At 44.3% G+C, this 144179-nt stretch overlaps 2 long non-coding RNA genes across 2 annotated transcripts; both read right to left on the reverse strand.

The window, feature by feature from the left end:
- Positions 1-8695: 8695 nt before the first annotated feature.
- Positions 8696-72359, reverse strand: Gm51669. The gene is made up of 8 exons (XR_003948128.1): positions 72284-72359; positions 71531-71739; positions 70409-70468; positions 69770-69850; positions 68531-68711; positions 15707-15843; positions 12614-12749; positions 8696-8735 (listed from the first exon to the last, which is right to left on the reverse strand). It is a non-coding gene; the product is annotated as a predicted gene, 51669 (long non-coding RNA).
- Positions 72360-77862: 5503 nt separating this feature from the next.
- 4930568G15Rik (RIKEN cDNA 4930568G15 gene) lies at positions 77863-103176 on the reverse strand. The gene is made up of 5 exons (NR_040480.1): positions 103132-103176; positions 80632-80730; positions 79704-79954; positions 79276-79338; positions 77863-78402 (listed from the first exon to the last, which is right to left on the reverse strand). It is a non-coding gene; the product is annotated as an RIKEN cDNA 4930568G15 gene (long non-coding RNA).
- Positions 103177-144179: the final 41003 nt, after the last annotated feature.

Genomic DNA, 144179 nt, shown 5'->3' on the forward strand with positions numbered 1-144179 from the left:
GTGTATTAACATGTTTGTATATTAACACATACCTGTGTGTTAAAATGCATGTGTTAATATACATCAACTCTCTATGATCCGAGATCTGTTAGTCTCTAATTAAAAGATGATGTTTCTACTGCTGAGATCAACTTCTTTCGAGAACAGGGGAAGAAAGGCTCTAGAAGGAGGGATACAAAAGGGGACCCAGGGAGTGCTTTGGTAATGATTCTGTGTTGTCTGTGATGTTCTCCAGTGTAGGCTGAAGAACTTGGGATAAGCAGAAGCAGATAGAGTGATAGAGCAAGAGGAAAAATGGGTGTGCAGTCTAAGTGGCATGGTTCTTCCCATAACCAGCCCCATAGAGCCTCATGCCAGCCCTGTGAGGAAGGTCCTTTAAGGGCTGCCTGGAATGATCTTGCAGGATGTGCCAGCTGAGGGAGCCAACAAGAGAGTCAAATCAAACCCACATTCAGTTTGCCAAGCTACAGTCGCACAGGCCAAAAGTATTGAGTTTCCAGCTCATACAAAAGTGTTATGTGAGCTGAAGTCTGCATATCATTGTCTCATTTACTGACAGAAAACTAAGACTGTAGATAGTGAGCCATTGGCCCAGGGTCACTGCAGTGCATTTTTTAGCAACAAATGAAAATCTATCTGCTCCCCATTTTGTTCCTTCTGCAAGATCGTCTTCATGTTTGATGAAATGGGAGAAAAAGACCATCAAGGAAACTCAAATCCAATGCATTGAACATCACCGGAAGTGCCTAGTGAAGTGTCTCTGAAATAAACAGAAAGTTCTGGAACAACACTAATTACAAGAAAGCACAATGACAGGCAGACACATACATTCCCCTTTATAGTCATAGAGTAACATTAATCAGCCATGTAACAGTGAAAGATCTTGTCTTCAGCAAAGACTGGAAAAAGAGCTTGTGACTGACAGCCCTAACAGTCAGGTGAAGAACTGAAAATCAAGCAGCACACAGTGGAGTCAAATGAGTTGTTTATGTTAAAGAGGAACGGGGAAACTCCACAGAGACACCCTGGGACTTGAACTTGGCCTTTAGAGTTTTAAATATATGTATATGTATGTGTGTGTGTATATATATATCTGTAGCATTTCTTTAAGAAGTTGTAAAACCCAGAGAAGTAAAACTTGAGCGTAGGCTCTGAGAGCCATCACTGTGCTGAGCAGTACCCTGAGCCATGAGCTGGGGAGAGATGACTGTGCCTCACCTTGGTCTGTGCTGGGCTTTCCAGCTGAAAAGACCCAGGCCACTACACCCCCTCCCTGGCCTGCTACCACCCCCAGCCAAATCTCTCTGCTGCTGAAGGTGTCATGTACATGACAAACAGAAAGGAAAATAGCTAGTAAAAATGCAGTAAGACTTAACAGATTGGGCTTTCCAGGCACTGGGGCACTCTGTCTTTTGTTGTTTGTGTGTTCTGTTGTTCGTTTGTGATCAGGGTATTTCTGTGTAGCCCTGAGCGTCCTGCAACTCATCCTGTAGACCAGGAAGGCCTCAGAGATCCACCTGCCTCTGCCTTCAGGGTGCTAGGATTAAAGGTGTGCTCACTATGCTGGCTTCAGCAGTACACCAAATTGGTCTGGGAGCAAGTGGGTGGAAAATGCCAGCTCTTCCTCTGAAGTGACTTAGACATAGCAGTGGTGCTGTGGTAAGGAGCTGGGGCCAGTTCTCTGCTGGGTACATTTGAGAAAGTGATTTCTGGTGGAGTTACTGTCTGGGTGATAATAACCAGATGGCACACCCAAAGTCAACAATGGGGCTCACGGGGACTGTAGCAAGCCTTGGGATGACCTCTCTTATCCTGCTCTATGTGAAAGGGAGAATGAGAATCGAGCATGCTACAATGCATACTCATTCTGTCCTTCTGGAACCATGTTCAGGAGGGATTTGCTCACCCTGCTTAAAAGACAGTAAATGGAGGCCCAGGCCACTCCTACTCCACTGAGATCACAAGAACCCTAAGGAACAAAGCCAGAAGTTTAACCCAACTTTTAAAGTTGATGTTCATTCCATTTAATGAGACAGCTTAGTGAGTTGATAAAGAACACAGAGACAGGGATCTGGCTGCTAGGATTTGAGGCCTGGTCTTGTTGGCTAGGAGACTCTGAGAAGCTTTTTAAACAAATCCTTACCTTCAATTCTTTAAATGTCATGTACAATAAAATAGTTAGGATCGTGTGTGTTGCTCAAGAGACCCACATAGTTGTGCCTGACATATAGAAAGTGTTATATAAGAACAATGTTAGAACCTCTGGTGGAATCACCATGCCTGAACTACAGAGCAATTGTGATAAAAACTACATGGTACTGGTATAGCGACAGACAAGTAGACCAATGGAATAGAATTGAAGACCCAGAAATAAACCCACACACCTATGGTCACTGGATCTTTGACAAGGGAGCTAAAACCATCCAGTGGAAAAAAGACAGCATTTTCAACAAATGGTGCTGGCACAACTGGCTGTTATCATGTAGAAGAATGTGAATTGATCCATTCCTATCTCCTTGTACTAAGGTCAAATCTAAGTGGATCAAGGAACTCCAATAAAACCAGAGACAGTGAAACTTATAGAGGAGAAAGTGGGGAAAAGCCTCGAAGATATGGGCACAGGGGAAAAATTCCTGAATAGAACAACAATGGCTTGTGCTGTAAGATCAAGAATCGACAAATGAGACCTCATAAAATTGCAAAGTTTCTATAAGGCAAAAGACACCATCAATAAGCCAAAAAGGCCACCAACAAATTGGGAAAGGATCTTTACCTATCCTAAATCAGATAGGGGACTAATATGCAATATATATAAAGAACTCAAGAAGGTGGACTCCAGAAAATCAAATAACCCCATTAAAAATGGGGCTCAGAGCTAAACAAAGAATTCTCACCTGAGGAATACTGAATGGCAGAGAAGCACCTCCCAAGTGCTGAGATTAAAGGTGTGTGCCACCACGCCTGGCTAAAAGAAGATTTAAAAAAAAAAATCTGAAAACTGAGAAAGAAGGGAATAGGAAGGTTTGGGGCTGGAGAGATGATCAGTCAGTGATGTACTGGCCATGCAAGCATGAGAACCACAGTTGGAGCCTCATCACCCAAAATGTCCTGGATGGTTTTTATTGTCAACTTGATGCAATTTAGAGTCATCTGGAAAGAATAATTTTGTTGAATAATTGTCTCAATCAAACTGACCTGTAGGGGTGTTTATGAGGTGTTTTCTCAATTGCTAATAGTTATAGCACATATATATGCACAGCCCACCATGGGTGGTATCAAACCCTAGGCAGGCGATGCTAGGCTGTATAAGAAAGGTACCTGAGCATAAGACTAAGCAGTGCTTTTCCATGGTTCCTGCTTCAGGTCTATGACCTGGATGTAGAAGCCAAAATAAAAACTTTTCTGTCCTAAATTCCTTTTGGTCAGGTTTTTGTCACAGCAACAGAAAGGAAACTGGAATAGTATTTTTAAAAAATGAACAAACAAACAAACAAAACCAGGATGTGGTAGCATGCACCATTAATCCCAACACTGGGAAGGCAGAGGCAGGAAGATCACCAGGGCTGATTGACTCATCAGGCTAACTGAGTCAGAGATATTGAGGAAAACACTCAACATCACCTCTGGCCTCCACACATTCAAGTACACACATGCGCATACACACTGAACATGTACACACACATACACACTAAGAAAGAAAGAGGTAAAAGGAACCTCACTAGAAAACTCATTCACATCTTTAAGCCATGTCTAGAGTCCTGAACTTTACCTATATGGATGTCACTACAGGAAGCAAGCCAGTTTCCTTGAAATGACTGGAAGCTTCTCTATGGATGATAGGCAAGTAGTCAGACACACAGACGGGCAGACAAGATGGTGAAATCTAGGTAAAAAGACTTCTAAAAAATGTTCTGATCATGAGTAGAGATTCTCCTACCTACAAAAAGGCCACTGAAGTTGGACACTTATGCCTCCATTGTTCTGCTCTTCCCCAGAGTTCAACTAATGAGGCATCATCACCTTGAAGCTCACATTCAATGTCCGCAAAGCTTGAGTACCTATCATAGAATGGGCATCCCAATCACAAGGCTGCCAATTTCATACTCAGCATCCCTGGGCTCCTCCCCCAGGAAGAGGAACCCTCGATAGCCATGGAGAACAGTAGTCATGGTCATAGAGTCACATGCAGCTACTGAGAGACAGTTGACAGTTAACAATGACAGTGATGACAGGAAGTTACTCTTACTGTTGGGGATCCATCCTGGGGCATTGGAAAGAAATAGAAATGAGAGGTCAGAGGTCAGGATTGGGGCTCTGCAGCATCACTATACGCCCATGTGACTTATACAAGTCAATTAGCCACCCTAAGTATCACCTACAAAATGAGGATAAAACTCTTATTTCCCACTGTTGTTTAAAATTTACCTGATCTTAACTCACTGGTTTCTGGGAAAGAGCCTTATAAACTCTTAGACTTGCCTTAAGGTCAAGTTTTCCCAGTAGGCCCCTGAACCACACCCAAGCCCTTGCTGAAAAGATGACTCAAGAAGGGGGTGTTGGCACCAGGGAGGCCAGCCATGTGATTAACTTTGAACTACTGTTATCATTTTGAACTTATGACCTCTAGAATAAAATTCAGCTATGCAGCCAATGAGTCAATGAGCTGTGCTGATCTAGTGAAACCTTAGTAAAAATCTGTACTGGCTGGGTTTGTGTGCCAAGTTGACACAAGCTGGAGTTATCACAGAGGAAGGAGCCTCCCTTGAGGAAATGCCTCCATGAGATCCAGCTGTAAGGCATTTTCTCAATTAGTGATAAAGGGTGGAAGGGTCCATTGTGGGTGGTGCCATCCCTGGGCTGTTAGTCCTGGGTTCTATAAGAAAGCAAGCTGAGCAAGCCAGGGGAAGCAAGCCAGTAACCACATTCCCCCATGGCCTATGCATCAGCTCCTGCCTCCAGGATCCTGCCCTGCATGAGTTCCTGTCCTGTTCCTGTCCTGAATTCCAATGTGGAAGTGTAAGCTGAATAAACCCTTTCCTCCCCAACTTGCTTCTTGGTCATGATGTTTGTGCAGGAATACAAACCTTAAGACATCACTTTCTAGATGCTTTCATCTCTAAGTCCTATAGATGGATTAATTCCCCAGATTGGTAATTCTATTAGTACCCAGGCAGTGTACATGAAATGAAAGGGTTCATAACACCCTGTAGGCAAAATCGGACTGGTGAGCAACTTAGAGTGATCCAATGTATAATCTAATGTGTGCATTGTGTGTGAGCCTTCTAGGTCTTGTTGAAAAGATTGCAATCACTGCTCGGCTCCCTCATTTTAGAGATGCAAAGACCTAGAGTGATGTACCTAATCTCAGGGAAACAGTGTGGGTCAGTGTGAGGGGCAGCACACTACAAAGCTCTAACTCTAACTCAGCCCTTCCCATGGATGCTTTCTCTCACTTCAAGCAACAATTTTGAATTCAAGTGAATAAGGGGTTAAAGGCCTGCCTTTCGGGCTGAACGGAATGTGCCGACTTCTCCTGAAACAACAATACATAGGACAACAGCACAAGATGATAAAGGAGAGGGTGGGGCTGGAGTGCATTGTTCTTGGAGAGAGAACCCGTGGAAAGCCGGCTCACCAGAACTCAGCCCACCATACTGGCCCCACTGCCGCCAGCCAGCAGCAGAGTTGAATGATGTCTGCAAAGAGATCCAATGTCTGCTCAGTGTCAGCTAAAAATAGCAACAGGACTGTCACACACACACACACACACACACAAACACACACACACACACTGAGCCACAGCCCCCTGAAACAGCTAGATTGTGTGACAGGTGAAGTCAAACACTGCATTCCTCTGTGGCCAAGGAGAAGCTGAGCCTGTACAGTTAGCTAAATATCCACATCACCCAAACTTTCTCTCTCTCCCTCCCCCTCCCCCTCTCCCTCTCCTCTCCTCTCCTCTCTCCCTGTTTGTCCCTGGCTGGCTGTTTATCTGCTTCTGTGCCTCTCTCTGTCTCTCTGTCTCTCTCTCTCTGTCTCTCTGTCTGTGTGTGTGTGTGTGTGTGTGTGTGTTTCCCCCCCTCTCTCCCTCCTTCCCTCTTTTCCTCACTCCTCCTTTCCCTTCCCCTCTCTGTCTTCCTCTCCCTCCTCCTCTCCCCCTCCATCTCTGCTGTGCTGAACCTCAAACCCAAGCCAGGCAGCTCTTTGCTATGAACTAAAACCCCAGCCCTTCCTTCCATTACCTCTAGGCTGCACCTCTACTGCACTTTCCCCTACATTTTCTTGGTTTTTCAACAACACCTAAATTCATTAATCCTGTAGCACTGGAAACTCTGGAAGACCCTTTGACTTGAAGAGGACACCTAGGGAGCAAGGAGCCAGGAGTTTACCTTCCTTCCTCCTTCACCAACACAAGAGACTCCTCAGGCAAAAAGGCAAACCCACTCTGGTCGCAGTGAGATATTGACCTGGTAATGGCTGGGTTTTATTATCTATTAGCATCACATGACTCTTAAGGTCCCTAAATAACAGGTCAGTGCGTAATTTCATGAAAATAAGGGAAAGGATCCACTCTTACAACCGTGTTCAGTGCAGCCTCAGGACAGAGTCACTAAGTGGCCCACCCTGATTTGGGAGAAGCAGTTTACTGGCCTGTGGTGAATGCTACAAGCCAGTAGGGCCTGGGAAGCCTTCTTCTAAAGGATTTCAGATTCACAACCTTGCACTCGGTTTAAAGGAGCCTCCCACATTCCCCTCTAAACCACAGCCTGTTTTGTAGCTTATTTTTCTTACATATCTCTAAACCTATATGGACAGACCATCCAATCTACAGGGATGCTTCAGTTAATAACAGGAATAAAAGATATAACATGGGATACTATGTTAGGTAAACTAGCTTGTAAGTAAATAGAAGAAACACAATAAAATTAATAATAAAAATAAACGCATAATCCAAAATCCGGTATCTCATACACAATAATGGCCTGAACTATATCCATCTGGCTGCCAGAGCAGCATCAGTACAGATGTTTGAGTGACGAGTTTCAAGGCACCACTCGGTGACAAAACTCTCATCTATATAGAGCATATAGACACATAGAGCATCATTCTATGTGTCACATGATCGGCCAATTGTTATTGTGTGGCATGTTGCCAGGGTTACAGCCGACCAGTGCAGATTAAGAATGTCCCTTTAAGAGTTCTTTGTCTCCTAGTGAGACTCTCAGGGAGAAAACTACATTTTCATATGTGCATGGTTATCAGTTGGAGGCAGCTTCTGGGTTAGAGATGGGCGCATGTGTCTACTGTTTCTTTCAGTTCTAGAACCTCATCTGGTGTAGACCAGTGCTATAGACCCATGCAGGCTCTGTATGTGCTCCCTCAGCTCTGCAGCCCTGATGTGTCTAGAAGACCTTGTTTCTTTGGTGTCCTGAATCCCCTCTGGCTCTTACACTCTTTCTGTCTCTTCTTCCACAGAGTTCCCTGAGTCCTAAGGGGAGGGATTTGATGGAGACATACCATTTAGGGCTGAGTATTCCAATGCCTCTCACCCTCTGAATATTGTGTGTCTGTGGGTCACTGAAGGTTCCCATATGATATGAGAGGAAGCAAGGCACTGACGTATGAGTATAGCAGGATGTCATTAGGAGTCATTGTATTGCTACATTCCTTTAGTAGAACAGTGATATTTTGTTTTCCCATAAGCCCCCGGGGTATCTAATCTCAGGTTCTTAGTCACCAAAGCAGTGTCAGGTACAGGTTCCATCTCATGGAGTGGGCGTTCAGTCACATCAGTTATTGGTTGGTTACTCCCATGAGGTTTGTGCCACCATTGCATTGGCATACCTTGCAGGCAGGACACCACCGAAGATCTAAGGGTTCACAGATGGGTTGGTGTTTACCTTTCTCCTTTGATGGTATACGAGTACCTTCTGGTACTGACACTAGTAAACAGTAATCATGGTTCATTAGCCAAGACAGGTGAAAGCTCTGCTCCTGAGGGTCCACATGCCCGGCAGTGGATGCCCAACAGAAAATTAACTCAAAGGCTTCTTTGGAGGTTCCTTGTCTCCTAATAATCAGGGCTTCTCTCTCTCTCTCTCTCTCTCTCTCTCTCTCTCTCTCTCCCCCTCCTCTCCCCTCTCCCCCCTCTCCCCTCTCCCCCCCTCCCCTCTCCCCTCCTCTCCCCTCCTCCCCTCCTCTCCCCTCTCTCCCCATCCCCCCTGTCCCCCCTCTCCCCTCTCCCCTCTCCCCTCTCCCCTCTCCCCTCTCTCCTCTCCCCTCTCCCCTCTCCCCTCTCCCCTCTCCCCTCTCCCCTCTCCCTCTCTCTTTCTCAACCCTACGGGTCCTTTGAATATATGCGATGGCTTCTAGTTTTCTGTTTTCGTGGGATTCCTGAAAGTGTAAATGAGTGAGTCTCTGTCTACATCTATTTCTTGTACCTCTCTTGGGCTATTTTCCTTCTGTTTGTTTGTATTTGACCTATTGCAATGTGTTTGCTTTTACTTTATCTTATTTCATTTTATTTTCTTATTATCCCTTAGAAACCTATTTGCTTTCTAATGAGATACAGAAAAGGGGTAGATCAGATGGGAGGAGATGTGGGAAGGAACTTGGGAAGTAGAAGAAGAGGAAATTATTATCAGGATATACTATATTAAAAAAAAAAAAACATACCAAAGAAAACCAAAAGAATGTCTTCTTAGTCCTGCTTGTAGAGAATTTCCCATTGGTTCCTAAAAGATAAACAAGAAGTTGTAATGAGTCTTTTCTCAAGGTTCTCCTATCAGAATTATTTCTATTTATTTTATTTTATCTAATAAAAAGAAGGTAGTCCCTGGGCTTGTACAACATACTACATCCATTTGTGTGCTCAGGAAACATTTATTGTGTCATCTATTGTTTCAGCCACCGGGGATCAAACAGTGAAATCAAGCCCTTCCTGCCCTCAAGCCTGGACCTAGAAGAGAAAATCAGTAAAGAGCTCTAGGGAGCACAAGCAGAGAGACATCCACTGTCAAGCAGCAGTGAGTTCCGTGGAGAAAGCAAATTAACAGAGACAGTGAGGAATGCGTGCTGGTGTTGTCTGGCTTGGGTCCATTGCAGCCTCGCCTAAGGGATGAACTGAGTTATAATCAAATAAAGCAAGAGCACAGCTAGGGCTCTGCCTGTCTACAGCGCCACATCTTCAAATAGACAACAGACATTATGAAAGGAGACACAAGTTTTTCACTGCACTGGGATGAACCTACAAGGCAGCCTATGAGGATCCAATGGATACTTATCTGCAAGGAAATACTGTGTCCAACACCTACTATGTAACTCTTCGTTATTGTCCTTAGTAAATAGCTCTAATCTCTTCAACAGCATGTTCCTCCAGGGAAACAAACACAGCGAAGATAAAAATGCCAAGATGCTCTTTCCATAGTAGCTCTCTGCAAACCTCCACAAAGTTAATTGGAAATATACGGTGCAGACAGCCTACCTAACCGGGGAGGAGAGATCCATGTCAGAAAACATTGGGATTTTATTTTTATATACATCTATCTGGGAGAAACCACTATATCATGCCATCTATTAAAAATCCAAACTATTTACATTGAGACACAGACCCAGGGTCTGGCAAGAGAATATAGCAGGTAAGAGCACTTGCTGCCAAACTGACAACCTGAGTCAGATCCCCAGAATCAACACAGCAGAAAGAAAAAACTCCTCAGAGTCATCTTTTGACCTCAACATGTATGATAAGGCACATTTTACACACACACACACACACACACACATGCACACATGTGCATGCACATGTAAATAAATAAATGAATAAATAAATGTTTAAGTTTAAAGAAATATATAAATAGGTAAAAAAGCAACTTGCTCAAGTTTCTTGCTGTTGTGGGCAGAAACAGTCACTTGGGGTGTGGTGCCTCCATGAACAGCCTACTATTGCTCTAACAGAAAGTCTTTCTCAAAGAAAATGTTGCTTTTTTTATCAAAGTAACCAAAAAGAGTCTGTTCTAGATTTAGTTCTGAGCACATCATAAGCTCAGGGAATTGTAGACAGAAATCCGCTGCTGTGGAAAATGCTTTCTGGCCAGCATAGTCTTTCTCTCCAGTGTCCTGCTCAGAGGCCTGCAAAGCTGCTCACATTTTCCAGAGCAGAAGTCGAATTCCTCTGTGGACAGCCCTACTACTTTCAAATTTGGGGAGCTGAGGCAATTTTCTTAATTGAATGCAAAGTCATGCGCTCTGTGAGTCTGGGTTCTTCTATAATAGGTTTGTAGTAGGAAGAGAAGGATTTATAGCCAGTACATGACCAGTAAAATTATGACGGGAACTGGATCTACTGGAAATGCTTTACAAGTGCTCTTTTTGGACCGTGGTCACTCTGTGCTTCTGAAAACGGCCTTCTTCAGAGATATGAAAAAACTGCAAGTCACACTTCAGCAGTGATGCCTAAGCCAAAGCACAAAACCTGAACTGTTTTGTTTTTTTTTTAAAGAAGACACAGCAGGTATAATACATATAGACTTCTAAAGGCAATTTCCATGCTGGCTTCCTTCCCTTTTCAAGTAAATTATAAAAATGTGAAGATTTGTAAGGACATGGTGAGCAAAGAATCTTGTCACCGGGGGTATGAATCACTTGTCTTACCACACTGTGACAGAACCACTGATAGAGTCACCTTACTGGGAGGAGCCAGGGATTTTCTCACAGCTTCAGCGATTTCAGTCTACATACCTTAACTATGGATTCTGCCTGGGCCCACAGTGAGGCTCGGCATCATGGAGGAAGAGGAGAATTCTGACTTCAGCGCCTGAGGAACAGGAAGTAGAGGACAACGAAGGGATGGGCAAGGACAAGACACAACCCCCCAAGGCCCCAAGGACACTTCCAAGCCGCTTCTCTACCTAAGCCGGGTTCCTAATGTCTCCACCTCCTCCTGAGAACAGCACCTCCTGCTGGGGACCGAGGATTCAACACAGCAGCCTGTGCAGAGCACTGAGTATGCAACCCTAACACCATGCGCGCACGTGGTACAGAGCAGACACAGAAGGAGATAAATGGCTTTTTCCTTCCCTGAGCCGTGGGAATTAGAAAGCCTGTTGAGGAAAGCAGGGAGGTTCACTATTTTTCTGTGGCTGTATAATTTCTCTTGGAAATCAAGGAAGCCAAGCTGATTTAGTGTCTGACTTTTACGGACAGGGCTGTTTTCCAGAATCTAAGCTCCCAAAGGCACTAAATCAAGAGAAGACCCACCTGGTTTTAAAAAGCCTGGATGACAAATGCTCTCTGAAAGACACACTTGAGTTATTTGCTCACACATGTAAAAGAGTATGCGGCTTAGTGTCCTAAGCATCCCTAGGGAAATGTTTGCCTTAATGACTAGAGGTCATTTTTAAGTAGTAATTATTATCATGCTACATGCTTGAAAGTATGGTGTCACCGTTACTCCATCTGCCTTCCCCACTAATATCTGAAATTATACAACAGTTTAAACGTCTATAATTCTTGATCCAAGGAGCTCAATGTATTAGCACTAACATTTTGAATCTCTTCTTCCTGGTCATCAAAGATACACAGAGACAAAATTGTGGTAGGGAAAGGAGTTTGGACAGAGGAGAGGGGAGGGAGAAATGATGGCTTTTAATTTTCTTTTTAATGAAAAACAAAAGTCAGAAATATGCCACCTAATTGACCTCATTTGACGAGTGATCGAATTGGAAAACTTACTCACCCACTAAGTCAGATCAAAGAGCGAGCCTGATTAACATATAAATAACTTAAACTATCCTTCAGGTACTGTCTTAGTCAGGGTTTCTATTCCTGCACAAACATCAGGACCAAGAAGCAAGTTGGGGAGGAAAGGGTTTATCCGGCTTACACTTCCATACTGCTGTTCATCACCAAGGAAGTCAGGACTGGAACTCAAACAGGTCAGGAAGCAGGTGCTGATGCAGAGGCCATGGAGGGACCTCTTTACTGGCTTGCTTCCCCTGGATTGCTCAGCCTGCTCTCTTATAGAACCAAGACTACCAGCCCAGAGATGGTCCCACCCACAAGGGACCTTTCCCCCTTGATCACTAATTGAGGAAATGCCTTACAGTTGGATCTCATGGAGGCATTTCCTCAACTGAAGCTCCTTTCTCTGTGATAACTCCAGCTGTGTCAAGTTGACACAAAACTAGCCAGTACAGGTACTGTAACAAAACAGTCATAATATCATTTTCCCTCCAGGTTTTTTGTTTGTGTGTTTGTGTGTTTGTTTGTTTGTTTTTGTTCCAGAAGGTTCTTGGCCTCGCTTGAACAGTTTAGCACCACAGGAACTTCAACATTCATGACCCCTAAACGAAATTTCCACCATCAGTGGCCAAGGGATTTCTGTGATTCTCTTTTTCAGCACTAAATATAGAAATTAGATTTATGTTACCATTTGGATTATTTTTCAATTTTTCATTTGTTCTAAGCCTTAAAACCACTTTAAATGACTCTTAATATTTTATGAGCAGCCCTGAGTGCCTGAAAGTGCTGTCTTAGGTGTTCAGGCAACTGATCTGACCTATATTTTAGAACTGTTCTAGCATAACTTTCCAAGGGTGTTTTTGCAAATGGCCACCTTGAGTGTTGTTTTAGACTTCTTTGCTTCCTCTGGTTCCATAATGATAGATCAGCTTCAGGATAATTCGTTACCAAGGGAATGGATAAATATTAAAGGGAAGGAAATATCATCCTTGCAAAGTCCTTCGTGTTTCCTAAAAAAAAAAAAAAACAAAAACAAAAACAAATTCTTCATATGGTTGAATCAATTGAGACTTAGAAAAGTGATTTAGGGTGATAATAAAGCATGCGGTTCGAGGACAAGACTAGCATTCTGTATTCGGCTCCTCTTTGATAGTGCGTTTCATTTGCTTTGAATCTGGAAATAGTGTTTGTTGCCCCCCCCCCGCCCCCCGCTTTTATAGAAAAATAATAATACAGATAAAGAAGAAACAACCAACTATGGGAACTGAGGAAAGCATGTGGCATGCATTGGTGTCAGGCTGCATGCATTGGTGTCAAGCAGCATGCATTGGTGCCAAGCTACATGCACTAGTATCAGGCTGCATTCATCAGTGTGCTGTAGTGCAAACAGCAGTCATTCTCTGTCCACAAGTGATAGAAAGGTTGGCATAGCCTTCACTGGGATGCATGGAGGGGCGCTGTGTGTGCTGGTGATAGACAAATAACCCCCAAGACAGGAAACAGGTTATCAAGACCCCTACCACCTTAGGAACCTGAAGCTCAGGTGCTTCTGTAAACTCACAAGTGCTATAGATTAGAAATAGGACCACAGAGAACCCAATCACAAAAGAACTCACACAATGTGTACTCACTAATAAGTGGATATTAGCCCAGAAACTTACAATACCCAAGATATAAGATACAATTTGCGAAACACATGAAACTCAAGAAGAATGAAGACCAAAGTGTGGACACTTTGCCCCTTCTTAGAATTGGGAACAAAACACCCATGGAAGGAGTTACAGAGACAAAGTTTGGAGCTGAAACAAAAAGATGGACCATCTAGAGACTGCCATATCAAGGGATCCATCCCATAATCAGCCTCCAAACACTGACACCATTGCATACACTAGCAAGATTTTGCTGAAAGGACCCTGATATAGCTGTCTCTTGTGAGGCTATGCCAGTGCCTGGCAAACACAGAAGTGGATGCTCACAGCTATTGGATGGATCACAGGGCTTCCAATGGAGGAGCTAGAGAAAGTACCCAAGGAGCTAAAGGGAACTGCAACCCTATAGGTGGAACAACATTATGAACTAACCAGTACCCCGGAGCTCTTGTCTCTAGCTGCATATGTATCAAAAGATGGCCTAATCGGCCATCACTGGAAAGAGAGGCCCATTGGTCATGCAAACTTTATATGCCCCAGTACAGGGGAACGCCAGGGCCAAAGAGTGGGAGTGGGTGGGTAGGGGAGTTGGGGGGAGGGTATGGGGGACTTTTGGGATAGCATTGGAAATGTAAATGAGGAAAATACCTAATAAAAATATTAAAAAAGAAATAGGACCACAGCCTAGAACCCATGAAATGTCCTCAGATTATTAAAGTAAATATATTGCAATGATGTCAGTCATCAAAAAGACACTAAGGTGGCTGGGGAGATACCCTAGTGCTGCTTATCTTATAAGTACAAGGACCTGCATTGAATCTCCATATTTATAAAAGTTGGGTGTGGTGGCAGATTTGAATTCCCAGTGCTTGGAAGGCAGACACAGGTACATCTCTGGGCATCTCTGGCCTAACAGCCCAATCTACTTGGTTGTCTTCAGGCCAGTGAGATGATGTACTAGATATAAAGGTATTACATGAAAGATAAAAAAAAATAAAGAGACAAAGTAAGATTAACATGAGCCCCTGACAGACAAATAACAGGAAAGACTAAAGATTGCTGAACCCAGACTTTTCTCACTAAGTTTGTCATCAGGACAGTCTGCTAGCCCACAAACAACAGCCCATATCCAGCATAGATGACGGTGTTAAAACAAGGGGCATCTCTTCTGGAGACCTGAAGCTCCTTAGTATTAAGAAGATGCCAGCTATAAGAACAAGGGTCACTTGAGACATTCCAGAAAGGCAGCTTGGAATGGCATGCAGGCCTGGGTTGAAGAAATCCAGAAACCCTGCCTTTGATTCCGTGAGCAAGCCAGTGAGGTCTCAGAGCCCAGCATGCTATGTGTGTGAAGAGGTGTAGCAACCTCAGCGAATCTAGGTATCACTTCAACATGATGACTTTTGATAGATTTATTGACTCTCTGCTCTGGAAGCTGTTAAGAATTCTATAATGAGCAAGACAATCAGTAGTAACACCTGTTGCATAACACTTTCCTCCAAGATTAAAACATTCTATCCTTCGGAAAGTTTCTTAAGCAGGAAGATAAACAACTCAAACCTTCAGGAAGTCCCTGAAAACGATGAGACTCATTAAGCTCCTCCCTACCAGAATAAGCAATAAAAACTGAGAGCACCCCACCCGCCCCCCTCCCTAGATGGAAGGAAGACAAGCTGCAAAGAAGACTCTCAGACAAGACCAGATGCCTGGAATAAGCAGAAACCATCTGAGCTGCCTGGAAGAGGTTTAGGTTGACTGAGGCACCTGGAAAGGACGTTCTCCAGCCTGTTGAGCGCCTGTGGTCTGTGCCGTGTGCTCCACGTTCCCAGCTTTAGGAGCTGTCCCTAAACTGGGGTGGAATTTGTAACTGAGTCACTTCTGCTCCTGTAAGGAACCCCTCACCCATATTCCCGTAAACTCAATAGAACACATTGGTTTGGCACATTGGACTTTGCTGCTGTCTATAATTTGGTCTATCATGGGTTCCTATCTGGGGTGAGCAGACATATGTTTTGTGTCTCTGCAGGAAAAGTTCTATCACACAACACTCCTCACCTGACTTTATCTAGAGAGAGAGATACAGATTCCTTCAGTATGACATGGTAAGTATTGTCATAAGGATGAAAAGCAAGAGTGGTAAAACTTATACAGAAAATTTTACTGTAAATGCTGATGGAAAGACAGAAACTATAACTAAGATATAAGGCAATGGAAAAACATAGAAGATGGTTATAGGAACACTTACTTAAGAGGGAAGCCAGGTATAATGGTATTTGCTTGTAATCTTAGCAGTTGCGGTTGGTTATAGGAACACTTACCTAAGAGGGAAGCCAGGTATAGTGGTATTTGCTTGTAATCTTAGCAGTTGCGGTGTGGAGGCAGGAGAATTATGAGTTCAAGATCATACTTGGTATGTAGCAAACTTGAGGCCAGTATGAGCTATGTGAGACACTGCCTAAAGAAATAGAGATAGATAGATAAATAGATAGATAAAATTTGAACATGCACTAGGGCTTGTTACAAGAGTACTTTGTTGAGTTACCCATTATTAGTTATTATATTTTATTAACTATCTAAAAGTGTCGTTTACACCCATTAAAGAGACTAGAAAATAAACACACTAGAGCAATGCATGAAGATCCCAACCAATGAGATTATCTAGTCTTCTGATTGATGCTTATCCAACAATACTTCATTTAACTTGGCCCCAAAGTGATTTCCAGGTTGAACTTAAATCATTTCTGTAAGGCAGAAATGTTCTCAATGTTGTATGGGAGAAGTGTGTGCATTGTCTGTATATGTGTGTGTCTGTTTGTGTGTGTGTCTATGTGCGTGTCTGTGTATGTGTGTGTGGGTTTGTGTCTTTATGTGTCTGTGTGCCTGTGTCTCTGTGTGTGTCTGTGTGTGTCTGGGTGCATGTGTCTGTGTGTGTCTGTGTGCATGTGTGTGTGTTATGCTAAGCAAATGACAGGAAATAGAATAAATTCAGTAAACTTACACAAAAGTGTGCTATATTGCAATCATTCTGAGAGAAATGAGATTTCAGTAAACATACCTGTCACCTGACTTGTCCAGATGTTTTGTAACCCTGATGCTGGCAGAACCGCATGGAGAAGGAAGCCCTGCATCACTCCCCACTCCACTTGCCAACAGAAGAGAATACTTTTATAATCAGAGGCTCATCCTGTATTTATCAGCATTTTGAAGGCCTTCCCTAAACATGTTTGCTATGAAACCTTACAGCTTTTGGATTACTTCTTATGGCAAGCATCGGATTCATTGAGGCAAGGCAGGAAGCAACTATCTGTTACATTATATCTTGAATTACTTCATTTCTGGTTAATAATCAAATTTCCCCCAATTATATTCATTATGATTCAACTTTCTCCATATGTGATTGTTATGCGTTTATTCCATTTATTCCAATCAGTCTTGAGAGTTACAGTAAACCTCTATTAGCTGGATCTTTTGAGAATATGATATTTTAGCTAGGAAAGCCTTTTGATTTCCTAAATGGTATCCTACAGAACATGACCATTCTATGAGAGTCATATTCAAAAAATATTCTACTACAAGAGAAGAAAGGGGAAAAATAAGAAGATGAAGGGAAGAAGGTTGAGTTGAAGGGCATTTTTCTCACTCTAATAAATTTGAAAAGCATTTTGACTTCAGAACTTTACTAATGGGCTTCTTCCACAAGAATACAGATTGTAATTCTTTGAGAAAATAAATGGCCATTTAAAAAACGTATATGGCCAAAGTACTTTCTCCCTGAAGCCACCTAACATTATAAAGGATGATACTCAGTGGACAGTATTAAGAAATTGCATTGTGGGTTATGTTGTAGGCCAGGAGCAGTGTGCTTCTCTGTGTCCTATATTTGAGCAAATTTCTCTACACTGTGAATTTTTGTTTTTAATTATTTTTGCATGTGTTTCTCATAACTCCTTCTCCTGGGTTAATTTGCTTGAGCAGCTCAAAGAACTTGGGGCAATGCTAACGTTCCCCAGTTGCTTATAATGGACATTGCAAGGATCACAGATGGAGCACTACATAGTGCAGGTTGCATGGGAAACGATTCAGAGCCTCAGTGTCCCCATGGGAGCACCGTCTTCCAGGAACCTGTTCAGCTGTCCAGAATCTCCACAACCCTTGACCTTTGGGGTTTTTTTATAGACTTTTTATAGATATAGATGCAATAGAGACCTAGGGGATGTCTATTCAGATTCTTCCTGGTCTCTATGTGACACTGCTCCATCAGGTTTGTGGTAGGACCCACAAAGAATGCAGACCAACTGTCAGACCAGCTTAATTCAAAGAAACCCTGTATGGCCAAGTTGAAGGGAGAAAACTAAGAGGAAATTAAAGGGTTTATAACCAGCTTTAGAGAGGGTATTATGAGCCACTGATAATTTCACAGGATGACAAATGTCCTACTTGGTCCCAATAGTGCTAGCGATCTCATTTGTAAAATATAAATAACAGTTTGAACATTTTGTATCCAGACAAAACATCACCAACGTCTCATGATTTATAAGATTTCCTATTACTGTTTTCAGCAGAATGTCTCCTCTAAATGGCTGAGCATCCGCCCTATTAATCATGTCTCCCTAGTAAAGAAATGGACTGAACACACCAGTGTCCTAATTTCACAAAGGTAAAGAAAAAAGTTGCAAGATCAAAGGGTTTTTTTCTTCAAGGTTACCTAAGATCCTACTGTGTTCATGGTTCAGAAAGAAAGAGATGCCTGGCTTCCACCAGTCAGGAGAGTCTGCTCTTTCTGATTCAAAACTTCATCCAGTATATGAGACAGCAGGCAATTTAATATCTAGGGTTGCCAATGCATCAAGTATGTGATAGAAGGTACAGCCACATTAATATGCAACTATATAAATATAAAAGGATGTTCTTTACTAAGCACAGTGCCTCTCACTTCTCAGAAGAATTGGTGTCTCAGAAGAATTGATGTCTATGTGAATAGAACTGAGAAAGATAGCAAGCTACTCAACTTATTTTCATTAGCATATGAGACAGTACATGCAGCTATGCCACTCCTGGGAATCACTCTCAAGAGTTTGGGGAGAAAGAAGAAATTCGTAGCCCCTGTGGGTGCATTATGCAGGATGCTCTCTCCAAATATTAGCTCTCTAAAAGGATTTAAAACTCTAAGAAAAATCCAAATAAATGCCTGAAAGATTGGCCCTATAATACCTAAGTAATTAACCCTGCATCATGTTCTTGTCCCACTTGCTTACACTAAAAGCGCTGTTAGAACTAAGCACATCGGTCTCTTAGGAAGCTGTGGAGGAGAAACAGATCCTGTGAGGCACCATGCTTACTTGGAACCATGCACAGCTTTAGACCACTCTCCCTGTATCCCCAGTGCTCCCTGGAGACTAGATTGTCCCCATTCTACACAGCAAAAGAAAGCAACATCAAAAAACAATTCTTTGAGCTCTTAGGAATAGACAAAGAGAGTAACAGAAGATCTGGCTTTATTCAACTGTTTGACTTGATTAGTTTTAAATTATGAATAATTGCAAGCATACAGATTAGAGAGAGCAGGGTCCTGTGCCTCCTGTCCAAAAAAAAAAAAAAAGATTGCTAGACACAGACATCTGTTTTTTTAATGGAAGCATTCTAACAAATGGCCTTACTCTATAAAATAGCCAATCCTGATGATCAACTTCATGTTATTTAAAAATCACCATGGAAACACCCCTGTGAGTGTGTCTATCAGCATGCTTCCATAAAGGTTTAAGTGAAGAGGGAAGACCCAACCTGAATGCAGGCAGTACCATCCCATGAGCAGCGGTCATAAACTGAATTAGAAAGAGAAAGCAGGGTGCAATGGGTGCGTGAGACACTCATCTCTCTAGGCTGTTGTGGCAGTGACCATCTGCCTCCTTCTCCTACCACCATGCCTTCCCTGTCACAATGGCTTATAGACCCATGAACACTAAGTCAAAATAAATTTTCCTCCCTTAGCTTGCTTCTTGTTAGAAACTTGATCTAAGAAAAAAAGGTAAAACAAACAAACAAACAAACAAAGCCATATTACATTTACTAAAACTCACTTTTCTCCAACATTTCCTCATCATTTATGATTCAGTGTCCCAAGACAATGAAGAGACCATGATGTTCTCATTTTACACATGTGTTGTGTTTTTTAAATATATATGTTGTGAACAAACAGGCTCAAAGACACACACAAAAATATAAAGAATAGATTCAACGTGCATGCAGGCACACAGGCACGCTTCGGTTCCCTTGTAACTTGCTGGGGTCTCACTCCATTTTTGGTCTGCAGGACGGGAGAAGTAGACATTGTTTTGCCATCTCACATTTCCAGAAGAGCTTGGGAGTGCTTGTTTTTCTTTGCCTTTATATGTTTTTCTTTCTTTCCTTTAGGAAACACGCAAGATGTGTGTGTGTGTGTGTGTGTGTGTGTGTGTGTGTGTGTGTGTGTGTGTGTGTGTGTTTGTATTCATCTGACTCCTTTAGACTTAGTCAAGAGATCTCCATGATGCTTTTGCTGTCAAGATTGGATGGAACATTTTCATGAGTCATTGGCAAGTATTGTCAAAAGATGCCAAGATCTCAGAAGGAGAGACTGTGGACCGTTTCTGGGCATGAGATGAACCCTGAGGAGCACCTGAGTTCAGCCCACAGTGAGTGCTATTCGAGGAAGCAAAGGGAGTGGCTGGATTTGAGAGGAGATTTTAATGCACTTTAAACTAAAGAAGAAATGGTTGTTTTAGAGAATGACGGGTGACTCAAGGTTGTCAGAAAGAGATCCTTGGAAGAAGGCCTTGGGACCTGTCACTCACTGGGCTCCAAGTAGTTCAGGATCCACTTTGTCATTGGTTATCAGCCTGGAGCTCCATGAAACCAAAACATAAAGAACAAACAATAGTCATAGAAAAAGGGCTAACCTAGACCAAAGAGACATCCTACCTAGGTTGGGAAGGAAGACTTACTAGGAGGTGACTTCGTGATGTAATGGGCTGTGTTGTTTAAAGTAAGACAACACCTGAAACTCTATTTTTTGGTTACATAAGGTAAGCAGCCTTGACCCAACCATGCCAAGCATAAACACATATACTATGAGCATACTGAACACTTATCAAATGTCCCAGGCATCTTTCTAAGTGCTCTAACATATTAACTTATTTCATCCCCTCTATAACCCAGTGATGGGGTGCTGTTACCTCTCCCCACATTGGGCATGGAAAATCAGAGGTAAGAAGAGTTGGGTAGTTTAAGGAGTCAGACTGGCTTCAAAGCCTGGCCTCTGGACCCTTGCAGAGCACTGCTCTTCACAGTGAGATGCTGAAGTCAGGTTTAGAGAGAGCTTGGAGTGACTCCTGCTGACCCCAGTTGTCACTGTAGGTCAGGTTGCAGCTTGGAGTAATATTTTTCCTCCCAACCACGAGAAATGTCTGAGGATTTCCTCTTGCTGGGTCTTGAGACAGATACACCTAGTATTCAGCAGGCCCCTACGTCTTCTTTGGAATCCATATGTACTATGTGAGCTATTACTAGCTTGAGTAGGCAGTGCCATAGCCTAATGGCAGGCTAGGGGAGAAAATGTGTTCAAAGACAGGGTCTCTCCCATTTGCTTTCCCAGAGAGCGCATTCCAAATGCTATCATTTTCGGAGGTTTCTCTTTCTTCTTGACAGGAAGGCAAACATGTACAGAATTCTCTTCAATTCTGAGATCTAACCTTACAGCCCACTGCCATTGTAATAGATTAGTCATCGTCAAGGCCAGCTAGATCATCTGTTTCTCTGTAATTACCATCAGTGCCCATTGGCTTTTACCCAAAGCTCAAAACAATGTTGGAAGATGGGATAGTCAAAGTACCACTGTTCTCTGTATCTTCTTACTCATTTACACTCCATCACTTCCCAGCCACCCTGTCTCCTTAGTGGACTGTAGCAAAGTTATACATTGGGAAATTCCTAATATACAAGGCAAAAAATCCGAGTAGGACCCAGAACCAAATCCATAAATAAGGTGACTCCATACATATATTCTACTAAAGCAGGGAATAGGACAACGGGTAACCCATAGTTGTATTTCACTCTGTTTCTTTTATTTATTCACAAAATATGCATCAAGCATCAGCTACTATATGACAGGTCCTATGTGAGATGCTAAGAATTTGGTGTTGAAGACTTAGTCCCTAAGCTAAGTCTAAGTTTATAATACCCTGTCTCCTTTCCCAGCAGTTTACCTTCCCATCTTCCCTGAAAGATACCATCTTTACCATCCAATCTGAAAGACTAATGCAGGTAACAAAGTCTGGTGAGAGTCTTCAAACTGGAACTAATCAGGAAATGATTTGGCCAGGTACGTGGGAACAACTCTAGAACTGGCCTTTGATTCATGACTTAATTCAGAGTATCTGCAGTCTGTAGATCCATCCTTTTTGCAAAGATGGCTACTGGTAGGTAAGTAAATAATATCAGGTCCCTCAATCTCATGTTTCCTTCCAGAAAATGCAGTTCTTTCAACTTCAGCCAAGAGAAAAGATCATATTCTAGGTATTCCTCTCATGGTAGCATCCAGGTAGAGATGCTGTTAGATTTCCTCATCTTTGACTTAATGGGAGAGGAACTAAGTTATTTTAAGAGGCTTTTATTTCGCTAGGCCATGTGGAGAACTGGAATCTGAATCGCTAACCTCTAAGTATGGCTGAGTTAGATGACCTTATTTGAGATGTCTGAGGTGAGGGTAGACCCCTCCTAGCCTGGAAAAGGCACCAGCAGGTATAAGTTTCGTCCAAACAACACCAGCCCTAAGCGAATGCCTGAATCTATTAAAGTTGACTACTGAACAACTACCACCCAATTTTTCCTTTGTAAAATTTCTACAGCTTTTGATAACTCCTGCATTTCCCCAATTTCTTGTAACTAAAGATATTACATATCCATTAGAAATCATATTGACAGAAATATTAAGCAGAGTAAAAAGATACTCGGGGATTCCCCTTGCGCCCCTAATTCACAGAGTGTGGATATTATTTATTGATTCTGGTCACTGTTTCCTGAACTTGCAAAGCCACATTATTTCCTGCACCAAGTCAAGGGTTATGTTATTAATTCTCAGAACTGGTTTGTAAGTAAAGATGCAGACTATTTCCTGTTAGGCTAACTTAACAAGCAATGTCTGTTACTCTGATAAAGAGTGTCATAGATGTTTACCTATACTCAAAATGCAAACCTCTCACTGAAGTTTTGAAAGCATCCATTGGAAAGTGACTTACTAGTTAAGACTGTTGTTATGGGGCAAGATGTTAACTCTGAACCATCGAATCAACTGGAGGGTGTAGGGCATGTGGTTTAATCTCCGTGGGGTTCAGTCTCTGCATCCATAACTATGAGACTTCAAAACTGCTTACCTTTTGGCTTTAAATGAAAGACTCAGCGGAGTAGTATGGAAGAACTGAGTGTAAGTTGTGATAGCAGGTTCCTAACAGGTGTCAGTTATTGTTACAACTGTCCTGCCTCAGTGTTGCCCTTCTGATGGTACTTAATAAGAGACACTGGAGAGAGGTGTGGGGAGGGTTTCATCTCCATCCCAGCTCAGGCAACACCAGGGTTCCCAGTATCCTAAACAAATGTTAGCAACTGAAGACCAGTTCTTATGGTCCTGACTCATTTTTTTTGTCCCAATCTCTCCTGAGGAACAGACAGGAGAGATGTCATCACTTTCCTCTGAGAGAATAGGGAGGTGAGGCAGTGAGGGACCATTGCCTGCTCTGAGCTCTGTTTTGTTGTTGTTGTTTTAAGTATATGGAAAAGCAAGAATTCTGAGGATGAGGCATGGCCCAAAGAGCCAAGGAAACCAGCTGAGTCCTGAAGGCTGTGGCAGCAGTGTAGTCATGGCAGTCTGGAGATGGGGTGGGCTAAGGGGAGCATGAGACATTGGCTTTAGAGTAAGTGGTAGGAGGCCTAAATATGATTCCAGCTCTACTCTGACTCTTCTCAATTGGAAAGCCAAAGCTATCCTTTGACTTTACTTCTTTAGCTTTGCCAAAAAAAGAAAAAAGAAGAAGAAGAAGAAGAAGAAGAAGAAGAAAGAAAGAAAGAAAGAAAGAAAGAAAGAAAGAAAGAAAGAAAGAAAGAAAGAAAGAAAGAAAGAAAGAAAGAGAAATCAAATTTAATTCAAACGAATGGAACTATTTCAAGAACTCTCAAAATGAGGTTGTCTGCAACTGTAAGTGAGCAAGAAACCCAACATGAGCTGTTCCCACAGCCTCCCTGATGCAGATCCAAGAAGAATAAAGTACTCCAGGGCACAGGAGAGGCAGCCCCAAGGTGCTGACCAAGAAACAGAAGGCAGGGCAGGGCAGGGCAGGGCAAGAGGCTTGTGCCATAAATAACAGGATGCTCGCAGGAGGGAGGACAGGTGAGAACTATCACAGGGTCTACAGCAAGTGCACCACTCTGAGGCAGCTGACATGTCCTGGGCTTTCTGCCAGCTGACCGTCCGCTGCTCAGAAACCACAGTGGAAAGCAATTTCCATCCTTCAGATTCCTGTCAACCTGGTCCTCTGCCCACTCAGTTTTGCCTCCCTTTGTACTTTCAAAAAAAATAATATATATATATATATATATATATATATATATATATATATATATACCCAGACTCAATTGGAATAGGGATCATCTCTTCCCAACTAATTAGCCAGACACTTCAGAGATGTCCAGTTGACAATGCCCACCAGAGCCTGGGCATACAGTGTTCACCTTCTACCGAACCCTGTGTCCTGTAGTCTGAAATTTGACCCTCACTGTGGACAGATGGAGAATCATTCACCTTCCTATTGTTTTCAACCCACTTTCCCTCAAAAACCCTGCATCCCTACTCTTGAGATAGGGCTTCTTTGGGTCGCAAAGACAAAGACACAGGTTCGTCAGGACTAGATTATATATTTGTTCTGACAACGAGCACAATTTCTCATTGTCATTCTGGGGAAAGCTAGCTATAGTCTATGTCAGCCCTCCCATTGTGCTGACCTGGGGAAGTGGATATCAAACAGTAAAGCTTCCCTGGAACAGAGGGTAGATGAGCACTGGACTGCACATATCAGTAATTCTTCATTCACCTAAATTGCTGTCAGTGGAACATCTAACAACATGACAGGATACAAGGTCTCCCTACTCAAGACAACCAATCTTCAGCCAAAAAGGACATCATAGTACAGTGTGGCCAGTGCCACAGGGGAAGAGTCAAGAGAGAATGTCTTTGTCCCAAAGATAAGACAAAGGAATAACTCAAGTTATGGGATTGAGGGTCCTTCCTGGAAAGGAGGAAGACCCACACTTGAGATATAGCCAGCCCTTGCCACACAGAAGCATCTTAAGTGAATCTTTGCTTGCTTCAAACACATGAGAGGGGAGGGAAGAGAAAATCCAATCATTATGCAGCACTGTGGTCCCTCATTCTACACAGTGACTTCCTTGTGAGCCAGCAAGGACAGGAAGTTGCTGATAAGTACCCTGTGTCTTACAGACTTCCCGTAAGCAGAGAGCCAACTTGGGCTGGTGGACCAGAGACAGGATTTACAAAAAGAACTGCTTCCTGCGTATATCAAGGTCTCTCCAGTAAGAAGAGAAAAACAATGTCAAAAATAAGATGAATATCTATCAAATTAGTGGAGCACACACACACACACACACAAATTAGACATAATTCCCTAGATCCTAGTGCTAGCTAACATACTCTTACAGTGTCACTCTGTATGAAGGTGTCAACAGGAGTTCATGGACGTCCATAAACAACTGGCCTTGATCTTGATGCTATCTTTGAGTCCAGTGGTCTTCCCTACACTGTCCTCCTCCTCTGGAGCTGTCCTTCTACATGTCCTTAGCTGCCATGTCAGCACCCTATACAGGAGTTTCCCACTCTATCTTCCCTGCTTAAGGATGCCTCAGATTGCAGAAGAGATAGCCATGCATGGTGGTGAGAGACTGTGCCCCCTCCACACACACAAAAGGAAGGAAAGGAGAGAGGAAGGAAGGAAGGAAGGAAGGAAGGAAGGAAGGAAGGAAGGAGAGAGAGAGAGAGAGAGAGAGAGAGAGAGAGAGAGAGAGAGAGAGAAAGGAAGGAAGGAAGGAAGGAAGGAAGGAAGGAAGGAAGGAAGGAAGGAAGGAAGAAAGAAAGAAAGAAAGAAAGAAAGAAAGAAAGAAAGAAAGAAAGAAAGAAAGAGAGAAAGAAAGAGAGAAAGAGAGAAAGAGAGAAAGAGAGAAAAGAGAAAAGCAGAAGAGAGCAACCTAGAGCCAAAGTACCACAGACTGAAGCCTAATTGTGGCTGTAGGAAGGAAGCAGACCAGATCAAGGGGAGATCCTTCCATTGTGGGGTTGCAATATTTCACTTTCCAGCCAGAGAGAAGCTGTGGGCTTCACTGATTGCAGTAGAGATAAGAGGAGAAGCAGCCTTTGTGTCTGGCTCCTTTTTGTGTTTCCATTCCACTCTGTCTGCTATCAATGTTCATGATCTATTTGGCATCGTCTCCTAGGTACAACCTAAGTAGGTCCCAGAAGATACTCCAAGTAAACACAAATCTGATTTCCAACTACTGGGAAAAGAAGAGCACAAGCTGTCAAGAAGGCAGGGCAAACAAAGGAGTGCTCGTGGGGCTGACTTGGCCAACGTCATACCATCGCTCACACAAGAAAACGCTGCAGGACCAGTGATGAAATGCTCCCTAAAAGGGAACTCCACCATCTACATGAGACCCTAAGCATCTCCTTCCAGGGCCACGTTGCCAAGTTCTATTACCTGTCTACACATGATTGCCAAGCCTCCCCTTCATGGGCCACTGTGCCAACCTCTGCCATCTACTCACGATCCCAAAGCTTCCCCCGTGGACTACTTTATTACAGCATCTGAAACTCTCCTGTCATCCTACATCTTTAAATCATAATTCCATGCAATTTTATTTACCCCTTTTATGACATTTCGCAATGTCTGTCTTGACACTTTATCTTGACATGTACTTCAAGGTAATATTTCTGGGGTAAGAAACCCTCAATTGTGACTTTAAATTTCTGTTCCTATAATAGTTACCTAATGTGCATGCCTTTCTTATTTTGAAGACTATGTAGTTCAGACACTTCCAATAGCCAGGAAAAAATCCTGGTACTCGTAGTTTATGTCACTATCCCTGAACTTTTTTTTTTTTTTTTTGATAATTCACTCCAGAAGTAAAAGTTCTAATCATGTGCTCACTTATATATTTTATATTTAAATAGTTATCCATACATAGAGTAAATGTTTTAGAGCTGAATTTATTAAATATTCATAGAACCAGAAGTTCCTTTTTTTTTTTAAACTTCTATACCACAGTAGATTTTCTTCCATAAAGGATGCTTGTGCCTGATTTGGAGGCTATAATTTTAAAAAATAAAGGCGCTTTATTTATCCTTTTTCTTATTAATGTAAATGAATTTCTAACAAGAAGCAACACAGAAAAAAAGAAGATTTATGTTGGCTCATGATTTGAGTCCACCGTGGTAGGGAAGAATGGTAGCTCTACAGCATATAGCAGCTTGACCACAACTCAGTGGCTGAGGAGAGAAAGACTAGGGCTGAGCCAGGTCCTAACCTCCAAATATCACCCCTAGGCAACTTCCTCCAGCCAAGCCCTACTTCCGAGGGATCTTCCCTCTCCCAGGTAGCATAATCTGCAGAGAGCCAAGTGATCAAAACTCATGAGACTGCGAGTGCTATTTTATATCCAAACCAGAGGAGATGCCTCATCACTCCTGCAGTGACAGTAGCAGCATTTCTAGCCCACTCAGTAGAACCTGATGCTAACAGATGCTTGCACAAGGTCCTCTCAGCCCATAGAACAGAACTCTCCTGCTAACTTAATGAGTGCTATACATAAAATAAATAAGCTCAAAAAATGATTCTAGCCACTCATTCCAGCCTCTCCTTTTTTTATTGGATATTTTATTTATTTACATTTCAAATGTTATCCCCTTTTCTGGTTCCCCCCTGCAAACACCCTAGCCCATCCTCCCCTCCCCCTGCTCCTATGAGGGTGCTCCTCTACCTACTCCCACCTTACCGCCCTGGCATTCCCCTACACTGGGGCATCGAGCCTTCACAGAACCAAGGGCCTCTCCTCCCATTGATGCTAGATAAGGCCATCCTCTGCTACATATGAGACTGGAGCCATGGGTCACTCCATGCATTCTTTGGTTGGTGGTTTAGTCCCTGAGAGCTCTGAGCAGTCTGGTTGGTTGATCGTGTTCTTCCTGTGAGGTTGCAAACCCCTTCAGCTCCTTCAGTTCTTCCCCTAACTCCTCCATTTGGGGAGAGGGGAGGGTCCCTGTGCTCAGTCTGATGGTTGGCTGCAAGCATCCACATCTGTATTGGTCAGGCTCTGGGAAAGCCTCTCAGGAGAGAGGCTCTTGTCTGCAAGCACTTCTTGCCATCTGCAATCGTGTTTGGGTTTGGTGTGTGCAGGTGGGATGGATCCCCAGGTGGGGCAGCCTCTGGAAGGGCTTTCCTTCAGTATCTGCTCCACTTTTTGTCCCTGTATTTCCTTTAGACAGGAGCAATTCTGGGATACAATTTTGGAGATGGGTGGGTGGCTCTGTCCCTCAACCGGAGGTGGGGGGCCCAATCTATCCTTTTTCCAGCACATGATTTCGCACTGCCCAACTGACAACCTTCTTTGACCAATCCTTTGTAGGAGCATCAGTGAACAGTGAAAGGGATCCAGGTCATAAAGGAGGAATGCACGTGTTCCCAAACGAGGAGGCTGTTTTTAAATGGCCAGCAGTAGACGGGAGAGTTATCGTTCAGTTAGACAACCTAAGAACCAACTCTGAGGCCCCTGGGCATCATTGCTCATGCAGATTGGTCAATTCATAAGTAGAAAATAATTAGATTAGAAGGCCTGTTTAGGTTAGAGAAGGAAGAGAGTCTATTTCCCTGTAACTCTAATAGAGCCTTTTTCTATAAATTATAAACATGAGAGAGAGAGAGAGAGAATAGTCATTAACATTAAGCAGGTCCCTGCAGGTTCTCAATAAAAAGATATTCTGTAGAGATCCACCCAGCTGTTCTGACTTCACACTTCTCAAGTGCAGTGCTTCAGATGAAACACGTAAACATGGGTGGAACAAAGCAAGGGGCAGGCAGAAGGAACCCGCTACCTGGCAGAGGCTGCATACAGCAATGCAGCTGTCCAATCTGACACTCCCTAATAAAAACCACCTCCAAGGCCAGGCTCAGTCAAGTTCCCCACCCAGTGTTGACCAACCATACCTTCTGGGGTTGGAGACTGGTGAAAGGGCCTTGGTTGTAGACCTGCAGGCATGGGTAGGGCTCAGCACTGCCCCCAAGGTGTTCATAGACTCTAGGGTTTGTGGGGAAAGAGACTTCCTTCTCCCCCATCAACTCTCCCCCTCCCCGCCGTTTTGGTTTTTTTGAGACATGGTTTCTCTGTGTAGCCCTGACTGTCCTGGAACTAACTCGGTAAACCAGGCTGGCCTCAGACTCAGAGATCTGCCTGCTTCTGCCTCTTGGGTGATAAGATTAAAGGTGGGAGCCACTACCTTTAAGAGACTTTTTAAAGGGTCCATTTGCTGTCTGAACTCTGAAGTAGCCTCAGAGGTAGGGTGAGGGGGTAGCAGCCATGTGATCTTACATGGCCACTCTTGGAGTCATTTTGACCTCCCTGTACTTATTAGTACTGGCTTTGAAAGAGATAATGCAAAATCCATTCCATGGAGCCCTCCTCTGAGTGAGGAGGGGAACAATGTCCCCAGGCTTTCAGAAATCAGGCTGCACAGTTACCATGGTAACCCTATTATAGTCCGGCAAGTACTCTCTGATGAAAACCTGGAAGCCAAATGGCAAATATGGCTAAGCATTACTGAAAGCCCTGCCGTTTATCATGTGGACCGTGTCATTTAACAATTGCTGAAATAACTCCAGAAGGCCTGACGTCACGAGAGGCTCAGAGGGGCATCCTTCGCCTTCTTGTTTATAGCAGCTGTGGGACATCATACATGCTGGTTTTCATACAAAGACCCACCCCAATCAAACCTTGCTCTTCCCAGTGAACAGGGTTTAAGCTTTGAACAGGTATTTATCAACCGTATTTGTCATTATACGGTCTTGAGGATACAGAGGTGAGCAAAGCAGAAAGTCCCAGTCTGCATGGAACAAGTATTCATTGGGAGTGGTATTGTGCAGGTATATAAAAATGGAGAGTTATGCCTTCAGGGTGGGTTGATGATCTCTAGAAAGATCCTTATAGGGATTGAGTCTAAGGCTGAGGGGTGACCCAGGGATCCTAGAACTCTGTGCTAACTCATATCAACTGGATCAAAGTAGGACGTGGTGGCTTTAGTATTAGAGTATATACTATTATCAAGCAATTTATACTTAGTATTATTGAATTATACAATACTATAGTATTTAGTATTATCTAGAAGTATAGTATTATATATAATATCGTATATTATAGAAACGGTGTATTTGGGGAAGAGGGAACAAGAGTCTCCGCAGAGGCGCACACACTTGTGGGCCTCTTTCTTCTTATTCTGATGATAACTGCCTCAGAATACAGACATTTCACCCAGGAGACGTGAGGCCTTAGCTCTGTAGGGGGCGGTTCTGATGCTTTGATTGGGAATTCCTGTGTGAATGCTGAAGGTCCTGTTCTTCAATTGGTTCTCGATCGATCAATAGAGATACCAGCAACCAATGGCTGGGCAGAGGAGGCGGAACTTCGAGGTTCCCGCAGGCAGGCTAGGAGATGCAAGATTGGAAAGGGAATTCACCTTGTTTCAGAGGGAGAGAGAGTCATCGGCCACATGAGATGTCCGGTGGAGTAGTCATTGGCTGCTTCCCCAGGCGGGAGATTAGAAACGCAACCAAGCTAAGGGCAGATTTACAGTGTTGAGCAATGAGTGAAGGTAAAAGCACGCTGGCTGCGGGAGCCTTAGAAGAGCCCAGCCGCTAAGCCATAAGGCAGGTTCAAAATGAGCTCTGTGTGTCTTTCATCTGCAGGTCCCTCGGAACCAGGGCAGTGGCTGGTAGCACAGTCTGCCTGGAGCTTAAAGCAGGGTAGTAGAAACTACATGCTACAAGCTCTCACTCCGTTCCTATAAAAAGATAACAAACAGTGGGCAGAATCACCAACATAACTTACGTGGAGACCGTCTTTTCCCACAGCTTTTACTGTTTGGGGAACTTTATTTTTCATTATTTCATCAAGTAAAAAAAAAAAATCCATCCTGAAGCATAACTAGATTTTCATAGTCTAAGGACATGTTCAGTCTTTCTTTGTCCCTTTCTGACCCTAGCTTTGCTTGGACAGTAACTGAGCTGCCATGAGAGAATCTAGCAATCAGTGCTGAAAATTATCTAAACACATGAGGGCCCATCCTCATTGCTAACCTAACTAAATATAGAATCACCTAGGAGACGTCTCTCTGAGTGTGTCTGTGAAGGATCTTCCAAAGAGGTTTAACTGGGAAGGGAAGATATGGGTAGCAGCGACCCATGGGCCACCCAAATGCATGGGGGCAGGGGGACACTGCCTTCCTCTCTCTGCTTCTTGACTGTGAGTACAACATAATGAGCTGCTGCACACTCGCATCACCATCATTTCTCATCATAATGGACCACACACCCTCTTAAATCATGAGCCAAAGCAAATCTTTCTTCTTTTAAGTTGCTTTCTCAGCTGTTCTGTCTTCTGTCATAGCAACAAGAAAAATACCGGATGCATCTCTCCTACCTTTACTACAGACCGATCTCCCAATTCACAGAAAATTAATACCAAGACCCTCCGTTCTCTTATGAGCACCATGTACAAGTACCCTATGTAAAATCACCTAATATTTGCATATGAGCTATTCTCATCCTTTTGTATGTTTTAAATACTAAGTTAATATCTAACCCAATGCAAATGTCATGTAAAAATTGATACATTGCCTGCATAGGAAACAATGACAAGGAAGGGGGTCTTAATGTGTTCTGCCCGGACATGATTCTAAAAATATTTCCCATCTACTTCATTCAAAACCCATGAACATGGAAAGAAAGCTATGGTTACCCTTCCACCTCTTGATCCTCACGGTTGTAACAAAAATGCTTCCCCAAGGAGCCCTACTCACTGTTGGTGGGTCTGTAAACTGGTACAGCCTCTGGAGATATCAGTAATGGAGTTTCTCAAAACCCTAAAGATATAATTACCATATGAACCAGCAAAGCCACCCCTGGACATACCCCTAAAGGACTATATAACCTGCCGCAGAAATATGTGTACAGCCCCATGTAGTACTGCACTGTTAATAACAGCCTAGTAATGGAAACAGCCCCCATGTCCATCAACTGATGAGCAGATAATGAGAATGTAAGACATTTACACATTGGGATTTTACTCAGCCATAAAGAAAAGTAAAGTTGTGAAATTTACAGCTAAGTGGGTGGAACTAGAAAAAGTATTTAGCCTTATGGTTAATGCTGATCCCAGCAATTTGACAGGGTCTACAGAGTCTTTGGAGACCAATCTCTGTGTCAAATCCCTAATAAAACAGTCTAAGAGAAAAGGAAAGGTCTATTATCATCATTGTTACTATTTTTGTTACTGTTGGTGGTAATATGATTGGATGTCAGAAGACAACTTTATAGAGTCGGCTCTCTCCTATTATCTTGAAGTTGTTCCAAAGATTGAACCAAGGTACTAGGCTTGTGGGACAGGTGTCTTTACCCACTGAGCCATTTTGCTGGGCCCTAGGAATGCTTATTTTGGTTCACAGTTGCAGAATGTTGGAGTCCATGATGACAGGGAGGCAGGCATCATGGAACTGCTCCATCCACAGTGACAGAAACGAGAAACAGCCGCGGTTCCCACTGTGGTAGGCAAAGAAAGTGAAGCCAGGCTGTCTATACTCACCAAAAACCATCTTTAGTGCCACATTCTGCCTGTGGGCCCCACCTCCTAAAGTCTCCAGTGCCCCACACCGCAAAAAGCCACCAGCTGTGAACAAATGCCCAAGATAGGAGCCAGTGTGAGCCAGACAGTTAAGATTTAAGCCCTACCACTTTCTTCCATCCATCTTTTACTATCTTCCCCTTCTGTGCCCAACTGTTTCAATGCCCTGGGGGACTGGGGGAGGCAAACTTTCACTTGCAGAGAAACCATACTAAAAATAAACCCCAGAGTCCTTTGCAATGCCGTCCTACCTCACTGACTCACATAGTACTTCCTCTCTCTCCCCCACTTTACTCCCTCGCCTGCTGCTCCGCTTAAAATTTCCCAATGCTCCCCTGAGTTCGTCCCTGTCCGTTTCCACGTTGCTCTCAGCCTGCTTTCCTTAAGGAGCCTTATGGGTTGGCAAACTCCTTAGAAGTCAGCTACTTTAACTATTGTGTTTAAATGTTAATTTATTGCTCTGATTTTTTTTTTCAGGAATTCAGCTTTGGCCCTGCTGTTCTCAAGCCCACAGGTCTAAGGCTGGCATGCAACAAACATTTCCTCAATCCTCAAAACTGCTGAGAAACCTTCTTCCGAGTTTTTATGTGTCTCTTATCCCTTTTTAATTAAAAGCGTTGTTCCTCAAAGACTTCTACTCAAAATAAGCATGATTTAATTTAATTTCTTTCTGTCTTCTTTTGTTTAGTCTCTGGTCTGATACCCTTGTGATCATAAACTATTTCAAACGCACCTTGTTTTAGTTATAGTTTGAGTTATCCTTCAGCTGAGTACCTAATTATTAGTAAAATCACCATTTCTGTGTGGAAATATTCCCAATAAGGTCCAAAAATCCAGCTTGAAAAAATTACATTTTTAATATTAATCTTTCTGCGAATTGGGAACACTATTTAGATGGCTTTTAAAATCTTAAGAATCCCAATTTAATTTTGCTATTCCTTCTATTTTGAGGAACAAAAAATAATATGCCCACACCAAACACAACAAGGAGAGTTAGTCATGGCCAAATTAAGCTGTTACTAATTAATTCTGTGTATAACTGGTTTAGATACATTGCTAACTACTGTACGCCTAGACAGGCATAATCATGGAAGTAAGCTATTCCTGCTCAGGGCCCAGACAGAATGGCAAGATGCCTGGATTTCCACAGTGAGGAACTGTGAGGCCATGTCACACCTCATATGCAGCTTGCCCCATCAGGAGATTGCAGTTTGTCCAGCAGACATAATGCATAGCCAGGTGGAAGTAGATCAGTTATGCTTGCCAGTTAGATGATGGGCTCTCATCTATGTGGCCAGTACTTTTCCTGTTAGTATGAACAGGTGACACCACTCACTAGACAAAGAGAACCTTGCTGGCTTGTTCCCACACCAGCTCTCATTAGCACAGTTCTCTGATTAGCCTGTGGGGTCCGGGACCCGTGATGGCCACTTGGCTTGGAAAGCAGATGTACAGCCTACACTACAGACTCCTCAGTCCACAGCATGACCAGCACCATTCTCCTCCATCACCAGAAAAGGACCAAATTTCAGGATTCTTCTCACTCTGCCAACAGCAAAAGACCTAGGGAAGCCATACTAGAGGTCTTGTGTGGGTGATGCTCTAGCAAACTTCAGAAGTGAAGTGCACCTATGTAACTCTCTTGGCAGCCCTGGACATCAGAAGGGGGTGGGGGCGTGTCCTGAAAGAGAAGTACAAGTTGAATAGTCAATCAAAGAAGGTAAGGGAAATGCATGCACATGAAAAGCATTGAAAGCCAGAGGGAGGAAGTACACTCAAATCATGTAAGGTTACTCAGTGTAGACACAGGCTGGACATGTGGCCAGAGAGCAAACTTTAGAGCAACGATAGCTCTGTGACATCATAAGAAAACAAACAAACAAACAAACAAACAAAACAGTATCAGCATGTGCTTAAGAAAGATCCCTCTGGCTTCTGTGCGCAGAGTGTGGAGGGTAGTGATACAGTAACAGTAGCTAATCCTTTCCGTTTTGAGCCATGTATCTATTTCCCCTCACGACGGCACTGTGAAGTGGACATGAGTGACCTCCCTTTATGGAAAGAGGCTGGGGCTGAGAGAAGCTTGGCAGTTCTCTCAACAGCCATCTGTGGTTGGAAGACTCTAGAACCCAGGCCTTTGCAGTCATCCTGGTAAGGACGATGGCGATTTCAACAGTAGAGGCACGGAGGATGATAGAGTAAGGTTGTAAATAAAACCCTCCAACTTCAAAATTGGGAGATTACCCTGGCCTATCAGGGTGGACCCATGACATCACTGGGGTCCCTAAAAAATGGAAAAAGGAAGCAAAGTAGATGAGTCGGAGAAATGAATGTGACAGTGTAACAGAGGCAGGGAGCGGCCATACGGCTGGCTTTGAAGATGGGAGCCAGGTCACCAGCTAAGGACTGTGAAACAGCCTTTGAACGTTGTAAAAGGCAACAAAAGAAATTCTCTCTCAGAATCTCCAGAAAGAAAGACAAACTAGTGCCTGGTGATACCTTGAGCTGGCCCCAGTAGGATGCATATGAGACTTCTCCATGCAGATCTATGAACTAGCACATCTACTATATTATTTTTAATTTAATTTAATTTAATTTTTTATTTATTCACTTTATATCTCACTCCCTGTCCCTCTTTTGGTCACCCTCTCCCACAATCCTTCCCTCATCCTCCCCCATTTCCTTTCTCCTCTGAGAGGGTGGGCATCCCCCACACACACACCTTGGCACTTCAAGTTTCTGCAAGGCTAGGTACTTCTTCTCCCACTGAGGCCAGACAAGGCAGCCCAGCTAGTAGAACATATCCCATATACTGGCAACAGCTTTGGGTTTAGTGCCTGTTCCAGTTTTTCAGGACCTACATGAAGGCAAAGCTGCCCATCTGGTATATATGAGTGGGGAGGCCTAGGTCCAGCCCATGTATGTTCTTTGGTTGGTGGTTCAGACCCTAAGAACCCCAAGGGTCCAGGTTAGTTGACTCTGTTGGTCTTCTGTGGAGTTCCTGTCCCCTTCAGAGCCTGCAATCCTTCCTCCCATTCTTCAATAAAAGACCCAAAGCTTCATCCACTGTTTGTCTGTGGGTGTCTGTATCTGTCTGAGTCAGCTACTGGGTGAAGCCTCTCAGAGGACAACATGCTCCTGTCTGCAAGCATAACAGAGTATCATTAATAGTGTTAGAGACTGGTGCTTGCCATACACACACACACACACACACACACACACATATATATGTATATATATATATATATATATATATATATATATATATACACACACACACATATGTATATATATATACATACACACACACATATATATGTATATATATACATACACACACACACATATATATGTATATATATATACATACACACACACATATATATGTATATACACACACACACACACACATTCTAGCCAGGACTTCTGAATGAGACCCTTCTCAAAGGCCAAGTATAATTAAATAATTGATTGGTTTTTAAATTTTTAATAAAAACTAATTCAAAAACAACAGAGCTCAGGTGCCTTTTCTTTTTTTCTTCTTTTCTTTCTTTCTTTTTGTTTTTCTTTAGCCCTTATCCTTTCACAAAGTACAAGCTGCCTAACAAGGCTCAGTAAGAGCACTTTACTGACTTGCTACTGTGCTAGGAATTCTTTTAGTGGAGGAGACACAAGCTGTCACTCTGTCCGCAATTATACCATGAAATAAACCTAATGGAACCCAAACAAGAACACTTTCCTGCACAAAGTAAGTCTCCATAAGAATAAGACATGAGGTAGCTTCTCTCTGAAACTGCAGGGCTATGGGCTCTCAGCCTTCTCCATAGTCTGCAGCAACCTGGCACACAAATTCCTCAGAACAGATATATGGAATTCAGAGTCAACATTTTCTTTTCTAAACAGACTATGGAATATAATACATATCCTATGGAATAGGATATGTAACATATATGTGAGTTATAGATATAAAACTTAATGATTGTAATTCAGTAGTTCCCTTAGCCTGGGCCCAGTTAACTGTGCTGCGAGTTACCTCAAGACAGACCATCTCTGCCCAGTTTTGTTTTGTTAGTTTGTTTGTTGCTTTTCTCTGCTCAGTTTTTACTTGACTTATTCTTCCTCACCTGCCTCGTTCATCCCTTTAATGTATTCCCACGGGCCTGTACCAGAGCTAGTTCTTGAAGGTGTGAGGTAGTTAGTGTCTTTCTGATTGATTTTAATTGATGCTACCTGCTCCATAGATACCTGAACCCTTACTGTGTTGCATCTCAGGTTCTGTCCAGAAGTCTTTCTGTACCTGTTAATTACTTTCCAGTCATTCTTCCAAAGCAATTTTACCTAAGAGCATATCCTCACCAAATCTTATTCATCTCCTTAGCCTGCCTTCTGGGTTTAAAGCTTATAGCACCCCCCACCAGCACCCCACCCCTTATGTCTTGGCCACCTGGATGAAGTAAATAGGGTCCCTGATACAGATCCAAACACTAACTGTGCAAAATGGAAGTAGAACTAGAGAGCACCGGCCCAAGCAGAGAAAACACTGGAGGAAAGGGACAGAGTGAACTCTATGTCCACAGGTTTTCACAATTGCCTGCAAAGTGGATGAGTGTGTGACCTTGGGAGTTGGGTCAGAAATCCTGAACACATGTATCCATGGAACCATCAGAACTACCAGCCCAGATGCAAAGAAACTTCACAGGCTTCGTGGGAGGAGTTGTTCACACAGCCGCCCAAGATCATCCACCACCCCTGAATCCAGAGAGTCCCTAGTCTTTCTGATCAGCCCCACTCTAGATTCCTTGACTCAAATGTCAGCTCACGCTCGAGCCCCGGGCTACCTTGCCAGCAGAGTCTTGCCCAATACCCACAAGGGCCCACACGGGACTCCCCACGGGATCCTAAGACCTCTGGTGAGTGGAACACAGCGCCGGCCCCAATCCAATCGCGCGGAACCTGAGACTGCTGTACATAGGGAAGCAGACTGCCCGGGCCTGACCCGGGACAAAAGCCCCTTCCGCTCCACTCCAGCCCAGGGCTTCCTGGCCAGCGGAGTTGCCTGACACTCGCAAGGGCCCCCACAGGATTCCCCACGGGATCCTAAGACCTCTGGTGAGTGGAACACAGCGCCGGCCCCAATCCAATCGCGCGGAACCTGAGACTGCGGTACATAGGGAAGCAGGCTACCCGGGCCTGATCTGGGGCACAAGTCCCTTCCGCTCGACTCGAGCCCTGGGCTACCTTGCCAGCAGAGTCTTGCCCAACACCCGCAAGGGCCCACACAGGATTCCACACGAGATCCTAAGACCTCTAGTGAGTGGAACACAACTTCTGCCAGGAGTCTGGTTCGAACACCAGATATCTGGGTACCTGCCCTGCAAGAAGAGAGCTTGCCTGCAGAGAATACTCTGCCCACTGAAACTAAGGAGAGTGCTACCCTCCAGGTCTGCTTATAGAGGCTAACAGAGTCACCTGAAGAACAAGCTCTTAACAGTGACAACTAAAACAGCTAGCTTCAGAGATTACCGGATGGCGAAAGGCAAACGTAAGAATCCTACTAACAGAAATCAAGACCACTCACCATCATCAGAACGCAGCACTCCCACCCCACCTAGTCCTGGGCACCCCAACACAACCGAAAATCTAGACCCAGATTTAAAAACATTTCTCATGATGATGATAGAGGACATCAAGAAGGACTTTCATAAGTCACTTAAAGAATTACAGGAGAGCTCTGCTAAAGAGTTACAGGCCCTTAAAGAAAAGCAGGAAAACACAGCCAAACAGGTAGAAATCATTAAAGAAAAACAGGAAAACACATCCAAACAGGTGATGGAAATGAACAAAACCATACTAGAACTAAAAGGGGAAGTAGACACAATAAAGAAAACCCAAAGCGAGGCAACGCTGGAGATAGAAACCCTAGGAAAGAGATCTGGAACCATAGATGCGAGCATCAGCAACAGAATACAAGAAATGGAAGAGAGAATCTCAGGTGCAGAAGATTCCATAGAGAACATCGACACAACAGTCAAAGAAAATACAAAATGCAAAAGGATCCTAACTCAAAACATCCAGGTAATCCAGGACACAATGAGAAGACCAAACCTACGCATAAAAGGAATTGATGAGAATGAAGATTTTCAACTTAAAGGACCAGCTAATATCTTCAACAAAATAATAGAAGAAAACTTCCCAAACATAAAAAAAGAGATGCCCATGATCATACAAGAAGCATACAGAACTCCAAATAGACTGGACCAGAAAAGAAATTCCTCCCGACACATAATAATCAGAACAACAAATGCACTAAATAAAGATAGAATATTAAAAGCAGTAAGGGAGAAAGGTCAAGTAACATATAAAGGAAGGCCTATCAGAATTACACCAGACTTTTCACCAGAGACTATGAAAGCCAGAAGAGCCTGGACAGATGTTATACAGACACTAAGAGAACACAAATGCCAGCCCAGGCTACTATACCCGGCCAAACTCTCAATTACCATAGATGGAGAAACCAAAGTATTCCACGACAAAAACAAATTCACACAATATCTTTCCACAAATCCAGCCCTTCAAAGGATAATAACAGAAAAGAAGCAATACAAGGACGGAAATCACGCCCTAGAACAACCAAGAAAGTAATCATGCAACAAACCAAAAAGAAGACAGCCACAAGAACAGAATGCCAACTCTAACAACAAAAATAAAAGGAAGCAACAATTACTTTTCCTTAATATCTCTTAATATCAATGGACTCAATTCCCCAATAAAAAGACATAGACTAACAGACTGGCTACACAAACAGGACCCAACATTCTGCTGCTTACAGGAAACCCATCTCAGGGAAAAAGACAGACACTACCTCAGAGTGAAAGGCTGGAAAACAATTTTCCAAGCAAATGGACTGAAGAAACAAGCTGGAGTAGCCATTTTAATATCGGATAAAATCGACTTCCAACGCAAAGTTATCAAAAAAGACAAGGAGGGACACTTCATACTCATCAAAGGTAAAATCCTCCAAGAGGAACTCTCAATTCTGAATATCTACGCACCAAATGCAAGGGCAGCCACATTCATTAGAGACACTTTAGTAAAGCTCAAAGCATACATTGCACCTCACACAATAATAGTGGGAGACTTCAACACACCACTTTCTTCAAAGGACAGATCGTGGAAACAGAAACTAAACAGGGACACAGTGAAACTAACAGAAGTTATGAAACAAATGGACCTGACAGATATCTACAGAACATTTTATCCTAAAACAAAAGGATATACCTTCTTCTCAGCACCTCACGGGACCTTCTCCAAAATTGACCATATAATTGGTCACAAAACAGGCCTCAATAGATACAAAAATATTGAAATTGTCCCATGTATCCTATCAGACCACCATGGCCTAAGACTGATCTTCAATAACAACATAAATAATGGAAAGCCAACATTCACGTGGAAACTGAATAACACTCTTCTCAATGATACCTTGGTCAAGGAAGGAATAAAGAAAGAAATTAAAGACTTTTTAGAGTTTAATGAAAATGAAGCCACAACGTACCCAAACCTATGGGACACAATGAAAGCATTTCTAAGAGGGAAACTCATAGCTCTGAGTGCCTCCAAGAAGAAACGGGAGACAGCACATACTAGCAGCTTGACAACACATCTAAAAGCCCTAGAAAAAAAGGAAGCAAATTCACCCAAGAGGAGTAGACGGCAGGAAATAATCAAACTCAGGGGTGAAATCAAGTGGAAACAAAAAGAACTATTCAAAGAATTAACCAAACGAGGAGTTGGTTCTTTGAGAAAATCAACAAGATAGATAAACCCTTAGCTAGACTCACTAAAGGGCACAGGGACAAAATCCTAATTAACAAAATCAGAAATGAAAACGGAGACATAACAACAGATCCTGAAGAAATCCAAAACACCATCAGATCCTTCTACAAAAGGCTATACTCAACAAAACTGGAAAACCTGGACGAAATGGACAAATTTCTGGACAGATACCAGGTACCAAAGTTGAATCAGGATCAAGTTGATCATCTAAACAGTCCCATATCACCTAAAGAAATAGAAGCAGTTATTAATAGTCTCCCAACCAAAAAAAAGCCCAGGACCAGATGGGTTTAGTACAGAGTTCTATCAGACCTTCAAAGAAGATCTAATTCCAGTTCTGCACAAACTATTTCACAAAATAGAAGTAGAAGGTACTCTACCCAACTCATTTTATGAAGCCACTATTACTCTGATACCTAAACCACAGAAAGACCCAACAAAGATAGAGAACTTCAGACCAATTTCTCTTATGAATATTGATGCAAAAATCCTCAATAAAATTCTCGCTAACCAAATCCAAGAACACATTAAAGCAATCATCCATCCTGACCAAGTAGGTTTTATTCCAGGGATGCAGGGATGGTTTAATATACGAAAATCCATCAATGTAATCCATTATATAAACAAACTCAAAGACAAAAACCACATGATCATCTCGTTAGATGCAGAAAAAGCATTTGACAAGATCCAACACCCATTCATGATAAAAGTTTTGGAAAGATCAGGAATTCAAGGCCCATACCTAAACATGATAAAAGCAATCTACAGCAAACCAGTAGCCAACATCAAAGTAAATGGAGAGAAGCTGGAAGCAATCCCACTAAAATCAGGGACTAGACAAGGCTGCCCACTTTCTCCCTACCTTTTCAACATAGTACTTGAAGTATTAGCCAGAGCAATTCGACAACAAAAGGAGATAAAGGGGATACAAATTGGAAAAGAGGAAGTCAAAATATCACTTTTTGCAGATGATATGATAGTATATATAAGTGACCCTAAAAATTCTACCAGAGAACTCCTAAACCTGATAAATAGCTTCGGTGAAGTAGCTGGATATAAAATAAACTCAAACAAGTCAATGGCCTTTCTCTATACAAAGAATAAACAGGCTGAGAAAGAAATTAGGGAAACAACACCCTTCTCAATAGTCACAAATAATATAAAATATCTTGGCGTGACTCTAACTAAGGAAGTGAAAGATCTGTATGATAAAAACTTCAAATCTCTGAAGAAAGAAATTAAGGAAGATCTCAGAAGATGGAAAGATCTCCCATGCTCATGGATTGGCAGGATCAACATTGTAAAAATGGCTATCTTGCCAAAAGCAATCTACAGATTCAATGCAATCCCCATCAAAATTCCAACTCAATTCTTCAACGAATTGGAAGGAGCAATTTGCAAATTTGTCTGGAATAACAAAAAACCTAGGATAGCAAAAAGTCTTCTCAAGGATAAAAGTACTTCTGGCGGAATCACCATGCCAGACCTAAAGCTTTACTACAGAGCAATTGTGATAAAAACTGCATGGTACTGGTATAGAGACAGACAAGTAGACCAATGGAATAGAATTGAAGACCCAGAAATGAACCCACACACCTATGGTCACTTGATCTTCGACAAGGGAGCTAAAACCATCCAGTGGAAGAAAGACAGCATTTTCAACAATTGGTGCTGGCACAACTGGTTGTTATCGTGTAGAAGAATGCGAATCGATCCATACTTATCTTCTTGTACTAAGGTCAAATCTAAGTGGATCAAGGAACTTCACATAAAACCAGAGACACTGAAACTTATAGAGGAGAAAGTGGGGAAAAGCCTTGAAGATATGGGCACAGGGGAAAAATTCCTGAGCAGAACAGCAATGGCTTGTGCTGTAAGATCGAGAATTGACAAATGGGACCTAATGAAACTCCAAAGTTTCTGCAAGGCAAAAGACACCGTCAATAAGACAAAAAGACCACCAACAGATTGGGAAAGGATCTTTACCTATCCTAAATCAGATAGGGGACTAATATCCAACATATATAAAGAACTCAAGAAGGTGGACTTCAGAAAATCAAATAACCCCATTAAAAAATGGGGCTCAGAACTGAACAAAGAATTCTTACCTGAGGAATACCGAATGGCAGAGAAGCACCTGAAAAAATGTTCAACATCCTTAATCATCAGGGAAATGCAAATCAAAACAACCCTGAGATTCCACCTCACACCAGTCAGAATGGCTAAGATCAAAAACTCAGGTGACAGCAGATGCTGGCGTGGATGTGGAGAAAGAGGAACACTCCTCCATTGTTGGTGGGAGTGCAGGCTTGTACAACCACTCTGGAAATCAGTCTGGCGGTTCCTCAGAAAATTGGACATAGTACTACCGGAGGATCCAGCAATACCTCTCCTGGGCATATATCCAGAAGATGCCCCAACTGGTAAGAAGGACACATGCTCCACTATGTTCATAGCAGCCTTATTTATAATAGCCAGAAGCTGGAAAGAACCTAGATGCCCCTCAACAGAGGAATGGATACAGAAAATGTGGTACATCTACACAATGGAGTACTACTCAGCTATTAAAAAGAATGAATTTATGAAATTCCTAGCCAAATGGATGGACCTGGAGGGCATCATCCTGAGTGAGGTAACACATTCACAAAGAAACTCACACAATATGTACTCACTGATAAGTGGATATTAGCCCCAAACCTAGGATACCCAAGATATAAGATATAATTTGCTAAACACATGAAACTCAAGAAGAATGAAGACTGAAGTGTGGACACTATGCCCCTCCTTAGATTTGGGAACAAAACACCCATGGAAGGAGTTACAGAGACAAAGTTTGGAGCTGAGATGAAAGGATGGACCATGTAGAGACTGCCATATCCAGGGATCCACCCCATAATCAGCATCCAAACGCTGACACCATTGCATACACTAGCAAGATTTTATTGAAAGGACCCAGATGTAGCTGTCTCTTGTGAGACTATGCCGGGGCCTAGCAAACACAGAAGTGGATGCTCACAGTCAGCTAATGGATGGATCATAGGGCTCCCAATGGAGGAGCTAGAGAAAGTAGCCAAGGAGCTAAAGGGATCTGCAACCCTATAGGTGGAACAACATTATGAACTAATCAGTACCCCGGAGCTCTTGACTCTAGCTGCATATATATCAAAAGATGGCCTAGTCGGCCATCACTGGAAAGAGAGGCCCATTGGACTTGCAAACTTTATATGCCCCAGTACAGGGGAACACCAGGGCCAAAAAGGGGGAGTGGGTGGGCAGGGGAGTGGGGGTGGGTGGATATGGGGGACTTTTGGTATAGCATTGGAAATGTAAATGAGCTAAATACCTAATAAAAAATGGAAAAAAAAATGTCAGCTCACTACGACTAAGAAGGGTCCACCCTCATTTCTCCTTGTACTTCCTGTCTTCTTTCCTAATTACTTTTCTAATAGCTCCCAGGCCAATTAACTGGCTGAGAAACTACAAGCAGACTCCAAGATGGCAAAAATCATGTTTAATGACCTCTGTTTTCCTCAGCAGCCAGAGCTATCCTAGCATGCTGTGGCCTGAGACCCACAGACAAGTCATGGGAAACTGTTACTTCATCACTCGGAGCTCCACTAGTCAGCCTTACCTGGACTTGGGTAGACCCTTAGCCTTCTCAACAAGCCCTTCCCCAGTCCCCATATCTAAAATATGTCAACACATTTCATGTAATAGGGACTGTGGGTAGTTGTAGGAACATGATTCAGCCCCTGGCTATGCACCATCCTTAGTTACTTTCCAGTTGTTGTGGACACCTCTGTCCATTCTCCTTCCTGAACACCAGAACAGTATGTGGTCAAGAGTTCTGACACCGAACAGACATGAGTTCAATTCCCAGCTCCTCTACTTACATCAGAATGAGATTGCAATAACCTGGCCTATTTTACAGTGCTTCTGTAAGATGACACCCATTAATATATGCAGAATGCATGAGAGTGGGGCTCTGTAACACTACCCTTGCGGACAATGGCCACCTTGCAAGTCTCTTTTTCTCTTACTATCTACGCAATAGAGTTGCCAGGGAATTACTGCTGACTCACTCCTCCAAAGTGGTTGAATCCTCATACAAATGTGTGTGTTTTTTTAATGCCTGCCCCAAAACGTTGATGCACAGCCTACTTATAGTTGCTATTTAGGATCACAGTTGAGAGCATCACCCTTTTCCCCTCCTTGGACTGACTATTCTTTTTAAATAATCAAGAACCTCACCCCTTGCTGTTCCAGTTGCTACGGGCAACATGGCCACAGAAATGAGTCAGCAGCTCACCTGCAGCCTGCCTGTGCCCACGATGCTTGGTGTGTCTGAAAATGCCCACGTTTGTGCCCAGGGACCCTTGGCAGCATCCACCTGAGGAGCTACAGCTCATGCTTCACTGTAGCTCTGAGCATGTGCAGCCTGATTCCTGCTGAGTGTGTTTGACTCAGCTGTCTGTTTGCTTTTGGTCATGTCTGATCCCCAAAGCCTTCAGTTCATGGATCGGAGTCTATTCCTGACAAATAAACTCCTCAACAAGAAACCCCAGACACTGTGTGAATACCAGGGCAAAGCAAATGCAGTGTTCTTTTCCTCAGTCTGAAAATTCATGCCTCGCACATGACTGATTGTGTCCAGACAAACAAACCTTAAGACGTGGGGTGGGAGCCAGCAAGATGGCCCAGCAGGTAAAGGTGCTTCCTTGGGATCCTCATGGTAGGAGGAAAGAACTGACTAACACAAGCTGTATTCTCTCTCTACTAGGAAAAATAACAGAAATGCAGTGGAATACACCCCCTGCATTTGCATATTTGAGCTGAAAGGAAAACAGACTCTGACAGTTGTTCTTAGTACACAATGAACTTGATAGGTAACCATGTTGACTTCCATGTCCTCCTCAACATCTGGCCCTACACAGCAGGTACTCTTGACAGCTAATGATCGCTGATAACAGTAATGACCAGATCTTTTAGGTAAAGGTGCAAAGTTATACACACACACACACACACACACACACACACACACACACACACACTCACACACACCACCATCATCAGCACCACCACCATCACCATCGCCACCACCACCACCATCACCACCATCACCACCACTACCACCACCACCATCACCACCATCACCACCACCACCACCATCACCATCACTACCACCACCACCATCACCACCACTACCACCACCACCATCACCACCACTACCACCACCACCATCACCATCACCACCACTACCACCACCACCATCACCACCACCAGTTCCTTCATCACTACCACCCATGAGCCATGATGCCTTTCCACTCTATTAAACTTTTTTCAGTGCTTCCAGGAGCAAAAGACAAGGTCACTCTGTCTCTCCACTAGAACTTAGCTGACTGAACTTGTCCTCAAAGCTAGAAGATGTGAACTTCAGTAGGAGACATTCAGGGCTGGCTCACCAGCTACATAAAGAGCACACACATGAGCGCACACACACACATATTACTGCACAATGTGCATCAGCTTCGGCTCCCATGGTTTCCTCAGTGGGCTGGGTCACTGTGAGCATCAACACTGACCATGGGACTAGAAGTGCAGAATTCCCATGATTCTTCTCCCTGCCTTATATATTTTCTCTTCCAAACAATTCACTCTTAATAATCCCTTGTGTGTGCACACTCTACCCCATACACACACACACACACACACACACACACACACACCAGTAATTAATCACAATCAACTGTGGAGCACTGATAAGTGATCTGCCTGAAGCCAAGTGACCTTACCAGCTCCATCACTTCTACTTCAGTGGACACTTCCCCTCACATGGAATTGTTTGGTGACATTCATGGAGCAAAGGGCATCTTTTAATTTGTCCTGAAAGTGAACCTAATATAAGGTGTTTCCCATATCCAACATCTCTCAAATGAAGCCCCATTCTTCTGGGCAAGAAGGGTCTTCCAGGATCTTACCATCCTTGCATCTCCCATCAGGGGACATATCTCACTCAACATGGCACATCAAATCCCAAGTCTCTCACCTTTCTATATGGCCTATGATAAGTATATCATGTTTTTGTTCTGTGTGTGTGATATGTACATCTATGTGTGTATGTGTGTGTTTTATGTATGTCCAGGTGTGTGTGTGTGTCTGTGTGTCTGTGTGTCTGTGTGTCTGTGTGTGTCTGTGCCTGTGTGTGTCTGTGTGTCTGTGTCTGTGTCTGTGTCTGTGTCTGTGTCTGTGTCTGTGTCTGTGTCTGTGTCTGTGTCTGTGTCTGTGTCTGTGTCTGTGTCTGTGTCTGTGTCTGTGTGTGTTTAAGCCAGACATTGGTGCTAAGTATCCTCCTTGATTACTCTCTACCTTATACACTGAGACAAAGTTTCTCACTTGAACCCAGAACTCAACAATTCAACTAGTTTAGTTAGAATTTTTACTCCAGGAATCCTCTTTCTCTGCCTCCCAAGCATCACTGAGGTAGGTAGGTCTCCACACACACACACCCAGTGTTTACATGGATGCTAAGAATCCAAATTCCTCCCATTCTCATCTTTATTCAGCAAGCGCTTTACCTCTGGGCCAGCTCCCAGTTCCCTGTGGCAGTAAACTTACCATACTGAGAGGCCACGTGGCTCTCCTGCATCACAGTCTAAAGCCTAGAAAGGTACAGAAGGTGTCTTTAGCTGAGGACTAATTACCTTTTAGAAACACAGTCACTGTGAGAAGGTCATAGGAAGGGACCACGCCTATCCAAGCTCATCAGTAGCCCAAGCCCAGGTAGGGCCTCTGAGTGTGTTCAGGCCCTAGGATGCTTACATCTGGCCAACAGTTATGAGCAGAGAATTTTTGTCCTGTTCTTCTTGAGTACCTAAAGCCTGCCAAGTCCTTAGAGTGGTTGTGTCCATCCCCTGCTCAGTCTGAAGGCAAGCTGCAGGCAGCCATCTGTTCCAGGAGAAAGAGTGCCACCTGCTGTCTCTGAACCCTCTCTGCCTGAAGCAGATAGATAGATAGATAGATAGATAGATAGATAGATAGATAGATAGATAGATAGATTCAACGCTTACTAGTTGAAAGTTGTAACCTCTCACTTGTTTGCTTTTTTCTTTCTTTCTACTTTATTTTGAGAAAAGGCCCAGTGAACTGCTGGTTCACCTTCAAACTCACGATCCATTTCATGCTGGCTTGGCTAACAGGCATACCCTATGACACCTCTCCACCCCCACTCCCACCCACCCCCAGATAAGGACTTTATTTCCAATCACGTCTAATAAACAGATGAGATGTAGAGTAAATGGTTTTGCAGCCAGTTCGGGTCCCTGGTGTTTCTGGGTGGTCATTTTTTTGAAACAAAAGAAAGCAGATCCAGTTGTGGTCTCTACTTGTCCTTGCTGTTACCCCACCGCTGATAAAGGACCTCGAGAGCAGAGGTGCAACTGATTAGGTTTGGACAGGAAACACATACACACAATGCCTCGATTTCTACCAGAAGAGGCGTCACAGCCCGCAGAGCCTCATGGGACCACTGTAACTCACACTCAATGTCTGTAAGGTGGGAATAATAAAAAGGATTTACTTATGGAAAATCCTCATGTCATTGAGGATTAAATTTCACATGTCATAAGGAAGCTATCTGCTGAACACAACAGCCACTCTTTCTAGAAGCCTCACCTCTACCACAGATCTGTGCTCCTTCCTCACTTGGCCCTCAGTGTTGTAACAGAGCCTACATTTACTGGGAATGGTGATTTAATTAGTTAGGGAAGTGATTTCATAAAGCAAGCTGTTGATGGCAACAGAAGAGAACAGAAAGGAAAAAAGCCCTCAAGGAAATCGACAGGTGCTCAGCTAAAACGCAGGAGTAATGATTTGGAGAAGGAGCCAGGGACTGAGTGCCAGTGGGGGCAGGTTTCCTTTCAAAGCCTGGGAGGCAAGGGAGAATCTCATTATTTCATTTCGGTAGGAAATGGTCATGAGGCAGAACATGGGCTCTGTGTTCTGCTCACAGGTCTTATCCATGCAGCTTTGTCCATGGACATTGGGCCAATTTCCTCTTTGAAAAAGGAAGGCAGAGTTACTGTCCTAGAAGGGTACCAGCTCCAACCCACCCTCCCAGGCTCTTTGCAAGCTCTGCCTGCCAAAGGATGCTTGTCATGTGTACTTTTCCAACCTGCACAGAGCCAGCAAGTGGCTGAGACTTCCTGTGCGGGTCCTAGGTTGGCAATGTGAAGGTGACAGCTCACCCCAAGCCCCAGGGCAGAAAGAGGCCACGGGAGAAGGCACTTCTGCCACAGAACGTGTACCTCCCTTCAGGGTTCATCTTATCTTCTGATGACGAGCAAGCAAAGGCAACTAGTCTCTCTGTGGGTGTAGTTGTCACGCACACTTGGCAGGGAGGGGGATTTAGGAGAATGTTCACTCTCATGCCCAGGCCACCCTGTACACTGGAGCACCAGAACTTTCTTTGCTAGACATCAAGGACATCTGTTAGCTAGGCAGTGAGCAGGGGGTCTAGCAGGTAAGCCATCTGGACACACTCAGAAGGGGTGAGTCTGTTTTCTCATCAACTACATGGCTTCATTGCCCACTAACACCCTAAATAAGCAAAGATAGTCATTGAGCAGAATGCTGATGCCAACTAGGATAGCAACGTGTATGAAGCAATGAAGCTTGCAGGTGCTTTTAAGGGGGACTCTCAGCTCTCACAGCGTCAGTCTACAATATCGTCCTGTTTTGCCAGAATCAAACAACGGTGAAATGACTTCATGACAAGGCACGGGCAGACATTGACATTCTTCAGCATGAAACAGAGATGAAGATGTGAGACTACCTTGAAAATATACCTGTACTGGCTAGTTTTGTGTCAACTTGACACAGGCTGGAGTTATCACAGAGAAAGGAGCTTCAGTTGGGGAAATGCCTCCATGAGATCCAGCTGTAAGGCATTTTCTCAATTAGTGATCAAGGGGGGAGGTCCCCTTGTGGGCAGTGCCATCTCTGGGCTGGTAATCTTGGTTCTATAAGAGAGCAGGCTGAACAAGCCAGGGGAAGCAAGCCAGTAAAGAATATCACTCCATGGTCTCTGCATCAGCTCCTGCTTCATGACCTGCTTGAGTTTCAGTCCTGACTTCCTTGGTAATGAACAGCAGTATGGAAGTGTAAGCCAAATAAACCCTTTCCTCCCCAACTTGCTTCTTGGTCATGATGTTTGTGCAGGAATAGAAACCCTGACTAAGACAATACCTTATAAGGAACCTCATCTTCATTTCTGCCTTTTGATTGTTTTAATTAAGCTGCAACCCCCTTGGGCTACTGTTTCAATGTGTTAGTGCTGCTTTCCGTGGCTGGCTTCCTTTTCTACATGACAACCTGAGATGAAGGCTTGGCCCATCTGTAGCAGTTGGTGTCCACAGTAACATTCAGATCACACTTAGACTTCTTCATGTAGCATTCACTTCTTGCCTGTTCAGCTTAATCCTGAGCCCAAATGTTCCTGGTTCTCAAAATATGGGTAGCTGCCTCCATTGCATAAGGCTTCGTGAAAATGAGAGAACCTTTAGCCATACTGAGTCTATTTCCGTAGAGAGGAGATTTGACCAGTTCCCAGCCATTCCTGAGCAACTCAAATCTGGTGCCTGCACGTACTCCAGAGTAAACATCTGAGACCAGAGACAAGCTAGGAAAGCACCTATGCCAGTTCTGATTCTTTTTAAATGGGACGGCCAATGGGAAAACCACGCAACCGTCATATATGTGATTTATAGATATGTGATGTGTACAGATATAGATAGATAACAAGCAGAGTACACCTGAAGGACTCATGGGCTTCCTGTACACACCTCATGAAACTCTGCCCCTTCCCCAACTAGTGCAAAGTTACAGCTAGAAGTGGCTCCAGAGCACCTGATTAAAACTCCTTCCCCAACATCTCCATTTTACACGTGGATAGCCTGGGCTAGCCTGGTCACCTATTCAGCTAGAACTCAGAGCTTCCAAGCTGAGTTCAACACTCCCTTACATCATGCTGCCAATAGAGCCTTCAGGTGGGGTAGTCCAGGAAGTGCATTGTATGACAGGTTGGCATTCAGGGAGAGTTTTTGGGGTGCTACCAAGAATAATTAAGGGAGCAACAAAAGCAAGACTGAGGAAAGGGAGTGGTTAAAGCTTACAGGAAGCTCCGGGGTCGGGATGTCCTGTAATGCAGTCCTGGATCCAGACCAATGAGCAGACAAATAATATTCCATACCACTCGGGCATTGGATATAGGGGTGTCCCTTTGGGGTAAATTGGGCTTTCTCAGATGAGAGTAAATCAAGGAGATTCTCAGGTCATTAGGACCCAAATACTCTCAGACAAATACTTTAGCCCTGCATGAGAAATCTGAGTAATATCCAGCAGTGTATCATCGCTGACTTCACACTATAAGTTGCCCTTGACCTGTCATTCTGACTGCTTTGTCCACCTGGGGAAACTTTCAGATTAATGGGAGTGGGACAGACCACCACTACTGCATCGGACATGCAGGTGCCAGCTGACTCTTTCCCAGGTAGTAGGCTCCTCTACTATCCATTTTAGATTCTTTCCACCCTGGCAAAATCCTTCTGGTGGCCTAAGTACCAAGTGAGGCTATACAAACCTTTATCCCTAAAGAGGCTGAGCCCCTAATCGCACCTGCCCCTGACCATGGATGCTATTCTTGGCCACTTGCTTTCAACTGGGCCCTATCAAGAGAGGTCCTAGTGTTAGCCATATGCCTTCCTGTCCCTTTATGTGATAATGACACTATCGCCTCCTCTTATAGGGCCCTTCATACCTGTCAGAATGATGGAGTTTTCCCCCTATTGATCTCTTAGTACAAAGAGCTGGGGGGACGAGCAGTAGCAGCTTAGAATATAATGAGCCCTTATCCACTGATGAAAGCTCTCATCTGAGAACCTGTTCTTCTGGACTCTGGAGTTTACATTGTCAGGGAATGAGGTCACATATTCCATTTGGGAAGAGTAGAGAGCAAGACCACCCTTGTTTGTACTCCTCTCTTGAATCTCTGAATTCTACCTCTCGAGGCCACAACCCCTATACTGGTTGTTTATTTACAACATATAGACATGGATCATCTCTACCACCACAGCAGTGGCTACTGCAACACACATATCCATTGCCAGATACTGAGTGACAGAAAACAGAGATGAGGTGGTGTCATTCTGTTGGATTGCCCAGGGCTTCTTCCAAGGTGGTTTCCTTTGGTGGCATTAACATGCAAACCAAAACTTTTTAAACCCTTAGATTCTGTACTGGCTAGTTTTGTGTCAACTAGATACACACTGTAGTTATCACAAAGAAAGGAGCCTCCCTTGAGGAAATGCCTCCATGATATCCAGCTGTAAGTCATTTTCTCAATTAGTGATCAAGGGGAGGAGGGGTCCTGCCCATTGTGGGTGGTGCCATCCCTGAGCTGGTAGTTCTGGGTTCTATAAGAAAGCAAGCTGAGCAAGTAACATCCCTCCATGGCCTCTGCACCAGCTCCTGCTTCCTGACCTGCTTGAGTTCCAGTCCTGACTTCCTTTGGTGATGAACAGCAATGTGGAAGTGTAAGCTGAATAAACCCTTTCCTCCCCGACTTGCTTCTTGGTCATGATGTTTTGTGCAGGACTAGAAACCCTGACTAAGACAGACGCTCTACCACTGGTTCATCTCCATGCCTCTTCCTACACTCCTTTCTCTTACCAGGCCAATTGCTCAAACTATATGCTCTTTCTCAGGAACTCAACGTATATTCCTATTTCAACTCATCTCTATAATAATGACTATGTCTACTGCCCAGAGCATTGCTTATTTAGAGTATTTTGAAGACCCATTCATAGCAGTTCATTTGCAAGCTTGCACCTTCATACAAAGACAGCTGCTATGGTTTCCTGTGGGTTGGGTGGGGGGGTGTTGAAGGGTGGAGCCTAATATAAGGCAATTAATTCATTAGAAGGATACCCTCAAGGGGAATTAATATAGTTTCCTTGGACTTCAGTTAGTTCTAAGAGAAGGAACAGGGGGGAAAGCAGCTCCTCCCTGATCTCTGGCTTCCTGCCTTGCCATGATTTTTCCTGCTCACAATGCTCCTCCCACACAATGTCATTCACCATTAGTAATATAGCCAGAGAGCCCTTGCAATGCCATTTGACCTTGCAGCCTCTGGAACTATGAGCCAAATAAACCTCTCCTCTATACAAAGTCTCCAGCCTGGTGTATTTTGTTATAGCAATGGAAAATGAACTAACACAACAACCCATTTGCAATTCAAACTGGACTTTTTCTTCTTCTTCTATAAGATGTTTATAAGGCAGTGTCCATCAAAAATTAAAAAAAAAAAAAACCTTAGCATAAATGTCTGCTGATAGAGAGAAAACATGGTGGCATGGGAGAACCCAGCTACTTGCTCGTGTGGCTTCTTTGAGATCTTTGGCCACTGTGATGCATACCCAATGCAGCTCCTGAAAAATGAGTCAGTATACATTAAACTGTGGCAACTGGGGAAATGAGTACCTTGACCTGAAGAGAAAAATAGCATAAAATGTTTGTCATAAACTCAGAGGATTCTAGAGAAGGCTTGACACCTCCATCTTGCAAATAATCCGAAGGAACTTGAGGTTGAACAACCTCTCCAGTTAATGGATTGTCTTAATCCAGCTTTGAACAGTCTCAGAATCTGAACAGCCCATCAGAAATATGGTGTGAGCCACACATGGGATTTTAAATTATCCAGTAACACCATTGCCAACTGTAAGCAGAAATAGGTAGAATTGTTTTAAAGTCATATCTTACTTAACATACCCAAACTTTGGTCAACTCAATGTAATGATTATTTTACATGACATATATTCTTTCTAATCATGCTGTCTTTGAGATCTGGTATATGGGTTCCACATGTACAGCACATCTCAACAAGCTATCTGCAGCTATGCACACCTGGTAGCAAATGTCTCAAACCCAACAGCTCTGGATTCTGCTCAGTTCTCTGCTCTCTTCCCTGATGCACTCCTTCCATGGCAGAGTCTAGCATCTAGGAGAATGATGCTTGGGCAATAACCGTGCGTCTAGTGGGAATCTGAGCCCTTGGCATTTTCAAAGCCTTGGCAGCCCCCACCCTGTGCCCTTTGTGCCCTGCTGCCCCACTCTGTTTCATGGGAGCTGCTGCCACTTTCTGAGATGCCTCTGTTTGAAAAGAAAAGAAAACCAGGCAGGGTAGACAAATGTTTAACTCCATCTCTGTGTGTACCCTGTAATTTAATGCTAAATCCAGCTCAATTCGGTTTCTGTGGCAACCGAAAGAACCAGCTTCTCTATGGCTCAGCTCATCACTCCTTGCCAGACTCCTAAAGACAGGATGCCTACAAAGCATTCAGCTTCCCAAATACCCCAGCTCTGATGTTTTAGAAACCCTGGGCCCTGAGCTCAAGCCACAAATACAAAGGATGAGAGTCCCAATCACAGAGCATGTAGGAAAGGCAAGAACAAGATTAGCAGAGCTATCTTCTATCTTCATAGCAGTCTTTAGAAACGGGACCGACTTCCTCTAGCCTGGGAAGAGTCTCTTCAGATCACGGCTTACCCAAGCGTAGTAGCTCACACTTATAGTCCCAGCATTCCGGAGGGTAAGACAGGAGGCCTGCGAGTTCCCTGTTAGCCCGGCTTCATAATAAGGTGGCAGACTTCTAGGCCTTAGGCTTGATGGAGTCCTTGACAAACCCACAAAGCCATTGGGCTCAGCACCTTCTGTGGAGGGACCTGAGGCAGTCATATGCCCTCCTAGCAGCCCTTCTCCTTTCATTTACTTCTCTTCAGCATATAGTGTGCTTGGGGCTTGAAAAGTGGGCTTAATTTGGCTTTAGCCTTGAACTAGATACTTCTGGGCCTTCTTTAATGTGAGGCCTGGCTTGTAGAAACATCCTGGGAAATCCTTGGCTAAGGGTTCTTCTGAGAGCCCTCTGCTAATTTCCTGTTTCCTCGGAAGTCTCTGGAACAGTGGTTCCAAGGCATCTTCTTTTCTTTCTAACCATAATCCACAAACAAAATACAAATGACATCATAAGCCACCACCGGACCTATCCATCTTTGCAGTAAGTTCCCCCAATACATTCTGCATACTGCCGCTCTATCCGACACACTCTCTTCAGAGCACGATGTAGTCCAGCATAGTAACTCTCTCTTGCAACCCCAGCACTCAGGAAAGCAACACAGGAGGGTTGTGAGTTCCTGGCTAGCTGTGGCTGTGCAATAAGACCCTGTCTAAAAAGAACAATTCATTTAATCTAATTTTTAAAAATAAACAAAAAGAACAGAACGTCACCATAAAGCTCCCCTGGTTCCTCTGGTGTGTTCCCACTATCCTCAGAATAATAGCATTAACCTGATAGAGAATGCAGGACTTAGAACTGGTCTGTCTTTGCAGCCTCACCTGACCCTCAGCCCTAAGTCTCACAGGCCTCTCCTACCTCAGGCTGGCTCTGTCTTGCCTGTCTGCCATCCTCTCCCCTCCTGGCATGCACAGTCCCCTCTCTTCTGTCTCATCTTACATGCCCTTGTTTTCACCCCTGGTTTCATCAGCCAGGAAACCTGTACGTCTTCCTTGACCTACCCTGTCACCATGACGATTTTACATCATTTGGCATACTAACATGAGAGCTGGGCCTCTTTGCTCTCCCACTGAACACTGAGGTTTGAAATGCAGAAATGCTTTCTGATTTTGCTCAGCTATTTATCCTAGTGTCTACCACAGTGCTTGACAACGAGTAAATGCCTAAAGATTATCTGCTGCACAAATGATTAAGGAATTTCAAGTGATAACTCCTGACTAATAAAAGTATTTCAGGCCACTTTGTTGAAAAGACATCTAACCATCTAACTGTATGTAATCCTAGCTACTGGGAAGCTGAGGCAGAAGGACTACAAGTTCAAGGCCAGCTCCAGTCATTTAACAAGATGGTGTCTCAAAACTAACAGTTGGGGCTCAGTGGTACAGTACTTGCCAGGCTAGCTTCTGTAAAGCCCCGAGTGCTTGCTTGTTCTCTCTCTCTCTCTCTCTCTCTCTCTCTCTCTCTCTCTCTCTCTCATTCCCTCCTTCTCCTTCTCCTTCTCCTTCTCCTTCTCCTTCTCCTTCTCCTTCTCCTTCTCCTTCTCCTTCTCCTCCTTCCCCTTCCCCTTCCCCTTCCCTTTCCATCCCTGTCCCTTCTCCCTGTCTCTCCTAGTGATGAGGCCATTTTAGCAGCATATCTCTCAACTCTGGACTCTTCTTGCAGCTAGAGCCCTTATGAACACAGACAACAGTCTGTGCACAGTGTAGGAATGTGTAAAACCATGCATTGAAGAGAAGCCACCTTCGCCTCACCCACAGCACTGCTACATGTCAAATGTCCCCTGCCAATCATGCAGGTCTCCACACAGTTCTCTCACTCTGAGAATGGATTCTCTCTCAAATCCCTGGACAATGAGTGGTAAGATCAACCCAGTCTCAGGCATGATGGTCCAGAGACTAGCCAACAAGGGAGAGATTTGGATCTAAAATTGCCACATGCATTCTTTCTCTTGCCAGTCCCCTCTCCCTCTCCCTCTCCCTCCCCCTCTCCCTCTCCCTCCCCCTCTCCCTCTCCCTCCCCCTCTCCCTCCCCCTCTCCCTCCCCCTCTCCCTCTCCCTCCCCCTCTCCCTCCCCCTCTCTGTCATCTATTTTCAGTGAGACATGGGTGTGTGACCTCAGGACCCAGGAGAGCAGAAGAGCTGGTTGAGTGCTATAGTCTAAATCCAAAATGCCCTCCCCAACAAGTTCATGTTACAAATATTTTGTTTTCTACTAGTTATTTAGGGTGGTTCTGGAAGCTTCTGGGGTGGGACCAGGTTGAAAGACATAAGTTATTGGGGTGAGTCTTTGGCATATATGACCCCTGGCCACTTCCTGTTGCTCCCCTTGTTTCTTGTGAACTCTTATTCTCTGCTCCCTCATGCTCTCTACACCATGGCAGACAAAGCCCTCTGAGCTCACATTAACTCTTCCTTCTGTTAAGCTGTCAAGACACAGCAGCAATGAATATGGTGTGGGCGGGGGGGGGTGGGGGGGGGAGGGGATATGTAGTCTTTGCTCACTGTTGTTCATGGGGAAAGGCTGCCTGGCCATACAAAATCAGCAGACCCTCCCAGGAGCTCCCCAATCCAGGTCAGTTAACTCTCTCCTTCTGCCCTATGATGCTGTGGTTTGTACACACTAATTATCAGTAGGGACTGGGTGGGTGGGTGGGGTCATCCTTACTCTTAAACTTATGCCAGAAAGTTCTTAGGGGACATACTCCATTCTTGGAGTATTCTGTTGCAGGGTCAGACAATTAGCTAACAATAGCGGAATGAGTTTCAAAAAACCAAAACGAGACACCTATAAAAAAATGGAATTTTTCAATCCCAAAGAAGGAAGCCAGGTCATTTATAAGAAGGTAGGTATAACTGGTGATCGCCCTACTAAATGAATTAAGATGGTCTCAGAAAGACAAATATCTTACGCTTTCTCTCGTTTGTGATTCCTGTATCTCCTATGGACATAAAATTGTGTATATATGACATGAGAGTAGAAGTAAAATTATCTAGGCGGTTGAAGGGGAGGACTAGAGGGAGGAGCAAGAAAGGGGAGGCTGGAGAAATGGGTGGAGTTTGTTCAACCTGCAACATACACTTGTATGAAGCTTAAAAATAAATTAAGTTTATTTTAAGCAAAGCCCTTTCCATGTGACCTTGGGATGTCTTATAGAGGATGTGTCCTGTCAACTAAAAATTGTAGCTCACAGCATCTACCATTATCAGATTATAGTAATATTACCATGGTGTGACACCTGGCACAAAATGATAAAGATATTAGGCCCTTATCAAGTCTCCTATTTAATTTGGTATGAGATGTGTCTGTCATTGAGACATGACAGCTTTGATACAGGTATAGAATTCCAATGCCAAGGCCCCTAGGCTTCAGAAATACAGACCCTGTATTTATTTATTTATTTATTTCTGAGCTTTGGGATTTATAATCTTAGCCTCTCCAGTGCTAAGGTCCCTTTTGCATCCAGGTCAGAAGGAAGGCCTGCTAAATAGCTCCGCATCCTCGGTGCACAGCTCCTAGCATGGCACTGGACACAGGGTGAATGTGCCATGAAAGGCAAGTGGCTTTTGGAGGTAGGTTTTCATAGAAGGACAACCTAACAGTCTCTGGCTGCCTCTGGCAACGGCTGCAGGGCACCCTGGCTGAGCAATCTTCTGTCATTCTCCTGGCAGGGGCAATCAGGCAAGCTGCTACTGGTACCTTAGATGAGTCAGCCATTAACTACGAAGTCATACAGATTCTGCAGGAACAAAACAGCTTGAGTCATGGCCCCAGGTGAAAAGGGCAATGCCAAGCATCTTCTATTTAGCCTGCATAGCTGTTTTAGGAGCTGCCCCAATTTTCTAGACAAGGAAATTAAAGCTTACATGGCTCATCCAAGGTCACATATCTAAAAGGCCAATCTCACGGGGGGTGGGGGGGGGGGCCTTCCTGAAGAAGGCAGAGGAAAAGGAGAGGGGAAGGAATTGGTGAGGGGTGAGGGAGGGGGAAGAAGGGAGGAGAAAGAGGAGAAGAAGATGGAGAGAGGGGGGGAGAGAATGTGTACTCTCCAGCTAGCTTTCTTCCGTGTCCTGAGCACAAGGAAGATGCTAAGGCCCCTCCGAGGGGTGGCCATGAAGCCACGCCTGCTCTGGGCAGGGATCTCAGTGAGTCACCCATCCTGCATTCCACCCTTTGTCCTCCCATGCCCCTCTGCACAGCACCATGCTCCTGGCTGGCCTCTCTGCAGTGCCCTTGCTCCCTGTCTGCAGAGCAGCATTTGTCTTTGGCAAATCTGGGCTGCCAGGCTCCTCCTCTGCAGGCAGGCTGCAGTGGTTCCTTAGAAGGTCTGCTGCCTGCGCTGGGACCTGTCAGAATGAAAGATTCCAGTGCGGCTGGCTCTGTCTGGTTTCTCTCTCCCATCTGCCCTCTGTTCTCATTCTCGTGCTTGCTGTCTCTTCAGCGTGTCCTTCCCTCCCCACTTTTCATGTTCCTGATATAGTACACCAGTGTACCACTGCTGCATCCCAAAAGCAACCCTGATCCAGAGCTTTTGTCTTTGCTCCTCATGGGCCTTCCTAGGCTCTCAGTGTTCCAATAGCAGGACATAACCCTGGGTTTACTGGATGAAACATGCCTGGAGATGGGTAGATTGCCCTTAAATTTTAAACTGCAAAGAAGATACCAGAATAAACATTTGTTGGTGTGATTATTTCTTTTAAAAAGCAAATAAACAAACTTCAGACATGGTTGATGAGAGACAGAGGCAGAGATGAGATAAATTGAGTTAAATGCCACATAGGGATCTAAGCCAACCTCTGACCTCTTCCAAATACTGTATTAGCATATTTATGTTATTCTTCTGTCTTTGGTGGTGGTGGTGGTGGTGGTGGTTTGCATTTGTTTTGTTATATAGGGTCTCCCTTTATAATCCAGGTTGGCCTTGAACTCATTATGTAGTCTAAGTTGACGTTGAACTCACAGTGATATGCCTGCCCCAGCCTCCCAAGTGCTGATATTACAGCATGAGCCACCACACTGGGCTTCAGTTTAGCTCCTCCCTTTCTGTTCTCTGTCCTTCCCTGCAGTTGCTCAATTGCCATCTCCTTTAGAACTACCCCATTGCTCCTATTCTCCCTCCAGCTCATGAACTCTCTCATCTTGAATACAAACACCGTCAGTGGCTCTCCTTGCCCACAAAATCAAGCCCAACTCTACAGAAAGACATTCCAACCCCAGCCTGGAGTACGTGCAATTCCCAAAGGTGAAGTTCTGGTTTTGCCTTTGCCTTGTGTATTCCCATCCCTACCTGGAAAGCTCCTAACCATGCTTCCTGATCTACTCTCACAGTCATCTGCTGTGAACATGTGCCGGTTCCAGCCTTTGCCCTTACTTACACACACACACACACACACACACACACACACACACACACACACACACATACTACAAGTGGATATATAACGAATTGTAAACAGTCTTTCCAACAACCATTACAGAATTACAGAAATTCTCTCACCCTATCATAGAATCCAAACCCATACTTGTGGAATTGGCTGTTCTTTGACTTCTTCCTATAGAGCGACTGCTTCTGATAGCTTTCTGAGGCCCAGACTGCTTACACAGCTGGAATCTAGCTGTCTGATAAGGCAGCTGTCACTTCCCATTCTGCAGAACGTTCCCACAAAAACTGTCCCAAATGCTAAATCTTTCATTAGTGGAAGAGCTGACTCATGAGATTTAAATTAGGGATTCTATGCGGCAGAATAGTTCTGTTGCAGCAAATGGAAAGGAAAAAGAAAGAATTGCTCCAGTTGAGTCTTTCTATTGAAGTCAAGCGTGGGCACGGAGAATCGTGGACCTTGGATGACCAGCTGGAAGAAGGAAATGGTGGAGATGAACTGCCCATGTTCACGTCCTTCTTGATGCTGAAAGTCTCTGTACAAATGCACAGCTCTTTCAAGATCATTGAGTTATCTCCTCTCTAGGGCAAGAGGAAGTCCAAAGCAAATCATGCAGGCCTTCTGAAGATAAAGACCTCTTTGTACCCATGCCTAACACCTGTCTTTGACTACCAATTCAGCAAAATATTTTAGTGGCAATGTGGTAGAACTACTTTGGGATAGGATGTTGGAGCCCATCCTTGTCTGTCTTCCTAGGGCTTTGCCTCATCTCTCTTGGGCAGCCCTTTCTGTCAATGAGCATCTTCCAGTTGACTTTTAATAGCAAATTACTTTCATGAAAGAAGTGACCTCCTTCAGCTCTCTTCTTGGTGGTCCCTCCTCCTCTCCTGTACTTTACACGCCAGAATTCCTTGGGGCTCATCTTTGCTCTTTGGCGGCCACAAGTCAACCTCTCTTCCATCTCTGGAAAACACTTACCTTCACTGCCTCCACTACCATCAGCTCCTACATGACACAGCACTCCATATCCAGCCCAGATTCCAACACCCACCCCCCTGCTCCATTCTGTGCCCATTGACAGGATGGCATCCAAGTAACTCTGTTAGCTGTCTCAAAGCATCTCAAATTAACTAGGACCAAAGGCAAGTTGCCTTTACCACATTCCAATCCTCAGACAAAGAAACAAAACAATAACATAAGACTCCATTCTTTTAGGGTTCATACCTTCTTGAATGATGCCAACCTAGTATGGGATCAACTGGGTGGGGGAGCATAAACTGTAAAACCATCTTCAAATGGCATCATCTTCTCCCACTCTTTTGATTTGTTATGGTAGCATCAAATCTTACCAATACGCCACCTAAATATCATATGGACCCCTCAGCTCTCTATAGGTTTCCTTCCCATTACAGACCTTTCCTATGCTACTATTCCACATTCTAGAAAGTTCTTCCTTCTACCTAGCTACTTAGAGCAATGATCATTTACTCAAGGAAGGAAAGGCTGACTTCTTATTGGGGTCAAAAATCTACCATCACTGCCAAACTGCCATAGGTCTGTTTCCAGTTCTCTGTCTGTGGTATGGTGATTTGATGAACTTGCATTTTCTAATACTGAAAGCTTCTTGTAGACCTTCACAGACTCTTGCATTGCAATCCTCTGCAGAAAGTATGAAGCACTTCTGTTTTGTGCCCCTGTATCAGCAGCAGCAGCCATAGCTCCATTCACCCAACCATTTGCCATATAAACATCTGTTTAATGGGTGAATAAACAAATGAAGTGTTTGAACTGATGGTGACTGCCACCAGGGAGGTTCTTCAGCATGCTGTCACCCATAGACATCTTGATCACCTGGGACAGGTTTCATCAGCATCTCTTATGATTAGGAAATAAGTAACACAAAGTTTGAAGTAAATCAGTACCACTTTTTTATTTCTGTGTTAAAAATTAATAATATCCCTAAAAGTTTTTTTTTCTGACATGTTAAGCTATGAGATGTCTGGCCATGAGGAGTTTGATAACAAAGACGAAGTTACAGACACATACACACAGACACACACACACACATACCTGCTCCAAGAAAGGGATGTGGAAGTCTAAATGCCCAGGGCCATGATGGGAAATTTCCTTTAGACATTGATTCCCAGTTTCTAGTCAAATCACCAGAAGCCAATCAATTCCCCAGAGAGTCAATTCCACAGACTGGCTCGGGGAGCAAATTGGTGGACTTCTACACCGAAGTGCCACCCAGAATGTGTCATAAAAAACACTGTCCCAAACCTGAAAACCTGAGTTAAACACCAAGCAGTTCTCGTGTAAGCTGAAATCCCAAAGCAGGGCTGAGGATCTAGAGAGTAGTCAGCCTGATTCACAGCCTTTGCATGTCTTCTGGCAACTCCCTGAGCCTTGACAAGAGCCTGCCAACCGCTGTAGTGACAATATCTTTCCTGGAACACAATGATATCTTGCCTTTTCAATCCTGTGGGAATGAATTCGCTATAGCAAAAGATCATTTGAATCCTAAGGCAGTTAGAGAAAATATTTCTCTCACTGAAGTTGAATTGAGGGTGCTGTTGTTTCTAAGACCTTCTGGCCAGTTCAGAAGTTGGGCCAGCAAGATGGAAACATCACAGGGCTTTGGAAGTACATGTTAGGGAGAGTCTTTAGCCATGAAGACCTGCAGAACTTGCATGTGAATCACAAGGATTAGATGAGCATGAACCGACAGAGAGTTGCTTTGCTTGAAAACCCCTATCTTGCCATAAATCCCTATATCTCCTATGCTTATTTCACTGTAGGAGATGGTATTTTAAGCATAATTGTCTCTGAGAAGTCCTCATCAATAGATGAGGATGACTGTGGAAACTGTGGTGGGTAAGATATTATAGTGGCAGTATGCTCTCTCCACAGTGTGACTACAACACCCAGCTAATAGCTACAATATCTAAAACAGCCATGAAATGTCAGCCAAATTATTAGTACTTTTCATAAGAGAAGGCCAACATTTGGGGTATTTACAGTTGATGAGGTAGCTTAACAGGTTTCTACAATGGTTTTTTGCTGCACAAACCAGATGACCTGAATACTAACCTCAGAACACACAGAAGAGTCAATTCCTGAAAGTTATCTTCTGTTCCACACACATGCATGACATATGTGTGCCCACCACATACATGTACACACATGCACACAGAAGCACACACACATAAACATATACACATACACATATACATCACACACACATACCACATCACACACATACATCATTATATACACACATGCACACACACACATCATTTTACACACATATACACATACACACACATCATTATATACACACATGTACACATACCACATACCAAACACACACTACATGCATACATCATTTTGTACACATGCACACACACATATACACCATTATACACACACACACTAGTGACAGCAATAAATTAAATATAAATAAAACATGGGGCTGTTTAGTGATTTTTCTGCAATGTCATGCTACCACAGAAGTGAAACTGGGGTCTGAACCCAGATCTGTCCCTTCCCCTCAAACCAGGGTAAGTGCTAAGCCAGACATAAGCAAGGAAATGGTGATTGTCTCCCATCCTTCTCCAAAGCACTCCAAACCTAACTTCTCTCCCTACTTCCACGTTCAGTCTCTCCTGATCTTGATTCTCTGTCGAGATTCAGGCTGAATTCTGTTCCTCTGCTTCTCTGGAGCATGAGGAGCTCAGCCTTGGTGAGATTTCTGATCTTTCTGATTCCTAATCTCATTCAGGGGGAGTGTTCTCCTCTTTAGCTTGCATGCTTGGATCAGAGATTTTTCATACTCCATCTACTTCTTTCAGATTATAATCTGAAGTGAACATTAATTTTCACAATCAAGATGCCCATTCATAAGATCCACCTTTTGAAAGAACACTGGATAGTCCTGAATAAGTTCTGTTTTGTTTTCTTTTGTTAATTATATAGTGGGCACCGACCGCATTGTCTTAGGGTTTCCATTGCTGTGAACAAACACCATGACCAAGGCAACTCTTACAAGGACAGCATTTAACTAGGGCTGGCTTAGGTTCAGTCCATTATCATCATGGTGGGAGCACGGCAGCTTCTAGGCAGGCATGGTGCAGGAGGAGCTGAGAGTTCTACATCTTCATCCAAAAGAAGACAGGAGAAGACTGCTCTAGGCAGCTAGCAGGAGCATCTCAAAGCCTACCCCTGAAGTGAAACACTTCCTTTAACAAGACCATCACACCTCCTAATAGTGCCATTCCCTGGGTCAAGCATATTCAAACCACCACGTGTAAGGTACTATTCAGGGTGGTTCTGCCCCAAAGAGTGCACAATGGAATGAGGGTGTGGCTAAGACGTGCACATAAGCAATACAAATGAAATGGGGAGCAGGGAGGCAAGGGGCTTCGCACAAGAGTGCAGCTTGTACACAAGGTGTTAGGGATACGGAATCCTTCCAACCACATTCCTAATAGCCTAGAATGTGTCTGTCGCATGTGCAAGGGTATGCAAGCTTAAACCAGAGTCTGTTGATTCAGCTATTCTAGCTAACTAGCTTGTTCTGAGGATCCCCTGAGGCTGCTCCCCAAATACTGGGATTACAGGCAGGCCACCAGGTCACTGAGCATTTACACAGGTACTGGGGGCTCTAAGCTACAACGCTCACACTTAAACAGCAAACACTGAGTTGTTTTCTCAGTCTATGATATATTAACATATGTGTGTGTGTGTGTGTGTGTGTGTGTGTGTGTGTGTGTGTGTGATATAATATGTAGATGTATGTGTATACATAGAAACATATACTGTTAAAAAAATTGTGCTAAACTATTAGCAATCAGAATATCCAGCCTATAAATCTTCATAGACAGCATTTGCATGAGTGTGGGAAGGGTAAGCAGACTTAATCATAATTTCTTATTGTTAAATATTATCACCTTGTTGTATAATGGGACATCAGAATTATCCCTCTTTTCCAACTGTAATGCTTTACCTACTGATCAGCGCCTCACCTTTCCCCACATCACCCAACCCTAGCATTTTTACTCTGACCTTTTTAGATCCCACATATTAAATGAAGTCATATGGCATTTGTCTCTTTGTGCCAGGCTTATTTTATGTAATAGGCTTATATTTATGTAACATTGTAATGGTAATTTCAAAACAGTTGAAAGGGAGAATTTTAAATGTTCACACATACACACACACACACACACACACACACACACACAAATACAGATATTTGGAGTGGTTCATTTGCTCACAAATATCAATCTATTACTTTGCAACCCATCAGTAGATACAATTAGCTGCCAATTATAAAGGACCTGGAGGGCATCATCCTGAGTGAGGTAACCCAATCACAAAAGAACTCACACAATATGTACTCACTGATAAGTGGATATTAGCCCAGAAACTTAGAATACCCAAGATATAAGATACAATTTGCAAAACATATGAAACTCAAGAAGAATGAAGACCAAAGTGTGGACACTTTGCCCCTTCTTAGAATTGGGAACAAAACAGCCATGGAAGGAGTTACAGAGACAAAGTTTGGAGCTGTGACAAAAGGATGGACCATCTAGAGACTGCCATATCCAGGGATCCATCCCATAATCAGCCTCCAAACACTGACACCATTGCATACACTAGCAAGATTTTATCGAAAGGACCCAGATATAGCTGTCTCTTATGAGACTATGCCGGGGCCTAGCAAACACAGAAGTGGATGCTCACAGTCAGCTATTGGATGGATCACAGGGCCCCCAATGGAGGAGCTAGAGAAAGTACCCAAGGAGCTAAAGGGATCTGCAACCCTATAGGTGGAACAACAATATGAACTAATCAGTACCCCCTGAGCTCGTGTCTCTAGCTGCATATGTATCAGAAGATGGCCTAGTCAGCCATCACTGGAAAGAGAGGCCCATTGGTCATGCAAACTTTAAATGCCTCAGTACAGGGGAACGCCAGGGCCAAGAAGTGGGAGTGGGTGGGTGGGGGAGTGGGTGGGGGAGCATGTGAGGGACTTTTGGGATAGCATTGGAAATGTAAATGAAATAAATACACAATAAAAAAATAATAAATAAATAAATAACACTAGAGTCTACCCCCTCCGCAAACTATAAGCATCCAATATAGTATTGTCAACTTGATCCTTACCTCATTCACTGGATCACCAGCATTCATCTTTCATAGTGAAGGCTTTGTACTTTTTGACTGACATCATCCACTTTTTCCTCCTTCCAGTTCCTGGCAACTCCCTTAATCCCTTAATCCCTCTCTAGTCCGGACTATCCTAGATCCCGCACATAAAGGAGGCGTTCATGCCCAGGTCTACTGTACATCTTTCTCTCCTTCAGAGGGCTAAAACATTCTGTGGGTGTGCACTAAGAAACACTAAAACCACAACTCTCAGTGTTCACTTAGCTCCTGCCACGTGATGTGTCAACGGTCGTGAATAACTGGCCTGTTTATGCTTGCATGCCAGGTAGGCTAAAAGCACACTCTTGGGCTAACAGTGGGGAACTTCAACTCTGCTGACTGGCAAATCTCACAGTGAGGCTAGCTTCCCTAAGTGGTCAACAACAAGGAAACCAGAGCACCTGAATGATGGCTGGCATTGCCCCTTTTAGAATAAACCAGCTTGTTTGTTCAACCATGTAGCTGGAAACCACTGGAAAATGTGCATACAGGCTAAGTGTTGGCGAATAGTGAAGAATTATCATTTACTTTGTTAGATTAGAATGGTAGTGTGAGCTGGGCGTGGCAGCACACAGCTGTGATCCCAGCACTCATGTGGGGCCTCACAACCATTGTAACTCCAGTTCCAGGAGATTCTATGTCTCTTCAGACACCAAGCACACACGTGGTACACAAACACACAAGCATGCAAAGAAACAAAATAAAATAAAGTTTTGTTGTTGTTTTTTTTAAGAGTCATGCTTAGTTGAAGTAAAATAAAATGTCTTCAGTGCTGAGGGTATGGCTGGGCTGGCAAAGTGTTTTCCAGGCAGGTATCAAGGCCTGGATCTAGACTTCAGTACCACATAGGCCAGGCCCGGTGACCCATGCCTGTAAACCCAGCATTGTAGAAGTAGAGATAGGAAGATCAGAAGTTCAAGTTATCCTCAACTACACAGCAATGTTGTGGCCACCCTGGTCTATGTAGGACCCTACTACAACAAACAAATAAACAAACATAGCAATAGCAAAAAATTAATGCCTTTATTTCAAAGTGTTCAGCAAAGTAGGGCATGGTCGCAATAACTAAGGCCTGTAACCCCAGTATTGGGAGTAGGGAAAGTGTAGAGGCAGAGGGCTTACCACACTTTCTAGTCCAACCAAGACTGCATTGTGAGACCCTGTTTTAAAAAATATATATCCTTCAAGCAAAAATAAAAGTAAAAAGAGGCTAAATATGCATTGCAAAATGTAATTATTATATAGAGATTATAATATATAGATGATAGTTAATTTCACCATTCTTTCTACTTTTCAAGCATTCAAATTATTAATGGTAATAGTATCCCTAAGAGCTGTGGCAGCAAGGAGTAGAAAAATAATCCAGTATTTCCCTGCTTGGCCTTTTACAGGCCCCTCTATGACATTATCTGATTTTGTTGTGATGTTATATAATGTGATGAAGTGTAATGCTGTCAAGCATGGTGGCTCACGCCTTTAATCTGAGCACTTGGGAGGCAGAGACAGGGGATCTCTGTGAGTTCAAGGCCAGCCTTGCCTACAAAGTGAGTTCAGGACTACCAGGGCTACACAGAGAAACCCCTGTCTCATAAAACAGTTAAAAAAAAAAGTGATATGTTGATGTTGACTTTTCTAGGATTTAAATCTCCACTTCATAGGATAATAAGTAAAAGTTTAGACCTTGGGTTAAGTGAATTTCAGTTGCTGCCTATAAAGCCATCTCTGCAGCTAAGAACTCTATTTCCTGAGAGTGAGACTGGACCATTCTGTCCACTGTCCCTTCTGAGTCACTGAGATTTTGGGTGTGTTTCTCAAAACACAACGGAAAGATTCAGAGTGATCTCTTGTGGCAATCGAAGTCTTTTATACGTAATAGAAAAGCTCTGGCAAATCCTTTCATACATACTTTGAGGGACTTTCTGATGGAAGTAGACATCTTCTCAGCAACTGGACAGGAACGAGACAAGCAGTCCTGTAATCCTAGCGTTTCAGAGGCAGAGGCGGGAAGACAGTACTACAGGCACCTGGTCAGCCTGGCCTATCTATCACAGGGCAAATTCTGAGCCAGCTAGTGCCACGCCCACAGTGAAATCTGGTCTCAGGGAACAAAGACAAGGAGGATGGAAACGCAGCTTGGTGGTAGAACATGGAGCCCTGGGATTAACCCCAGCACCACTAAATGTTAAATACTCAGGGTTATTTAATCACCAGAATTAGCAGTGCATTCCTATAAACCCATGAGATTGAGGCAGAAGGATCAGCAATTCATGATCATTCTATGCTACATAGTGAGTTCAAGACCAACCAGAATAGGTGAGGGCTTTTGTCAAAGAAACAAAAAGGAGAGTAACAAAGCAGAGTCTTCTTCACTCAACACTGAAAGCTTGAGAATCACACACTCAGGCCTCCATCCCGGGCTCGTATACGCATGCTCCTCACAAGAGTGCATAATGTCACAAGAACTTTGGGGGCTTTTTGATTCATGACTGACACCAGTTCTGTAGGTTGGGAAACAATATGAACACCATCTTCCCCCCATCCAATAACCAACCCAAACAAACACTGGGCAGACTTTACAGTTCAGCACTCATGAGATGATAGACCAGCTTTCCTGAAACTATGCTAGTAGATTAAAAGAACCCAATTTAGGAAGAGTGGGAATGCAGCCAGCACAGGCTGACCTACTGTGAGGATCATGTTGCTATTGTGGCTATGTCCTAGAGATGCTATGATTCCACACCAGTCCAGCCCACTGAGCAGAAACCACAGGAAAGTAGGCATACTTTTTTTTGTTTGCTTCCCAATGCAAATAAAGTTTACATTTATGCTATATGACAGATAATGTAAACAGCCTTATGCAATAGTACCAAGTCTATAAAAGTACATATCTTACTTTAAGAATACTTGATTGTCAAACACTAGGAAGGATTATTTGAAGAAAAAAAACAATAAAAAATTGATGCTTACAAACTCATGTCAAGTTGTCTCTCTACAAACCATCAGTTCATAAAAACATAGTATCTGTGATTCACAGTGGAGCAAATCACAATGAAACAATATGCATCTGTTCCTGCAACATACGGAAGTAAAAATTAGAACTGCAAAATACCTGTCTCGGGAGTTGCATGTTATTGCTATTGAAGTCCCTCTGCTTCTATCAGGACCAATGTTGTACAAAGTCATCTTATGAATGGAGTGACAGCCACAGTTCTGAAAAGAGGCTTCAGAAAATACTCCCTTCGCACCTTGATTGGTCCCTGCATCCCTTTAAAACATGAGGATTTGGACTTCTGACAAAATGAAACAGAAAGCAGAAAGTCATTCTGGAAGTGGCTGTCAGACACTACACCATACTATACTGTACTGTACTGTACCATGCTATACTATACAGAGAGGAAGAGTGAACGCAGCGTCCTCCTTCTTTTATAAGGACACTAATTTCATTCACAAAGACTCCATCAGTTCACCCATGACCCTTTCTGCCCAATGGGATCCGGCCAAGCGCTGCCACATGAGTGGGATGCTCACCAGGGTTTGGCTGCCCCAGGGACCCCTTAGTGTCTTATTTTCCCTCACAGTAGAATAACCTGGTATGGATTGATCAGTGGCCCCTTCCTAGTGAAAAATTCATACAGACCCAATTTCTAAAGCAGGAACAATTGTAAGTAGGATATATAGAACCTTTAGTCAGCACTTGGAATTCCTCTATTTTTGTAATTTAAAAGGGGGGGGGGGCTAGAGAGATGGCTCAACAATTAAGAGCACCGGATACTCTTCCAGAGTTCCTGAGTTCAAGTTCCAGCAACCACATGGTGGCTTAAAACCATTTGTAATGTTCTAGCACACAGGTATACATGCAGATAGAGTACTTGTGTTACATAAAATAAATAAATCCTTGGGGGCGGCAGAGATGGCTCAGCAGTTAAGAGCACTGACTGCTCTTCCAGAGGTCCTGGGTTCCATTTCCAGCAACTACATGGCGGCTCACAACCATATGTAATGGGATCTGATGCCATCTTCTGGTATGTCTGAAGACAGCTACAATGTATTCATATATGTTAAATAAATAATAAATAGTTTAAAATCATTTTTTAAAAGGCAAAGAATAAATTCCAACTGTCACATGATCTCAGGGGCATACATGCTACCATAAAAACAATGGGGAGCCTCCAGTCGGGGCTCCCAGCTCCTACCATGATTCTCAAGGACATTATATTACACTTGACTTAAAAGATTGCCTCTCCTGGTTTCCTTTACATCCTGATGGCAAGGCATGTCAGCATTCTCCATTACTACATTCATCATCATCATCATCATCATCAATGACCTTGTATCAATAGAGTTTTACCACAAGGGATGAGAAGTAGCCCCATGTTGGGTACCAGCTTCAGGGGTCTCTGCATCCTTCACAGGCCTGCAGAGAAAGAATCTGCAGGAGACAAGAAGGCAGTACAGTTCAGCACAGCTCAGTAGCAGATGTCAGTTCAAACTTCCGAGAGTCCGGCCCCGGGTGGTTTACTTTAGGCATGTGTAAGCACAGCACATTTTGGTGAAAACGTAATCTAGTGATAATTATCCCAGTCCCTCGTGTACAGCAAAGCATATACAAAGTAAGCTAAATACAGGTCAGATGCAATGACAATAAAACTCATTGTAAAGTCCATGAAGATAGGTTCTATAGATTGACAAATGCAATCTTATGATAAGGGTTTGGAGGAGGGTCCACTGTGGTCTCCAGCCGTACAGATAGTGCGAAGGTCACTAGGCTAGAAAGCATTGTTAATCCCCATCCCCACCTGCTGGGCAGACAACAGCTATTGCAGTCTTTCCCTTGAAGGAACAACAAAGACTCTGGGCACCCTACAACATAATAGAATTCAAATACTATTATTAAAAAAGAGAGAGAGAGACAGAGAGAGAGCTTAAGACCTCAGAATGTGAACAGCAGGTCTCTCTAAATGGTGGGATTATAATATTGTTTTCTTACTTTGTATCCCCATGTTTTTAAATCTTCTGTGATGCACACGTCCTCTTCAAAATCAGGAATCTGGAAAATAATTCCAGTTGGAGCAGTTGGTACTCAGTAAAAATAAAATCCATCTTTCATCTCATTCAAGATCGTGGAGGAAGTTTGTGTATGAAGACAGAAGTGCCTAGAGGGAGGAAGGGGAGCAGGGTCCACGACAAACCTGCCTCAGATGAGCAATGTGAGTCAAATCAAGAACTCAGGAACTAGGAGGCCGTTGATGGCTCATCTTGGTTGTCAACTTGACTACCTTCTGGAATCAACTAAAACCCAAGCAGTGGGCACGCCTGAGAGTAACCTTATTGATTGGATTATTTGAGGTGGGAAGACCCACCCAATATCTAGGCCATACTTTCTGGTGTTAGCCCATGTAACAGGACATGGAAGAAGGAAATGTGTGCTTTTGCCTGCTTGCCTTCACTCTCGCTAACAAGTCCATCCATCCTGTTGCTGGGTCATGCCTTCACTGCTGTTAGAACCTGCTGACTTGAGATTCCAAGGTAGACTAATGATCAACTAAGACACCCAGCCTGGTGGACTGAACAACTACCAGGTCTTTGGCCTTTCCATTGAGAGACAAGCTATTGTTAGACTAGCTGGGACACAACCTGCCAACCACTCTAATGAGTCTCCTTTTTAAAACATAAATATTGCAGCTGGAGAAGTGGCTCAGTAGTTAAAAGCACTGCTTGCTCAGGTGCTCTTCCAGAGGACCTGAGTTCAATTCCCAGCACCCGTGTGCTGGTTCACAACAATGTACACCTCTAGTTCCAGGGGATCCAAAGCCCTCTTCTGGCCTCTGGCTCTGTGGACACCAGGCATTCATAGGGCACACAGGCATACATGTAGGGAAAATGCTTCAACACACAAAATAAAATAAAAATATTTTTTAAAAATAAAATTAAGTATAATTTATATATCATTATATGTGTATATATAATTATATACATATACTTCATTCTATCAGTTCCGTTTCCTTTAGAGAACCCTGGCAAAATACAGAAGCTTTTTGACAAGAACAAAATCCTCTCCTTGGGTAAAACAGACACTTTTTAATGTTTGTTCATTTGAGAATTTTAGCACCTTTTCAATGAGAAGTATCTGGAGGAAGGATGCTGAAATTAATCTGCAGTTCAACTTTTTTCCAAATTTAACGAAAATCATTAGGAGTCGACAGCCTCTGCAGTGGCTGATTAACTTTAATAAGCAAAGTGGAGCAGACCTCTTGGTTTTCTGGTAATTATGCCCAGCCACCATCACAACAGCTGCCCATCATCAGCGATGCACTTGCCCTGAAATTAAGTAATCAACAGTAACTCATTCATATCCAGCTAATGGACTTAGCGCTCTCATCCAAAAATAAATAAATAAATAGATAGATAAATAAATAAATAAATAAATATGTGATTTCAACATCTGAGAGCAGCCTTGTCCACACAATAGGAACAGAGAGAGCATTTAACTTTAATTGTCCTCAGCTACACCCCAGAAATTCAACAGTCTTACAGCAGCAGTGTCTCCTGCTTTTCTTGGTGGGAAATTGGAAGCCCAAGCCCTGAGAAGTGAATTGACTTCCCCAAAGTCTCACAGCGAGTCAGAGGCACAGTCTAGGAGAATCCAAGACTACGGCTAGCAAGCATCTCTCCCTAGCACCCATTTTCTGTACTCATGAGACGGGTAGCAGAATAGCAGAATGAACAGCAGAATGCATTTCCAATACAATACTGAAGACACCTGTGATGGTTTGCATGTCCTTGGCCCAAGAAGTGCCACTATTAGGAGGTGTGACCTTTTTGGAGTAGGTGTGTCACTGTGGGCATGGGCTTTAAGACTCACCCTGGCTGCCTGGAATCCAGTATTCTGCTAAAAGCTTTCAGATGAAGATGTAGAACTCTCAGCTCCTCCTGCACCATGCCTGCCTGGATGCTGCCATGATCCCACCTTGGTGATTATGGACTGAACCTCTGAACCTGTAAGTCAGCCCCAATTAAATGTTGTCCTTATAAGAGGACATGGTGTCTGTTCACAGCAGTAAAACCCTAAGACAACGCCCCGTCCCTAGGACTGAGCAGAACATCACCCGAGGGAAACAACAATAAAAAAATAAGAGGCACTGGCCTTAGGAGCCTTGGTCCAGAGCAAAACCTCTTGAATAAACTTATCTAAAACCCATCTATATCTTCCAGTTATATTCTATATTTATATTATATGTTTATATTTACGTTATCTGGGAATTGTCAGGCACCACAGAGTCATCACCAGTTTCACCGAGTAGCCCCCTGCCACAGCTTCCCACTGTCAGTGTCCTGGCAGCCTTGTCAAAAGACAGTTCAGTAAAAGGTTCCCTCCAGAGCACTCACATGGGACACACCCAGCCCATCAAGCCTCACACACTGAGCTCACACTGGCTTCAGTAAAGAGGTCAACTTGAGGGCTCAGGAAGCAGAGTGTCTGCAGGAAGGGCCAAGTGTTGAAGGAAGGCTGGATCCTGACCCTGCAGAGAAGATGATTGTTATCCTGAGGTAAAGGCCTGTTGTTCCTCCACTCAACCTCTGTCTCCTTAACTGTGAAACAGGAACAAGCACGTCTTTGCCTACATGATTGGTTTTTCAAATTAAAGAAATGGTGCTTATGTAAAGCAGGTAGCCTAGAATTTAACAAATAATCAAACTTTCATAAGGTAAGGACTAATATAATTCTAGAAAGCAATACTAAATTGTGGCAGTAAAGAGACAGGGAAATTTTTTTTGTTTTCTATAAAACAATTCTTTCCAAAAAATTTTAATTACAAAATCATGATAATGATGATGATAGTGATGTTGATGATAATGGTGATGACAGTGATAGTAATGATAATGATGGTGATGGCGATGGTGGTGATGGGGAAGGAGGAGGAGGAGGAGGGAGAAGAGGTAGAGGGAGGAGAGGAGGAGGAGGAAGAGGAGGAGGCAGAGGAGGAGGAGGAGGAATAGGAGGAAGAGGCAGAGGAGGAGGAAGAAGAGGAGGAGGAGGAGGAGAACCAGAAATACATTCTGGATTAGAGAGCTTTGTGTCATTGTTGGCCCATAAACTGCAACCTCAAGTGATATACAGTCTGAAGTCATTAGTAAAACTGAGAGCCCCTCCCTTCACCCATCTCTTTTCTGGGAAGGGGGTGTCACAGAAGCAGTAACTGTGGGTAATACACACCTTGCCCCAAACCATAAAGACCCTCCAGACCTCAGAGGGTAGGTCTCACATCTCCACAAACAAAATTCTTTTCTTAATTCTGAAGAGACCCTGGAGAATGGTATTGTCTTGCTCTTTAGAAGTCTGTATTACTCAGGGTTACTATCGCTATGGTGGGATGCCAGGACCAAAAGCAAATTGGGGAAGAAAGGGTTTATTTGGCTTACACATTCTCATCACTGTTCATCACTGAAAGAAGTCAGGCAGGAACTCCAGTAGGGTAGGAACCTGGAGGCAGGAGCTGACACAGAGGCCATGGAGGAGTGCTGCTTACTGGCCTGCTCATCATGGCTTGCTCAACCTGCTTTCTTACAACCCAGGACCACCAACTCAGAGCTTGCACCGCCCACAATGGGCTGGGCCCTCCCCCCATCAATCACTGATTAAGAAGGACCTTACAGGCTTGCCTACAGCAGGATCTTAGAGAGTCACTTTCTTACCTGAGGACCCCTCCTCTTCAATAACCCTAATTTGTCTCAAACTGACATAAAACCAGACAGCACAGAGTCTGTTGGCATAATCGGGTTGCAAACAAGAAAAGCAATAAAGCTCCCGACGCCCTTCCTGGAGGACTCAGTTACTATGCAGAGCAGCAACCTCTCCCAGCCTGCTCAGCTCACAGTGACTGAGATTCTCCCTCAGCAGTCTGCAGACACAGCAGCAAAAGACCTTTAAAAAAAAACAACCAGGCTTTCACTACAGGAAACATTTGCAGGAGGAAATGGTAAGTCAGAGCAGAAAACCTGCAAGGTGCACACCCACACACCCTGAAATCCTTTGTTATAGGTCAAAGGACCCTGGCTATTCACTTCCAGCATGGAGCACGGAGTGGCAAAGCCGGAGCTGAATACCCATCATGCACCTGCGGATCCGAGGTGCACAGGGCATGAATAATCTCATTTCACAGCAGCCTCGCTATGTGGGAACTGGGGGCTGGGGGTTGGTTTGGTTTGGTTTGGGAGTGTTTGGTTTGGGGGTGTTTAGTTTGTTTTGATTTGATTTTTTGGAAAGAGGGTCTCATTATGTAGACCAAGCTGGCCTTTAACTCTCAGAGATTTGCCTCCTCTGCCTCAAGTGCTGGGATTAAAGACACTCATAATCTAAGTGTTGTGTGACAAATCTTTTTCTGTGGAGATGTATCACAGACATCTACCTAATAGGTTTGCACCCAGATAATACACGTCTCCACCAGCATAATAAATAAGCCAAATCAAACCAAAGTGATAGGGTTTAGAAGCACGTTTATTAGGAGCAACTCCAGGGCGGGTTCGATGCCGGGGAAGTGTCACACCGGAAAGGGGGTTGTATAGATCCTAGGCAAGAGGTGATGACCTGTCTGTCAGCCAGGAGCTGGGATTGTGGGCAGAAGCTGAGCCCCTGAGCAGACACTCTTGGGTGGGCTGGTGGGTTACATCAGCTGCCGGTGCCATCCCTTTGTTTATATTTAAAAAAAAAAAAAAGGTGTGGGCAAGTTGGGGAAATAGAAGAGGAACAGCGCTTCCTGGACAATACTGAGGTGAGCCGGAGGTTTCAGCCATACACTGGCCCTCCCCACCCATGCATTATAGACTAAAGTACGGATAACAGCAAAGTTCAACTTTTGAGTTTTATTGGGGTTACTTACAGAAGGGAAAATGACTCAAAACCAGCTGTATCATCAAAGGCCACCCCAGCATGACAGTCTACAGACAGCTCAACAGGCTGGATGTCTGAAGGGCCTCAACAGGGCTGAGCACAGCAAGCTTGGCCCTCATCCCTCTGTCTTGCTAAAAACCGTTAGATTATATTCCAGTGCTAGCCACCAAGGTCTAGCCCCTTATTTGGCCACTTGCTCCTCCTGAGGCTGACTACCATGGTCCAGTTATCAGAGTATTGAAGTCCAGCAATCAAAAGCCCTCATTTGGCTCACCAAATTAACATATCCAATTAAACACCTCATCCTAAGAAGGACTAGACCTTGATGGCTAGATTTAGGAATGTAATCTAATGGGTTTTTAGCAAGGCAAAAGGAACTGGGGAGAAGGGCAAGGCCTGCCAGAGCCCTGTGTGCCATGCCTGCTGGAGCCTCCACATTCGTGAAACAGATTAATGTCATACCCAACTTGTTTTCTCCTTTTTATGCAGTCTGGGATCCTAGCCCACGGACTGTGCTAGCAACATTTATGGTGGCTCCTCCCTTCTTAGTTAAACCTCTCTTTAAAGCCCTTCACACACCTCTGGGTGTCTCCTAGGTGATTCTCAAGTCCATCAAACTTAAAATCGAGTTTAACCAGCATACCATCCTACCCAGCTCCCCAGGGAAATATATACAAGCAAGCCTTTGGAGACAGGACATAGCAGAGTAACCCAGGCATGAAGATAAAATGCTTGTGATTGCAGGATGGAAGATAGTCAAAGATGGCTGGCAGCACCAAGATCGTACACTGCTCACAGACAGATGGGAGACTCGAGTCAGCTCTCCCAAGCCCCCTTTCCTGCGTGCCTCTTCCTTATTTCCTTTTGAGATGTCTTCATAGCTGACATTTCCCCTCCCTGAGTGCACTTGGTCTCTTCTTACAGCCCACAGGTGGTGCCTTATGGGATAAGCGTGCACATTGCATGGGGTGCTCAGAAGATCCTTCTTGCAGGTAATGGGGTAGTTTTGACCATGTATGAAGGGATTCTAGCGCACTTGAGTGTGGCAAGCATGGCTCTGACAGGCCTTGCCCTTCTTCCCTCTTCCCCTCTTGCTAAAAACCATTGAGTCACCTTCCTAAAGCCAGCCACCAAGGTCTATTCCCTTATTCGGCCTCTTCCTCCGGAGGCTGACTGCCAAGGTACAGCTATCAAAGTACTCAAATCCAGCAACCAAACAGCCCTTTTTGCAGCACTAATTAACAAGCCAAATCAAAATTAAATGCCTCAACCTAACACAGAGTTCCCCTTGTTACGGTTTTAAACCTCCATTTGCCTATGGGCCTCATCTGTCTCCTTTCTATCCAGAGGCAGTCTTTTGTCTCCCTTCCCACTGTGGGGGCACAAATACCCCTCCCTCTCTTCCTTGCTCCCTTCCCCTTCTCGTTCATCCTCTAACTCCTGTCTTTGTCTCTTATTCCCTGCCTTTTGTCCTTCTGGGGCAAATAAATCTCTGTGCTGGAACATGGTCTTGGGAGTCCTGAGCCTATACCAGATGCCGGTCCCTTCTATGTACTATGGTAACCTCTGACTCAAAGTAATGTAAAGATTAAGCGCACCATGGCCTGTGGTCCAGGATCCATTGCCATGTTCATTTCAAGACCAGTCCACCCTGGTAGGGCTTGAACAGAGGCACACTGGGGTCCAGGAAGAGAGCTACTCACAGCAATGTAAACTTAACCAATACAACACTGCTCTAATCGTAAGTCATATTTTCATCAGTATATAATCTGTTTTGTAAATTGTAATTCTTATTTATCTCATCAGTAATTTAGATGTTTATTTTTTAGTTTTCAATTATAAACTAATTTTTTCATTTATTTGAAGCAAAGTTATACTGCAATGATACACTATATAAATATAGTTCCTTGGCACGTCAGGTTTTTTTTCTTGCCTTGTATTGGATAAATGTTTATGAGTATTGTATATGCACTTGAGAATAATCAGTTCCATCTTTGTAAGAATTTGTTCTCTGGGAACCTTTGGGGCAGGTTTGAGTGGTGTGTTTTTCAGCTTTGAATTATTGCTGATTATCATCTGATTGCTCTCTCCTCTGATAGGCATACAGTAAAGGCATCCTTAATACTGGTAACTTTGTCTACCGAGCCCTGAGGTTTTCATAATCTCCATGATACACATATTGACATTATATTTAGTAAAGAAGCTTAGAAACACCCTAGCTTCCTGGTGTGGTATTCTCTTGTCATAATCTATATATTATTTACACTGATGTTTTTCATCTTAAAGTCTATTTTATCCAATATTAATATAGCTATTAGCTTTCACTTTCAGCTTTAGCTTTTAATGTATATTTTTCCAATCATTTTCCCCATTTTCTTTCTAAATCCTTATATGTGACTGCATCTCATAAAGACTATAAAGTTTCTTCTTAGCATAGTCTGATCACTTCAACCACAATATGTACTTCAGTTACACTCACAGAATTTGACACATGCACATGTACATCTGACATTTGATACGTGCTTATTTTATGCTTTTTTTCTCTCCATTTTCTCTCTACACACTTAATTGCTTTTATTTCAATTATTCATTTTCCCTTCTATTATAAGCATTTGTGACTCATTCCATAATTACCCTTGAAATTATAATATTTGTGGACCTGCATCAAAATTTGATGTTAATAATCTTATCCTAGATAATGCAGCGTCCCTACATCCTTTAAAGTCCTCTCTGCTTCTCTGACTCTGTCTTTGCTTTTATGCCTCTGACATTCTGTACTTCCTTCTGCGCACACTTCTCTCTTCTGGTCGGCATGAGGGTGGTGAAGACGATGACGATCACAGGTCAACATCCATGTCCACTGGGCCACAGCTCATCGTTGTTGTCTTCCTGTGTCTCCGGCTACAGATTCAGCCTCACTCTCCTCCTGTCTGACCTTTACTCAGTATCCCCTCTGTTGCTGCCCGGCAGAGTTCCAGCGTCTGTATCGCCCATGTGTCTGGACAGTCTTCGGCTTCTGCTCTCTCTCTCTCCCTCTGTATTTTATTTCCTTGTGTACCATATCATTTTTAACCGTGTGCTATACATTTTATCTGAAAAAAATATTTACTAGGATAATTTGAGGCTTAAGATGGTAATACCTTCCCTGAGCGTTTTAGAGACATAACCAGTAGAAAACCACATTAATCTTGATCAAAGGATTTTAGGGTTCTAAACTATCACATGACACACAAAAAAGTCCAGTTTGAACAAGAAAATTAATTTCTGGTTCATTTGTATTCCTAACATGTAGCATTATCTGGAGCATACCTTTGGGAGTTATCACAAATATAACTCCTCTGTTCTCCTTTGGTCTGACATCAATTCTTCCCACGGCAAAGGGCCCTGATGTTCCCCGTTTGGCTTTCTGGGTCACAACTTGGCATGACTTACTGTCTGATCAGGTCTCTGATGATTTTGAGAAAAAAAATGTATTCCCTAGATTTTTTTTTCTTTTTTTTTTCCATTTTTTATTAGGTATTTAGCTCATTTACATTTCCAATGCTATACCAAAAGTCCCCCATATCCACCCACCCCCACTCCCCTACCCACCCACTTCCATTCCCTAGATTTTTTAATTTTACCTTTAGTAAAGCTGAATGGCCAAAATTCCTCAACGATTATTATCAAAACCTAGGATCCCTTCATGTCGCCCAAATCTGTGGAGTCTGTTTTATGAAACCAAGAAATAGGCACACACTTTACAATTTTCTGTTCCCTGAAGTAAAATCTAACTCTAACAGCTGCATAGGTACCACACAGAGCACAGACAATAGGCACTGTGTATGCATTGTATGAAAATGTGGATACTCTTCATAGTCCCATTGTCTCTTCCTTTTTCATTTTCCTCCTTCCTTCTCCCTCTTCATTCCTCCTTCTCTTGCCCCTAAGAAGCAATCAGATGCCCCAGTCGCTTTCAGACTCACCTGAGAGAGAAAGCAACAAGGCCATTCCGTTCCTGCAGACAGTTCTCCTGGAGCATCCTCCTGCTGCTTTGTGAGAAGGGAAGGGGAGATACAGGAGTCTTACTTTTAATCACAGATATGGCAGGATGTTGAATGTCTGCTCTTCTCTCCTTGGCTCCCTCCTCTATGACCGTATAGTCAAACTCTCTTGAAAGCCTAACTGGCCCCAGACAACTTGTTCTGGTCCCCGAACCTAGCATATAAAAGTTTTGTTTCTTCTGGCATTAGCTTTTGACTTTGTAAGAATACTAAGAAACATACGGTTAGCTAATATCATCCCGCTGTGCTCTGTGGGGAGATACTTTCTCAGTAAATATTAGAAATATGAGCAAAATATAGTGGTTTTGGTGGTTATGGGGGAGCCTCACACCTTCACAGTATTTTCTTACCGCGAAGACCATCATCATCCGCATTATCCACCTTTTCATTTTAATCTTTCCTGCCGGACCAAAACAAAGCGATTGCCTCCACACACTTTGGGAGTGCGGTACTTTCCCGGCGTCTGCTCTTTGCATAGCTAGCCCATCTCCTCTACTCCTAGCAAGGCACAAGGGTGTTGTCTGGATCCCACAGATCCTTGCATCCTCCTCACACACATGAGCTCCTTCTTCCCCGTTCACTCTTGAGCAAAGGGCATCATCTGAAAGAAACCGTAGTTTGGGGAGAAGGAAGTAGTTTTTTTTTTTTAAGTGATACAGGGCTGAGAAGATGGCTCAGTCATTAAAGCCTTTGCTTTGCAAGCATGAGGACCTGTGTTTGATCCCGGTAGCCGTATACAATGTTGGGTGTAGTGAGGACTGTTTGTGATTCCAATGCTGGAGCAGTAAAAATAGGTAGGTCCCTGGGACGCACTGGACAGCCAGATAGCCTGATTGGTGGACCCCCAATTTCAGTAACAAACCCTGTTTCACTAAGCAAAGTTGAGGGTGCCTGACCAATAGCAACCAACGCTAACTTCCAACCTCCATATTCATCCACTGCACATGCATCTACACATACACACACACACACACACACACACACACACACACACAGAATGTCAATTTGCTGTAGATAATTGAGGAATTGGTGTTTGTTTTACATTGTTGTTTTGCTTGGGAATTTGTTATGTGGGTTTTTTTGGTTTTGTTTTGTTTTTATTTGGTTTGATTTTTGTGACAGGATCTCACTATGTATCCCTGACTGGCCTAGAACTTGCTATGTAGGTCTGACTGGCCGCAAATTCACTGATACCTACCAGCCTCCACCTCCCAAGTGCTAGGATCAAAACTGTTTCATGCTATTTTCAAAGTTCTATTTGAACAACAAATCACTAACCTTTGAAGAATGACCCACTGATTTGTTAACTCAGTAGAGGAGTTGATGTTTCAGATGTGGACATTAACTTGGAGGCATGTGATCTGAAACCCTAGATACCTGTGGTTAGAAGGTAAAAGAGACAGAAAGACAGGGTCAAGAGTAGAAGAGTCAAGGCTGGAGACATAAAACTCTGCCCTTCACCTTTTTGTTCCAGTCTATCTCCTACTTCCTCAGTAGCAACACCTGTACCACCCCCTAAGGGCCCTGTCCAAACAACTCTCTTGTTCACTTGCAACAAGGTCTTGGGTTCTATACAACAATAAAAATGGAGACCATCAGATGCAGGTAGCCTTTCTCTCTCAGGTATCTCTCTCCTCTCTGGCACAAGGGGAAAATGTCTCTCTCCAATCTGGGATGAGCCTTGCAGCCACGCTCTCAATCCTCCTGCCACCTCCTCCTCAGACTTCTGTTTACTCTGTCACGGTCCAGATTTTCACATCTTTAACAAAGAAACACTTCCCTGAACACAGCCCCGTTTCTTTACTACCACATCTCTGGTTTTCATTTGGAGTTTGCACTTTCTTTTATGTGGCCAGAATCATTCAAGCCAAGACCCTAAATCTACTGCTTCTCTCCCTTCCGAGTGAACGTCTTGTACCTCAGCCATGTTCATTTGGTACAGTGGCCTGCTGGTACGCCCTTCCAGTTGTAAGCTGTTGACACTGACCCCTGATGCAATGGTCTTTGCAGGTGGGCCTTTGAGAGCCACTTAGGTTAGAAGAGTGGAACATCATGAATGAGATGAATGTGCTTATGAAGTCCAAACAGTCCCCTGCTTTCCATCACATGAGGACATGGCTAGTATGTGTCATCTACAACTCTCCCTAGACACCAAACCTACCAGGGGCCTTGATCTGAACTTCTTTCCCTGTAAGAACTCTAAGTAAGTTTTCTGCTGCTTGCAGCTTAGAGTGTTTTGTTAAAGTAACACAAATGGGTTTGGACACTTACATGTGAATGACGCCCTCCTGAACCCAGACCAAATAGCCAGTCAGTCTCTACTGGTCACTGTCACTGCCTTTCTCATGTGCACTGTAAACTCCAGATGTCCCTGCTGGTCACTTTTACCACTCTTCCACTCTTGACTACTGAGTCCAGCATGGCCTTGGTAGGGACAGAATGACATGGTTCTTACCACTTGGGACAGGGCCAGCAGCCCTGGGCCTCCACAAGTATCTATGGCTATATGCCATAAGGCTTGTTTGTATAATAATGTACATATTTTCACATTCCTCACAAGAGTACCTTCCCTGTTAACATTAATGACTCCATGATAGTCAGAGATAGCTGGATTCTGAGAGGCAAAGATGTGACTAAAGTCTCGACAAAATGGAACAGGGAGTGGGACCTCTGGACAGCCCTTAAAGCTGTGGAAAAGAACTCTAAGAACATGAGTTTGAAAATATATAATTTCTCAGCATGCAAAAAATATAAGAATGCAATATGAATAGTAAAAGGAGCTTCACAGATCTAAAGGAACAGAGGCAACTACACTACAAGCTGACTTGTTAGAAAGATACAAAGACAGGCAGATACAAATGCAGGCAGATTCCTGAGTTCAAGGCTAGCCTGGGACACATCAAGTCCAGGCCCAGGCATGGTCAGAATGATAATTCCAAGATCGGATCCTACCCAGCTAATTTATTGTCTGTGCTTAATAGAAGCAGGCAGATCTCTGAATTCTTTTGCAATGTGTTTTAGGTGTTGTTGTTGTTGTTGTTGTTGTTGTTGTTGTTGTTGTTGTTTTACATGTGCTTATTGTCTCCGGATGCTGGTTCATAAGATAAGCAAAAGGGAACCTGGAATAATAACTGAATTGATAGTAAATTTTAAAAACTGGGCTTTTGGTCTGCATGAGATGAGCCAGCAGAAAACAATAACAGCTCTTCTTTAGAACCTTTTCCTCTAGTAAGCGGGCACAGCTCTTTTAGAATTTTTCATAGCTTCTAGAATTTTTTCCTAATAGGATTTCTCTCAAGAATTCCTTAGGGAGCTGACACAGCTCTTCTAGAATGTTCTCTAGCAGCTAGCCAGAGAAGGCTGTCTGAAGGGCAAACACAGCTCTTTTAGAATTTTTTTTCTTTCTGATTTTGATCAGAAAACCCAAGAATTTCTTTCTTTTTTTTTTTTTTCCTTTGGTTTTTCGAGACAGGGTAACCCTGGCTGTCCTGGAACTTACTCTGTAAACCAGGCTGGCCTCAAACTCAGAAATCCGCCTGCCTCTGCCTCCTGAGTGCTGGGATTAAAGGTGGGCACCACCAACATCCGGCTCCAAGAATTTCTTATAGAAGCTTTTTTGACTTGGGTCAGAAAAACCCATGAGCTATCTGGAAAGCTTTTAGACTTTTGACTAGCAGAGAGAGCTGTCTCTAGCAGAAAGCTAGGTGTCTCAACCACAGAGTTTTTAGAATAGCAAGAAAAGGCTGTCTAGAACAGAGCAGAACACAGAGAGCAAACAACCTGGAAAGCCATCTCAGCAGAACACAGGCCACCAGCTTGGATCCACAATTTGACTTTGAGTCATTTCTTCTCACTGCTCTCAGGAACCCAGACCAAGCCGAGGCTGGTCCTTGGCATATGACCTCATAGTATTCTTCTGTTAAGGCTCTCAAAATGTCTTCAGCAATTCAAAGCAGAAACTGACGCACACTTTTCCTTCAACCCTAGATCTGATCCATTCCCACCCCCCAGTCTACTCCCCAGATAACTCTTAGATCTATCTTTTCTTCCACCACCCACTGACTGCTGACTGAATTACCTACATAGATCTTACTCCATCTGATCTATTCTCTGCAGCAGTGAGCATGATCTTTCTAAAGATACAAGTCTGAATCCACCACACTCCTGCTAAAACATGCTTGGATGACTTCTCAGTGGTCTTTGGGGAAAACACCCAAAGACCTTCTAACCGTGTAGTGACAGAATTCTATTTTGGAACATATGCACACCCCACACACTTTTCTCTTTTGCTTTCCCTACACGTAAATATCTCTCTCACAATGGCCAGAAGCAACCATCTGCTCAGGGAATGATCTGGGTTGTGAGGGAAAAACACAAAGAAGATGGGAGGAAATGTGCATTTTCCAAGCTTATGTTTTCAAAATGATATTGTGCAGCAATCTATTAGCTAGATAAGACAAGATTTTCTGATTTTCTTTACCCCTTCTTGTGACTTAATCCAGAATCAAGTCTGAATGTCCAGACCATTGAATTCCCCAAAGTACAAAGAAGGCTCCCCTTCCATGTTCTCCGGTAGAAAACAGAACACCCAGGCCACACTGTGCTTCTACACGGTATCAGGTACAGTGGGCAGTTCACTGTTGAGGTTTGGTTTGTTGCTATGTATTGTAATGCCAAGTGCAGGCCCCAAGACCTGACTGCCCCAGAGACAAGAGAATCCACGCATAGATCCAAGTGACACTATGTGACCTTGCCCCCCAGGTTATTTCTAATTGTTAAATAAAGATGCCTACTGCTTATAGCTGGGTAGACTTGAGATAGGTGGGGTTTGGTGAGATCGGAGAAGACCATGAGGAAGGAGAGAAAAGGGTGAAGAGAGGAGAAAGATGATATGGGTTAAGAGTCAGAAAACATGGCCCTGAGGGCTGGCCAATTGGAGTTAAGAGCAGCCCAGATGAAACATAGTAATAACTCGGGGTAAATTGATGGGAAAGTAGATTATAACAGCATAGAGGGTAGATATCTGCCCAGCTCTAGTGCTGTTTAAGGCTTATTATAAATATGAAGTGTGTGTGTGTGTGTGCGTGTTTCATCCAGGAACCAAATGGTCAAATGTGGGATAGAAACCCTCGGATTGGGATAAAATTCTTCTACAACAGTTCATGGGGTCCAACAGCCTATAGGATATAGGAGAACAGCAGCCAGAAGACAATGCTTCTCAAACTCCAGGCAAAGGTGAGTTGGAGAAAGTGCAGAAATGCAACATGAGCTAAGGCAGAGTTGGAACTAGGCTCTGACCAATTTGATAATCAGCCAAAAAGTACACACGCAGTAGGGCTACAGCCTCCTGCAACAGCAGAGACATTGGTGCAGGAAGACAAGGGACACTGCTACAGAAATCAAAGGAGGTGGGGGACATTCCAGGTCACTGCATGACTCCGAGGCTTTCTTGTCTCTGCTGTTACAAATGGCCAGGACAGCAAAAGCCACAGTGCCTCCCTCGGAAACCATCTGGAAGAGTTCTAGCAAGGGTACTTATTGTGAGCATGTTCACCCAGAAGACACTACAGAGACTTTGACCTCACTCTCAGGTTTTGAAAGGTCAAGACATTTGCCTAAACTCCCTGTTTAGAACCCAAGGAAGCCTGTGATGTTTGGTGTCATATGTATGTGTATATTCATATGTATATACATATCTATTTACATGCAATTCTAACTATCAGAGGGATTTTATTGGCTTGATTTGCACCATTGGAGACTGGAGGTTGGGTAATTCAACCATGGCAACCTGCATGCTGGAAAGCCAGAGACTCTAACAGCTGCTTATCCTAAGTTGGAACCCTTGGAACACAGCCTGTAAACTCTCCAGGAGTCATCGAAAGACTGAAGAAGCAAGGGGTCTGATAGGAAGAATGATCAAGGCAGCAACAAGCTTAGCCATGAAGAATGGAGCCAGCACATTCCAGTGGGCCTTCCTTTTATCTGTTTATGCCTTGGCTCCCCTCCTACTGTGTGATGCTGTCTGCCTCAAGATGAGGCCATTTTCCAAAAGGATGAACTTGCACCTTAAAACACAAGTAATCACCTCCTAAAACCACTGTGTCCCCTCAAGCAATAAGGACTTCTTTCAGATCTCCTTGCTGGACCAAGGCTGAGACACTGATCAAGACCACACCTAGATCTGGACTGCTTAATTATATATACATGTACCCTTAACATACATCTCCTTTGCAATATCCTATAGACTTAGACTCTCTGGGCCCTTTTATCTATTCTTCACAATGTGGACACAATGCATAAGTCTCTTTTCTCTGCTTCTAGACATTATTTGTCTGTTTAGTTGGTGTACTGAGGGCATGTGAGCAAACCTAACATATTGGATCTGCCTGAACCTAGGCTTTTACCCTGAAAACTCCAGTTATACCATCAGTTTAAGTTGAAAGGCACAGGGCAGCCCAGGGTCTTACCATCCAAGCAGAGCATGTAGGTATCCCAGTCTCACTGTGCTCAGCCGGTGGTAGATGCTTGCCACCCATCCAACAGGGAAAAGTCAGTGGACATACAAGAAATAAGGGCTTTTTTCAGACCACAGCCACGGAGGGAGGATTGTTTTTTTTACTCACTGCTAGTAGTGTGGTGTGGGTGTGTGTCTGTTTGTGTGCATGCATGTATGTATGAATGTATATGTGTATGTACATACGTTTTTACATGCATGTGTGGGGCTGGAGTACATATGCAGAGACAAGAGTGGGACACAAAAGTGAGGCACCAACTGATGTTCAATATAAAGTTTCTAAATCAAAGTCAGAAGTAACCTAAGTATTACAAAACAGTGGAAAGCGTCCTCTCTCAATGTGCCTGCTACCCAAGTCCTTTCCTTAAACCTGTATCCAAAGGGCCATTTAGAATATTTTTCCTTGGGGAGTCTTTAAATAATTTGCCTCTGAAAAACTTTTATTAAAATTTAAATGCCTTAGGAAGGGGAATACTTAAGCAAGCATCTGTCACTATATTTGAAGAGGATTAGGATAGATAACTAAGAAGGGTCTGGAAAATCAGACTCTAGCTCAAGGGTAGAGAAAAAGACAGGACAGGGGGAGTAGAAACCCTGAAGGGGAGAAGCGCACACATGGAAGATGAGCTCTAAACACCATTTCCCTGGTTTTGTGTAGAGTCTTCGGGGGCAACTGCCTCTGGAGAAACACATTGCAGATCACTGAGACAAATTGAATTGGTTCAGGCTACAGTAGCAGAGAAGCCAAGGAACTGCCTGGCTGGAGGGCTTTCTGATGAAAAAAAAAGCAAACAGTGGCCTGGCTGGAGAGATGGCTCAGTCTTATAAAGGCTAGGCTCATGACCAAAACACCAAGAACAAACTGTGGCTTCTTAGGAGCTCTGTGACCTCAAACTGTTTGCAGCCTGGCCACTGCTAGACACCATCACGGGTGCATCAAGCCGTAGATGGGTGGAGAAATGGGACCTGCAATATCTGTAAGGGGACCAGGTCCAGGTGGGCAGCCTCCAGTGTGAAGGGAACTTGGGGAGGAGATGCAGAGAAAGCAATGATGGGTGGAGAGCAAGAGCAGAAGAGTGGGGAGGGAAGGTTAAGCATCTGGAAAATTACTGCAGTCTCAGGGCTTTAGCTGCCTCAAAGCCCAATGAGTCATCAGCTGGTTGCCTAGGCAACAGCTATTTTCCTTCTGCTGCTGATCAATTTCATCTGCACAAATGTCCCATGAAGCCGTGAGCTGTGAAGATAATAGACCCGAGTCACAGAAATCCCTGCCAAACGAGGTCTGCATTTTAAATGTTCTGAGCCAGACTTTATGCATATCCAGCTGTCTCCATCTCTGCAGTCTCCATCCTAACCACAGAGAGGCAGCCAAGGAGGGGCAGGAACAGGCAGAGGAGGGGACTGTCACCTGTTATCCTAGTGACAAGCCCAGGGACTGCAGCTACCAGACCTCACCACCTCCAGTTTGCCAGGGTAGATATATAGCCATCTTTGTTACATTTCTCTGAGCAGAAATGGATGTCTGGATGTGAAGCAGCCCCAGAGGTCGGTCCAGTGCCCTTCAGCCTGTGCTCTCAGATTCAGAGCAGAAGATGGTGCTCAATGGTCCACGCATCATTCCTGTGCCTGTTTTATCTCCTCCCCCACCTCACCCTTGGCATTTGTGACTGCATCAAATATGTGAATGTAATTATTTGTGTGTTTTCCCCACGAAAGCAAATGAGGACCGTCATTTTTCCTATACATCAGGTATCCTTATCTTCTGGCCTACCTCATCAGCCTGCACATATTAAATAATCAGAAGTTTGTTGAGCAACAAGTGGACAGATGACTGCATTTTGTTTTGTTTTGTTTTGTTTTTAAACCTCCCTCTGAATGAGGTAAATCCATTTCTAAGGTCACTTCTACACTACAGATATGGCAGTAGCTATATAATACGACAAAGTCAGAAATTGCCATAACTTTTGTGTTTTCTATCATTCAGTCTTGTAACCTGCCCCCTCCCAAAAGAACAGATCTGAGTTTCATATATACATGGTCAGCTGGTAGCACAAAAATGAAAGAAGCGCCACGTCCTTCGTATGCCGTTATCAGTCAGGACACGCACATTCCATACATGTTCTCATCACATCAATGATTTTATAATTCCCATTTTACAGATGAAGAAAATGAGACTAAGAACAGTTATATAGCATATGGATGGTAGCCTCAGCTGCCATTCTGGACCAGAACTCTTCTCCACTTCCTGATATCTCATGTGCCACTGTATCCCTGTAGGTGGCATTTCCAAAAGCACATTGCTCCTCCTTCAAACAGCCTGGATGACATGTCAGCCTGAAGCGGTTTTTATGTGCCCTGTATTTTCCAAGCACCTCCATCTAAAGCCAAGGTATTGACGTACTCATGTGAGCCTCCCTACAGTCCTGTTTGCCGGCTGGGCAGATATCATCTGCCACATATTTTAGATGTCGAAAACAGAAAACAAAAAGCCCAATGACTTGCTTGAAATCATTTTGCTGAATGCACCTAGGACTCGAACACTGGTGCTCAAGTGCTTTGAGACCTACTAGCCCAAGAGCTCTCTGGATAAACAAAGTCCTTGAGGGTCACAGTGTGATGACCACACGCCACTTGCTCTTCAGAGCTGTCCCTAGGAAGCTTCAGAGGAACAAAGCACTGGTGCATTTTGTCAGCTAACTGCAGGAACCCTCTCCTAGAAGCCGTCATAACAGTAAAGCAATCTAAGATTGAAGAGAAAAATCTGAATATCTGAAGAAGAATCCAAAGCTCAGAGCTTAGTTTGGTAAAAAAATGGTACCAGATATTGCAGCTAATTTTAGCCTTCCCTTCCTCGTCCCAATTCCCCAAGCTCCAGCCCACTCCCACGCATCCTCCTTGCCTTCCAAAAAGAAATGACATTGCTTTATACATGCTGAACTAAAAAGGCTTCAGATCCTACCACTATGAACCTGATTCTGGGAAAGCAGATCTTAAAGGTCTCTACCCGTTGGCCTGCAGGCTAGGTAAGAATGAGTAATGAGAAAACACAGGATTATACATTCTAATGAGAATTTTTATGAGCTGTCATGTCTATCCAGAAATTGAAGCATACAAATGAACCTGTTAATGATGATCCAAAATGGCAAATTTTGCCAGTTTGCTGTTAAGTGGTTTCTTGAACCATCTTACTTAAGGAAAAAAAACCTTAATTCAAAATTAAGTCCGATCGTTAGTCCACCGTTGGCTTAAGCAATTCTCTTTTGTCACCATAGCTTCATTTATCTGTGGTCTATACGACTTTTGTCTCCATGTTTGAGCCCATGTGGTTTGTATATGTATCTGCACACTGGCATGAGCAAGCACTGGGTTGAGGGAAAGACATGCCATGCTTGCTTTCCGTATACAAACCCATTTGCACCTGCAGCAGGTTCCTAACATGGGTGTAATAGAAACAGTAGTACTGTTCTCCATTTAGAGATGAAGAATTTGATATTTAAACAGGCTAGAGAATCTACCTAGCAACTTATGAGAGTTAATAAAAGTGATCCTACAAATAGACCTGAGATAATAACCAGATGTTGGCACTAAAACCATAAATGCATCCATTCAACGGCATTTCCACCACTTTATCAGTGATAGTATGCTAACACTGAGAAAGTAGGGAGAGAAGCATATGTTGAACCCTTAATGCTGTTTCTTAAGAGACCAGTAATAGTGATGTCCATCTTAATTTTACTTTAGCTACAATTCATTCCCTGTATTTATACATGGTTTAAAACTCTCAAAATCACTATTTCAGAAATCAAAATTATTTAAAAACCCAGCAATCTTTCGGGTTTCTCTAACCCACTTTGACCCTCAATTGTGGTTGCAAGATGGTGGTTGGTCACTAATTTCTAGGAATGAGTCATTGCACGGAGTCTAATGATGACCTACGAAGCAATGTTTGGGTATGAAAATTCATTTTTATAATGATTGCACTATTGCTCAACTGAGCTTAATAAAATACATTATAATTTAATTCAAAATTAAGCATGAGCTAAGTCTAACCTTGCATGGGATCATGTATCTGAAGAAAGAAAGGTAAAGTGGAAACTTAAGGTTTTTGGAAAGTCAGTTACGTGGTGATTGGCTAGGGCAAACAGGTAAAGGAGTGTTTTCTTGAAGTGGACACAGTGAAAGGCTAAGACAGACTCGTGAGGAATGTTTCACTGAGGCAGATACAGGAGAGAGGATGTTCTGTTAAAGCAAGCACTTGAAAAGACACATGATGAAGGATTCTTTGCTAACAAAACGCATGTATTGGTCCACCTTCCATTGCATAGTTGAGCTATATTTATCTAGACTCCACAGAGAGAAAAGCCAAAAAAGCCTCCTGGTGGTGTGTTGTGGTTTCTTGTTACTTCCTCAGACTCAGGCTGATTGGCAGAGTGATGTCAGCTGAGACAGACACATTTGCTAAGACAGACACATGGGGAGGCAAGACCCGTGGAGGATACATGATGTTTGGAGGGAGTATAAATAGGCCCAGTGGACTGTGACGGAGGCTGTACTAGGCTTGCTCATAGAGCTAGCTGTGCAATGCTTGTTGGTCTCGATGTCTTCGCTGATCTTTGTTTCACTGAGAGAGGCACAGCTGAGAACTCTCCTGGCATTCCTGCTGGTCACTCCTACTGACTTATGCTGAGGCTGAGGCCTGGCTGTCTCTGCTAGGACATCTGCCCATTACTGATTCATGTTTGCTATCCTGACTCTACCGAATCAGACTGTTGGTATGTCTGTGAAGTGTTTACAAGTGGATGGAGGTGCCACTGTTAACCTGTGAACTGAACTGCCGATTTCCAGACAACACAGATGGGAGTTGCTACAAATAACCTTTCTAAAAGGTCCACTTCCCCCATATCCTTTCTTTTCCACTACCTCTGGTGGGTGGTGGGCTAAAAGGGAAGTTAAAGCATCTAAGAAACAACATTAAAAGTAGACTTTAAAAAAATTAAGTTACGGTAAGGTTAGAAAACAAATACATTGGCCTGCTATCTAACCTCTTCAATATTTATATCTAACCTATAACTTGACTAACACCCTCATTACACTCTTGGGCTAATAAATTGTATGTATCATTGTTTAGTTTAAAAATGTAGGACCAGAACTACCAGTGCTCTTACAAGAAACAGAATAGTCTCACGTTATTACAGTTTTTCAATATTAAAAACTTTGGTAAACTTGTTTGCGTCCCTTAAAACTATATACTTTGCTTTAGTCTATAATTATACTTATAAAGTTGAGTGTAAATCAAATTATCGTATTTCCCACTTACAACTGTGTATGTGTTCCCAGTTATTTATTCTATTGGTTTATGTGAGTATTTTCTTAAATTAACTTTTATTCAATATAGACCTTGGTTATAAAAATATTAGGTTTTTAATATTAATCTTAAGATCTGGAAAAACCCAAAGACAGGGCATTGAGTTAGAACAAAAAGAGAAAAAAATAATTACTAAGTGTAGGCACATGTCTGGGGAATATTATCAGAGTAATGGCTCTACATGACAAAGAAATGAACTTGAACATGTGAGCCAAAGCAAGATCTGAACAGCTTCACCACGGAGCATGCGCAAAAGAAGAGTTCACTGGAGGAAGATGATAAACTCAAACGCTGAATTCAAGGGTTTCAGACGCCATGGAGTGTGTGATCTGGGAAAGAGAGAGGAACACAAGAGACCAAAAGAACAGACCTTGAAAAGGGGCAACCGAGAGGCCTGTGGTGTGGCCTAATGGGAAACTCGGCCCCTGGAGAACATGTCCAAGATTCAACACAGTGAATCGAACCAAGCATCCAGTCCAGACAGCTCCGTGGATGACTGGTCCTCCTCGCTGGCATTCAAAGTGGGTTTAAATGAGTCACTCGCCGTCAGGTTTCGCCAACCAGGAGAAACAGTGGCCTTTAAGTGTGCAAAAGAAGCTTCCACTAAGGAAATGAGGCTGAAAGGAACCTGAAGGTAGGATGACTCAGAAGCCAAAAACAAGTGAGGCCAGGGATAGTTGAGGCAGGGGAATTGGAATTGAGCTTTGCTGGGAGGGAGCTGTGGGGGAGGGACAAGACAGGCTGATGACAACGACAGTGAGACAGTATTTCATAAATATTTTTTTTAAAGGAAAGAGAATTTCAGGGAGAAAATGCTGCACACAGACAAGGATCACAGAGACAAAAATGGGCATTGCCAGAGCTTTGGAGACTCCTTTTAAATATGATCCCAAGGGTGGACAGAAGTCAGAACATAAATTCAAAAACTGAAGGAAATAAACAAAACAAAACACACAAATAGAACCAGATAATTTTTAGCCTCATTATTTCCTAGCAAATCAGTTCTGAGTGCTTTACTTGGAATTATAAAACAATATATTCATATTATGTAAAGTTTTGAGAATAAAGAAAGCAGGAAAGTCACCTGCAGTTTGGACATCACAACAAAACCATAGTGCTGTGATTTTTCCCCCTTGGCTTTCAACAGGGAAGGCTTAACTTCAGAGCATTAACTCTTAAAGTGCCTTAGTGGGGAGACCTTCAAAACATTCCAACACTCCTTAGGATCTGCCTACAGCCTCCCCCTAAATATTTGACTTAATTCAAAACTTAATTCTAGAATATTGTGAGAGTAAATAACAAAGCAATCCTCCTTCTGTCCAGTTGAGAAGTTTCATTACAACCTGGTGCTGAAATTGGAAGTTCACCCAGGGTTTCTCTCCTCCTTCCAGCACTGGCACTTCCCACAAGCCAGCACCCACTGACAGCGTAGGGTAAATGTAGTCGAGTGTCTCCCGTTTCACCTGCCCAAGTGACAACATTCCCACACCAAGGCAACAAGGCAAAACTCAGAACCGCAGTGTGTCACTGTGGGCGTGAACTTTAAGACCCTCATCCTAGCTCTCTGGAAGGCAGTCTTCTCCTGTTTCCCTTCAGAACAAGATGCAGAACTCCCAGCTCTTCCTGCATCATGCCTGCCTGGATGCTGTCACGCTCCTCCTGCCTTTATGATAATGGACTGAACCTCTGAACCTGTAAGTCAGCCCAATTAAACGCTGTCCTTAAAAGAGTTGCCTTGATTATGTTGTCTGTTCGCAGCAGTAAAACCCTAACTAAGACATTTGAGAAAACAGAATGGGACGGGGAATTGGCCTGTTGGGAACAGCCTCCTTCCCACTTCCACAGCCCACCATAAGCATCCTCTAGCCTCAAGCTCTCAAGCCTCAATGGCTGCCTGAGCTTGCTGAGAGAGGACAGCCTGGGTAACACTGGAAAGGCTGCGTCAGTCTGATCACCATCCTCCTGCCTCTCTGACACCAAAACACCTTCCAGGTTTGCCCTGGACTGATGAGAAGAGGGTTAAATGGATAAACATTATTCAGTTCCTGAATCCAAGCTTTCAGATGGAATTTACCAGGGAAAAGGAATGCATAAATTGGTGGTAGAGATGAGTGAGGATTTAAAAATGTCAAATATCTATATTTCTAGTGATAACGAGCATCCAGGGTGCTAACAACACTGGAAGGAGAACCACTTAAATGCTTACATTTTGCCCCAGACTCCTTAGAGCCACAAGCCCTAACCCAACCTAGCACATCGTTTCTGCACCTAGACAAGTATAGTCTGACATATTTTGATCTGTAGTAGCCTGTCTGTAGTGATCTATCTGTAGATCTAAAACCAAGTACTCCAGTTACTGGTCATTTCTTTTACATAGATTCGAGAACATGCCTTTAGCTACAACATGCTATTCCAAACTGATAAAATCCATGTTGTGGAGAGCTGTGCCACGAGCAATCGCGTGCGTGCCATGAGCAATCGCCATTCTAAGATGGCGCTGGCTTCCACTGCGCCTAATTAGTAAATAAGCCTTATGCGCAAGTGCAAGAGTGAACTCACACCTAGTCACTGCCCATCTCGCAGCGTAGTAATGGGGTGATGGGCGAGCAACGAATCAGGAGCTGTCACGCCACATCAGGTGCTGAAACGTCACGCTGCGGGCTATATAAGCAGCGCCATTTTCCCGGTTCGCGGTCTTCCCTCCTGATAAGTAAGCAATAAAAGCTTTGTCGCAGAAGATTCCGGTTGTCCTGAGTGTGTTCTTGCCAGCGGGGACAAAAGCTCGGGCAATACCATGTGAAAACTACTAAGAGGATTCAGTTCCTAGCCTAACAGGTGAGGAGACCGAAGCCCAACAGGGAAAGATACTGGCTCAAGTCACACAGCTGATACAGAGACCTCTGCTCTTCTCGGCTGCTACTTCAGAACTGGCCGGCTTGCCTTCTCAGTTTACACGGACTGCTTTAGAAAACACATCCCTTGGGGACCATGAAGCCATCCATCCCGATGCTGGGTCTGGATGATGTGTGTCACCATGACGCTGGGAACAGAGCAGATGCAATCTCCCATCTGTAGCTTCTCTGCCTGCTTCCCCTGTGGAGACTTAGAATTTAGGATTCAATTTTTAAGTGGCCCAAAAGAGCTGGGTCAGCGCTCGTTAATAAACAATGAAGTTCAATTGCGTTTAATTCTCTTCTGGTCCCTCCTGAATGCACAAAGTGCATATAACTACTTCATCGCTGGAAACAGGAAGAGCAGAGGGGTTGTGAGCAAGCTCACGTTCCCTGGAGACTCCTCAACCACAGGTCCTTTGAGAACATTGTTGGATACCTCCTGGGTTCCAGGTCAGTGCCTAGCACAGAGTGAGAAAACTCTTTGTCACCAATATTGGTCCTTTGAGCATCTGTCTTGTCCTTTCTGACCATATATGAATAAACATGAATAAAATCCAGCTTAATTTGAACACTCTTACCTCTGATGATTTCAACAACCCCAAACAGATAAGAGCTGGGGGAGGAGGGGATAAGGTGCCATGGTAACAAGTGTGTGAATTCGATGACTACAAAATAGGACAAGTCTTGGCCAGAACTTAGTGTTTTCTCTATCCGTTCATTTTCTCTCCTTCCAGAGACATCTCCCCAACATCCCATACCCAATATCTACACCTGTCTAGCTATGCCATCTCACTTTGATTCTGTAAAAGTTAGATGCTAAATCAAGTTCCTATGCTTCTCCGAACCCTCATGTCCATGTGTGTAATGATATTGACCTCATAACTGTTGGGAAATTGAATGCGATGATGAGTAAAAGGTGCCCAGCATGGTGCCAGATATTAAACGGTTCTCCGTGGCTATTAAACAGTGATTGTTTCTTCTACGGTTGTTATCCCTTAATAATGTGTTCTTTCCCTGGGGTATTTGTAGTCAGTGGAAGACAACAGACTGCTAAATTGAAGTGAGCAGCTTCCTAATAATGGGCCTTCAGACCAAAAGAACCATAGGCAGCCAAGGGTCTTCCGTGGTCTCCTTAAATCCCACTTTTAGGGTTTACAGAAGCTCCACGTCTGAATCTTCTTCCCAACGTGGATCCCATCTGCACCTCAGCCCCAGAGGCTCACATTGCTCTGCTGCCCACAAACAGGCAGTTCGTCAGGTAGTTTAGTGAGGACACACAAAGGGTCAAGCAGTAGTGAGACAGGCAGGGTAGCTTCCATTACCCAGAGCCTGGCTTCTCTAGCCCACGGTTAATTCCAGTTTTGTTGACTCTCCTTAAGAGTCCAGGATGGCCCAAGGGCAAGCAGCCCAGGGCCTCATCTGAAATTCATAAGGAAACCAGCAGAGCAGGCTCAGCCCAGCAACTGTCAGCATAAAACTGCTCCTCTCAGCTCCAGGGAAGCGATATGACTCAGCATCTATGTATGCCAAGGCTGTCTCTCCCATCCATTCCCTCCTCTCCAGCCCCACAGCTGTCTCCTCAGCCAGGGTTTGCAAAATCACTCCCCTATGCTTAGCGAATACTGAAAAGCTAATATTTACTAAGCGCTTACCGTGTGCCATACGGTACACACTTAGATTTGTTTCCTGTGATTCTTCCCCAAAACCTCATGAAAGAGACTTTTTTTGGGGGGGGGACAAAACAGACATTTTGCAGGGTGAAGGATGCTCCAAGAAATAACCATGGACCTGCATTTTTGACCTCCTGTCTTTCTGTCCTTCACCCACTGTCCTCCACTGTGTCTTTCATCGTGGACTACTAGCCAGTCTCTGCTTTGAGTCTCTTCCAAGCCAGTCAGAAACCACAAGAGTTCCTTCCTGCAACATGAATCCTAGAAAATCCTTCAAAGACTCCGTTTGATCCAAATTAAGTCAAGGCAGCCTAGCCTCGTACCCTGGACTACTCCTAGCCTTACTCCAACCGTGCTGCCAGTCCCGTCCTCTGCTTCCTGCAACCTGTTCTGTGGCAGGAAGCTGTTCAGCATGGTTCTGCGCCTGCGCCTCTGCCCTCACATCCATCATCCCTTTCTGGTGTCCCCTTTGGTTTCTTGGTAAAAGTGTCTGTTGAAGAGACTCAACTCAAATGTCAATTTCTCGGAACCCCTCCTTTGGTGGTTAATCTTGTCAATTAGATCAAGTTGAAAATGCCTTGTCACGTACCAAATCACGCTGTTAACCAATAGGCTGGAGGCCAGCTGGAGCAAAAAAAGGAGGGAATCCTGGACTGTGCTTTCTCACACCTCTGGGAACTGAGCCCCTTGGCCGTGCCACGCCTTTCCTGCATGAAGTTCTGCATCTCCACAGCCCAGAAACAGCAAAAACTCTAAAACTGGGAGCCGGAAGAAACCGCTTTTCCGCTAAGGTTTTTTTGATCATGTATCTTTTCTTTCTGCTGGGTCCAATGGCCCCCGCTTCATTGTCACTGACCATTGTTACTCTATAAAATCCTGCACCATTATGTATTGGGGAACAACCACCCCATTAACCCCATTACCAACATGCTGTTACATGTTGGTAAGCAGCCACTCTTAGACTGGAACTCTCAGGGCAGAAGCTGTAGGTCCCCCCTCCCCAACTTCATCTTTTGGTTCCCGTTTGTTGAAGGTGTTTTGCACACGTAGGTGGAGGAGGCATTTACTTGTTTATCCACAGAATCGGTTAAGCATCTTCTATGTGCCAGACCCTGCGCTAGAGCGCTGGGAAGCCAACGTGAATAAGAGTGAGACTTCCCAGAAGAGTCCTTGCCTTGGCCTTACACTTATATAATCAAGGGCTTTCTTGCTTCTTTATTGACTTCCTTCCCAGAAAACAAACTGAACTGCAGAGCCTGCAAAAATACCACCCAGTTTCATCCTGCTTAACCTAGACACGAGTGTCCTCCATTTAACTGTCATGCTGTTTAGAAAAGAAGGTGAGGGACCTCCATTGTCAGGTCAAAATCACAGCTTGTGCAAGCGTAAGACTTAGATAGCCTGCAGCTCCTTGGGGATCGTAAAGCCATTATGATTCTCTGTTACATTCTGTAAAGCAAATCAACTTTCTGATTAATCACAGATACGTTAACCTAGCCATGCTAAACAGAAAGCTTTGCGGCTCAACGTTGGTTGTTTTTTTTCATCTAAGAGTTAAGAAGGCATAGCATTCTGCTGTGTCATTGTGTCCCTGTTGGAATCTTTGTTTTCTGCCTGCTCTGAATTGTCTCATCGCTTTATACTATACAGCTTGGTCCTCTCTGTTAATGGGCTTTCTTTCAAACCTCATAGTCGAGGACTCTCAGACCCTGACAAAAGGAGTCAGCACTCCTGAGCACCAAGGCAGCATCTAGGGATGGCAAGAGCTAGAAAGCCTAGGGGCCTTCCCCTCCCCCACGCCCCACCCCTGAAACCCTCCTTACACAGAGGATGACAAATGGTCAGGAAGGGTGCCCTCCAGCAGTCCTATTCTAGTGGAGTATAATAAATTCTGCTAATGACCACAACAACACCCTGGCTACCCATTACTTATTCTTTTAGTTATTACATGTAAGTCTGCTAATTTGCAGGCACTGCTGAGGTCAGAGGCTGAGACATGATCTTTGCTGACAGCAGAGAGCCACATATTAGAACTCACAGCTAAAGCAGCAGTCCAAGGAGGGAGGGAAAGATGACAAAGACAAAAGACATGAAACGAGAATGCCGAATTCCTGTCTCTGGGAAGTTCATGATTCACTGGGAACAGTAAGAAGGCCAGGGTCAAGACACTGGATACAAGTGTTTTCCTTAGGGCTTTACTGCTGTGAAGAGACACCGTGACCAAGGCAACTCTTCTAAGGACAATATTTGATTGGGGCTGGCTTACAGGTTCAGAGATTCAGTTCAATATCATCAAGGTGGGAGCATGGCAGCATCCAGGCAGGCATGATGCACATGCTGCTGAGAGTTCTACATCTTTATCTTCTGGCCTCTAAGACTAACTTCCAGGAAGCTAGGAAGTGAGTCTCAAAGCCCACACCCAAGTGATGCACATATTCCAAGGCCACACCTCCTAATAATGCCACTCCCTGGTGCAGGCATATATAAACCATCACAACAAGGCAAGGATTCAGAAGCCTCAGGTTGCCGTAGAGACAGAGTGGTGTTTGGGGTTCACCAGGAAGATTCTCTAGGAAACACACTGGGATCTAAATGAAATCACCAAATAACAGGAGAGACAGAGCTTCAACTGGAATCTCTCATCACCAAATGAAGCTCCCCGTACTGGAAATGGTTTACATCTGTAGTGGCTATTCCTGGTTGTCAACTTGACAATATTTGGAATAAACTACAATCCGGAATTGGAAGGCTCACCAGTGACCCTTATCTGGAGGCTTGGAGATCCTTATCTGGATCTTGGTTTGAAGATCTTGAGCCATAGTGGCTATGGATTCCAGAAGATTGAATCTCCGAGTTTAAGGAACACACCTTTAATCTGGGCTACGCCTTTCATCCGGGATTAAAGGTGTGGTGGAACACACCTTTAATCTGGGCTCCACCTTCTGCTGGAGACAATATAAGGACATTGGAAGAAGGGAGTCTAGCTCTTGCTCTTGCTCCTTCGCCTGCTTGCCGTGTGAGACTGAGTAACTGCTAGATCCTTGGACTTCCATTCACAGCTGCGACTGAACAATTGTAAGGAATTGGGCTGCCGACTGTAAGTCATCAATAAATTCCTTTACTATCTAGAGACTATCCATAAGTTCTGTGACTCTAGAGAACCCTGACTAATACAACATCCAACCAAGTTCATGGACAAGGAGGTCCCATGGGAACTCCCAAACAACCCAGGTTATTGCCAAATCTACTAGCAGTTCTCCACAAACTGATTGCAAGCCCCCATTGCTGAAGACAATACCTGTACAGCTCATTAAACATGGAGAAGTCAGGTTGGTGCCTACCTAGAGGCTTCATCCCTGTGGTCTAGTGTTCATAGTAATAGACAGTACTCTACCAAAGGAGAAAGGTAAACACTACCTAGCCACAAAACTTTCTATCTATAAGAGTGGCCTGCCCGAAAGACATGGTGATACAACAGTAGCACAAAGCTTATAGGAGTGACCAACCAAATATCTAATTAGATTTAAGGCCCACTCCCCAAAATAGACCCCATACCCAACGCTGTTTGGGTGGCCAAGAACCCGAGCCTTGATAGCCAAGGACCAAAGAGAAAACCCGCTAAAGGGATGTAGCAATAAAATGACCCCTAACAACATTCTGCTATACTCATAGATCCATGCCTTGCTCAGCAATCACCAGAGAAGTTTCTTCCTCCAGTAAATGGGAACAAAATAGAGACCCACAGCCAGATATTCTGCATGGAGTAAGAGACCTTGGAACATTCAACCCTTAAAGGGATGTCTCTATCAGATCCCTTACCTCAGGGCTCAGGGAACTCTGCAGAAGAGGAAGCAGAAAGAATTTAAGAGGCAGAGGGCATGGGAGACATCAAGGAATCAAGGCCTTCTAGACACACCATATGGGCTTGTGCACATATAAACTCACAGAGACTGAGGTAGCATAGGGCCTGCACAGGTCTACACTAGATGCTATCCTAGAACTTAAAGAGAGGCAGATATGTGCCCCATCCTTAACCCAGAAACTAGCTCCAATTTATAGCCACTTGCAAATAAAAACTTAGTTTTCTCCAAGAGAGCCCCACCGGGGCAACAAACAATTCTTAAGGATATGCCCCATGGCCCAGCAGTAGGTAGCCAACACAAATTTAACCAGATGGCATCTTGGGAAGTTCTTTGTTAAGTCAGGCACTTTTTTTCCCCCACCTTACAGATCCTTTGAGTTTCTATTATGACTTCTGGTTTGGGGTTTTGGGACTCCAGTGTGTGCACTCGCGTGTGTCTTGTTGTCTCTGTGTGCTCCACCTGCTTTTTCTTTGGCTAGATTTCTTGAATGGTTGTTTTGTCAAAATCTAATTTGTTTGTTTTTATTTATCTTATTTATTATATTTTATTGCATTATTATGCCTTAGATACCTATTCATTTTCTAAAGAGAAACAGGAAGGCTATAGATCCAGAGAGGAGGTGGTTGGGGAGACACTGGAAAGAGTAGGGGGAGGGGAAACAGTAATAAGAGTATATTGCATAAAAACAATTATTTTCAATAAAAGGAAAGAGTCCCTTGCATTAGTCTCCTGTAGCAACAAGTCACCACTAATCTAATGGCTAAGAACACACTTCTTTACTGTCACACTGTCTGTAGGTTAGAAGTCTGACATGAGTAAACCAGAAAGACTGCAGGGCTTCTGTCTTCTGGGGGCTCCTTGGGTGCCTTTTTCAGAAACAGGTGCCGGCATTGCCTGTGTAGTACACTTTTTCTGTCTTCAAAGCCAGCAGTAGCAGGTTGAAAGCCTCTCCACTCCTGCCTCCTTCAGCCACTTGGAAGAGCCCTGTGATTAGACTAGAACAACCCGGAAAACCCACTGTCACTTTCCAATCTAGGATCAGCAGATTCGTAACTTTAACTCCATCTGTAGTTTCAGCGCCCCTTCGCCGTGTAACCTAAGACATTCACAATCTGGACATCAGGGGTTGGAGATTTAGCTCAGTGGCAGAGGGCTTGCCTAACTAGTCCTTAGCTCCTGGGATGTAGGGAGGGGACATTCTGGACATCAAAACATGGCAGACATCTTTGGAAAGCCATTGTTTGGAAGGGGGAAAAATGAAGGCCTGTCTCCAATTAGAAAAAAAAGTGAGTAAGAGCTACACAGCTTCCCACAAGTCCTAAAAATAGCTCTGAATCATCTCACGCTCAACAAGAGTAAGGTGATATGTCATCAGTTAACACCTGACAGAAACAAGACAAAGTCCCCAGAGACAATCTTTGTCTCTTCCAGAGTTTGTATATAGAATACCCACCGTTCAAAGATAGCTAGGCACATACAAGATCATATGACACTTGGTGTTTTTTCCACTTCGCCCACTAGGACATAAACCCCCTGAAAAGAGTCATCTTTATCATAGTTCATGAAATTATTATTAAGGAAATTACTCTAATGTTCTTCTTGATGCATTCCACTACAGAAAACAGCCCCAGTGAGCCAGCACTGAGCAGCCCCCATGGGCTTCAGAAATGACAGCAAAGTCTTACAAGTTCTCCATCACTCTCAATAAGCCCACAGCTCAACAAGGACCACATCACGAGAAGTAATCACATTAGTAACAACAAACAGACAAGAAAAGCAGGCTGGAATTACCACCTGAAACTTACAAATCATAGGTGTTGGCAGATGGCAGGCCTGTGACAGAAGATGGAGCCACATACTGAACTTTCACCTGGCTCCCATAGTCACAGCTATGGGAATTTCAAACCCTGTCTCTTACAGTGTGTGTGTGTGTGTGTGTGTGTGTGTGTGTGTGTGTTCATATGCATGAGTTCTTGTGTATGTGCATATGGAGACCAGAGGTGGGGACATCAGGCTCTTTCTCAATCACTCTGCACTTGGTGTTTTGAGACAGTCATTCACTGAACCTGAAACATGGCCATTTAGCTAGCCTAGTTAGCCAGAGAGTCCCAGAGATTCTGTCTCCCTAACACTGGGGTCACAGGCACACTGCAGGCTCCAGCTTTTACATGGATGCTGGGATCAGAACTCAGGTCTTATCCTTGCATAGCAAGTGCTTTACCAACTGAGCCATCTCCTCAGCCACTGCTAAATGAGTTTTAAAGGGCATCAGTGAACCAAAAAAAGGCACATGCCTGGGGATAGTTTGTTTGGGCTTTGGGTATGGTCTCTTCCAGTTTCCATTGCAAACTGATCTTCCTTCTTGGGGAGACTGTTGGGGTCAAGGGTGCACACCTACTATACTGCTAAGAGGACAGATGAAAGGCAAGCCCTTCACCTCTCCTGGAACATGGGGTCAGGGAGACAGACTCTGTAACTGTTTTAGTTCAAAGACCTAGGCATTTCAAAGCACTGGACTCTGAGATAGTCTTTTTGGAGCCTTCTAAAGGGGTCAGATCCAGGCCTGCTGTATGCCCATGAGAAGGCCGTGCACTCCTGAGAGCCCGCACAGGGTCACATTAGGATCAAGGGAAAACCCTCTGTCATTTTCTCTGCCAACGGAAAACACTATTTTTTCCTAATTTGTTTAAAGCCTTAGTGTATGCTAATATCTGCAACAGACCAGGTACATTTTAAGAATTGTTCCAAATGGGGAAAAAAAATAGCTTCCATGAGTTTGAGTACCTATCATGTGCTAAGCACACTGCATGCATCGGGTCAGTATTTCCTTAAAGTTCTGTGGAGCGGACTTCAAATTTTGAAAAGCCCCTCAAGTTCGGACATGGCAGTTAGCTGGGCCAAGATCTCACAGCCAGAAGGATGCGGAGCTTCCTATCCATGTGGTGGGACAGTCTGTGGTGCCAATGCATGCCTCTCATGTATAAAAATCATAAACTCGACCTTTTCTGCATCTAGAGACTAGGGAGTGCACACTCATTTAAGGGGAATAGATGAGAAGCCCTATGATGTGAGGATGAATTTCCGGGGTCTCCACTGCACTGGCTTCTCATGATTTTCAGCTCTGTAATAGTTCCAGAGCAATTGGCTCTAGAGCAGGACTCCAGGATAATACACAACATGGCTCAACAGGAAACTTCCTGAGAAACGGTGGAAATGAAGAACTCTGTTAGAAGATGAACCCACGCTTCCCTTTTTCATTAACTGATTCTATGAAGGAAATCTGGTCCCCTACATGTCCTTCAGGTCCTTCCAGCATCATCCACCCTCCCCCGCCCCCGGCTGTCTTCACCCACACACGCCTAGTACCGGGTAGTAACGCCTTTGATTACCATGCTTTTTATGGGATAGTGAGATTCATTTTTAGCTCTTCCTCATTAAAGGAGAGAGCCTTGAAATCAGCACATACACTCACCGCCCCGGATCAGGTGAAGTTACCAGGGCAACGGCAGCCGCCTCTGACGTCACTGAGGGAGGACACCTCCGCAAGGAAGCTGCTGCCTTCACCAACACAGCCCCCACCCCGCCCCTGCTCAGCTCCTCCCCTGGCTTTCAGGTTTTTTGATTCCCTGAGTTGCTGAGCTCCCTGTGAGCGGTCTTCCCACCCCCACCCTTCTCACCCAAAGGCGGAAGAGAGGGCGCAGTCTTTATTACACTTACCTTGGAGTCCTGGCCACCCTCTGGCCAAAATCATCTGCGACCTCTTAAGAGGGAAGTGAGGAAGGAGTCCTGAATGTCTCTGTGCCCATTTATCTGCGACTTTGCTTTGGGATTCCAAGAAAGAGGAAAGGAAGGGACACTAAGGGATAGCTTATGCTCACCCCCAAAGCACCAATGGGCAAATTTAACCAAAGATAAATGAAATCCTCTTCTCGCCCATTCCCACCTTATGCTTAACATAATGTCTAAACACAGTCTTGCTCCAGTCACATGCCACAAAACAGACACCTCAGTCACCAATGAGCAAAATATAACCGGTGGCTCCTAATGACATTGTAGCCATGTTAACGCCAGTGCTCTTGGTTTTCCACACAACTACAAAGCAACCTAAGAATGTGTTTCTCATAAGAACCTCCCCCCTTGTCCAATGTCGCATGACAAGAACACACACAAGGTATTTATTGGGAAAGACAGAGGGCAGCTGCCTCTGCCTCGGTGAGAAACATCAGGGAACCGAGTGAGAGGCAGGCTTTTTTTTTGGGCGGGGGGGGGGGGGGGGTTGTCCCAGGGACGGGTAGGTTTTCAAACCCGGAAGTGAGTTGGATTTTCTTTTAAAAAAAAAAAAAAAGTAATACTGACGTGGTTCTCTTCTCAGACCCTGTGGAAGACGAGAAAAACAAGAGATTTAGGTTCCAAAAGTAGCTTAATGGGTGTTCCTATCTATCATATGAACCAGTTTTAGAGGAGGCGATCTCTCAGCTAAACCCATTACCTACATTCCATCTCTAGAAAGTAGGAAGAGAACCACAATCTCCCAGAGACCTAAGGACCTAGCCCTAGAAGTCTACAGCACCTACAAATAGCACCACCCCAGGTACCATGCCTTTAATGCGTGGACCTTTAAGGGAAAGGACCCATATTCAAACCACAGTTCCTAGCACCTACCCCCATATGGCTGGTCTCTACAAAAGGACTCAGAACTGAGTGGTTCCTTTACAGACCAGAATGAGGCTATCTCTGTCCTTTCTCCCCCCTTCTCTTTCCTATGATGGCAGAAGTGAAAGCAGGAGTTTTAGGTTCCTGTGTCACTGTGTTGAACGTGGTCCTTCACTGTTTTGTGAACCAAACTAAACATCATTTGTGCTGGGGAGCTGGAATGTCACTTCTCTGTTATAGCAGGGGGCATTAACCCAGACAGCCTTATAGCCAACAAGGATAGGCCAATGAGACTATGTATGCCATTGAGGACTTTGGGTTCTTAAGGACAGCACACCTGGGTCCAAATCTGAACACAAAACTTGCTCAAACTAGAGCAAAATAATAAGACACAGTAAAGCGTGTCAGGCCAGGCGTGGTGGCACATGCCTTTAATCCCAGCACTTGGGATCTCTGAGTTCAAGGCCAGCCTGGTCTACAGAGCGAGTTCCAGGACAGCCAGGGCTACACAGAGAAACCCTGTCACAACTGGGATTGGATGGAGAGGTGGCCTAGTGGTTAAGAGCATGTACTGCTCTTGTGGATAGCCTGAGCTTGGTTCCCAGCACACATGCTGGGCAGCTCCCAACTACCTGGAACTACAACTCCAGGGGGTTGCACACCCTCTTCTGGACTCCATAGGTATCTGCACTCAAACATTCACATACCTACACAGACAATTACACGCATAATTTAAAATAAAATGCATCTTAAAAGAAATGTACTAGTGGTGTTGGTGCTGTCTTTCCTCCAGACGACCACAGCAGGTTGGTATGAGGAAAGCAGGTTACACTTCAGCTTCTCCCTTGATCTTGTGCCATTGAATGTGGGAATGCTGGCCATGGGCTAACACTAGCTTCTGCTCAAAGGGCATATTAGACATGACTTGTCAGTGTGGGAAAACTCCCTGAGAAATTGATTTTTGGGAAATAAGATTTATTTTGGCCCACAGCATTTGACATTGCAGTGCATGGCTATGTTTCTGGGCCTGTGGTAAGTGCATCATGTCAGAGGGATGTAGAGTTGGAAAGCTGCCCCCCCCCCCCGGACAGCTGTGAAACAGAGAAGTCTGGGAAGGAAGGATCTGAGAATAAGATGTCCTTTCCTCCAGCTAGACCCCATCTCCTTTTAATTCACTTAGCCATTAACTCACCAGTGGCTTACCCTATTGATAACCTAGTACCCTCGTGACCCAGCTACACCGTTACAGCTGGGACCTAAGCCTTCAAGCTAACCCCAAGACTGGAACTTCAAAAAGGCTAAACCAAAAATCTGAGACCCAGATACTGGAGAGATGGCTCTCACAGAGGGTCAGAGTTTGACTTCTAGCACCCAGGTTGGATGGCTCATACCCACCTGTAGGTACAGCTTCTGGGAAGCCAACACCCATCATGTGGATAGACTCTGAGGTACCTTCACTCAAACATGCACATAACCCACACACACACATACACAAATATATATATAATTTTAAATCTTAAGGGACTCTTTCTAAAGCTGAAAGAAAACCACACTGCCCCTCTCCTCATTTCCCAGCCCAATGCTCTTCAACTCAAACTTTCCTCCACACTCAGCTAAATTAGTTCCGACCGCCTATCAGGGAAAACCAGACTGCTTGCTTGCTTTTAAAGTTTTTAAATTTATTATTCTTCTACAGCTTCATACATAAATTTCCACACACACTTCTCTTCTTCATCCCTCTTCCACCACTGCCATTCTTTCTTCTTCCGAAGAAGCCCCTCTCCGGTTGTTATGTCCTTTTCATGTGTGTTTGTTTTGGATTTTTGAGACCCACTGACTTTAATTAGCGTTGCCTTCTTGAGCCTGGCTGGGGGATGCGGGGGGGGGGGGGGCCGGGGGGGCGGGGTTATTTACTGGAGCACAGGCAATTGAAGAAAGGTTAGAGCACTAAAGAAAAGACTCTCCTAGCAACACTGTCAATGCCTCCTCAGAGAGGGGTGGGGCCTCGTGAATGTGGACCAGCCTGGTTCTGTGCAGGTTTTGTGTAAGTAGCACACTGCAAGCCATGTGGCTTGGACCCCAGAGCCCTGACAGGGTGGCGAGTGGCTGAAGAAAGGACAAACACACAGACACACAGGAAATCTGGGATCAGGTGGAGGTCTGCGACCTTCCACAGAGGGCACCTACTGCCACAGAAACCTCTAGGTGCAGCACATAGATGTGCAGTCTCAGGCTGTAAACAGCAGAGAGGAGGAAGCTGCTGTTGCTGGCTTTGCACACACTGGTCACTCCTCTATAAACGCCTGTACTCAGACCCCAGAGGAAAGCTTTGCCCTGCCTTTGAGCCTCACCCAGGTAAGCTTTGCCTCTCCTGTGGGGTGGAGGCACTGGATTCCACAGCGTGGCCAGTCACTCAACATAATCACTCAGAATTTTACTCGCTTGGGACTTCTCCACTCCCTCCAGTAATGAACAATGGCCAGCAGTGTCAAGTCTTTAAAAAATGGCATTTCATGGTACTCCCAACTCTTCAATTCTTGAATTCCTGCTAGCCCCTCTTCTATGACGCTCCCTGCTTGGAAGGGAGCCGTACACATTCTGTTTAGGGCCAAGCAGTCAACTTAACCTCAGCTCTATGACCAGTTATGAATCTCTGCATTCCTCGTTACCCACTGCAAGGAGAAGCCTCTATGGCCAAAGCCGAACACTGATCCACGGGTACAAACTTAAATAGACAGCAGCTCAATACCATGTGCAGAAATGCTTTTTGTCGCAGAGTCAAAGCAAGACATAGATATCATCCAGAGAGGTCCTGATGCAGAGATTACAGAATGAAGACAATGAAGGTCAGGAAGGTAGGAGGCGCCAGTCCAAAGCCAGCGACCAATGGGAGGCTCAGGCCCAGAGCCAGTGGCCAATGGGACAGAAACTCGATGAAACACTAGGAAAAGGTTAGATAAGAGAGACTCCGTAAACAGTACTTTGGAGATAGAACAGAGAATGAGACTCACCTTACCACAGGCTCCTCCCAAAGGAAAGAGTAAGGCTCTGAGTGAATCAAACAAGAACTTACACAGACGTCCACATAAGGAAATACCAGTGTCTCTTGCGACACTAATCACTGAGCACTCCTTCATAATGTCAGGACATTTCCAAATCTGGAAAACCAATACGGCCTTTTTTGGAAGGCAAACCGAGTGTATTCTAAATTTAAATCTTCAATTCTTTGGATCGAGCAAGTCTTACTTCAAGGGAGTTAATCAATAGGAATATTTCTATTCTTGAAATTTTGCAGAAAAAAAAATCTGTACAAAGATATTCATTGTCAGCGAGACACAAGTTTTGAAGCATTTTGCCTGAGGAAAATTTTCAGTCATTCTTTTTGGAAGACTATGTTCAGTCTTGGGTAGAAGCCAGGGTTGCCTCCAAACACTCTCCAATGCTCAGGACACCCCCAAACATCAACAGTATCAGTCTTGAAAAAAATCCCCGACACTGTAAACTAGGAAGGAAGGAACGAACGAAGGAAGGAAGGGAGGGAGGGAGGGAGGGAGGGAGGGAGGGAGGGAGGAAGGAAGGAAGGAAGGAAGGAAGGAAGGAAGAAAGGAAGGAAGGAAGGTGCCCTGATTTAAATGAGAATGGCCCCATACATTCACATATTTGGAATGTTTGGTTCTCAGTTGGTGGAACTTAGAAAGTTTGGCCTTATAGGAAGAGGTGTGTCAGAAGGGGTGGGCTTTGAGATTTCAAAAACCCCATGCCAAGCCCAGTCTTGTTCCCTCTCAGTATCTTCTGTCTGTGGATCAAGATGTAAACTCTCAGCTCTTCCTCCAGCTGCCTACCAGCCACTACTATGATGATCATGGACTAACTCTAGGGAAGTGTAAGCAAGTCTTTAATCAAATACTTTTTTATATTAAAAAGAAAGAAAAAAGAAATAAAGGAAGGGAGGGAAGGAGGAGGGAGTGAGGGAGGAAGGAAGGAAGGAGGAAGGAAGGAAGGAAGGAAGGAAGGAAGGAAGGAAGGAAGGAAGGAAGGAAGGAAGGAAGGAAGGAAGGAAGGAAAGAAGGAAGGAAGGAAGAAAGGAAGGAAGAATGGATGAGGAAAGAAGGGAAGAAGAAAAATATGTTCAATCTACAAGGTTAACTCTGCTAGTATTCAAAATACAATCTAAATTCATAAAGGAGCAAGATTGGACATCTTTCTTCTTTTTTTTGGGGGGGGGGTGAGATAGGGTTTCCTCTGTGCAGCCCTGGCTGGCCTTGAACTCACTCTGTAGACCAGGTTGGCCTTGAACTCAGAAATCTGTCTGCCTCTGACTCCCAAGTGCTGGGATTAAAGGCATGTGCCACCACACTCAGCGGACATCTTTCTTCTTAGCTGCCACCAAACAAGAGTCCCTTGAAGACAGAAGCCACATTTCTTTCTGCCATTTATTCATTTTTCAAACTATCGCAAGTCCCAGTATTGTCCATGTTTTCACATGCTATTTGCTAAATGATTGAATGGTGTGGCTTAGTAGGAAGCACATTTAGGCTCCTGTTTTCCTTTAGAACAGCAGTTCTCAACCTGTGGGTCACAACCCTGCTGGAGGCTGCAAAACAGATATCCTGCATCTCAGATACTTGCATTCCAATTCATTTTTTTCCATTTTTTATTAGGTATTTAGCTCATTTACATTTCCAATGCTATACCAAAAGTCCCCCATATCCACCCACCCCCACTCCCCTGCCCACCCACTCCCCCTTTTTGGCCCTGGTGTTCCCCTGTACTGGGGCATATAAAGTTTGCAAGTCCAATGGGCCTCTCTTTCCAGTGATGGCCGACTAGGCCATCTTTTGATATATATGCAGCTAGAGTCAAGAGCTCCGGGGTACTGGTTAGTTCATAATGTTGTTCCACCTATAGGGTTGCAGATCCCTTTAGCTCCTTGGCTACTTTCTCTAGCTCCTCCGCATTCCAATTCATAACAGTAGCAAAACTACAGTTATGAAGTAGCAACAAAATAATTTTATGGTCTGGGGTCACCACAATCTGAGGAACTGTATCAAAGGGTTGCTGCCTTAGGAAGGCAAAGAACCACTGATCTAGAAGGGGTTCCAGTAAAGACCTGTTTCACCTTGAGGCAATCTGCAGCTATCAGCTGTGTCCTTCTCCCTACCCCAGGCAGTTGCTGGTTTAGGAGATGGAGTGAAGGGTTTTGGGAAAGGAAGACAAACAAAATAGAAAATTTGAATTCTCCAGATGAAACAAGTAGGAAATTTTAGCTTATTGCCCATACTCTGTAGCTCCTAACATTATATGTATCCTTTTCTAGGGGGGGGGGGAGAGCCCAAGAAGACTAGGAGCTTTTGAGCTAAGGTTTTGGGGTTTGTTTTGCATTGGGGGTTAGAGAGGCTTGTAGGGACCTTAGCCACCCAGGTGTTGGGGTTGATATCATAACTGGACCAAGGGGTTTTTAACTAAAGCTAAAAGTATTTGTGGTCATTTGAATAAGAATATTCCTCATAGGCTCATATACTTGACTACTTGGTCTCCAGTTAGTGGCCCTGTATGGAGAGGTAGGGGATATGGCCTTGCGGGAGGAAGTGCATCACTGAAGCAGGTTTATCCAGGTCCCTCTCAAAACGTGACCTCTCAGTCTCATGTCCCAGCCACCATGCCCGCTATCAAGCCTCCCACAATGACCGACATTCACACCTCTGCAACTATAAACCCAAAGGCACCGTTTCTTATGTAAGTTACCTTGGTCATGGTGTTTTATCATGGCCTAAGAAAAGTAACTAAGACAGTGTTCAAATAACCTCTGGTAAGGACTAATATCCCTTAGCGATTCAGAAGCCATTATGAAAAGTCTGTGGTGACAAATAGAACTAGAAATGCCTCCCCAAAGCAAATTGCCGCGTCGACGTTCCAATTTTCCCTTGCAAGCCTTTAATATACACTCCAGAACACTACAATTTAAAGGTGTGCTCATTGCAAGATGCCCAACCCAAATTATAAACTTCTATTGATGTATGCCCTCATTATATATGCAAAAGCATTCTCCAGTTTAAAAAAAAAAAGGCAAGAGGTAAATAAATCTCAGAAATGGGTGAGCCAGATGTTTAGAACTTCACCTATAAAAATAAATGTAACGTAAACTATTTCATTACACCGCACACCTAATTGTAAAACTGCTAAGCAAACACTTTCAGGGCAATTGGGCAATTCACTTGCTGTGTCAGCTTTTCAATAAACCTGACAGGTGAAGAACATAAGTGTCGTTCATCCCTCTCTACCCCTGAGCATACTAGCTTTAGCTCAACCCAGCACCACCACGCCATCTTACTAACAGAGAAACTAACTTAGCCCCAAGTTATCTGCTCTTAGAAAGCTTTGCTACACAGCCAATTTGTTTGCCTTAAAGGAGTTTTTGGTGTTCTTGCTATATCATACCAAATAAAAGTCAAACTGGACACACACAAAAAAATCTAAATGTATTGTTATAAATTACATATGTCCCACTATATGTGTGCATTAAATTAGCTATTGCTGTGTTACCATCATTTTCTACTGTAAAGGAAACTGTGATAAAACATTTCCAGAGATATAAATTTCTAATACCCCCACCTCCTACCCTCACCAATCTACTGAATCCCATCCTTGCTATTGACCTACTAATTAATAGCTATCTCTGAGTCACTGAACCCTCTGTATAGAGAGATGATGGGGTCACCAACAGCCTTAATTAGTACTTATCCACCTGCTTCATCAAGCCAAGCACTATAAAAATCAAATTAATCAGCTGCAGTAATGTGATTTCTCAGTGCCTACTAATCAAGCAGGGAGGGGAAAACTACTTATATGCAGAAAAGACATCTGGGTGTGGGGTGGGTGGCAGAAAAAGAATTAGCCTAGAGGGCAGGGAACCTAGAGGAAATACAACTTAATTCTTCATTAGTCGTGTGTTACAGCGGAATAAGCAGGCACACTTACTGTCCTAGACTGCTTTCTGTTGATGTGATCAAAACCACGACCAAAAATAACTTAGGGGGAGAAGGGTTTATTTGCACGTCCCAATGACAATTGACCATGAGGGGACTCAAGCAGGAACAGAAGCAGGAGCTATGTGGGGAAGCTGCTAACTGGCTTGTTCTCCGTGGTTTGCTCCGCTACCTTTCTTATAAAACACAGTCATTGGGCTGGAGAGATGTCTCAGCAGTTAAGAGCACTGACTGCTCTTTGAGAGGTCCTGAGTTCAATTCCCAGAAACCACATGGTGGCTAACAACCATCTGTAATGGGATCTGATGCCATCTTCTGATGTGTCTGACAACATATTAATTCTTAAAAACAAAAACAAAAAACAAAACAAAAAAACCAGCCACCTCTCACACGAATCATTAATCAAGAGAATGCCCCCACTGGTGCCCCCACACATGCCCACAGGCCAATGTGATGGAAGTGCCTCCTCAGTTGAAGTTCCCTATTCCAAGGTGACTCTATTTTTTGTCAAACTGACAAAAATCAACCAGTGTACATTTCAAACATGGCATTTTCACTTTGTAATACATTAAAGCTGGTTTTGGTGGTGGTGGTGGTGGTGGTTTTTTATTTTTGTTTGGTTGGTTGGTTTTTGTTTTTTTTTTTTGAGACGGGAGACAGGGTTTCTCTGTGTAGCTCTGGCCATCCTGGAACTCACTCTGTAGACCAGGCTGGCCTCGAACTCAGAAATCTTCCTGCCTCTGCCTCCCAAGTGCTGGGATTAAAGGCATGCGCCACCACTGCTCGGCTCCTTTTTTTTTTTTTTTTTTTTTTTTAAAGATCAAGCATTAATCCACCAAGCCTTATAAAAATGCAGGAAGCTGGCCTTGGTGGTGCACATCTGTTATTTCATAACTTAGGAAGGTGAAACAAATTGATCAGGAATTAAAAGCTAGTTTGGGCTATATAATGAATACAAAATAAGGCTGATATATAATCAAACTCTGTCTCAAAAGAAAGATACATGGGGAGAGGGTAGTACTGGATTCCACCACCAGGCTTAGTGCAACTAAAATGTGCATATGTGTGTGTGTGTGTGTGTGTGTGTGTGTGTGTGTGTGTGTGTGTTGTGATGTATGTGCCTGTGTGCATGTATGTGTGTGTATGTGTGTACATGTGTGTATGTATGTATGTGCATGTGTGTATATGTGCATATGTGAATGTATGTATGTGTATAGTGTTTGTGCCTATGTGCATGTATGTGTCTGTATGTGTATGTGCATGTGTCTCTATGTATGTGTGTATGTGTATGTGTGCAACCTGCACACACAAGTGCATGCAAAGCTGAGAGCATAGATTAAACACTGGACTACAGGACGAAGTCAAAAGATTGGGGCGTCTGACTTCCTATTTCCTGTTTCTTCTGACAGCCTGGCATTAGGGTATTAGCTGTTCCTCTTCTATTCATACTTCAATCTTTCATCCTTTAGAACCGTTGGACAGTGAGAACCAGAGGGGCCTATGTAGCATGCTTCGATACAAGCTACGTAAGGGTGGCCAGTTGTCCTAAAGCATTCCTGTAAGAAACCACCTCTGTACCCCTAAGCATGGCTCTGTCTTCCTGCTTGCTGAATCAAAACAAACAATTCTGCTAAATAGCACTATCACCATTATTCCCCTCTATGCAGGCAATACCTACCACGCCAGTTCACAGTGAACCAGCAATGACCAGGGAAAACAAGGCTCCTCTTTCCTCGATAGTTAGATGGGTTTGTCTGGTTTACACAGGTCATGTGAAGATTAAATAAGATGATCTCTGTAAAGTGATCAGCTGCTGAATTCTCGGATGTCTAGCTATGGTGGTGGTGGTGGTGGTGGTGGTGATGGTGATGTTAGTGAATATGATGATGATGACAAAGACGACGAAGACAGTGACAAAGATGATGATGATGAAGGCAACCTCCCCAGAAACCCCTCTGATAATTTCATTTAGTCTCTGGCTCATAATTGCTTTCTTTCATACTCAATTTCAACTCAGATCACCTAGTAACAAATGCATTTGGTGTAGGAATCTGCTTTTTAGTTACCCTTTAACTTTCCAAATTTGCCTTCTTCAGTCCTTGAGGAATGAAATCTTCTGGATTTTAAGTAAAGTGAGTGGGGTCCACTGTACTGATTTCAAGGCTTATACAGACCTGTTCTTCCTTCCAGAAGTTACCCAAACCCGAGTTGCATGAAAGAAGCAAAGACCTCATTTTGTCTCAGCTACTGAAATCATAGCTCACTCTTCCCAGTCATGCCTAACTGCATATTTTCAAGGGTAAAATATAATTCTTTACAACGGTAATAAATATTTTAAATGGGTTAAAAAAACAATCTTTATGGCATAAAGAAAGTTTGAATACAGAGTAAAACTAAGGGGATTTTAATTTCGATAGACTTTACATATAAGACCAGGTCATCCACGTCCTAGTTTAAACATTTCTCAAAAGAATGAGACCCTCTCTGTATGTAAATTCCATGGCAGGTCTCCAAATCTGTTTCCTTAGCAGAAAATCATTCTGTTAGCTTTGTCATTTACAAAGCAACAGTAAAACCTACTCGCTCCTCCAGCTGTTTTGAAATTCAATTGTTATTGTCCATAAAGGACCCAGCATAGAAGCTGGCTCAGGCTTCTCCAGCTCTCTGCCCACTTCAAGTATTGTGCTTTTTAAAATGCCTATTACTGAAAGGTGGCCTCCAGACTTGTATGTTTTCTTGTATGCTTTCTCAAATATCCTGGCAATCAAAATGAGAACGACATGTCAAGGTTTAGCTACTGTGTCAGTCTGCTGTTGAGGTTTGTCAGGTGGGGCTTCGGTTCCTGGAGCTTGGGGGTTTGAGGCAGAGGTCACGAGTGTGGAGAGCCGTGCCGCGAGCAATCGCGTGCGTGCCTCCAGTAATCGCTGTGGAGAGCTGTGCCTCGAGCAATCGCCATTATAAGATGGTGCTGGCCTCCGCTGTGCCTAACTAGTAAACAAGCCTTGTACGCAGGTGCGAGAGTGAACTCACTCCTAGTCACTCCCATTCTCGGGGTGTGATAGTGGGGTGATGGGCGAGCAATGAATCAGGAGCTGTCACGCCATATCAGGTGCTGAAACGTCACGCTGCGGGCTATAAAAGCAGCGCCATTTTCCCGGTTCGGGGTCTTCCTGAAGAAGTAAGCAATAAAGCTTTTGCCACGGAAGATTCCGGTCTGTTGCGTCTTTCTTGCCAGTCGAGTGGGACGCAATACAGGAGGAGAAGAGCAAAGAGGAGGAGAAGACGCCATTCGACAGGTGAATCCTGAGAACATGGCAATGAGGGCTGGCAGCTGGAGAAAGAGTGGCCCAGGCAGAACATGCAAGTTATAACTCAGGGTTATTGACAGGCTATCTGCCCAGCTCCAGTGCATTAAGACATAAATATAAAGGTTTTGTGTCTTTTCTTTGGAAACTAAATGATCAAGGGTGGGGTAGAAACCCCATATTAACTTTTACTACAATAGTCTGCTAACAGTATTTTAACAAAAAATAAAAAGCAGAAATGAATGATCTGTTTTGAAGATGGAGATGTCTGCAATAAAGATGCCAGCAAGATGGGCTTCATTATCAGGGCTTGTGTCTTGCCCTTGTCAACTTCTCACTGTGTTCCTGCTCAGCCTTTCCCAGGATCTGCATGGTGGCAGGGCATGTGGAGGGAGAGAGGGAGGGAGGGAGGGAGAGAGAGAGAAAGAGAGAGAGAGAGAGAGAGAGAGAGAGAGAGAGAGAGAGAGAGAGAGAAGAAGAAGAAGAAGAAGAAGAAGAAGAAGAAGGAGGAGGAGGAGGAGGAGGAGGAGGAGGAGGAGGAGGAAGGAGGAGGAGGAGGGAGAGGGAGGGGGAGGAGGAAGAGGGAGGGGGAGGAGGGAGGGGGAGGGGGACAAGCTGCCACACACCTCTGGTACCTCTGCTTGTGACTTAGGGTTTCCACTGCTGTGAACAGACACTATGACCAAGTCTTATAAGGACAACATTTAATGGGGGCTGACTTATAGGTTCCGAGGTTCAGTCCATTATCATCAAAGCTGGAACACAGCAGCATGCAGGCAGGCATGGTGCAGGGGAAGCTGAGAGTTCTACATCTTGATCTGAAGGCCACTAGGGGAAGACTACTGTCTTCCATGAAGCTAGGAGGAAGGTCTCAAAGCCCACTCCCACAGTGACACACTTCCTCCAACAAGGCCACACCTCCTAACAGTGCCACTCCCTAGGCCAAGCATGTTCAAACCACCACAGGCCTCGACTTACACACAAACAAGCATGCATATATACAGATGTGCCCACACATACAAGCATGTATATATACAGATATACAACATACATGCACACACAAGAATGGAAAGAAAACACACAGCATGTACCGGTCAGCCTGTACACACTCAGCTTGCCTCCATCTTTGATTTGTTTATTTGTTGATTTCTTTATTGCTTTGAAAAAGAATACATGCCTTTCCTCCTGGCAATGCACAGAACACCTCCTTTATCTACAGCACCCTCTTAAACTCTGCCAAGAACACCACCAGGTTCTGATTACCACAAGCAGCTATGAGTGTGGCCCAAAACAAAATCATAAACTGACTTGAACCATTATGAGATTATTTTTAAAACATTTTTGTAACGTGACTGCATGGGTCTCCATGGTGAACTTTATAGGTGACAACATCACATCACAGTGATTGGACACACTTGAAGGCAGCTGAGCTCTGAGCATTTCCACCCACTCATAGAACACTGGCTGAATGTTCTATTCCCGGAACTCCTCCAGGCTGGGCCTACCTTTTGTTTTTTCTGACTCACTTTCCAGCAGCTACTCAGCAAACATAGCCCTGGGTACCATGCCAGCCAGGCAGCTCTACAGCCTGCCTGTTAGTGTCTGGCGGTACCATTGCTGCTCTGAGGTTCCATCTCATTCATGCCCACACAAAAGAAATTGGCCCGCATGCCTCCTGCCTTATCAGTAGCCACCAGACATGTCCAGAGCCTTGTAAACTGCAGGTGGCTATAAATGGAATTCTTGCCGCACACAACCCTTACAGAGCAGAACCACGAGCAGTCAGCCGGAGCTAAGGGGTACCCCACACAAGCAGTGAAGACCCTGCCAGCCCAGCCTCTTCCTGGAGAGTGAACTCTGAGTGAACGCACCTGGGGATTGATGCATCCAATCAGGAGCCAGTGGCAGCTGCCCACTCTGCTGTAACATAGCCTAACCTTGATGAAAGAAAAAAATGTCTCTTTGGGGTCTTGCTAAATTATCCGACTCCAGAGCAGGGGGACAGGGGGGGGAGGTTTGGGGGCAAATGCCATCTGCTAGGAGACTACCCACCCCCACCCCGCCCCAAGCCTCTGATTCCAAGGTAGTCCTGACACAGGAACTTTAGCCTGGACTCATGCCAGATAGAGATGAGCTAAAAACCATGTCCAACATGACTGCAGGATATAGAACCCAAAGCCAATTACTAAACAACCCCCCTGGGGGGTGGGGGGGACAAATTTCTGAAAACAGTGATACCTGCTGTTTCCTATTGAGGATCCATTAATAAAATAATAAAAATAAAATCTCACTAAATGAGCATATTTAGAGCAGTATTCCCTTCGACGGGTTGTAATTTCTATAACTCTCTCTGGAGACAGCCTTTAGCTCTGTATAGCAACTACCAGGCAGGATGCAATCTGCAGTCTGCCGGTTGCAGAGGAGATGAGTCAGCCTGCAGCAGAAAGAGTAGCAAGGACATCTTCCCTATGAGCACCACTGTAACTCAGCAGCAGTGCAGCATAGAAGCTGTGTTTCTGCAAGATAAGCTTCCCACCCAAAGAACATATCGTTTCTCTCTGCTTCAGAAGGAAGAGGACCTCGGAGGCTTCTGAACCATGAGAGAAGTAGCCAGGCTTCGAGGCAAATGTCCTCCTGAAGAGCAAGACAGACGAACACCAACTCCTCCCCAAGCTAGGTTTCCAAACTGCAAAACCCTATTTATACCCTCTAGCTCTTCGATGCAGTGGGCCCCTGGTGTCTTCAATGTTCTCTGCTGTAAACTGACTTCTCAGAACTTCCTGATGTGCCTTTACAGGCATGCAAGCCCCCCTACTGTGAACCAAGAATGAGTCCCCCTGCTGAGCCCTGGTCCAGTGTTCAGGAATTTAAACTGTGAGTCAAGCCAGACTTCTGACAAGCACAAGCGAAAAGACTTGCAGATGAGAAGGCTGAACACTGGTCCATCAGCCCCAGTGCAAGAATTCTTGCCTTCCACTAGCCCACCTCCTTGGGTCACTCTTCCAGGGACTCTATAAGAAAGATGAGCTGTTGGATGTGTCACACGGCCCCTAATGGAGGAGCTAGAGAAATTACCCAAGGAGCTATAGGGAACTGCAACCCTATAGGTGGAACAACAATATGAACTAACCAGTACCCGGGAGCTCTTGTCTTTAGCTGCATATGTATCAAAAGATGGCCTAGTCGGCCATCACTGCAAAGAGAGGCCCATTGGACTTGCAAACTTTATATGCCCCAGTACAGGGGAACGCCAGGGCCAAAAGGGGGGAGTGGGTGGGTAGGGGATTGGGGGGGTGGGTATGGGGGACCTTTGGGATAGCATTGAAAATGTAAATGAGGAAAATACCTAATTAAAAAAAAAAAAAAAAAAAAGAAAGATGAGCTGTGTATGTCAGACCGGAGGCAGCCAGAGAGCAACCAGACTTACGGCCTGACAAAGAAATTAACTCAGGGCCAGCCTCCTCCTCGCTTCCCTTCATGGCTGAGTTACATGGTTGGTGTCTAGTTGACATGTGGGCTCTCCTCCCAGGTTCTCCTGTACTGGGCCAATACTTTTTAGCCCCTGCCTCTTGGAATTCACCATAGAGTCAGAGGAACCCTTTTTCTCACCAAATGTTGGGGATTTCTTCTTCTGCCCTATCCCTTCCTACTTCCCGCCAATCGTGAGACGCTCCATCTTGTAAAAGGTGATTCTGGTCTTCATCCACCCTTCATATGCCCAGACATTTCCTCGGCTTCCCCTATCCACTCATAAATGTACACAGATGTACATCTATTCCAACCCTTCCAGTCTCAAATAGCTCCCCGGCAGTCCCCTTTCCTTCCTGTATGGATCTTCTCTCACCACAGCCAAAGTGCTCCTCCTGAAACCTCTCTGGATGGCCACACCATTTCTCTGCCTAAAAACTCTAAGTGAGGCCACATCTGTGCTTAAGAACATTGATGGCAGACTGTTCGGTTTCCATACTAACTGCCAGCATTAGCTGGTGGCCCTGAGCCAATGAGGGCAGTAATAGTACCTGCCTCTTAAAACTGCGGTAGGGACTGGCTGAGATTGGCAGTGGACTTAGGATAATTCCTGGCATGGAGTAAGCTTTCTGTATACATGTGACTCTCTACTGTCCACCACTTAAATCCAAGATCTCTACTCCTGTATTCATTCTCTCTCTGTCTGTCTGTCTGTCTGTCTCTCTCTCTCTCTCTCTCTGTCTCTCTCTCTCTGTGTCTCTCTCTCTGTCTCTGTCTCTGTCTCTCTCTCTCTCTCTCTGTCTTTCTCTGTCTCTCCTCCCTCAACTCCCCTTCCCATGCCCTAAATAAACTCTATTCTATACTATACCTGTTGTGGGCCTGCAGAGGCATTCCCTTCCCCCACACCATACGCAGCTCTACCAAACATGTCCCTGGCTTCCCTTTCTTTATAAAACACAAAATGTAATATAGTTCCTCAGGTTGTGACCTCAACCATAAAATTATTTTCATTGCTACTTCATAATAGTACTTTTCCTTCTGTTATGAATTATAGTGTAGATATCTGTTTTCCTATGGTCTTAGGCAACCTCTAGTGAAAGAGTCCATTGATTGAGATCCAGTCAAGGACTCCCCTGACCCCCAAGAACTTTGCTGGGTTGCCTGCTGGGTGCCTTCACCTGGCAATGCCTGCCTGACTGCTTCTGCTGGGCTGAGCTGGACAAGGACACAGCTTTGTCTCAGGTCATTCAACTTTAAACCCGTTAGTGACTGATTCTCATTTGCTGTTACCTGAAGTTCAGCTCCTGCATCTTGGTCTTTTCAACGCTTCCAGAGCCAGTCTGCCATTTGCCTCACCTCCCACGTGACCTTGGGAAAGGTCTCCAATCACTTTGTCTTGTTTCTTCTTCTAGAAAATGAGAAAAACTGGGCAGGACTCTTGTGGTCTCACCACAGCAGCACACACCAACTCACCATCCACGATCCTAGAGTTTTTGTATCTTCCCAACAATTCCAGGGTTGGATGGACTGTCTCATAAGCCACACAAGACATAGGCTACAGCAGCCCGAACAACCTCTATCAACCAAAAGATACAGGGGTTAATCTAGAGAAGATTTGACTCTCAGAGCCTTAGTCACTGTTCTAATTGTGTGAAGAGACACCAAGACCACAACAACTCTTATAAAGGAAAGCATTTTTTAAAAAAGATTTATTTACGAGTGTTCTGTCTGCATGCCTGCATGCCAGAGAAGGCATCAGATCTCATTATGGACGGCTGTGAGCCACCATGTGGTTTACTGGGAACTGAGTTCATTTAATTAGGGCCTTGCTTACAGTTTCAGAGGCTTAGTCCATTATCATCCCATCAGGGAGCATGGTGGCAGGCGAGGCAGGCATGGTGATGGAGAGTAGCTGAGAGCTGCATCCCGACCTGCAGGCTTTGAGAGGAAGGAAGACTTGGCCCCGCATGAGTGACATCCTTCATCCAACAAGGCCACACCTCCTTATCCTTCTATTCCTGTCTATGAGTTCCACTCCCTGGTGGCTAAGCATTCAAATATATGAGCCAAGGGGGCCATTCTTATTCAAACCATCACAGCCAGCAAATAGGATACGGAAGAATCTGAGCAGATAAATCCCCTCTTCTCTCCAGGTCCATGGATTTCTGCAAGGCACCATCTTTCCAACCCAGGACCACCAAGGAGGAGACCACACAAGTAGCTGATAGACGTGCCCACTGTGCCACCCCTGGATTTGTCATATGAAGCAGACAGAAATGCAACACCTTCCCCTGTCTCCTGTTCTCCCTCCCTCTCTCCCGTTTTTATCACCCTCGGTATCTTCCCAGTTAAAATGTGAGTATTAAGTTCTTGTTTTAGGCTATTTTCTAGGTAACTTGGAGGTGAAGGGAGAAGACATTTGACTGGAACAAACAAGAGTAGACCTACACCACTGCCAAGTCTCCTATCCCCATTCAGCTGGTTACCAAGTAACGGATAACCTGGTTACTAAGTAACGGATAACCTGGTTACCAAGTAACAAGCATTGAGAGGCCTTTCCTACTTTGCTCTCCCTGGAGCTGAGGAGATAATGGCTGTGCTGACAACTCATGACTTAGCTTAGAACCTTATTTAGACTCTCAGCAGGCTATTTCACTGACCAGTGAGCCGATAATGAGAAAGAAACTCAGACAGTCTATCTGATAGCAGAGCTCAGCTCTGAGCCAGAGTGTGTGTACTTTCTTCCCTGCAGCCCTGCTTTCTGTTGTCCCTGCTTGAGCCAAGACCTAAACACATCACACCCAGCTGATAGCCACAGATAGATGAGTTAGCTCTGGTTCCTGCGCTCAAGTGACTCAATCCAGAGTCTAGGAGGACCACCTAAGCGCAATGGCTACAGAAGAGAGGAGAGCCTGGGGAGGGTGGCCTTCCCGATCTAGTGTCCCCTCTGAGATGGAGATGCCATGAACATCTGAATGAAGGGGAAGTACTCTGAGGAGAGAATGCTGGACCCAGAGAGAGCTCAGGAGAGAGTCGGCTCCGGGTTCCTACAATACAGGGCACACTGAGGCTATGACGCTGTGGCTGGGAACACTAAAGAAGGCATCGTAGATGAATGAGTTGATCAGAAAGTTCCTTAGTCTCAGCTAAAAGACTCGGGATTAGCCATGCCTCCTACTTCATGGACATGCCGGATAGTAAGCGTCAGACGTGAACATGTCCCGTAGCCATGTCCCGTGGTGGATACTAAGATGCAGAGCTGAGCACATGCCTCTGTTGTTCTGCAGAAAAGCTACCATCGAAAGCCATGGGTATGCCTAACACATGGGTGTGCCTAACACATGGGTGTGCCTAACACATGGGTATGCCTAACACATGGGTATGCCTAACACATGGGTATGCCTAACACATGGGTATGCCTAACACATGGGTATGCCTAACACATGGGTATGCCTAACACATGGGTATGCCTAACACATGGGTATGCCTAACACTCCCAAGAGGAAGAGCCAGGCCTCTACAGGCTCAGATTTGGTGTCTAGCTAACTGTGGAGGCTCTACTAGTGCCCTGCTAGCACATCTTCTCTCATATCCCCAACCCTATCCCATGGATCCACCATCTATCTATGGCCCCACACTGCTGGGCACTCAAGTGTCCTTTACCCAAACCCCGAGTGAGAACGGTGGGCATGATTGTTCTATAGAAGTAGGGAGAGCTTTTTGTGACCCATTCTCCAGGTTGGGAACCTAACAGTCCCTTTCACTTCTACCAAGTCCCTTGTATGGATCAAACCGTCTCAAAATCAAAGCAGTGGGTCAAAATTAGGCGTGGATGGGCTGAAAACTAAAAGAGCTCATTTACCCACCTAACTTCCCACTATGTGGAATGGTGGTAGCTGTCATAACACTGACCAAAGCTGGCAAAGTGACAAAGGGTTCCATGCTCTTTGTCATTTTAATCTCATTTCACATGCACCAGCTGCTGTCAGGGAGAGCCAAGATCCTCAGGGGCCCTGTTGCCAGCTCCTTCAAAGCTACATCTATTCCCAGACTGCCGCATGACCTCAGTGGGTGAAGTGGTTCCTTGATGTGGTAAAGTGCCCCAGACAGACAGACAGAGACAGGAGGCAGGAGAGGTGGCCATGAAGCACTGTGACAGGAGCTCCCAGAGATAAAAGAGAAAGGATGAGATAAGACTCCCCCGTTCAAAGGGGAAGTCTGCCTCTTTGGGTGTCATTCCCAGCTTGGAGTGTTCCCAGTTTGGTGAGTAGGTCAGTATGTACATAACAGAATAAACGCATACCTGCACACACATGGAACATTCATACATACATGATATTTTAATAATAGATAATATTATATTGAAAATTTGTCTAGGGTATAATTTTTTTCTTATCTCATTAGTTCTCTTCTTTCCAGGTAAGATTTTCTGCCCACCTCTGAGTTTCATGTGGTGGGTTTCCTCACTACAGAATAAAGGATGTGTTGTGAAAACCGGTTAAGAAGGGTGTGGAGGCTATCTCTTTCAGAGCGACCATGTAGCTCTGTGATCTCCACATTTGTCTGAGATCTTAGACAAGCAAACTTCTCCTTCCTGGAGCGTCTCTTTCAGCTTTCTCTGAGGCTCAAGGTATACCTTGTCATACGGACGGACGGACAGACGGACAGTCTACCAGTGATGCTTGCTGCACCGCCCTCGCTGAGTTCACTTGCCTTTCTCCCTCTTCCTTCCTCTGGCAACTGCCAACTGTTGTTTTTCTTTTAATTTTTTTTAATAAAATTGTCCTCAAGCTTCAAAAAAAATTGAAAGACTTGTGCAGATTTGTCACACAGCAGCTAGAAATTGTTCTTTTTTTTGGTAAACAACACAATCTCAGGGTTCACAGTGTGATCAAATATCCCACAACACCCAGATGCAGAACTCTCCTTTCCCTTCCACAGATAAAATGGATAAACTAAACAAAAGGAGACATAGAAGAAAAAACCAAAAAGCAAAAGAAGTTGTGCTGAAGTACTCATCCAAAAGAGAAAAGAGAGTTTACCAAGACAGAAGATGGAGAGAGCAGGAGACGGGGAAGAAGGAGTAGGAGGCTAGAGAGAGAGAATGCCAGGCAGGGATGGCTGAGGGGTAAACACAGTTGCTTCAGAGCCTAGTGACCTGAGTCTGGCACACACCTAGATCACACACTATGGAACATGCACTAAGGCATGTGCGTGTATGTGTCTGTGTATGCAAACACACACAAAGTAAATAAATAAATGTAATTTTTTTTTTACAATTAGAGGAAAGGAATGACAGATTGACAAGATAAGGAGAAGATAGCAAATCTTGTATAGAGCATCCTTCCCTGACGGAGAAAGAGTGTGACCCAGTGGCTACATCAAAGCCACCTCCGCACAAGGACTTTTGCCATCATGCCACCTGTCCAGCAGCTAACGGTCTTATCTGCTTGAACTACTGCAACAAAATACCAAAGCCTGATCACTCTATAAAGAACGGAATTTATCTTCTTGAAGCTCAGGAGCCTAAGAAGCCCAAGTTCCAGGAAACAGCACCCGCTCTAATGAGAGCTGTCTTGCAGCATCCCGACAGAGCCGAAGGTGGAAAAAAGAGTGTCTTTGTTAGGTTTTGCTGCTATTAACAGACACCATGACCAAGGCAACTCTTCTAAGGATAGCATTTAATCGGGACTGGCTTACAGGTTCAAAGGTTCAGTCCATTATCATCAAGTCAGGAACATGGCAGCATCCAGACAGATATGATGCAGGAGGAGCTGAGAGTTGAACTTCATCTGAAGGCCACTAGAAGACTGGCTTCCATGCAGCTAGGACAAGGGTCTTAAGCCCATGCCCACATTGACACATCTATTCCAACAAGGTCACACCTCCAAATAGTGCTACTCCCTGGGCCAAGCATATACAAACCATCACAGAGAGCAAGTTAGCAATCCAACCCTGAGAACCTGGCTGTACTAATTAGGGGACATTACACAAGCTAATCTTTCTGACAGGCTCCACACTCTAATCTCCACACACTGCTAATACCTGAATTTTGGAGTACCAATCCACTTTGTATTTAAAAGAATTTCCAATGTTGTGAGTCTTGGTGGGAGAGCAAAGCCTCCTCCTACATGCCAAGGACACCCGCCTTGCCTGTAATCCCAGGGAGGCTGAGATAGGAAGAGCGATGCAAATTTAAGGCTAGCCTGGGCTACAGTGGGAAACCTTGTCTCAAAGAAATTAAAAAGATAGTTGACTTCTATCCCATAATTATAAATAATCACAGTGCCTTATGTCCACTTTACTAGGACCTGTGGGAGCCAACATGGCTGTCACCAAACACCAATTCTCAGTGATTTTTTCCCCATTGTTGTGACAAGAACAACTCATAAAGGATAGGTTCGGGTTCAGCTTGGCCACAGCTCAAGGGCTCAATGTGTCTCCTAGGTGACTCTAAACCAGACAAATGGACAGTGGAGCTATAATGTAATTATAATCTCAAAAAATGTTTAAATAGGTAAATGCAAAAAGGTAAATAATTTTAAATAAATATATTTATATGTATAAATATATTTGTTTTATAAATAAATATATATATATACAAATAAAATAAATATAAATTTAAAATAAAATATACCATGGGAAGTGATTTTAAGTGTCTTACATAAGCATCCTTATAAACCTTTGCAGTACTTAACTCATTTAACACCCACAGGTAGTAGGTATCAGCTGTCAGTTTCTAGGTTGGGTAATTATTAGAACTCAGAGAAAGGCTGGCATAGTGACACACACCTTTAATCCTGGCTCTCAAGAGGCAGAGGCAAGTGGATCTCCGCGAGTTCAATGACAGCCTAGTCTACACAATGAGTTCCAGGCCAGCCAGAGCTGCAAAGTGAGACCTTGTCTCGAAAAACCGAAAACAAAAGAGTTCAAAGCGGTTAGTAAACAAGCATGCCTATAGTCTGACGCTAGAAGGAAACCGGACCCAAACTTTGCCCAGGCACTCAGACTCCACAGCCCAGCATCGCACACCAAATCACCCTGATGCAAACACTGCCTGGAAACAAGGAACACCGCTATTCACTCGGTAACTGGAGCTGTGAAGAAATGCAGCTGAGACTGGAAAGGAGGCAATCAAGCGGCAGGCTGGTGTTTTTGTAGGAAGTGCAGAGGGGCCTGCGAGAATGGAGCTCCTCTGAGCTGGCAGGGAAGACTGGAGAACAGTGAGATCAAAGACTCCAGCCCAAGATGCCACTTAAAGCTCAGGGCTCGGGCTTCGCTGTCTCCTGAAATCTCTGCTCACATCCCTTACTCTCTCTACTCTGTAAGGCGAGCCATGAGCCACGGTGTATTATCACCTCCTGCCTGCTTTCCAGTCTCCTGTGAGTCCCAGAAGCCTGCTCCGAGCACAGCCCTCATTCTCCATGTCTTCCCTGGGAGTGGGGGGCGCCCAGGGGTCTGCCAGGCCCACACAGGCAATGTCTTTGCACTGAGTCTGGACGCTAGAAAAACGAGTCCTCCCTTTTGTTCTCCTGTATCTCCTTATCCTCACAGCTTTTCCTGTGAAAGGTTCTAATCTATATTTAGACAGTTGGTTTTTTCCCCCCAGAACCATGACATTTAACTTCATCCTCCTTGTTTCTAGATGATTTTCAAATTTCTGTCCAGCCATCAGTGACTGGATTCCCTCTGAGATTTGTCTCAGCTGCTGGATTATTACACCCCCAAAGTCCCCACACTCCCGGCCAAGGCATAGATTAGAAACTGAGCGTGGGAAAGCCAAGCCTAAGGACCGAATGAGTAGTCTGTCTCAGCTAGACCATCCCTTAAGCTAAAAGGAAAACCTGGTTACATCTGACTACAGTAGCATCCAGCTGCTATATGTCCCTCATTCTGGTAGGGACGTGGCAGTGACACACATTCCCAAATCCCAAGCGCAGACGGTTCCAATATGCTCTTCCATGGCTTCCTTGAGCTCACAAATCAATTACATTGTTTTAAAGGGTAGAAAATGGTGTTGGTTTCTTATATTCCCCTGGGCAGTGATCCTGCTATTTAAAAATACTCTTAATCTCTCCCAGAAGAGGGCGCTTGAACGTTATCTTTGCCAAAAGCCCACTTATCTTCTGCTTGCTTTGTGGAACCTCCGTCATCCAGTTAAACTCTAAAGGCATATCTACACATTTCCCCAGCAGGGCATACCACGCCTTCTCACCGGGTTTGAGGGAAGCCAGATGCTGTGGGCTCCGCTCTCCAGACGCCGCGGGTTCCACTCTCCGTTCTGGCGCAAAGGGGGTGTGTGTTAGATCCTTTTTAGTTTGGCTGGAGAATACTTAAATAATAGGAGAGTGATATCAGAAGAGAGGTAGGGGAAGTTAGTTCTCTAATCTTGAGTCTGCTTCGCTATGCAGGATGAATATCTGAATCCAAACGAGATTCCCGAAGCCTTTGTCCGTTATACCTGCGATTTCAGAGGTCTGTCCTCACGTGTGCCCATCTCTCTAGCGCATTCCCTTAGGTCTGGAGTCCAGTGTCCTTTCCTTTCCTCTCAAAGCACTTATAGCAGGAGCACACACTGCGTTCTGTGTGGGTCACGGTGCAGCTTCAAGGCAAAGTCCCTACAGCTGCCACCAGCTCACCAGCCCCCTCCCCTGATCTGTCTTCAAGAAACTTGGGAGAGGCCAGTGACTCAGTCAGCCACCAATTGGACCACCTATGACCTCTATTTCCTTTTCTCTGGCTATAAATACAACTTCCCCTGTGATTGAAGTGGAGGCCAAAAGATGCACAAGACAGTGGGGGGGACCGGGGGGGGGGGGGAGGCTGCATAGGTTCATGTCTGGGACTCCACTAGATATGCCTGGCCTGACAGTAAGCTACTGCAGAGGGACAGGAAAGCCGTGGTTTTCACAGCCACTCCTAAGATTCTCAGAGAGCAGAATGGTGCCTTTGGAACAATGGTAAAGCAGTGGGCACTCCTGGGCAAAGGGGGAGCATTCATTTAGCACTTGTCACAGGTTAAATTGGGGTCATCATTCTGAAATGTTACTGCAAAGCAACTGCCAAGCCAATAACAAATGTTACAACTCTCCTGTTGTTTGATTTTTAATATTTTATTTATTCATTATAAATTCCATATACACATACAGTATATTTTCGTCAAACCCACATCACACTACCTCCTTCCAATTCTTCCAGGAACCCCAGACCCTTCTATTTCCAACTTCATATTGTTGTGTTATCCTCATTGTTGTTGTCATCAGCATCAGCATCACCATCATCACCACCACCACAATCATCACCATCATCAGCATCATCGTCAGCATCAAGACTGGAGAGATAGCTCAGCAGTTAAGAACACTGGCTGCTCTTGCAGAAGTCTCAAGTTCAGTTCCCAGCACCTACAAGCCTCCTGTTACTCCAGTTCCAGGGATCCAATACTCATTTCTGACCTCCACTGGCACCAGGCACTCATGAAATACACAAACATATATGCAGGCAAACATATACACACATATGTAATAAATTTAACAATAATAATTCCTGAGTCTATGTACTGAGCACATAGTATGGATGTAGAGCCATCTACTATGGTATGAGCCATCTACTATGGTAGCCTACCAGTCACCCATCATTTCCCAAAAGGAAAGTGAGACCTCCCCCCTTCACATCCACCCGCAACTATCAATTCTCACTCCATAACCCAGACTGGCCTCACACTCCTGTTTTAGTCTCCTGGATGCTGAGATTACAGGCATGAGCTGCCAGACTCAGGTTATAAATTCACAAGCTTTAACCTTGTCATCCCACCCTAAGGAACTTACCCTGAAGAAATAAAGAGAAGGGGAATACATACATATGTGCACACACACATATCTACATAAATAAATACATACATGTGTGTATGTATACATATATGTATATGCATGTACATATATATGGTGAGACATTCTTTGTAGCATAAATGTTAGCTCTACAAAGTCCCAGATTTTGTTGAAAACTTAAATAAATCCAAAAGATTTATTTGACATTTAATAAGTTTTGATACTATTATGAGAAAAATAGTAACAAATTTAATGCTGACATTTTTTTAACAAAATTTTACTATGTAGCATAGGCTGGCTTTGAATTCAAGTTCTTCCAGCCACAGCCTCTCAAGGCTAAGGCTCAATGTGCCCAGCTGCTGACTCTGTAGATCTTAACGACTCTATTTGAGACTCAAAATTTGACGAGTCTGAACCAATATTTTTTAGAGCTTCATCACATCATACGGAAAGTTATCTTTCCAGCCAGAGAAAAGGAAGAGAGGATCAGAGATGGTCCAATTGGCAACAGCTCCCACCCGATTATTTTAATGTTATTTGAACATCTGGCCACACGTGACTAGCTGAGACCCAGATACTTGTTACCAAACTGGGTCTCATACCAAGTTGAATTTGAGTTTACTATATACAGAAAAAAGAAAAAAAAAAAGAAACTTTAAACCAAACTCAAAAAATACACAGTGGCTGCTTTAGGCCAAAGAATTCACCTTATAGTAAATGGACAAGGTGAGCCATTTTGCAGAAGTTAGAATTATAATAGAAATGCTTTGAAAGGTGGGGACTGTCCTACAGTTTAAAGGTTATATCTTAAAGTAGCATACAAATTGGATACAATTAAAGTCTATAAATGTAAGGAAGATAATATGGTAAGATGGAACTCATTCTGGATGTAAGAGAACTGAAAGCAATTTTTTTTCTTTTCTTTTCTTTAACTAGGTATTTTCTTCATTTACATTTCAAATGCTATCCCAAAAGTCCCCCATACCCTCCCCCTGCCACTCCCCTACCCACCCACTCCCACTTCTTGGCCCTGGCATTCCCCTGTACTGAGGCATTTAAAGTTTGCAAGACCAAGGGGTCTCTCTTCCCAGTGATGGCCAACTAGGCCATCTTCTGCTACATATGCAGCTAGAGACACGAGCTCCAGGGGTACTGGTTAGTTCATATTGTTGTTCCACCTATAGGGTTGCAGACCCCTTTAGCTCCGTGGGTACTTTCTCTAGCTCCTCCATTGGGGGACCCGTGTTCCATCCAATAGCTGACTGTGAGCATCCACTTCTGTGTTTGCCAGGCACCGGCATAGCCTCACAAGAGACAGCTATATCAGGGTCCCTGAAAGCAAATTTTTAAGTGTATTAAATTCCTTTTAATTCTGTGGTATTTCCTTTTCCACTTCAAAAGGAACATTTTTTTTTACAGGAAGACAAGTTATCCTATTTGTGAAGGTAAAAGAGGAAAGTCCTTTGGGATACATTTTTTCAGTGAATTGTTTCTTTGTTGATACACAGTCTTACCAGGCGGGCAGGCCTGGAACTTTCTGGGTTTATGAACATGGCCTCCAGCTTGTGATGCTCCTCCTGCTCTGTCTCCTGAGTGCTGCACACTGTGCCTAGTCTGGGTGCCTGAGGACACAGTCGTCTTCTGTCCCGGTCCTGGCTAGCTCCGGAGAGGAGAGTGCAATGGCTTTCCTCAAGGATCTCAGTGACATAAAACATCCTCACAGTTGTCTTGATATAAGACAGGAGCTCAGATTCACTGCTGTCTGGTGAGACAACCACATACAGTGTCAGACAGTGGCCCAGGGTCGCAACCCCTCATCTCACGACAACCTTGGAATATGAGTATCATTGAACAAACAAGAAGGCGAAAACTCAGCCAACTTCAAAACCGTGCCAGTTTGCCCACTCAACATGGCAGGGCTGGCTTCAAATTTGGTCTCTTCATCTCCCAAGATGATGGTGACATTCCTCTCCCACACTGGATTACCATGAGGTCAAGCAGGAGGGAAAATCTGATATGGAAGAAGAGCTTAACGATTACAATTGGCCACTTGGGGCTGGCTGCTTAGAGCTCATGACTAAAGCCTACAGCCAGGACTTGTCCTCAAAACTACTCTTTGGCCACTTTAATGATGTCCTTGGAATTTGAAGAGCATTTGTTCCTTAATTAGAATTTAATCAGGAATAAATCCACTTTTCTACAGATACACTGAGTTTGATATACAGAAGGGAGAAGCAAAACTTTAGGAGACAGGAGGCAGTGGGGGCACGAGTCGGCCAATTAACCACCTAGGAAACCATTAAGTCAGGCTTTCACCTTGACTTATCTTGCCAAGGCTTTGTCTTTCTTGACAAGTGTACACCCAGCGCCTAATTGGATTAAATTGCAACAATGTAAGCCATCCAAGAAACTCGCAGCCTTCCTAACCAGAAAGCCTTCCTGCTGCTCCCGGGCAGTGTGTCTTTCTTGACTTCTTGAAGTCTCTCACGCCACCCCACCCTCACCCTAAGCATCATGGAAGAAGCAGCGGGCGCTTCCTGCGATGTCTGCACCAGAGAGAGGAGTCTGAGATAGATTTGCATGGGCTGGGGGCTGTGCTGACCCAGAACGAGAAGCTAAATTCTCTCATCCCAACAGCCTGGATGCGGAGAAGGTAAGGGAGACGGGAGGACTCAGAACACAGATACTGTCACCCCACTTCACAAGGACACCCCGAAAGCTGTCCACACAGAGCCATACAGAGGGAAAAACGGGGCTCCAGCACTTTCCTGCCCTTAGGAGAGGGAGAATGGGAGAGAGAAGAAGCATCTGCCAGCAGCTGCCCTGCTTCCTGTCCATGGCAAAAGGCCTTTTGTGTTGGTTCCTTGGAGCCTCTGAATCCTGTGACTAAGCCAGCCATCAAGCAAGCTGAAGCACTGGTCTTCAGCAAGAACACTTCTGTGAGGTGACAGCTTTAACCGGCATGGCCTGGCTTCTTAAAAGACTTTGACACCAGGGTTTTGGTTTGTGTTTGTTTTTTAATCTTGCTGGAATAGCAGCTTATACAGGGAGGAAGCAGGGATGGTGGGGGCGGGGCGAGGGGGGGAGGTAAGGATGATATGGGATGGGAATGAATAGGGTGGAGCTCCCAACTTCTAAGGACTTGGTGGTCTGTGCCGCTTTGTCTCTGGACGCCGACCCCAGATTTCCAGAGCCTTAGCAGACTTGTACTTCCTGTGTCCCAATCCTTTCTTCTCCCTCTGGGAGGCAGCCGTGCAACAGGGCTATTATGTATGGCGTTTGCATCCGTTCAACCCACCACCTCCCCAAGGAGCAGAGGGGCCCCAGAACCTCTCATCCTGGATTAGAATACTGCTCCACCCCCTCGTCCTGACACCTGCCTGGGATTCACTTAGTCTCGGCAAGAACTCCCAAATTCCAAATTCCAAAGCCGAGTCTTCATGTTCTTCCCTGCCAAGAAGGCAGAGAGGGGCTCTGAAAGCCACACCCTGGGCTTCTGGCATGTCTTTCCTATACTGAATTGTCAGCAGTAAAGCACCTGGTCCATTACTGAATTAACAGTCTCCCCAAAGATGCTTCATACAGAAGTGGTGGTTTGCTTTGGGGATCTGTTTATTGGTTTTTTGGTTTTTTTTTTGTTTGTTTGTTTGTTTGTTTTGTTTTTAACCTAACCTAAACCAGAACACAGTTCTCATCCAGGCTGTACCAGTTAACTCCACAACCTTAAAGCTGCGAGCCTTATATGGATGGTGATTTCTCTAAAAAGGAAAATTATGCTGCATCACTTTTCTTTCTATCTTTTTTTTTTTTTTTTTTTTTTTTTTTTTTTTTAAGTTCTGCAGCAGGAGGCCTTTACGCAATGCGGGATGTTGGCGAGCCGGGCTTTTGCTGCCCCCTCGTGGCGGCGAGTGTGTATCGGTTTAGAGGCTGCAACTGCGGTAGCTTAGCGGGCAATGCGGTGGGCATAGATGATTTTGTGCAGAGTTCTGAGGAACATGGTTGGCTCTGGTTCAAGGGTGAGAATTACACATTTACAGCTGGGTCTAATGCCTTCCCAGCTACCCATCACCAGGGCAGGCCAGGTTCAGCAGATCTTAGAGGATCCTACCTAGATCACGTAAACCTAGTACCCGCTTCCTCACAGGGCGCCCTCCCTGACCACTACGTCGGGGAGGAAGAGGCACGGAACAGATAGTGTGCTTTTTCTCAGGCCCTACAGTCTCCCGCGGAAAGCAAACGGCTCCAAAACCTAAGCTGTAGAGGGAGAGAAAGAGGTCTCCACTCGAGCCCTGACATGCACACCGCGAAGACTCCGTGCCCGACTTTTCCCCGTCGAGGGCCTGGAGAGAACCCCCTCAACCACCTAAAAGCAAACACGAATAAGAAATTGGTGATGGTGATGACGATGACGATGACGATGATGATGATTTCGCTGAAAATTAGTCCGAGGATTACTGGCTGTCCTCTGTGACACAGAGCCCCAGCTTAGGGACATTCGCACAAGACCTCCCCCAGACTTTTAATAACCAAGCTATGAACTTCCATTCCTCAGAAGGATAGGGGGCAGGACGTTGGATCAATTTGGTTTACCACGAACCGGGAGTTAATGAATAAACCGATTCCCTTTTTTGAGAAAGTAATTTTTGGCCCGGACTGCTCTTGGAACTTCCCTGTGGCCTGTGCTTCTGTTAATGTGTAAGAAGATACTGAGTTGGGCTTCTCATATTCGCTGTGGTATATGCTGTTACAGTTTAATAAAGTACCATGTGGTAGAATTTCATTCAAAAATTTTTTCCACAGATTTATCCCAGGGAATCTAAGAGTCAAGTCCTGGAGAAAGTCTTGTTTAGGTTGACCACACACAGAGAGGGGATGTGAGGTGTCCACTTAAATGGCACCCAAAAATATCAAAGCTTAGTGTCTGGAGGAGATAGATGTGGATGGTGGGATGGCTCAGTGGGTAAATGCAAGTCTGATGATCTGAGTTCAATTCCCAGAACCCTCCTAAAAATGGGAGGAAGGAACTGACTTCACAGATTTGTAGATGGTGGTAGATGTTCTACTGAGTACAACCACAGAAGAAACATGTCTGCAAGCAACACTCAGCCCTGGACCAGCACAGAGAAAAGGGAGGACCCACGTTGACTGGAACCCTGGAAATTGTGTCACAGGAGAGACTCTGAGGACGCTGAATGCCCTGGCTTCATTTCTGGTGCTGTGACAAAAGCAGACTGACAGAGAGCAGTTCAGCTGGGAAAGGGTTTCTTTCTGTTCAAACTCCCAGTCACATCACAGTCACAACCAACAACTGAGAAAAAGAAATGTGTGCATGATCCCTCGCTAGGCGCAGCATGATTTAGCCACTCTTCGGTCAAGGTTGGCTTGGGTATGTGTATTTGGCAGGAGAGTATGTTCCCTGGAGAACAAAGGCTCCCGGAGGCCACTGTACCCCGGGTAGCTGGAGTTGCAGGCAGGTGTGAGCCAACCTGGTATGGATGCTGGGATCTAAACTCCACTCCTTTGTTGTTAACCACTGGGCAATCTTCCCAGCCCCAAGAGCTCCACTCGGAAACAGTTTAGGGCTCCTGCCTAAGACATGGTGCCGCCCACAGTGAGCTGAGAGTTCCACATCAATTAAGTTACATAAGACAGGTCCCTCACAGATACACCACTGGCCAAGCCATGGTAAATAACCTCCCGTTGACATACTCTTCCCAGTTGATTATAGGTTGTCGAAATGGCAGAGCTAACTACGACACCCAGCAAAGAAGAATGAAGACTCGTGGGAAACTGAAGACATGTGCTCACCATGTAGAAGGTTATCGTGCAATAATTGCTTTGGCTTTGCTTGAGACAGGGTAACCCAAGCTAACTTTGAACTCACTAGGTAGCCAAAGGTAACCTTGAACTTCTGATCCTCCTCCCTCCACAAACATGTGCCCCTACTGAAGGGTTTCTGTAATGGCTGGAGAGAGAAGCCAGGGTGCGCTAGGCAAGCACCCTACCAACTGAGCTATGTCCCCAGCCCTGGATAGGAATAACTCTGAAGCAATTAGAAGAAAAACTCAAGATAAAACAAACTTACCTAATTTTATTTAGCTAAGGAAGGCTTCGTGAGAGCGGCTGTACTGACTATCAGAAGTCTAGAGCGCTCTGCTGCCACAGTCTTGGCAGCTGGCCTCGACAGGCAGGGCACAGACACAAGACAGAAAAAAACACATTTGACTGATTAAAGTGGAAAAAGCCAACTTAGAAGTGGGGGGGGGCTTTTTTTAGCCTTTTTATTTATTGGTGTGTGTGTATGTACGTGTATATAATGTGTTATTTGTGACGTGTGTATGATATGTGGGGGGGTGATGTGTGTCTGTGTGATGTGTGTGTAATGTGTGTGATGAGTGTGATATGTGTAGGGGTGATGTGTGTGTGTGGTATGCTATATGTGGTATGTGTATAATTTGTTTGTGTGATTGTGTGTGTGTGTGTGTGTGTGTGTGTGTGTGTGATGTACCACAGTGAGTATGAGAATCAGAGGGCTAATCTGTGAAGTCAGTTCCTTCCTCCCATTTTTGGGAGGGCTCTGGGAATTGAGCTCTTCAGACTTGCATTTACCCACTGAGCCATCCCACCATCCACAAGCGACTTAAAGTCTTACTTATTCCTATTCACAGGAGGCTTCAGTTTGCTTCTGTAGGAACTGAGAAGCCTGGAGTCAGCCAACCTACTGAACCCCAGGTTTCACTTTTGCGCGGGTATGTATTACCATAGTCAACTAGTAGTATTCCCAAAGGGAATGATAGCCAGGTATGATGCCACTGACCATTTAAGATTACATTAAAGGTAACTCAAGCCTGCCCTTCTCGCAGACATGGGAATTAAAGGTACGAAATGGTTGAGATGATCTTCAAATTATCCATCACCCTAGCCTCACGAATATCTTTCTCTTTGTTATCCAGCTGCAAGCCCAGAAATTGCCCCACAGACATCCCATACTGCCTCTGGACTCAATTACTAAGTTCTTCCCTTGGCTCAGGTCCTCATTTGCCTCCATAGATCCAGCCTGGGAGCAGATAAGCCTGGCAGGTATCTATCCTGGGACTCTAAGAGTGTTACATCTTAAACTGACCACCCCCCCCATGCTAATAGAAAACCCCACCCATAGAAAACCCACATCAAATTAAGCAACTGATTCCTAAGCCCAACACCCAGCATTTGACATTTCTCCTTAAGCTGTTGAGAAAATCTAGGACGATCCCAAAATCCCATGGCACCAAGGCTAAAATAATTGTCTGTTGCCTGGAAGCTCATTAGCAGACAATAACCCGAGAAGAGTGCCCGGTTCTCTAACGAAAGTGTTCTTGTTCCAGGAAATGCTTTCCCAGCTGGATCCATAGACCCCAGGTATCACAAGTTGCTGTGTATAGCGCATGCTGATAAGACATCTGGGATACAAAAAGCTTGATTTCTTTCTACAGGAGAGATACTGAATAGCTAAGGAAATGGGCCATGCTCATTAAAGGCATTTCAAGAAAATTGTCTCATTGCGTTCTTGCTCATGGGATTGTTCAACATGAATACTGGCCCAAATCTCCGTCTTTTTACAGCTGCTTCACTTCCCAACCCCAGTGTAGGTTAAGTCCCTCCATAAAGGACCCCTGAGGTGTCCACTTTGTTTTTGGTGACAAGGTTCCGCTCACTGAGAGCCACTCCAACTCCTCCATCTTTTGGAGTTCTTGACCAATAAGATGGTTGACATTCGAGCTAAAATAACCATTGAATAGCCAGACACACAGGAACGATTCTTACCCTCCAAGACTCAGACACTGAATTAGCTGCCCACAGATGAAGTCCTCCTGGTCTCTGGCCTGGAAGCCATCACTTCATCACCACGTTGTGCCTAGATGGTCCGGAGCGGGTGCACCACTCTCACTGCGCATGTGCCTCTCTCTCCAGAGCTCCGTCCCTCCTGCACCTGAGCATGCCAGAGCTCGTGGCCAGTGCCATGTACTGCACTGAGCTACAATCAGGGCTATGAAGCAAGAGCTTCACCAGTCATTCATACTCCACGTCTATTTCCAGCTCACACTCATCTCCTTTGAAACTCAGTGTAGCTTGCTAAGAAGGACTTCTTCCGTTAACCAGATCGGCCCAATCCATCTGCCTGGTTCTTCTTCCATTCTGGTGTTCTCTGTTGCCAAAGGGTCCGTGTGCGACTTTATGGAATATGCTAGAGAATAAAATGGCTGCGGCTGCACAGATTGATAGGATCAAGAACTAAGACTTCCACACTGGCCATGGTGGCGCACATCTTAATCCCAACACTCAGCAGGCAGAGGCAGGTAAATCTCTGTGTGAGTTTGAGGACAGCCTGGTCTACATAGGGAGTTTCAGGACAGCCAGAGCTATATAGAATGACCATGATCATGTCTCAAAGAAAAGAAACCTTAGACTTCCACGTTACCATTGCTTTTCTGTATCCAAGCTCATTGTATGAAATTCTCAAAGAATCACTTTTTAAAAAATAAATTTTAAAATATTACCGCTTCAAAACATTCTTTTTCAGAAAGAGAAAGCTGCCAGTTCTTTCATTCTTTCCTTCAAGAATGTCCTGACGTCGGGAGCGAGTGCGTTATAAACAGCGACATCAACGTGACTGTTTGGTTTTGACCTTGGATTGTCTGTATGTCACTTAGAGTCGCTTTCCAGCAGTTACACCACAGTATCCAGGCATGGACACCCCAGTGGCTCCTGGTGGCTCCACAAAGAAGTGAAGGTTTTCAGTTTTGTGAGTAACTTGTGAACTAAGATTTGTCGAGACTTTATTAAATGTCTACTTGAGAAGAAAAGAGAAAGAAAAAACTGTCCTGAAACTCCATGCAGCTGGATCATAGGTCGATCACTCTGCCTCCGTTGCAGCACCAAGGCAAACCCCTTGCTGGCGATGCTCTTCCATTCACCAAAACCTGCTTCAAGGCCTGAGATCAGCTCCGTGGTAGACCAGCTGCCTCACAGGAGCTAGGCTCTAGAACACTAGGAAAGTATAAACCTATTCCAAAATCCCCATCACTGTACCTATCAACCCCTGGCCTGCAATATCAGAAACCTCTCCCTGTTGGAACCTTTAGCCACAGCCACAAACCCTGACGACCCACACTGATCTGAAGATGGTGCAACCCTTCACTATAATCAATGCTATTCAGCTTTGACTTATCAGCAAGTATCTGTAGTAGTCTTTTCTCGGGGTCAGCAGTCTATGTACTATCTTTTTTTCACATCCCAAATGCTGCCCCTACTCCTGGTCCCCCCCCCTTTACAGAATTCCTCCCTTCTCCCTCACTTTCTCCTCTGAGAGGATGGATATTCCCCTGGGTATCCTCCCACCACCCTGGTGCATCAATTCTCTTCAGAAACAGGCGCATTCTCTCCCCCTAAGGCTAAAGCAGCCCTGTTGGGGAAGGGATTCCACAATCGAGCTACAGCTATAGGGACAGCCCCTGTTCTAGTTTTTGGGGGATCCACATGGAGACTGCGCTACATATCTGCTACATATGTGCTGGGGCCTGGGTCCAGCCTATGTATGCGTTTTGCTTGGTAGGTCAGTCTCTGAGAGCTCCCAGGGGTCCAAGGTAGTTGCCTCTGTTGGTCTTCCTGTATGTACTATCTTTTATTAAACTGAATGCTGCCCAAGCTTTCCTGCTTCAGGATGGGAGAGCCTCCGTCCTGTGTGAGCGGTATGTCAGTGGTGGTATATGGAAGGGCCGCCAGACAATGAGTTGACCGATACTATTTTTCTCAGTCACACAGCTCAGCCATTGTGGCAACTCTGAGGTATATACAGCGGTTGTGTGGGTTTTTTTTAGTAGAACTTTCTGCCCCCAAGAAAAGAGGGGACTTGTCTTGCCTAACATTCATGTCTTAACTTACCAACCAGGATGCCAATTACCCATGAACATGACTCTTTCTGCCTAGTAGAATATCAATTCCCAGGGAGGTCTTGGGAACTTAAAACTTTACTCAGTCTCTACTCAAAAAGGAAGTTTTACTCCAAATGGCTTCTTATATTGGTGCAGGTGTCTCTCTTATGTTGGGGTCCATCCCAGGGTCAGCTTATAAAAGCAAAAACCATAAAAGCTTATATACAGATGCAGGAAGTGCTGCCAGTTAGCTGGCTTAGGTTCAGGCTTATTGTAGCTAACTATTCAAAGCAGTTCCAACTGACCTCTTTTGTGATTGGTGTACAAGAACACCAAAGTATAGGACATAACAGACGATGCATTCAACTTGGGTATGAGAAAGTTTCCCAGTAACAGCACATGAAAGTTTCCACGTAACAGTAATAACAACATAAAATGGCTGACTAGACCAGCAGCAGTTACCCAGGCCTATGTTGTGGGTTTGGCTTAAAGCTTGCATTATGTTATTTGGGTTCCCAAGTTGCATGAGAATCCCGCATGTACATCCTTGCCCCCTGTTGGGTTTGATTGGTAAATAAAGTTGCCAGTAGCCAGTGACTGGGCAGGGAAACAGAGGCGGACTTTAGGATTCTTGGGCAAGGGAACAGAGAGAAGGAGGTAGAATCGCCATACAGGAAAAGAGTAAGATGCAGGCTTGAGAGCCGCCAAAGACATTGTACCAATCATGTAAGAGCTACAGAAGAGTGGCCCCAGAGGACCCCCTCATTGGGTCTTGGGTAGCAAGGATTAAATATAGATTTTAGAAAGTAATAATTTAGGAGTATCGATCGGAGGGGAGGCATTAGCAATGTGGATGTTTGGGAGTGGCCTAAACATTGACCTAATTAAGGCATATTAAATATAAGGCTGTGTGTGTGTGTGTGTGTGTGAGAGAGAGAGAGAGAGAGAGAGAGAGAGAGAGAGAGAGAGAGAGTTTCACTCAGAACATTGGGATGGGTAGCAAGGAACTCCACCACTGCTGCCACTGGGGAGATTAGAGTAGATGAATCCAACACAGCAGCAGACCTTAACAGAGACACTATATCAGGGATTAGTTACAACACAGTTAGAGCCAAGACCTTCCTGAGGCCAGAAAAGCACTGCAAATGGGAGACAGGGAGCCTCAAGTGTGAAGAGCCAGGCAGTCCCTGTTCTCTACTAACGCCCTTGGTGTGCAGCATACTCTTTACAGAAGACGGAGGACAGAAGGGACCAAAATCAACTCAACAAGGAAACAAGGAAACAAAACGACTTAAGAACACATGAAGGTCACAGGCAGATGCGTCTCCAAAGATGTATAAATGCCCAACATCAAAGCTACAGTCAGATACCAGTTCACACCCAATACAGTAGCTATAAATTAAAAAAACAGAAAATAGTGAGTGCTGGCAAGGACTGGAAACAAATGAGCCCTGTGTGCCACTGTGAGTGTGAAATAGGCACGGCCCTGCAGAAAACGGGTTCACAAGCAATAAAATAAAACTGTCACCTGATCCAACCGTTCCACTTCTGAATAGACACCCAGAAGAGCTGAAGGTCTCCAAGAGACCTGAATGCTTGTGTTCACAGTAGCATTATTCTAATAGCTGAAAGGCAGAAGCGTCCCAAACACCTGCAGACGCATGAATGCATAGACAACTGTGTGCTTGTTTGGCTTTATAACAGAAGGAAACTCAGGCACATACCACCAAAAAAAAAAAAAAAAAAAAAAAAATGAGAATTGTATATACTAAGGAAAGCACTCCAAGAACCAAAAGACAAAACCTGCGTGATCCCACTAATATGAGGCAGCTAGAATAGTCAGTATCGTGAGGATCGAGAGTGGAATGGTGGTTTCCCAGGGTTCACAGAGAGGTATTGCTTAGTAAGTGTCAGTTTTACAAAATAAAAAGAACTCAGGTTGGAGAGGATGGTTCCGCGGGGAAGAGCACTGACTGCTCTTCTGGAGGACCTGCCTTAGATTCCTCGCACTCACGGGCTGGCACGCCTACCTGCAACTCCAGTTACAGGGGAGCTATTGCCCTCTTCTGGCTTTCGTGGGCTTTGCCTCTACATGGTACACAAACATTCATGCAGCTAAAACACCCATAAACATAAACTAAAAGTAGGTCTAAACAGAAGACAAAAATGGTAAAATCACTATGGAGATGGGTGGTGGTGGTGGCAGTTGCTAATGGCAGTGACATGGTCTAAAGGCAGATGGGAAAAGACAGCTTTAGTCCATGAACATGGTGATGAGTGTCTCAACAAGGAAGGTATTGTGAGACAGTCTTTCAGTGTGCACAAATGGGCATCCGCGTATGAATATCAGCTGTGATGTTTACTGCTATTAACACTCTTCAATATGAAAGAAGGAGGTAGAATTCCAATAAGCCAATAATGACCCAACCCACAACAAGGAAACAAGTCTGAAGACTTAGCTGAGGTCGGAGGGTTGTTTGTGGCTGTCAGTTGTAACATTGTTTCCCTCTTCTCATTAGCATCAGCCTTCAGAGTCAACCACAACAGACAGACGGGAAATATTTTATAAGAGGCCACAGAGAGACATAAAAGTGTGCTGGGAGCAGTTGAGAGGTGGCGTCTCTTCCATAAGTAATGGTAAGTATATATTTAATGATCATTAAATTTTCATCTGAAATGCATTTCGCATGTTACTGATTTCTCCGAACTTCATTTATTTTCCACTCTTCACTTTTTAGACACACTCATCACACCACAAAAGACACATTGTCCCACATTTGGCTAAAATCATAACAGACGATGCACAGTCTGGATTTAGGGGAGTGACTCCAAACCCATAAGCCGGGCACACATTTAAAATTATTGGAATCCCAGACCCCTTTACAAGGCTCCCGGTGTCTACAGAGGATAAAGTCGGGGGGGGGGGGGGGGCTGTGAGGTGGATCTTCATTTGCATTTGGATGGAAATAAAAGTAAAAGCATTGAGCCATAGGGACACAGAACTGGGGAGATAATTTTCCAGTCTGGTACATTTAAAGTCCATTATGCTGAAACATTTATGTCTCCTGCTTTGCAAACATAAGAAGTCATATATATGCTAAACTCATAACATTATTAATTCATCAGACACTTACAGCCCCCTATCTCCAGGAATCACAAGGAGTCTTTAAACAACAAATGACTTTGAAAGTAATCTCAGCATATAGTGCTGAGGTCAGCAGAACGGATTCTCATTAAAGGACAGAAACATGACGTCACTCGAGAAGACAGCTCAGCATAGAAACCCTGATGAGAGTCTGCCATCCCATGGAAGTTCCGGTTAGTTTGGGGAAGTACAAAGGTGAAGGGGCTGCCCACCTGTCGTAGGGCTTCATCCAGTGAAGGAGAGTGTTTCAAAAGGTCACACTGAGACTATTATAAAAACTAATCAGGACCTTCAAAATACCGTAGCATCGATTAAAGCCATGAAGTTGGGGAAGGGCAAAGCATCAGCTGGTACAGGAAGAAGTACTTGGAAGATTTTCTACCCACGTCTGAAGTCTCCCTTGATTGCTTATAGCCTGGGATGACTTAGTTTCATCTATGAGCTTGATTGAGATTTGGGGGAGAGTTGGTTCAAAAGTAAGGAACAAGAAAACCAAAACTGAGAAGTTAACAGTAAAATCAATCCTGGACTGGTACGAAAGATTAATTTGGTGGTGGTGGTGGTGGTGGTGTTTTATCAAAGTGGCCACAATAGTTCCCATAGTGTGTGATTTTGTATTAACCACAACTTACCTTACCTACTGTCCATCCAAGGGTAGCACCCATGTTCCTCCTTCCCCATTGGATCTGGGTGAGCTACTTCCAAAGCTGGGGATAAGAAGCAAGAAGCCTTTTCCTGTTTGACATCCAGCTCACTGTTTAGTCCTTGTCCACGTCTTGGGACAGGTTTAGGACAGCAAAGTTTATAAGGCAGGGTTCCTCTTGACACCCATGTGGTTGCTGGCTCGCACACGGGACCAAACAACCATGGACAGCTCCTCTAAAACCAGGAGCCCAAATCAATCTTTTCTCCTTTCTACTGGGTCTTTGGTGACAGCATGAAAAGCTAAGACCTCATGCAATCATACTGCTGCCATCCCTCCAGGAAAGCTCTCTCCAAGCAAGAGGCCCTAAAGCCAACAAAGGAGTGTCATCCAGAGTGTATGAAGAAAAAATTTGGGGGCCTAGAAAAATGAGAAACTTTTCAGAAAAGAGAGAGCTCTGATCATAATAAAACTAAAACAAAATACTCACTCTCAGGTAATGTGAAAATTAAAACAACTGAATAAAACCTTACATAATTCAAAATTGGAAAAAATTAAGAGCCATGTTACGTCATGGACCCAAAATTAGTTACTACTGGGGTTGTGACCAGGTGCAATCAATTTAGGAAACATTGTAACAACAGGTATAGGGGTTAAGGGGCACACACTGAAGGCCGGCTTCTACCCTGAAGTCTCCAGCCTGTGGACACTCACAGGCATTCGCAGCAGACAGCGCAAGGATATTCGCTTCCAGCAGCCATTTGTAACAGAAAACAAGTGGAGCTCAACTCTTTCCAGATGGGTAAAGATAAATATGCTAAGGTTTATCCACAGAACGGAAAGCTTCCTAAAGAAGAATTCTAAAATAATTAAAATTGTGAGGAACAAACACCCTGTCCCACTCCTAACAATTAGCAAAGGAGACTCCAAGTAGTAAGAGCAACCTTGCAAGGTCAGGTGCCATCCACGGTGATCAGTCACATGAATGTGGTGAGCTCAGGAGGGGACAACCTTTCACGTCATCTGCCACTTATATGTATGTGGGTGTATTTTGGCTCTTTATGACCTGTTTAGTTTAAATCTGTTTAAGAGTGTTAAAACACTGCACAGGACATGGGACAAGTTGGGCTGCTGAGATTTTTTTTTTACTATGATTAAATATTAGCTTATTAGGTGAGGGCAGCTAGAGTCCTTAGCAAGGAACAATGTTTTATGCTCAATGTATTTGGACCTAGGCTGACTTAAGCCATTCTTATTTTGAAAATTGACACTCATTTTTTATTTTTTATTTTTTTACAAAATGATAGTTATATTGAGGTCTATAAACATGTATGCTATTTTAAAGTATCCGTTGAAGGAGCTGGAGACATGGCTTAGTACTTAGAAGGTCCTCACATAGAGGACCAGAGTTTGGCTGCCAGCATCTGTATCCAGTATCTCACAACCACCTGTAACTCCAGCTCCAGAGAATATGATGCCCTCTTCTGGCATCCATGGGCATCTCCCTACATCTACAACCCACACATGACAACTTCACATATATGCACCATTGAATTGATTTTTTAAAAAATTAAAGAGGAGGAAGAGAGGAGGAGAGAACTGGAAATGACCAAAGATTTTTGTCATCCTTCCAAAATAATGAGTTCTCCTTTCATAGCTTCATTGATGTTGGACATACACAAACACACAGAAACACACACACACACACACACACACACACACACACACACAAGCTTGCCTACTTTCTGGGCCAGAAGCAAAGGACTTCCTTGTCAGCCTAGGCAGCTCATAGCCCATATTCTCATTAGTTCTCCTGCCTTCAAAATCCCATAAGGGTGTTGCAGAGCGTACCAGGTAAATGCTATATCCGCAGTGGGTTTATGTCACAGCTGAGGGGCCTCTTAATCACGCACGCATGTGCATGGGTGCACTCGTGTATAGTGTGTGTGTGTGTGTGTGTGTGTGTGTGTGTGTGTGTATGCGCGCCCGTGTGTGTCAACGTTCAGCATAAAGCCCAGCACCCTTTTGGAAGGCCAGGCCTTACTGGATAAGCTCCAGTGCTGTAACTTGCATGACTCAGCAAATCTAAATTTTGATCCGTTATGCGACATCTCATCCTTTGTGGGTCATGCTGTAAGCCTGGGGTTTTACAGCTTGACAAAAAGACATTCTTAAGGACACAGGTAAATGTTCCTAGGGCTCAGGGTGCAAACAAGGGTTTGGGGGTGCTTCCAATAAAACTGAGATAAACATACAGGGTTGACTGCAATACAACAGCTGCAGTGGCTGAGTCTGTCTCCTTCCAAAAACAAGTGTGTTGAGCAATAGCCCCACCTACAGACGGCTTCTGGAACTGCAGCAGTAAGAACATGGCTTCTGGTAGCTTTCTACTCCTTTTCCTCTCCTCTACTTTTCTGGTTTGTTTTCTTTTGGTTTTCCAGACAGGGTTTCTCTGTGTAGCCCTGACTCCTAGAACTCGCTCTGTAAACCAGGCTGGCCTCGAACTCACAGAAATCCTCCTGCCTCTGCCTCCTGTGTGCTGGGACTAAAGGTGTGCTCCACCACCTCTAGAAAGACAAGTATTA

The sequence above is a fragment of the Mus musculus genome, chromosome 1 (assembly GCF_000001635.26).
Source record: "Mus musculus strain C57BL/6J chromosome 1, GRCm38.p6 C57BL/6J".
NCBI lineage: Eukaryota > Metazoa > Chordata > Mammalia > Rodentia > Muridae > Mus > Mus musculus.